At 57.8% G+C, this 136,834-nt stretch overlaps 3 protein-coding genes across 14 annotated transcripts; 2 read left to right on the top strand and 1 right to left on the bottom strand.

The window, feature by feature from the left end:
* The first annotated feature begins 2,543 nt into the window (after nucleotides 1–2,543).
* Klhl26 (kelch like family member 26) lies at nucleotides 2,544–31,613 on the top strand. Its single transcript, XM_027932459.2, has 3 exons — nucleotides 2,544–2,634; nucleotides 26,206–26,388; nucleotides 28,844–31,613. The coding sequence occupies exons 1-3, from the start codon at nucleotides 2,552–2,554 to the stop codon at nucleotides 30,423–30,425; spliced, it is 1,848 nt and encodes a 615-aa protein (XP_027788260.1). The 5' UTR covers nucleotides 2,544–2,551; the 3' UTR covers nucleotides 30,426–31,613.
* A 9,101-nt stretch (nucleotides 31,614–40,714) lies between these two features.
* On the top strand, nucleotides 40,715–114,956 carry Crtc1 (CREB regulated transcription coactivator 1). Of its 12 annotated transcripts, XM_071600926.1 has the most exons (16): nucleotides 46,520–46,870; nucleotides 84,681–84,797; nucleotides 85,927–85,974; nucleotides 87,520–87,657; nucleotides 88,704–88,765; nucleotides 90,794–90,888; nucleotides 92,983–93,068; nucleotides 95,610–95,650; nucleotides 96,117–96,337; nucleotides 100,630–100,763; nucleotides 102,826–102,978; nucleotides 103,087–103,137; nucleotides 105,158–105,262; nucleotides 108,362–108,448; nucleotides 109,008–109,188; nucleotides 110,145–114,956. In XM_071600926.1, exons 1-16 carry the CDS (start codon nucleotides 46,544–46,546, stop codon nucleotides 110,354–110,356), a joined length of 2,058 nt encoding a protein of 685 aa, XP_071457027.1. In that variant the 5' UTR covers nucleotides 46,520–46,543; the 3' UTR covers nucleotides 110,357–114,956. The 12 variants fall into 12 exon arrangements, with proteins under 12 accessions (XP_027787864.1, XP_071457042.1, XP_027787862.1 ...); XM_027932063.2 differs by lacking the exons at nucleotides 46,520–46,870; nucleotides 85,927–85,974 and adding an exon at nucleotides 40,715–40,861; XM_071600941.1 differs by lacking the exon at nucleotides 46,520–46,870 and adding an exon at nucleotides 40,715–40,861 and having other exon boundaries at nucleotides 102,826–103,137.
* Nucleotides 114,957–115,425: 469 nt separating this feature from the next.
* Nucleotides 115,426–122,156, bottom strand: Comp (cartilage oligomeric matrix protein). The gene is made up of 19 exons (XM_027932397.2): nucleotides 122,078–122,156; nucleotides 121,791–121,876; nucleotides 121,392–121,443; nucleotides 120,846–121,015; nucleotides 120,060–120,197; nucleotides 119,735–119,809; nucleotides 119,484–119,642; nucleotides 119,299–119,403; nucleotides 119,096–119,203; nucleotides 118,783–118,942; nucleotides 118,257–118,375; nucleotides 117,967–118,019; nucleotides 117,701–117,882; nucleotides 117,387–117,565; nucleotides 117,217–117,265; nucleotides 116,769–116,965; nucleotides 116,022–116,194; nucleotides 115,573–115,712; nucleotides 115,426–115,489 (listed from the first exon to the last, which is right to left on the bottom strand). The coding sequence occupies exons 1-19, from the start codon at nucleotides 122,154–122,156 to the stop codon at nucleotides 115,443–115,445; spliced, it is 2,271 nt and encodes a 756-aa protein (XP_027788198.1). The 3' UTR covers nucleotides 115,426–115,442.
* Between the last annotated feature and the right edge of the window lie 14,678 nt (nucleotides 122,157–136,834).

Here is a 136,834-nt window from a genome sequence, read left to right as displayed (position 1 = left end):
CTCTGCCTCACCCCCAAATCTCACCTGTCCTATTAGCTACACCTGCAAAGTGCATTCCAGCCAACACTACCCGGTCACCACCCTGGGACGAACACCATCAATTTTAGCCTGAATTGTTTGCCTCCTAATAAATGTCCCCAAATGTCAAAGGAGTTTGTTAAAGTCAGTGTTAATTAAGTCCCCTCTACTGAGATGGCCCCTCTCATTTCACACATAAGGATGTCTCCACAGGGACACCTAAGACCCTCAGTGACACAGAGAATGCCTTCCACCCAGTCTCCCACCTCTTCCCTCTCCCTTGTTTTTGCTTGATAGGTAACTCTCCAGGCATGCTGATGCCTCAGGACCTTTGCACTTGCTGTCCCATGGCACATGGTCTTCGAGCACCCAGGGTGTCCAAAGGGCTGCAGGTTACAGCACGCTCCGAGTGTGCACGCAGCCAGGAGTCCAGCAAACCTCTTCTTACTTATCAGTGGCTGTGGCTGTGTTCCTGACATGTGGGTCAAATCTGGATGTTATGAAGTGTGCGTGCATATGGACAGCATTGATTTCAACTCTAGTGTGGCGGGGGTGTGAGCTGGAGTTCTCTGCTGAGTGGGGTTTGCTGCCTGCATGTAGTTCATCTGGAACAAAGGCTGCATGGTGGACCAACCTTGGGCAGACGAGGGCGTGTCTGCAGAGCTTGCCGGAACGTGAGCGGCTCATGCATGCATGCGTTCAGCATTATTCAGTGATGACTGTGCTGGAGAGGTCAGCAGCACCCAGTTTCTTTCAATTCCCACAGTGTAATCTCCTGGGCATTTTACACAGTGTTTGAGCACATCTGTGTACCTGGACCTCTGCAGGAGATGGATCAGTACTTGGACCCGGTCCTCCTTGCAGGAGCCCACTCAAGCAAGCCCCTTACGCCCTCCTCCAGAGTCTTCAGCCCTGTACACCCTCTTCTCCTAGTGCTGACTCAGGGAGAGCTTTGAGCCCCATCTGGACTCCTGGTCCCCATCCGAGCGAGGTTGCATAAAGAAGCTCTGACTCAGAGAGCAAAAGTGAATCTGCTCAAGGCTGGAGAAAGGATCCTGGGAGCTTGGACCCTTCCAAGGCAGTGATTCTAGGCTTTCAAAGAGTTTAGGGATGGAAGGTGTCCTTGAGAGCTCTGGATGCTTTCTAGGAGGGTGTATGGGGGGGGTGTTAAGTGTTGGATTTGGCTCCACAGGGTGCACAGCAGGGAGGGATGAAAGAAGGGAGAGGAGGAGAGGAAGGAAAACAGGAACAAAGACAAAAAAAGGAAAGACACAGATGACACTGAGCCCTGGCTGAAGACTGGGGTGTCTGGGGTCTGGAGCTTTCCCAGGGTGCTGGGCCTGATGGAATGAACTCAAATGGTGTGAGTTTGAAGAACCTATAGGCAGGGATTTGGGGGAGTAGGAAGGGGATTTGAGTAGAGGATGGGGAGATAATCTGATTGGGGAGACTGAGGTATAAAAAACCACAATTAAAGAATGAAGAAAGTATGGTGGATCTGAGGCAGGAGACTGGCATCTGAGGGTGGAAGTTCTGGGAAGTTCTGGGTCTTTTAGAGAATAGTTGGGATCCAATAGTGTTGAAAGTCTGAGACCTGGCAGGGCATGAGTTTCCAAGTTTCTGAGGGAGGCCCGCGGAAGGGGTAAGGCTGGGAGTGGGGTGTGCGTGGTGGGGAGAGGGTGAGGTTGTCAGAGTTTAGGGACCAGTTTCTGCACGCCTTAGCGCATCCTCTCCCGCGCCCCTACCCTTAGCCTCCTCCCGGCTCTCAGCTCCTCGGTGTCTCACCACACCCAGCCCCACCCCAGACACGCCCCACCCTCGTCCCAGGCTCCGCCCACTCACACCTCGCCCTCCCGGAGCTCCGCAGACCTGGCCTTCCCTTCTTCAGGACGGACCCCCCCTCACCCTCTCCGGGAGTCACTGTGCCTTGGCCCGCCCCTCCGCACTCGGTCCAGCCCCCCTTGGCCACGCCCCTCCTCCGCGACTCGGACCCTCCCTGGTCCGGCCCCACTTGGGACCAGACCACGCCCTTCTCTGGTCCGACCGGCCCCAGCTCTGCCTTTGGCCTTCTGATAATCCGCTCCGACCCTCTTCAGACCTGGTCCCTCCCTTCATCTTGGGCCCCGCCACTCATCATACCTGGCCCCGCCCCTCTCCCTGCCCCTACCCTAACCCTTCTCCGGGTCCTGACACAGGCCCCGCCTTCAAATAGGCCCCGCCCCTCCCAGCCCGCACGCGCCCCCCTCTCGCCCCCGTCCCTCCTCAGTCTTGGCTCTGCCTCAATCCCTCACCTTTCACTTTGGCCTGGTTTTGACCCCGCCCCCCGAATAGGAGGCCCCTCCCATAATGCCCCGCCCCCTCAGCATGCTGAGCTCCGATCCGTCCATCAGACCACGCCCCCTCTTTTGGCCCCGCCCCGATATCTCGTCTAGGCCCCGCCCCCCCTCAGGCCCGGCCCCTCTTCGCTCCCGGCTTCTCGGTCTACCCGGTCGGCGCGCGCGGCTCCCGTCACTCGAACGCGCGCGGCGGGAAGATGGCGGAGTCCGGTGGCAGCGGCGGTGGGGCTGGCGGCGGTGGCGGCTTCGGCGCAGGCCCGGGCCCCGAGCGCCCGAACAGGTGAGTTCCGGCCTGCAGGGTGGTCGCGCCTCTGTCCCGGAGCCCCGGGGATCTGTAGGAGTCCTGGGTCCTGGGGACGGTTTATGAGGTCGTCGGGTACTGTGTGGACCGAGGGCCTCTGATGGGGCAGCTGGAGGCAGGCTGGTCAGTCCAGGATCTGCACTGGGCCCTAGGCTCCTGGGGATGGCCCCGACCGTAACGGGGTTGTGGGGGAACTGGGGATGCCACCGAGTCTAGGAAGCAGAGATGGGTCCGAGTGGGGGCCACAGGCAATCTGGAGGGTGTTGAGGAGATCTTGGGGATCTGAGGAGGAGGTTGAGGCTCAGAGCTTCCTGAGGGGTGCTGAAAGACCCAAGGTAGCTAAAGGGGGTCCTGGGAAGGATGAGGCTCTGGGAGGCTGTGAATGGAGGATTCTAGTGAACCTGAGGGCCTAACCCAGGACTAAGGGGCCTGGAAAACCTGGAGAGGAGAGTCACTGGGAATCTGGGGTCCCAGTAGGTCCCGATAGCTAGGAAGGAGTCTGTGGGGACATAGTGGTTCAAGGGATCCTGAGGGATGCAGGTGGGTGTTGGGGAGCAGAAGATTGTTAAAGAGCCTGGAGGGTCTGCAGAAAACAGGGTTCTTCCTTGGAGCTCCTTCCCCCCATCTCTGGGTTTCAAATCCCTCCTCCTCTCGGGCTAAAGGACTTGATGCAGGGTCTTACCCCTAGACGAGGGGGCCAATTTCACCCCTTTGATCAGAAGGAGGCTCCTTTCTCTATGGCTTGAGATGGGTTACTTGAACCCCAGAATTTGCACAAAAATTATAGGTGTTTATATTCTTCTTTGTGTTGTTCCACATCTCTGAGGGGAATACCTGCCTTAGGGAGCACCACTTCCCTCTTATCCTATTGGGCAAGGCCAGCATGGCTCAAGACACGTCCACCCCAGCCCCCTAGGACAGCCCACCACCCTTGGCTGGCCGAGGAGGAAATTCAGGCTCTTCATTGCCAGGAAGCTTGAAGGAGCCAAAATTTTCAGTCAGTGTGATGAATGATGAAGTTGGTCCCAACTTGGGTGCTATAAAGTTGGTCCTCCTTGCAGGGCTCTGGGCTGGTGCTAGCAGGAATGGCCTGATGGCCTGGGGGCATTACTCAGCTTTGGAGACTGGCATGGAATGGTCCATCTAGGGCACAGAGGAGGCAGAGGCTCTGACTGTTCCTAAGGGTGCTGAGTGGCACCTTAAGGCTTAAGTGTGTGGACACAGCAAGAAGGCAAGGGACTGAATCTGATCTGCCAGTGCCTGGAAGTCAGGGACATCTGTGACCAGAGGAGTAACCAGACTTCCAATGTGGGAAAGGGGCTGGGGCAAAACTGGACACCTGCAGAAGGGATCAAGGAGACATTAGAGGATTTGGGGAGATATTCAGAGAGTAGAGCGTGTTGGGCTTGGTGATCAGGCATGAGGTGGCAACTAAGGGACAGACTGAAGGGGTTTGTGGACCACAAACCTCAGGTTTCTGTCTTGGGCTCTGAGATGAGATTACCTGGGACAGGGCTTTTTAATTCTAATTCATTTATTTATTTATTTTTGTGTGTGTGATACTGGGAATTAAACTCTGAGCTACATCTACAGCCCTTTTTATTTTGGGGATAGGATCTTGTTAAATTGTCAAGGCTGACCTCAAAATTGTAATCCTCTTGTCTCAGCCTCCCTGGTAGCTGGGATTACAGGTGTGTGCTACTGTGCCCCACTCCGGCTGGTTTTTTTTTTTTTTTAATTTTTAATATTTATTTTTAGTTTTCGGCGGACACAACATCTTTGTACGTGGTGCTGAGGATCGAACCCGGGCCGCACGCATGCCAGGCGAGCGCGCTACCGCTTGAGCCACATCCCCAGCCCCCCAGCTGTTTTTAAACAGCTTTATTGAGGTATAATTAATTGCAGACCATACAACTCACTTATTTAAAAAATATTTTATTTAGTTGTTGATGGACATAGTACCTTTATTTATTTATATGTGGTGCTGAGAATCGAACCCAGTGCCTCACATGTGCAAGGCAAGTGCTCTACCACTGAGCCACAACCCCAGACCCCAGTTACACATTTTAACGAACAGTTCATTGAATTTTAATATTTGTTGAACTGTATATCTGTCACCACGATCCAGTTATTTATTATTATTGTTTTTTGTGGTGCTGGGGATGGAACCCAGGGCCTCATGCAGGCTAGGCAAGCATTCTACCACTTAGCCACATCCCCAGCCCAACTCCATGTTTTAGAATAGTTCCATCACCCCAAAGAGTTCCCCAAAGCTGTTTGCAGTGCACCCTGCTCCCACCCCCAGCCCCAGGGACATCCTGACTTGCTTTTGCCCTCTATAGTTTTACCTTTTCTAGAAATTTCATATGAATGCAATATTTGTCCCCTCCCCTTTCCCCTGCCACCTTTTGTGGCATCAGGGATCTAACTCAGCACCTCACACATCCTAGGCAAGTGATCTACCACTGAGTGACACCCTCAGCCCCGGGATTGTACATGTGGCCGTTGTGGAGCAGCCTTCTTTCCTTAACATGTTTTTGAAATTCATCAGTGTTGTTGTATCAGAAGTTTATTCTTTATCGCTGCTGAACGAATTGTCCCTCCATGCAGTGGTGTATGGGTGGACAGTGTTTATCTATTTTTGGATCGATGGACTGTTGTGTTGTTTCCACTTTGAACAATTGTAAATAAAGTTGCTGTGAATGTCTGGGTATGTGTCTTTGTGTGGACGCAACACATTCATCCTCTCAGGTGGATACCTGAGTGGAATGACTAGGTCATATGGTACATGTATGTTTAACTTTTTAAGAAACAGCCAAGATTTTTTTTTTTTTTTCCAGAATGGCTGCACCCTTTTGCATCCCTTCCAGCAATGCACCAGAGTTCCAGTTGCTTCTCATTCTCACCAGCACTTGATATGGCCTGTTCTTACTATTAGCCATCCGTTTTTTATCCCCGATCCCAGGGCCTTGTGCATGCTAGGCAAGCACTCTACCAGCGAGTTACATCCCAGCTCTTCTTAAAATTTTATTTTGATACAGAGTCTCATTAAGTTGCTGAGGCTGGTCTCAAATTTGTGATCCTCCTGCTTCAGCTTCCCAAGTATCTGGGATTACAGGCATGCGCCACAGCGCTCATCTTGAGTTTTTAATCTATTCTGGATACCAGTCCTTCATTGGATAGATGATTTGCAAATAATTTTTTCCAAGTCTCTGTCTTTTTGTTTTCTTAAATATATCTTTCATAGAGCAAAAGATTATCATTTTGATGAGATTCCATTTGGCAATATTTTTCTTTTATGAATCATACTTTTGGTGTTATATTTAAGAAATCTTTGCCTAAATGGAGGCACTTTCTTAAAAGATGTCTCCACTACCTCTGAAATGCCCATCTGTTCCCTTTCCACTATCCTAGTGAAAATCACTTTTTTTCTGGAGCAGATGATAGATATGTCTTATCCCTTGGGTTCTCATGCGGGCAGAGGGGCAAAACCCTAGGTGGCACACAGATGGCACCCACAGAAGGAGGATCGGGTTTAATTTTTATTTTTTAACTTTGAGGCAGGGTCTCGCTAAATTGCTAAGGCTGGCCTTGAATTTGGGATCCTCCTGTCTTAGCCTCCCAAGTCATTGGAATTACAGGTGTGCACCACTGCAACCGGCAGCAGGATTGGGTTTTGAGGGAAATTTGTACAAGATCTTCTTCCAAAGATCCAAATGAGATGTTGAGGCCTCTGTAGTATTGAGTTCCTAAATGTATTCCCAAGGGACCAGCCTGATCTGATACATGACCGCCCCTCCTTGCCTCAGCTGGCCCATGCCTCCTTGTCCCCCTTCATCCTTAGACACCCCTAAGTTTTGGGCCCTCAGACTCACCTGTCTGATCACCTGAGCCTCAAGTAGCCACAGAGCATTTTTTTTCTGGTCACCTTGTGGGGTAAAATTTACATAACCTAAAATGGACCCATTTCAAATGAACAATTCAAAGGCATCTAGTACATTCACAGAATTGTGCAACCTTGACCTCTATCTCATTCCAAAATGTTCTCATCATTCTAAAATGAAATCCATACCTATTACCAGCCACTTCCCATCCCCTTCCCTCAGCCCTGCAACCACTAGTTTGCTTTCTGTGTCTGTGAATTCACCTGTTCTGGGTACTCCATATCAGTGGAATCTCACAACATGTGATCTCTTGTCTCTGGCTTCTCAGCGTCATGTTCTTGTCTTAGCAGGTGTTGGTGCTTCATTTTCATGGCTAAGAATATTCTGTGGTGTGGCTGAACCACATTTGGTTTATCCATTCACCACCTGATGAATGTCTTAACTGGTTTCCTGTTGCTGAAGAATACCTGAATGACAGGCATGGTGGTGCATGCCTGTAATCCCTCCCAGCAACTCAGGAGGCTGAGACAGGAGGATTGAAAGTTTGAGACCAGCCTCAGCAACTTAGTAAGAATCTAAGCAACATAGCAGGACTCTGTCTCAAAGTAAAAAGTAGGCAGGCCTGAGGATGTAGCTAGTTGTTAAGCACCCCTGGGTTCAATCCCTGCTACCAAAACAAACAAACAAACAGTGACTCAGAAGGCAACTTAGTGAGACCCTATTTCAAAAAGTAAAAAGGAGTCTGGGGCTGTAGCTCAGTGGTAGAGCGCTTGCCTTGCAAGTGTGAGGCACTGGGTTTGATCCTCAGCACCCCATAAAAAGAAATAAATAAAAATAAAGATATTGTTTTCATCTATAACTAAAAAAATAAAAATAAAAAGGGCTGGGGATGCACAATACCCAGCATCTCTCTCTCTCTCTCTCTCACATACACACATGTAAAGAAAAAAAGGATACCGACACTATGAATAAGGAGAAGAGTCTGTTGAGCTCACAGTGGTGGAAGTCGAGGAGCATGGTGCTGGCATCGTCTCCACTTCCTGTGAGGGCTGCATGTGGCTTTAACTCACGGTGGGGCAAGTGGACGTGTGTGGAAGAGGAGGGGACAAAGGGAGCCAGATGCTCTAAAGCAAAGCTCTTGGAGAACTAATCCAGTTTGGAGAAAGACATTAATCTTTCCTGCAGTCCCTGCTCCCAATGCTGCTGCACTGCTAAGCAAGTTTCAACATAATTTTGGTGGGGACAAACCACATCCAGCCACGGGCAGTGGGCATTCTGTCGGGTTCCACCTCTTGGCTATTATGAATCATGCTGTCGTGACATGTGTCTGTTACATTTTTGTGTGAACACCTGCGCCCAGTTCTTCACTGTATATATCTAGGAGCAAAATGCTGGGTCATGGTGCTGGGGTGGTGGCTCAGCGGTAGAGCACTTGCCTTGTATGTGTGAGGCACTGGGTTTGATTCTTAGCCCCACATGTAAATAAATGAACAAAATAAAGGCCCATCAACGTCCAAAAAAAAAAAAATTGCTGGGTCAGGGGGCTGGGGCTGTAGCTCAGGGGTAAAGTGCTTGCCTCGCATGTGTGAGGCTCTGGGTTCAATCCTCAGCACCACATGAAAATAAATAAAGATACTATGTGTTCATCTACAGTGAAATAAATATTAAAAAAAGAATTGCTGGGTTAGCGGGCATGGTGGGGACACCTGTCATCCCAGCAACTCCAGAGGCTGAGTCAGGAGGATCGAAAGTTTGAGACCAGCCTGGACAACTCAGCAAGACCCCAACTTGGAATAAAAAGGTCTGGGGCTGTAGCTTAGAGGTCGAGAGCTCTTGGGTTTGACCCTTAGTAGCACTGAAACAAACGAACAAACAGAATTGCTGGACCCTGTGGACGACTTAGGTCCTTGATCTCACCAGTCACCACCTGACATTATTCAGTGAGGCCCTTGGTGTAAGGGCCTGGTGGGGGGAGCGTGTGTCACGCTGTCTTGGGTGTTTGGAAAGTAGGTGGCACAGAGATACTGAATGTCCAGGAAATAAGACTGGCAGGGAGGAGGGCTGGCCGTCGGGGCGTGGAAACAGTTCCCGTTCTCCCCGGTTTGCAGCCTGACAGGTAGATGCCTCCTCTATGGGGTCAGGTCTTTGTGGGGAGGGCTTGGGGGGGGCAGGGGAGGCTGGCTTTGTCAGTGACCATGACTTTCTAGTCTGCCAGGCAGAGTGCCTGCATTAGCCTTTTTGTCCCCTGGAAGGTTTGTCATTTGGCCAGAGATGGGGGCGGCTGCTGCCTTCCCCTGGCCCTTCCCGTGGTACCACAACTCAAGACATGGCTCAGGAGGGACTGCGCTCCCCCACCCCACCGCCCCCAGCCTTACATAACTTGTTTGTTCCAACTTCTCTCTTCTGCAACCGAGGGGGGAAAAGAAAGAGCAAAGCATATTCTCCTTCCTTCCCATCTCGAGGGATCAACAAAACCTCGTTGCCTAGTAGAGACGGTCGTTAATGACTGAGCTGAACCTCGGGGATGGACGGAGTGTGGCTGCGGCTGCGGGGCTGGTGGAGGGGCAGCCGGCCTGGCCCCCCGCTCACGGGAACAAAAGGCACTTGTTCTGCAGCGGCCTCCTCCAGGCCTGGCCTCCTCCAGGCGCAGGCCATGGGCCCTCAGCAGGATCCAGGCTCCTTGGAGGGAGAAGAGTTTGTCCACTTGGGGTGCCGCAGGTGGGGAGGAGGAGCCCTCCAGGAGTTGAGTTCCCCCGGCTGATCTCCGTCACTGGGAGCTACCAGCCTGCAGAGACCTTCAGGAACCTTCTGCCTCGCCACGCAGGCTCAGTGGCTGGGCCTTTGGCATCCTGCTCCTCAGCCTGTGCTCCCTAAAGGTGCCAGGTGGGGCCCAGTGTTGCTGGCTCATGATGCTTCTGGGGCTGAGGAGGGGGCGTGGCAGTGAGGGATGCTCTGACTGCAGGTGTTTTTCCCTGGGAAATCACGGTCGTGGGCCTGTCACGGTTCAGCCTGGTTCAGTGGCCTTTGTCAACAGCCTTCTCTGATGGTCCCTTGGATTATCTCCCAGTAAGCCCCGACACCTCCGAGGAGCCCAGCCTCTCAAGCCCTGTCAAGAAGATGGGTGGGGCCATTTGGCCTTCCAAGGAGGTCTCATTCCATTGGCCTTGTCCTCCTTTCCAAGGGAGGAAAAGGCAGAATCGGGTTGAGGTTGTGGCTCAGAGGTAGAGTGCTTGCCTAGCATGGGTGAGGCTCTGGGTTCGATTCTCAACACCGCATATTAATTATTAAATAAATAAAGGTCCCTCAACAACTAAAAAAAAAAATTGAAAAAAAAAGATAGAAAGAAAGAAAAGGCAGAATCTTGACCCTTCCGAGCCAGGACTCAGCTCCCCCTGGGAAAGTCAGGGAGATCTGGCAGCATCAGGTGCCACATCCGGTGACAGCTGTTCCTCCCTCCAGCCCATAGCTGCATCAAATTCCTCATCTGGGAGGTGGGGTCCAACCCCCTGGGTGGGGTGACAGAGAAGAAACAAGCAGGGGGGGTATCACTGGGGGAGTTCTGTGTTTGTGCTGCATTGGTGACATTGCTCTGCAGTGGTGACACTGCCAGCGTCCTGCCCGTTGTCCCTGCATGGGAAGCATGGGGTCCTGGCAGGCTTGTCAGCTGACTCGGTGTGTCAGGTGGAGCAAAGGGAAAGCTGGCCTGAGCTGCTGGGAGGGTGGAGGTGCCCTTCCTAGGTGGCTGTGAGGTGCAGGCACAAGGCCAGCAGGGGAGCAGCACATGGAGAGTCTGAGCCATCTTGGTGACACAGAGAGGGAGCAGAGGGAGCTGGCGCCCAGGAGCAGAGCTCTCCCAGTGCGTCTCGAGGGGGCCTGGGGGGTGTAGCTGAGGCTGGGAGAGCTGGGGGCACTCAGCTGAACCAGGCCTGTAGGGGTCACTTGGCTGGCCCCAGGGAGCGAGGCCACCCTTTCCTCACCTACTTGCCAGCAGGGTCCCCAGAGCTGCTGACAGGAGATGGCTCTGCAACTGCACGCTTTGCCCTGAGCTGCGCACGCGACTGTCTCACAGCTGGACTGCTTTCACCCGGTAGCTGCGACCCCCCAGGGACAATCTTCTTGTCGTCGGCCATACTTATGGGGAAGAAAGGTTTTTATTAGTCTCCACCATAATCACGCCATTGCCAGGGAGCTGGGAGGCACGTCATCCACCTTCCCCAGGTGGCTGTTTTATTGCCCCGGATCTCCCCCAGACACTTTAAAAGGGAGGTGTTTCCCTCACTCTCGCTCATTGTTTTTTGTTGGTTTCAGGGTTTTAAGTTGTGACCTGTCCCTTGGCTTTTCTATTCCTTTCCCTCCCTCTACCTCCCTCCCTCCCTCTCTTTTTCTTCCCGGTGCTGGGGTTGGAATCCAGGGTCTCTTGGCTGCCAGGTAAGTGCCTCACCACTAGCCTCACCCCCAGCCCCGCCTCTTGAGTTTTTTGGTTTTGTTTTGGTTCCACGGATTGAACCCAGGGTTGCTTAACTGCTGAGCCACAGCCCAGTCCTTTTTAAATTTTTTATTTAGAGACAGGGTCTCACTGAGTTGCTTAGAGCCTCCCTAAGTTGCTGAGGCTGGCTTTGAACTCCTGATCCTCCTGCCTCAGCCTCTGGAGCTGCTGGGATTGCAGGCGTGTGCCACCACTCCTGGCCAGGCTCTTGATTTTCAGGCTGATTTAGACCTGGTATTGCGGCCCTGTAGGAGGTGGGAGAGGGGGAGACACAAACAGAAACAGTTATGTGACTTGGGGGCTTTGGGTCCAGAAGGAAGGGTGGGATTTGCTGAGGGTGTTAGGTGAGGTCAGGGGACACGTACCTCTGCACTCCGGCTTCCTGCTCTTGTGGATGGGATTAGACAGCCATTTTTGCCCTCTGGTGGGTGTCACAGGTCTCCTGTGTGCCTGCCATTGTGCTTGGTGCTGGTTGTGTGGGTCCACAGGACAGATGGGCCTTGCCTCACCAAGCACCACATGCCATAGGAGTTAAGTGAGGCGGTTTCCCAAATGATCCCAAGGCTGAGTTAGAGGTTCCCACCTCCTCTGGAAGGTTCCAGAGTCTTCACAAATGAGGTTGAGCACAGGGAGAGGTCATGCATACGACTGATGAAGGTGGGGAATGAGTGCAGGGTTTTGGGGAGGGTCACTTTGGTCAGATTCCTGTTTTGGAAAGATTGCTCTGGTGACAGACAAGGGAGTCTGGGCGATGAGAGGCCAGCACAGGCTTTGGGGCCATTAGAGGTTGAACTTGTGCAACCAGCAGTGGCTGCTGGGAGGCTCTTAGGTTTCTGCTATGCACTGAGGGCGGGTGCTGGGTGACCCATCAGGTGAGTGGGAAGGGAGGCCCCACCTTGGCCTTGAGTTGCTGCTGCTTGTGAGCATCCAGCGGCTCAGAGAGGTGAGGACCCCGCCTGGAGGGCCTGCAGCCCTGCTTCTGTTCCAGAGCAGTCCTTGTGCCTCTTCCTGTTCCAGGCCTGAACCAGGTCAGGGTCCCACCCTCCTTGAGGGCTTCAGGTCCTCCAGCCAGCAGGTCCCAGGCCGAGGCTGTCCCTGCTCCTGAGAGAAGGCTGCAGCCACCTCCAGGCAGAGCCCTATTTTGTACATCTTGTTGATTTCACCTCGGGTCACAGCCTGGGTCCAGCCCCTCTTCCGGCTCTCCCATTCCAGCCAGCAGGACCTTCGTAAGATATCACACCACATCACCGACACCTGCCAGGGGCTCCCTGTCTCTCAGAACAGCATCCACTTCTCCATGGACCCGCCCGGCCCCCTGAGCATTCGCAACCTCGCCAGCCCTGCTGGTCTCCAAAGCACGCTCAGCTGGAATGTCCTGTCCCGGCAATTTGCACGCCTCAAGTGTTGCCTTGGGGCCCGGCCATTCTGTCCACCCTGGCACCACTTCCCACCCCTGCATCCCGTGTTCTGCTCTGTCCTCTGTGAGGACCTGTGTCCCCCTTGGATGTGCGCTCCTTGAGGGCAGGACTGTATCCGTTCAGTGTCCCGTGGGGTGGACGCTCTGAGCATGGATCTGGCCAGGGCTCCGCAGAGTCTGTAATGGATTTTCCAGGAAAGCTACCCTGGCCGGAGGCTTCTGGAACAGCCGTCCATGCCTCTGCCCAGTGAGAGTCACCCTCCTCCTTCTCCCTTTATTGACGGGGCAGGGTCTGGGAAAAGCAGCAGAAATTCTCAGCCCGATGTCAATAAACCCACCCCATTGTAGAGAAGCCAGCGCACCGCGCCATTTTGCATGGGCTTCGTTTGGTTCAGGAGCAGAACCTCTCAGCGCTGTGTGTGAAAGCTAAAGGCGGCCAACGCAGCCGCCCTCCCCGTCCAGCTGCCTGAAGTGGGAAGTGGGGGCTGAGCCCGCTGGGTCCTCACTGGCGGCCGACCCACCCTCCTCCTCTGGTAGCCGCTCCGCAGCTGTGCGGACGAGCTCTCTTAACACTTGTTAACCCCGCGCCTCCCGGCCCTTCCTGCTCCCCGCCCTCCCCGCGCTCTCCAGAGAGGCCCCGGCTCCGACGGCCGAGCCAGCATCTCGCTAGCGTTTCTGCTGCGGAGCGAGTCTTGGTGCGCATCCAGCGCTTGCCGACCCTCGCCTGCCGAGCAGCCCTGCGCCGAGCGCTCTGCACCTCCGCGGCGCACACTCGCAAATATTGTGATCCGGGAGGAAGTAACCGGCCCCCTGGGGGACTCGCAGACCTTTCCTGCGAGGGCAAGGGCTTCCGGAATTGAACACGCTCTGCCTGCGGGGCTGGACCTTCGGGCTTTTTAAAGGCCTTGAGGGGGGGTCACCCGAGGATCGAGGCTGAAGATGTTTTCTGACGCCACCACCGTGAAATTCCACAGGGGTCAAAGACGGGATCGGGCGGGAGCAGTCTGGGCTGGATATCCGGAGAGTTCTGTTCTCCACGGGATGTTAGAATTCGAGGCAATCTGCCGAGGCTGGAGCAGAGGCATGTGATCACCCGGAATCTACTGTTACCTTACTGCAGCTCAGAATGGGGGGTTTTCCTGTGGTGGGGCACAAGGGGTGGCGAGGTGGCTGTGAGGCAACAGGCACGCAGGGGAACCCACTGAGCCCCCCAGGCAGCCTTTCCGTCCACATCAGCTAGTCGCCCTTCATGTGGACCGTCTCCAGGCCGGATTTCAAGTTGTACCATGTGTTCTAGCTGGAAGACTCTGCCCAGTCCCTAGAGGGCCGTCCTGCTCTCCCTGTCTGCTCTTCTTTCCAGGTTTGTGGGCCTTTGTCGCGTGAGGCAGGGCAATCCGGGGGTGCACAAACGTTTATGCTCCACGTGAGTCACTTGTACAAATGATGGGCAGTGTTTTCCTAGCCAAGGCTGATGGCATCGGGCCCCTCTGCTCCTCTGACCTCAGTCACGCCTGTAGCATGTTAGCATTTAGAGTCGTTGAACTTTTGCGTTGGTCGGGAGTGCGGGCAGCTCGCTGACCTTTCTTGGGGAGTCACGGAGAGTAGAGTGGAGCCATCTGTCTTGTCACAGACAGGCGGGACTCAGGCTAGGGACAGCTGCTGCCCACTTGCCTCAGACTCACCCTCGGTGCGGCTTCCTCACCCCCTGGCCCTGTAAGAAGCTCGTGCGCAGAGTCTGGAGAGGCGGCAGCTGGAGAGGCGTTAAGTCCATGGCAGTTTTTCCAGAAGCTTGTCTGGAATGCCGTGGACGGGTCTAAACTTCTGCCATTGAAGGCTCTACTTGGTTACAAGAGCCAGAAAATGGACTCACTGTCTTCAGTTAGAAACTCAAAGGTCAGCCTGGCGTGGTGGCGCACGCCTGTCACCCAGTGGCTCAGAAGCTGAGGCAGGAGGATTGCAAGTTCGAAGTCAGCCTCAGCAACTCAGTGAGATCCTGTCTCAAAAAAATAAAAAGACCTGGGGATGTGTCCCAGTGGTTAAGTGCTGCTGGGTTCACTCCTGAGCACCAGACAGGGAGAGTTCCAGTTTTAGACCCCCTGGGGTTCAAGGCTGGAAGGCCTCCCCCAGAATCTGTCACTCCCCATCTTTCAGCTCTTGCCTTCCCTTTCCTGGCCACTGCCTACCTGGTGGAAAGGCCATCTCACTTTGCAGCCTAGCAACCCGATGAACCCCAGGGGTGACAAATCTCCATCTGGAAGCTGCAGCTAGAAGTCTAGGGAGGCTCTGATGGTGTCAGGTGGACCCCCCAACCCCGGGCATCCTGGGACCCATCCCCATGGCCAGGGGTCTGGGAGGCTGTGGTTGACCAGGCAGGGTCACATGCCTCCTTTTTCAGCCCAGGTATGGGGTCTGACTGATCCCTGCTGATGCCTGGGGGCAGAGAGTAGGAGGGTGCCTGGGGAAAACCATTTAGGTACCCCTAAAATGAGTAACAGACTCCTTCTGACACTGAAGTTTGTGTCGTCATCAGAAGGCTGAGCCCCAGGGGATGCCTGCCTGTGGCCCAGCTCCACTGGGGATGGGCACATGCCTTTTGGCAGCCCCGTCCCTTCTGGGGCCTCAGTGCCTGTGCTGCCAGGGGAGCAGCAGGCTGGGCTGCCTCATGCAGCTTTGTGCCCAGGTCGCTGGAGTTCGGCAGTGGCAGGGTCTCTGTGGAGCAGAGCAGTCATGCACCTACCTGCCTCCTCTGTGGAGCCAAGGGTGTGCTCATTCAGGTGGCCCCGTCCCCCAGCCCAGCACAGCTGGGATGCAGTGGGGGGATGGGATCAGCCTCACATCAGTGGGACAAGACAGACGAGATGCCTCAGCCTGAGGCCTGCCCACTAGTTTGCCCCTGGCAGGGGACCCAGCTGGACTGTGGGGGTGAAGGTTGTGGGGGGACCCTGGCTGGGCTGTGATGACAAGGGAGGCCATGGCAGAGACTCTGTACTTTCAGAGAAGGCTCAGAGGTGGTGGGGGAGGCCCTAAGCATGGAGGAGCTGGTGGACTTGGGAGTGGTGTAGGGAGGAGGGCCTGGCCACTGGACACAGAACAGCAGGAGCAAGGGTGGGAAGGTCAGATGACCTGGAGAGAGCCTGCTGAGTGCTTCCTGGTTGTTCTCAGGAAGAGGACAACAGACCCAGCTCTAGGACTTGGGGCAGGAGGATTCATGGAGGGGGGTGAGCTGTTAGCATAGGTAGGAGTTGGCCCCAGCCTGGGGTTACCACCTAGGAGCCGTCTCCCTGCCACTCCACCCATCTGTCCACCCACTTATCATCCACCCACCAATCTGCTTGTCCATCCATCTATGTGTCCACCAGTCTGTCCATCCGTTCATCCATCTATGCATATGTCAGCCCATCCCCCATTAACCATCTTCCCAGTTATCTACCTCTGTTCATCCATCTGCCAACTTACCCACCCACCTATTCATTCCTTCTTCTACCCACCTGCCCACCCACCCACCTGTTCACCTATCTACCCTATCCTCCCCCTGCCCCCTACACGCTCATCCAGGTGACAGGCATGGCTGCGCTGCCGTCACATGCTGAGCATGGTGGTGAGTACCAGGACATGGCAGGACACAGAAGCCTCCCTGCCTGATCCTTGGAGGCTCCCATGTCATCCACGGGGACAGGTTGGGAACAGATGGATGATGAGCCAAGTGGAGCAATGAGCTGGTCAAGAAATCCAGAAGGTGGGTCAGCCAACAAATAGTGGCCTGGGTCTCTTGCACTGTGACCTGCAGATTGGGGCTTCTTTCCTGTGGGGTGGCTAGAGGTTTAGGGGTAGTCCACACCCTGCGTTGGGCCAGCACTGAAAAGCCACCATCCTATTCTCCCCGCTGCTGAGCTTCGTGTCCATCCTCCCAACGGATGGTCTCAGCTCTCTGAGCCTCGGATTCTCCATCTGCATCTCAGTGACAACCTTGGGGCCCAGCCATCTGGGCTGTAGAGAGGTGGGTCAGTTCCTGTGTGCCGGGGCTGGGCCTGTGTCCTGCCCATTGTTCACTGTGTGGTGCTAGGAAAATGCCCAAACCTCTCTGTGCCTCAGCTTCCCCACCTATAAAATGGGTGTGAAGAAGTGCCTCTTTTCAAGGCTACTGGCTGCGAGGTGAATGGGGAGCCAGGTCTGCACTGCCCTGCATGGAGTGGATACTCACTCAGTTGGTGGGGGCTTTTCTGATATGGACAGCCCAACATTGTGGCTGGCCATGAGCCAGGGTGAGAGGGTACAGTGGATGCATAGAGCTTGCTACTGGCCGGGGGGGGCAGGGCCCGAGCACCCCTTCCCTTCTGGGCCTCTTTCCGGATTTAGAATCTGCTGCCCTTGAGAAGTGGTCACAGTTGGGCAAGTCAGGGTTGGGGGGCGGGTGCTGCCCACAGGTCCTCCCATCCATTAGCAGCAGCGAGAGACTCACACATCCTGGACTCCTCGGGTCATTGATTAGATGCTGGGGTGGGGGCAGGAGGTCATGGGCCAGCCTACGGGTCCCCAGGCTCATGGTGACCCACGAGGAGTGGGTGCCCACCCTCCTCCTTTTTCTTCCTCCGGAGCCCTCTGCCCACTCCTGGGACCACAGCTTGCACACTGCTACTCCTCTGACCTCCCCCGTCCCTATTCTGTTTTCTAGAAGTACCAGTGAGGCTTGAGAAAGGGGAGACCTTGGGGCTCACCCCGGCCTTAGGGTAGGGCTGGTGACAGGGTGGATGGGCCTGGCCTTCTGTACACCTGGGATGTCTCGCCTGACTGTTCCTTAGGGGCACTGGGGATGGTGCTTTCAAGGTGAACATGGGTTCTAGGGCCTACTCTCCCCCATGCCCAGTGTGCTGTGGGCCCCCTGCCCTCCACAGCGTCACGTGGGGCTGTGTGGATGTGCCAGCCCTGGGTGTGGGCAGGTTGCTTGATTACCTCCTGCTGGGCACTTCCAGATGCCTCCTCCCCTCTCATCCTGTCTCCGACCTTTGGGTAGAGTCAAGCTGGAGCCACGGACATGCGCAGGGATTGGCTTTGGGTGGCGATTCCCAGGAAGGTGAAGCTGACTCTCCCGTGGGCCAGGGGACATCTGCTTAGCCAGGCCAGTCTGTGCTCCCAGGGCCAGTCACAGTGGGCCTCTCTGCCTCCAGCTTTGGGCTCTTGGGAGAAGGGAGGCTGGCTGGGGGCTAGGAGGGGAGGTTTGCTTGGCTTGCCCAGCCCACCTGCCTCCTGGTACCCACCCGGGTCCATCAGGCGGTGCAGACCAGCCTTGGCACGAGGGTCCTGCTCTACCTTGTTGGTGGCCGTGTAGGAGCATCAGCGACCCGGCCAGGAGGAAGAGATAAACATCTCTGACGCCCTGTACAGAGAGCCCCAGGCTTCCATGCAGCTGCGGGCCCCTGGCGGGGTCCCTGGCTAGAATGTTTATGTTTGCGGAGCTGGGGATGGAACCCAGGGTCTCATGCCTGCTGGGCAAGTGCCCTACCACTGAGCTGCCCCCAGCTCTCTGGCCACGGTTTTCTGCTCACTGTGTCTTTTTCTGTTTCTCTGTCCCCATCCCTCACATCTCTGTCAGCAGTCTGGGGTCCTGGCCTGTAGGGACATGCAGCTGTAGGGACCTTTTCTAGCTCCTGGGCTCCGTGTTTGTGCATCCAGAAGCCCTGCTCTTTCCCCAGCTCCCCCGGGAGCTCAGCGAACCAGAGGACTGGAGCGTCTTGGAAGGAGCTGCCCGATGAGGAGGGATAACTCGGACAGGGGCCCGCAGCTGCCTGGGGGAGGCGGGTGGGGGAGCACCGAGCGGTCCCAGGAGGAGGCTCGCTGACGTGAGCGTGGGGGCTGTGGCCGGCCTGAGCCTTGGCGGGCCAGTGTGAGGTGCCAGAACACAGTGACTTTCTGCTGTGGCTGGGAGCTCAGAACCCAGAGCTGTGAAATATTGTGGTAACCATGGCAACAGTGACTGCAGGCAGTCCCTGTGTGGGACGTGTTGGACCCTGTCTTTCTGCACCTTCACCCTCAGAGGCTGGTGAGCCTCAGAGAAGCCGGCAGGTTGTGTGGGGCAGGGTGGAGCCACTGGCCAGGCGCCTGCTGGGCCTCGGCTTCCCCATCTTGAAGGATGTATTCGCTGAACAGACGTCCTGGACCAGTAGGGGAGTCACCAGGTCCTGCGTGAAGTGTGACCCCTGCACCACCAGTGGGGGGCTTGGCGAAGGGTGTGGGTGGGTGGCAGGGGCCGGGAGAGAGGCTTCCAGCGTGGCTGCAGAGTATGTGTGTGTGTACTTGCACACTCAGGCACGGTGAGGCCGAGAGGTGGGCATCACCTGCAGCTCAAGAACTTAAGCTCCTCCTGTCCTCCATCTGTGGCTCCTGCCTCTCCGCTCTCTGTCTCCCTCTCCACGGGTCTCTGTCCTTCTCTGTGGATGTCTCTCTGGGCCCCTGTTCCTCTCTTGAGGTGTCTTTCCCTCTGGGTGTCCGTCTCCCCTTCTCTCCTTTTTGCTGTCTCTGGGGCTCGGGCTTCCTCTGTTCCTTCCTGGGTCTTGCACTAGGCTCTCCGAGGATGCTCTTGGAGGTGCTCCAGTCGCCTGCCTGGGGATGGCTGGGCAGTGGCTGGGGTGGGCAGAGTCCCCTCAGCCACACCGACATCCCCCTGCCCCGCTGCCCCCTGAAGCGCAGCGTCCCCCCATGCACCGTGGACCCTGGGGTGGGGCGTCGTGCTGGGCTGGGGCGCGAGCCAACCAGCTGCGCCGCGCCGCTGTGCTCCGCGGAGCCACATGGACAATAAAACCAGAATTGGCTTTGGAAGTGGAAGCGCTCTCGGCTCAAGGGGAAGCGAGGGGCTCCACACGTCAGTGGCCTGCGAAGGGCAAAGCCAGCCTGAGCCTCCTGCTCTGTGTGGGGGTGGGAAAGGATTTTACAAAACCCCAAAGAAATGTTTCCATGAAATTCTTTCTTGTTCTTGCCTTTTTTTTTTTTTGGAGATTCCAATGAAAAGAATGGTTGGAGCTTCGATCTCCTGTGGGGTTGGGAAGCCGGTCACAGGGACCAGGCCAGCAGCAGGGTGGGGACTGGAAGGGGCCGCCCACCTGGCAGGTGCTCGGCCCCTCTCCTGAGGCTCGCACAAGCAGCCCCCGCCTCTGCCAGCTCCCAATCTCCCCACCAGGCTCCAGTGTCCAGGGCGCCCAGCCTTAGCTGGTATGGCCCTGAGCTTTCATGACTTCCGGCCAGGCTGCCTGGCCTCCTTGGCGCCCCAAGAGCAGACCCCAAGATGAGGATTCAAGGGCTCCATGAAGGAAGGACTCCAGAGGGAAGAAACCTAGGCAGGAGACGTCGACACCTAGGAAGTTTCTGGAACCTGAGACCGGTGGTCCACCCGGGGCATTGACCCTGCCCAGCACACAGCAGGCCTCTGTGCCAGGGGGATTCTGAAGGCTGCATGGTGGTGCCTCCAGGGCAGGCCTGGTGCTCCTGTGTCCATCACAGGCCTGAGCCTTCATGGGGGTGCCCAGTGACGGTGCTAGGGGACATAGTGGTAGGGATTTGTCAGAATGGCCTTGGTCCGGGCCAGGCCTGAGGCGGGGGTGTGTGGCCACTCAGGAGCCAGATCCAGGCTGAGGGTGCAACTAGGGCGGGTGGTGAGTAGCCTCCAGAGACGTCCTGACCGGGGCTGCTGACGCATTGCCTCCGATGACTCACGTGTGGGTGACCGTGACTTGAGTGGCCGTCTGGAGACTAGGCCCAGTTCAGGGCTGCTGCCGCCTTCCTGGGGGCCTGTGGCCCCGACATGCTGGCCGCCCCCTGTCTGGGGCTGGCCTGAGTAATGGGTCCTTCCCCTCCTCCTGGTGCCGGCTGGAGAGGACCTTAGTCATCAGCCCTGGGCACCAGCCCTCCCTCCGCCTCCTGGCCACCTCTGCCGGGACCTTGCCTTGCCCCTCTGTCTTGGCATGGGGGCTCCAGCATCCCTGAGCCCACCAGAGGCAGCACAGCTTGGTATATGGAGGGAGAATGGGGACTTCAGGGACATTTGTCTTATCTGTAGGACAGGAAGAAGAAAGAAAACATCCATGTGAGACACCCGCTGCCAGGGACATGGAGAAGGACAGGAGGGGACGAAGCTGCTTTCTCCCCTCTTTGGTGCACCTTGTACCCCACACCTGGTAGCAGCGGTGAGATGAGCTGGCCCCATCTTCTGGACCAGGATTGTCATCAGAGCTGATGTGGCTCAGGCTGCTGGCTGCAGAGACCCTGGCCTGGCCCCTGATGCCCCCTCTGGAAGGTCCTGCTGGCCACCTGTGCTGTCCCTGCCTTCTGGGTCCCAAGCAGCCCTTTCACTTGTTGGGGAACCCAGATATCCTTTGCCCAGGGGAGTTCCTGGCCAGCTCTCTGGTTCCCCATTTTTCAATAAAGCCAACAGCAGGGGAGGCATCTGTGCCCTGTCACCCCGGGCAGCGTCTCGGTCCTATAGTGTGTTCCCACACAAACAGCTTTGAGCACAAGCTCAGCTGCTGTGTCATCTGCACCTCCCTCCTCTCGAGGCTGCAGGTGGCGTCCCTGGTTACACATCAGGAGCAGCCTCCTTGCCCAGCCGGGGGCCGCCCTTCACCAGAAGTACTGCTGCGAGCATTTAGCTTGTTTCTGGTCTCCTGCCCCCAGATGGGATGCAGTCTGTCTTGCCCTCCGTGTCGTCAGGTTCTGCATCCTCAGATTCAAACAGCTGCAGATCGACGACCATTAAAAAAACAAAAATGTGCAGGTATTTTTTCTTGTCGTTATTTCCTACAAAATACCTGGTAACAACCCTTGACGTAGTGCTTCCACTGCATCAGCTGTACTCCAGAGAGGACTTAGGGCCTACAGGAGGATGAGTGTAAGTTCTAGGCAAATACGACGTTATTGTGTGAAAGGGACTTGAGCATACTAAGATTTTGGCATCCATAAGAGTCCTGGAACCAATTTCTCACAGGAATCCAGGGATAAGTCTCGGAAGTTGAGTTGCTGGGTCAAGGACACAAGTCTAGAGTGTTGCTATGCCTGCCAAATCGCCTTCCTGGGGTTTTTTTTTTTTTTAGTTGTCAATGGATTATTTATTTATTTATTTATTATTATTTTTTTTTTAATTTTTTTTTGAGAGGGAGAGAGGGAGAGAAAGAGAGAGAGAGAGAGAGAGAATTTTTTTGATATTTATTTTTTAGTTTTCGGCGGACACAACATCTGTGTTTGTATGTGGTGCTGAGGTTCGAACCCGGGCCGCACGCATGCCAGGCGAGCGTGCTACCGCCTGAGCCACATCCCCAGCCCATATTTATTTATTTTTATGTGGTGCTGAGGATCGAACCCAGAGCCTCATACATGCGAGGCAAGTGCTCTACCCCTGAGCCATGACTCCTGCCCTCCCTGGGTGTGAACTGCCTCCTGTTCTACCAGAGTAGATTGAGCATTTGCTGCCTGATAACCCAGTGTCTCTGAGGCCTGGTGAGGTGTGAGCGAGGCTTGCTCTTAGATCTTTTTTTGTTTTGTTTTTTTTGAAATATTTATTTCTTTTAGTTGTACACAATGCCTTTATTTTTATTTATTTAATTTTTTTGAAAGAGAGAGGTGAGAGAGACAGAGAGAGAGAGAGAGAATTTTTAATATTTATTTTTTAGCTTTTGGCGGATACAACATCTTTGTTGGTATGTGGTGCTGAGGATCGAACCCGGGCCGCACGCATGCCAGGCGAGCACACTACCGCTTGAGCCACATCTCTAGCCCTATTTATTTAATTTTATGTGGTGCTGAGAATCAAACCCAGGGCCTTGCACGTACCAGGCGAGCACTCTACCGCTGAGCCACAACACTAGCCCCACTCTTAGATCTTTTCTTTTCTTTTTTTTTATTTGCACAGGCATTGAACCCATGGGTGCTCTATCACTGAGCCACATCCTCAGTCCTTTTTTTTTTTTGAGACAGAGTCCTGCTAAGTCCTTAGGGCCTTGCTAAATTGCTGAGGCTGGCCTCAAACTTGCAATCCTCTTGCCTTAATCTGAATCGCTGGGATTACAGGCATGTGCCATCATGCCTGGCTCTCCTAGGTCTCTTCTAACCAGCTCTTATTCCTTTTCTACAAGCTTTCAGCTCATATTTTTGTGCATCTTTCATTGAGATTTCTGGCTTTGTGTTGATTTCTTGGTGCTCTTTATATATGGAGGAGTGTAGTAACTATGTGCCTAAGGATTGAGTGGCCCCATGATGAAAGTGCCCCTGGAATGAGATCTTTCTTCTGATGAAAATGTACATGTGCACACCTGACCCAAGGGGCAGGTGAAATCCTCCTACACCACCCCAATATCTTGAACTTGTAAGGAAAAATCTGCCGACTGAAAGCAAAATGGCAAAGGCTGCAGGGCCTGTGCACAGCACCTCTGAGCCTCCCCCGACTCTCCAGCTCAAAGGGAAGCTGGGGAAGTTGGTGTCTGTGGGAAGGGGCCAGGGGGCTGCCCAGAAACCCTGGGACATTTGCACAACTGAGAAAACAGACCCAGAGAATCAAGGAGTATGCCTGAGCACACCGCTCGCCAGAATCCTGCTCGCGCCCCTCAGCCCCTCTGGGTGCCCTCCGCACCCCAGCCGCCGCGCCCCCATGGATCTTTCTTCCATGCATCTCTCAGAGGCTGGCCCCACACTGGTCTGGGCTGCAGGAAGGACGGCTGCTCATGGCCTTTACCCAGGGGGCATCCCGGCCTCCTGGTGTATTGCACACATTCAGTGGGATTGTGGGAAGGGCACTTGGAATCCTGGTCTCCCACCTGGTCACCTCACTGGGTCTTTGCCTGGCTTTTCCTCCTCTGTCTCGGGCCATCTCCTAATCAGCTCCCCCTCACAGCAGCTCCTGAGCACTTGGTTGTTTACCTCATGTCTGTCCCTTCCCCTCCTGGAGCCTGTAGCGCCATTGGTGGCCCGATCCCATTACAGGGTGCTGGCTGAATGAATGGCGGTGAACTCATGGCTGAGGTGAGGACCCTGGGGTGGAGAGCCCTGAGGTGTGGCCCCCTGGTTTATTGGCCCAGTGTCCTCTGACCCTGGCCTGGGTGTCCTAGGGAGGCGCTGAGACATAGATCTGCCCCCAGGAGGCCCAGAGTACAGTGGGAGGGGTGGCCAGGCCTCCAGAGCCCTGGGACGCCAAGGCTACGGAGCAGCCAGGACAGGCTCCCTGGAGCAGGGTCATAGGCAGGTGCATCTCAGCCTTTGGCCCCCAGATACTCTGCACAGGGTCAGCCTTCAGGTTTGGTGACTTTCTAGTGGCTGCTGATAATGAAGGCGGTGTGCCTGTACCCCCAGCCCCACTCTACACAGCAGGATCTGTGCAGCAGGGATGTCACCATTGCCGGGCCCCCCAGATGCATTAATCCTCTCTTTGTTTTAAGCCAGTTCTGGCGATTCATTCACAAGGTCAAGTTTGATAACAATTCTCCCCGGTTCTGGGAGGGAGGCTCTGAATGGTCACACCAGCTGTTCATGGTGCTATGGTGGCATTTGGACCTGGCCATTCATCTGGAACTCCCACCCTGACCCCTGGCCTCCGTGCTGCACAGAGAAGGTGCAGTGCTGGTTGCTGGGCAGAGTCCAGGCAGGGGGTCCCTGGGGTGGGCTCTGGTGGCCAGAGCCATGGGCAGGACAGGTGCAGGGCGGGCAGGTGGAGCGGCTGACCCAGGGATGTACACACTTTGGCCCGGGAGGGGCTTTGGGCAGACGGATTTGGAGCTGCAGTCCAGCCCAGGAGGAGGCTGGGCCGTCCACCTTAAGCGCCATCACCTAGCTGTTGTGGGAAGAGACGCTGAGACACCCTTTCCATCCTCCACATCTCTGCTCCTGGCCCCGCTCCCTCAGACACTCAGGGCCTGATGGCACAACCCTGGCTGCAGCTGTGACATAAAGCTGACTCTGGATGCTTTGACTGCTTCCGGTCCCCCTGCTCCAGGCCTTGGGAAGCTTCAAGGACTGACACAGGCTCACAGCAGCAGTCACGTCCACCAGACAGGGGAGCTGGATGCAAGGGAGGAGAGGAAGGGCGGGCTGAGGGGGGGACCCTTCTCCTAGCAGAGGACAGGCCATGGGGACAAGCTGGAGTCCTGGTGTCCACCTGGGCCCTTTTTCTCCCTCTCCCCAGCACCCCAGTGTTGCTCACCAGCCCAGCTGACCGCAGCACTGGGCTCCGAGTTCTTGTGTATTCCCGCCTCCACCCCGTGCAGGCTGCATCCCCAGCACCATGTCCCCTGGCCTGGGTCCCCTGTCTCCTGGGACCCTGAGCACCTGCAGGCAAGGCTGGAACACTGGCTTCTTGCTCTGCCCCGCAGCCCCTCCCCCGGCCACGGTCAGCCCTGGGCCCTGCAGCCCCTCCCCCGGCCATGGTCAGCCCTGGGCCCTGCAGCCCCTCTGTCCACCTTTTCCTGGGGTCTCTGAAGGGCAGCTGAGGCGGGCAGCCCACGAGGGGTCAGGGAGCTCTGAGCCCAGTGACCACTGTGAGCGAGCGCCAGCTGTGCCTGCCTCTGTTGCCAGGTCCTGGACCCTCGGGCTTGTTTGGGGACTGCGGACAGCGGGCCGGGGAGCCTTCCCGCTCCTCCCACTTTCCTGGAAGGACCAGTGCCCGCGTTCCTGGCTCTCTGTGGGCAGCGCAGTCCAGGGAGAGGGCGGGCAAGTCCCAAAGGGCCTGGAGCCTGGGGGAGAGCCGAGTGCAGGGAGGGGGAGTGGGGTGTGCTGGGGGTCCAGGGGGTCCTGGGAGTGGTTCTTTTGTGTGTGTGTGTGTGTGTGTGTGTGTGTGCTGGGGATCGAGCCCTGGGGCACTTTACCACTGAGTAACACCCCAGTCGTTTTTATTTTTTATTTTGAGACGGGGTCTCACAAAGTTGCTGAGGCTAATCTTGAACTTGAGATCCTCCTGCCTCAGTCTTCCAAGTGTCTGGGATTACAGGCATGTGCCAGGCCCCGAGCCCCACCTGGGAGGTGTTCTTGACAGCAGTGTCCCCCTCCTGTGGTGTTCTGAGGATGAAGTGCTGTGTTCAGAAGCTCTTCATTCATGACCCGCTGAGTAAAAGCTTCCCAAAATGCAGGCTGGGGGTGGAGCTCAGTGGTCGAGAGCTGGCCTGGCCCTGGCGTGTGCGAGGCTCTGGGCTCCATCCCTGGCCCTGGAAGATAATTCCTCAAATGGAACAGCAAAGGGGTCAGCGGGAGGCTGGAGAGGAGAGGGTGGGGACGGGTGAGGTGATGGCCGGCCTGTGGCTGGCCTGGTGTGCTCTGAGGGCTGGGGCTGGGGCAGGGTTTTCGCAGGACCTGAGAAGATCCCATGCCCTTTTCTCTTTTATTGAGGTGCAATTCACATAACACAAAAATGATGATTTTTTTCCCATGCCTGTGATGGAACCCAGGGCTCCACATGTGCTGGGCGAGTGCTCTGCCACTGAGCCCCACCCAGCCCCAGACTGGGGTAGCGTGGACACCTCACTGGCATTGGGCCTCCATCTCATTCCAGAATATCTCATCACCAGGTGGAGATGCCTCTAAGCCCTGAGCATTGGTGTCTCCTTTCCACCCCTTCTGCTCCCAGTCTGCTTTCCGTCTCTGTGCTGGGCGCTTCCTGGTGGTGGAATCATGGCTTCACACTCTGTGGCCTTCTGTGTCTGGCGCCTTTGACTTGACGTCGTGTTTTCGAGGTCCTTTTGTGTGTACCAGGACTTCAAGGCCCGTGAGCCACGTCACCCCCCTCTCTGTTCTCCCCCCAGCATGGCTGATAAGAACGGGGCCCTCAAGTGCACCTTCTCGGCGCCCGGCCACAGCACCAGCCTCCTGCAGGGCCTGGCCACCCTCCGTGCCCAGGGCCAGCTCCTGGACGTGGTCTTGACCATCAACAGAGAGGTCTTTCATGCGCACAAGGTGGTCCTGGCTGCCTGCAGCGATTACTTTAGGTGAGTGCGGGCCCTGGGAACTTGGAGGGGGGGACAGGTTGACAGCAGCCACCTTCTAAGAAGGGGCCCATCTTAGCACCAGCCAGAAATGGCTGTGAGGGAGAATGGCTGGTGTTGGCTTGGAGAGAAGCCCCCTGCCTACTAACCCTGCCCGCTTCTCCTTGACTCTCATTCTTCTGGGGCACAGCATGCTTGGGAGTCTGGGGCACCTGCTTCAAGGTTCAGCCAGGCTTGCTTTCTTGTTTCTATCCTGGGATTGAACCCAGAGGTGCTTAACCACTGAGCCACGTCCCGAGTCCTATTTTTAAAATATTTTATTTAGAGATGGGTCTCTCTGACTTGCTTAGGGCCTCACTGAGTTGCCGAGGCTGGCTTAGAACTCACCCTCCTCCTGCCTCAGCCTCCCAAGCTGCTAGGATTACAGGCGTGCGCCACTGTGCCCCACTAGGCCAGGCTTTCATTCCAAGTCTTCATTGGACAATTGCCCTATGCCAGGTGCTGATCTAGGCCTCGCGGATCTAGCAGGTACGAAATGGGCCCAGGTCCCTGCCTCCATGACACCCCCACTCACACCTAAAGCAGAAGAGCTGGGGGACTGGAGGGGCACCAGCAGCCCTCATGTCGTGCTGACCCCATGTGTTGGGCCCCGTCTGAGCCTGGGTGAGGCTCTTCTGTGCCCTGTGTGGTGGGTGCTTCCTCCGTGCAGTAGCCAAACCCTTGGTGGGCACGTGGCTCTGTCCTTCCCTATGCCGTGGCTGGGCCAGAAGAGAGAGCCCCTTGGAGCTACATGGGCAGGGAGATTCCTCTTCCCTATTGGGGGCTGTCATGGGGCTAGAGATGGTCTCCCCATTCCCTTGGGGACAAGCGGGTGAGCCTCCTAGCTGCCAGACTGAGCTGGGCGGCCCTGGGAGCCACTCCTGGGCTCACTTCAGCCCAGGTGTGTCTGGGGCCACACATCCCCGCGCCCCGCCGCCCGCCCGGTGGCTCAGCAAGGCCATTGTGGGGAGCCACAGCCGCCAAGCCAACTGGGGCGCCGTTTCTATTTTTACTCTGGATTTGGGGACGGGTGGGCCAGCCCAGCCAGCAATGCCCTTTAAAGGCTCCCCCGCGCTGGCACTGCAGCCGCAAGACCTTAAAAGGCAAAACTCCTTCCCGTCGCCTGCGACAGCCTCAGTCTTCCTCATGATGCCCCAGGGCTGGCGGGGACTCCAGGGGACAGGCCTGGGAGCTGGCGCTCACTGCTCCTAAGAAGCCTTGGGTGCTGGGCAGCTTGCTGGGCAGTGGTTAGCTGGTGGCACCTCACAGCTGTCCTCTTGCCGTGGTCCCAAGCCTGGCCCACACAGGTGTCACTAGGGCACAAACATCTAAGGGGCAGAGAAGAGCAGAGTTCCTCTCTCCTCAGGGCCCATCGGGGACAGTGCCCCGGTGTGGAATGCCAGCCTGCCCCGAGGGACCTGCCCACATACTGAGCAAGCCCTGGGTGGGCACTGGGGTGGGGGAGGCTTTGAGCCCCAGGCTTCCCCAGTGTCCTCCTGCCTGGGCCTGTGTCCCTTTACCAGCTGTCATGTTGGCTCCAGCCTCTCAGAGCAGAGCAGTGGGGACACAGAGCTGGGGTCCCTAGCTTGGAGTCTCACATTGGGCTGGGGACTCTGGACTCTGCTTGGAGCAGGGAGGTGCTTCCGTGTTCCTGGGCTCTCTCTGGAGACAGCAGCAGCCCCCTGCATGGCCTCCAGTAGTTGTCCCATTCCAGGGGACCCTTGTTGGTGGTTGCCCGGGCCCAGGCTGGGGAGCTGGAGCTGCTCGCGGAGGCAGTGAGCAGCCAGGGACTGGGCTTTGCAGACCGTGGCAGGACACCTGTGCCTCGCTTGTGTCCTGAGCTTAGATGGCTTTTCCCTTGGAGCCTTTGCTCCTCTGAGTCAGCTGGGCTCCAGCAAGTGGCTTGTTGGGTGAGGCTGACCTGGGCCGGCTGCTCCTGCAGCTCTGAGCCAGGGCTGCCATCTAAACTAAGGGCTCAGGCAGTGCCCCCTGCAGGGGCCGCTGGGAGTCACTGTTTCTGGAAGGAGGCACCACTGGGGTGGACTCAAACTCTTTTTTTTTTTTTTTGGTACCAGGGATTGAGTTCAGGGGCACTGGACCACTCAGCCACATCCCCAGCCCTGTTTTGTATTTTATTTAGAGACAGGGTCTCGCTGAGTTGCTTAGGGTCTCATATTTGCTGAGGCTGGCTTTGAACTTGCCATCCTCCTGCCTCAGCCTCCCAAGCTGCTGGGATTACAGGCGTGTGCCATGGTGCCCGGCTCAAACCCTTTCTTTCCTTCCTTGTTCTTCCTGAGAGTCCAGCCCCACTGTCTTCCTGCTGGCTACGCCCTGCCTTCCTGTCCCTCTGCCAGACTGTTGCTGGTGGAGAGGACTCCCCTTGGTCACCCCCAGCCCATACTGTGTTTCCATCCCTCAGGGCTATGTTCACGGGAGGCATGAGGGAGGCCAGCCAGGATGTCATTGAGCTGAAAGGCGTGTCTGCCCGCGGCCTGCGGCACATCATCGACTTCGCCTACAGCGCCGAGGTGACCCTGGACCTGGACTGCGTGCAGGACGTGCTGGGCGCCGCGGTGTTCCTGCAGATGCTGCCGGTGGTGGAGCTGTGCGAGGAGTTCCTCAAGGCCGCCATGAGCGTGGAGACCTGCCTCAACATTGGCCAGATGGCCACCACCTTCAGCCTGGCCTCGCTCAGGGAGTCGGTGGACGCCTTCACCTTCCGCCACTTCCTGCAGATCGCCGAGGAGGAAGACTTCCTGCGCCTGCCCCTGGAGCGCCTGGTCTTCTTCCTGCAGAGCAACAGGCTGCAGAGCTGCTCCGAGATCGACCTGTTCCGAGCCGCCGTCCGCTGGCTGCAGCATGACCCGGCCCGGCGGCCGCGCGCCAGCCACGTGCTGTGCCACATCCGCTTCCCGCTCATGCAGTCGTCGGAGCTGGTGGACAGCGTGCAGACGCTGGACATCATGGTGGAGGACGTGCTCTGCCGCCAGTACCTGCTGGAGGCCTTCAACTACCAGGTGCTGCCCTTCCGGCAGCACGAGATGCAGTCTCCACGCACCGCCGTGCGCTCCGACGTCCCCTCCCTGGTCACCTTCGGTGGCACCCCCTACACTGACAGTGACCGGTCCGTCAGCAGCAAGGTGTACCAGCTGCCCGAGCCAGGCGCCCGGCACTTCCGCGAGCTCACGGAGATGGAGGTGGGCTGCAGCCACACGTGCGTGGCCGTGCTGGACAACTTCGTGTACGTGGCCGGGGGCCAGCACCTGCAGTACCGCAGCGGCGAGGGCGCGGTGGACGCCTGCTACCGCTACGACCCGCACCTGAACCGCTGGCTGCGCCTGCAGGCCATGCAGGAGAGCCGCATCCAGTTCCAGCTCAACGTGCTGTGCGGCATGGTGTACGCCACCGGCGGCCGCAACCGCGCCGGCAGCCTGGCCTCGGTGGAGAGGTACTGCCCCCGGCGCAACGAGTGGGGCTACGCCTGCTCGCTCAAGCGCCGCACCTGGGGCCATGCCGGGGCTTCTTCCGGGGGCCGCCTCTACATCTCAGGGGGCTACGGCATCTCGGTGGAGGACAAGAAGGCGCTGCACTGCTACGATCCCGTGGCCGACCAGTGGGAGTTCAAGGCGCCCATGAGCGAGCCCCGGGTGCTCCACGCCATGGTGGGCGCTGGTGGCCGCATCTATGCCCTTGGTGGCCGCATGGACCACGTGGATCGCTGCTTCGATGTGCTGGCTGTGGAGTACTACGTGCCCGAGACGGACCAGTGGACCAGCGTGACCCCCATGCGGGCTGGCCAGTCGGAGGCCGGCTGCTGCCTGCTGGAGAGGAAGATCTATATCGTGGGGGGCTACAACTGGCGCCTCAACAACGTGACGGGCATCGTGCAGGTGTACAACACGGAGACGGACCAGTGGGAGCGGGACCTGCACTTCCCAGAGTCCTTTGCGGGCATCGCCTGCGCCCCTGTCCTGCTGCCGCGCGCTGGGGGCAGGAGGTAGTTCCTTGGACTCCTGGGATCCTGGCCCAGCTGCATGTGGTCTCCCAGCCCGCCCAGCAGGCACTCCCGGCGCTGGCCTCCAGGGGCCTGCTGAGCTGAGGAGCTGGGCACCCTCCTGAGGCAGATCCTGGCTCTGAGTACAGCCCAGGGGTCCAGCCCCAAAGGCCACCACATCATGGCAACAAGCTCATGCCCCAGGTGGTTCCCTCACCCAGCCTGCAAGTCCTGCTATGGGGGGCAGCTGGGCTCCTCGTGCTGTCATTGTGTGGCTCTGCTTCCCTTCCCTCCCTTCCCCACCCAGCTCTGCCTGCCTGTGGTTCAGAGCCCATGAACACTGAATGCCAGGCCCCTGGGATGCACCTCCCCGCCCTCCTGAGTCGCCCAAAGCCTCCCTAACATGGGGGCTCTCAGGGCAGGAGAGGCAGCTCCAGAGCCCCTGGGTTGGGCTGATGGATGGGGAGGGCCTCTCTGCTTCCCTAGATGTGCTTGCCCAACCCTTTCAGCCTGAGCTGCCTCGAGGCCTCTGCCTGCGTCCCCCTGCCTGTCCTGGGCCCCTGCACCTTAAGGGCCCCTGCTCCTCTGCTTGCAGGAGAAACCACAGCTGACTCCCGGAGGCAGCCCTGAGGGCGCTGGGCCCTCCATTTGGCGCTGAGCATCACCCAGGGCCTGAATGAGGGTGGCCGGCCAAGATGCCCCATCTGCCGCCTTGGCTCTGGGTGGCCAGGCTGTCCCTTCCCATGGTGGAGGGGACACCAGCCCAGGCTCCAGAGTGCTTCTGCATCCCACAGGGCTGTGGACAATTTTGATTCCCCTCCCTCAGCCCAGCCCAGCCCTGGTTTTAGGTCAACACACCACCAAGCCTGAGGCCACCCTTGGGCGGGCAGGTGCTGGGGCTGCTCCTTCAAGGGCTTTGCGGTATCTCTGGCCACATTTGTTTTGGTGTCTAACCCTCTAAACGTCTTCTTTTTCTTTTGTTTTACTGTTCTTTTTTTTTTTTTTTTTTTTTTTAGAAGCCAGCACTGCTGTCTTCTAAGTGAGGTTCATACTCTAGGGGCAACTTAAAGTGTCTCTTCTGCTGCTAACAGAGGATGGATGTCGTGTTTTGTGACCCGCTCACGGTGTAAAGGATTAACCTCATACCTCAGCCGCCGTCCTTCCCTAATGTCTCCCTTTATTTAATAAAAATGTTATGGTGAAAAGATGGAGCGGCCCCGAGCTGAGCCCGTGCAGCTTGGGCCTGATTGGTCACAGATTCTGCTGCGTGTGTCCTCCGTGTGTTTGGGGCTCCTCTCCCCTGCCCCAGCCTTTTCCCTCATTGCCAGGAGCTGGGGGCGGGGGGGGGGGGGGCTGGGTCTTGGTTCAGGAGGACAGGGACAGTGGGAAGTTCTCTTAGGACATCCACCTGGGCCCAGGGTGGGGCAGCCTTGGAGGGAAGCTCCAAGGAGAGTCTTTCCAGTTTCCTGGCCCCTGCCACCAGGCAGCCCCAGCCCCCTCCCCGCAGGTCCCTTCTTCCCATCTGCGTAGTCTCAGGGACCAAGGCAGATCAGGCGGCCTGGGAGCCTCTCTCCCCAGGGGATGTGCTGGGGGGGACACAGGCAGGTCCTACAGGAAGCGTGACATCATCGTTCCTCCATATGGGCCTGAGAGCGCCTCCAAGAGCCCCACACCCCAGGCCTTGCCAGGCACCCAGCTACACAGAGCAGGCCACTGGGAGCTGCCTGCTGGTGGCAAATGCCTGACATCCTGGACAGACTTCCAAGAAGGGATGGCACTGGGATCATTCTGCAAACGCAGGTCTGTGTAAGTGGCCTCACCCGATGTCCCAGCACCCCTGTGCAGCTGCCTTGGGCCCCAGGGTGAGGCTGGAGGCGGAGCAGTGCTGAGACGGGAATTTGGTTGGGAACCTGGAAGGAGCCCACGCTGCCAAGGGGCATCAAAACCAAAGCCGCTGTCCCTGGGGACTCCTCAGAACATTCCCGCCCCACCCCCGACCCGAGCTCCCCAAAGAGAGCGCTTCGCCATTGGAGGCACAGCCCCTTCGGGGGTAGAGAGAAGCCTTTGCCAGCTGCAAGTCCCCCAGATCAGCTCACACCTCAGAACATCTTGTCCCCAATGAGCTGGCAGGGGTGCCGGCCGCGGGAGGGGGCGCTGCCGTATCTAACCCCGGTCGATTGTGCAGAACCGTCTGAGCCGGTTCATGGAATGTTCTCCGGGGCCCCCTGCCCCTCCCTCGGCCCCCATCCTACCCCCGGAAGAAAGGAAAATTATTTTTTGTATTGTAAACTTTAAACACGAAAAAGCTGTTTTTAATTTAGCAGAAACTGGCTCGAATCTTCACTTTGTGAACGTTTGTGTCCTTCGGAGAGAGGCGGAACACGCCTGCGCACACCCGCGCTCGCACACCCTCACCGGCACACCTGCCTGCGTGCACTGTGCCCCGCACACTCGTGTGCTCCTGCTGTGCACTCGGGTGTGCCTGCTCTGGCTCACGCCCTCTGTGACACCTGGCATCCTCGCTCACATGTGCTGAGACGCGAGCCACAGGCACGAGTTCACTCGAGTTCGCGCCCCCGGACCCCCCTCCCCCCGCCTGGTGTCCCAAAGGGACCTGGAGCCCTGCACCTCCCTGGCCCTGGGCTTCCAGACGTGCTGCTTCCTGGCTGCGGCCTGGACGTGGACTCGGAGCCTCCCTCCACACCTGGTTTAGGCTGTGGGAAAACATTCTCCTGAGACGGAGGAGGCAGGCCGGCCAGAGGGAGGCCAAGTGTGACTTCTGGGACCTCGCAACAAATGAGGGCCAAGGGGGCCTCTGGGGAGCCCTGTGAGGTGGGAATCCATCCTGGACCTGGCCAGCTTGGAAACCCGCCCCTGGCTCTGTCTCCAAGAAACAGACTCCAGCTCCTTGTTTCTCACGGGCCCTGGAGATTGGCTCTGCACAGTGGAGCCTCCGGACCCTGCCTCGCAGCAGCTCCGCACCCAGCGAGGCTCAGGCACAGAGAGGGCGTGGCCCAGTGAGCGGGGCACAGGGGAGAGGCCTGGGGTGAGAAGGCGGGAGCAAAAGCCTCCTTCACCCCAGCCTTTGTGGGCACCACTTGTGTTTGGGCCTCCCAGGTCAAGAACTGGCGGGGGGCTGTTTAAGGCCCCCAGCTTAGTTCTTGTCTGCCTGTCATTCTCATGGCCTATCCTGCTGGTGGCCAACCCAGCAGCCTTAACTCACCAACAAAACCCTGATATGGTGCCAGTAGCAACGTGCCCAGCCTCAGGGGTTGATTTAAGATTCAGCTGAGCCATTCTTGGCAATGCTTTTTACCGGGGTTGTTTTCAATCCGGGCATGTTTCCCAGCTCTGGCCAGAAAGTTTTAAGGGGTTGGATGTTTCTGGACAAGGGAGAGACCTTGTTGCCCCCTCCCTTTCCTTACTGCTTCATATGTGGATGCAATGCCAGGAACTTCTGCAGCCATCTTGTGGCCATGAGGAGCAAGTTAGAGATGCTTTCTGGGGCTGGGGTTCTGGCTCAGTGGTACAGTGCTTGCCTCCCATGTGTGAGGCACTGGGTTCAATTCTCAGGACCACATATAAATAAGTGACTAAAATAAAGGTCCATTAACAACTAAAAAAAAAAAAAAGAGAGAGAGAGACAGATGCTTTCTCCCAGATCCCTGAATCACACACAGGGTCACCAGTGCTATCATGGCTCTTCTGACCTCTAGATTCCTTGTTATGAGAAATAATATCTGTGCTATTTAAGACACTCACAGTCAGATATTCTAATACTTGCAATAAAACAGTTTCCAACTTATAATATAAAATGTGACAGAGGCTAGAGTTTCTCATGGTAAATGAGTCAAGGTTTTTATTTGTAAGCAACAGAAGCTGATGGGGGCCAATTTAAGCAGTGGAAGTACATGTTAGAAAACTGACAGGGCTGGGGGTGGAGCTCAGTGGGAAAGCACTTGCCCAGATCACGTGAGACCCTGGGTTCAACCCCCAGCACTGTCAGAAACCAAAAGAGAAAAGTGTAGCTCACAGAAGCCGAAGGATGGTGATTTCAGCTGAGGGTAAAATAATGTCAGGGGCCAGGGCGGTGATGATGCTCCTGCCACCACTGCCGAATCCAGATGCCTCCATTGGCACTGCCATCTGTCCTTGGCATTCAGCCATCATGGCCCCTGGAACCACTACAGAACTGGATGGCCCTGCTCTGACACTGCTTTTTGGTACCACTTCTCCCTGAATGGAAATGTCCTGCTAGCCCAGCGCTCATCTTAGGCCAACATCCCAGGCACTTGGGGAGTAGAGACAGTAAGTATGTGAGTGTATCTATCAGCTACTGCTGCGTAGTGAACAAGCCCATCTCAACAGCACACAGCGAGTGTTTGTTTTTCACGTCTGAAGTGAGCCTTAGGGTGCTCCTGCTGGGCTAGCCTTGGCTGGGCAGCTCTGCTTCCACATGCAAGGCCATGGGTGGGCAGAGGCTCTTGCTTCCCTGTCTCACATTCTCCGGGGACCAGCAGCTAGCCACAGCACAGTCTCCTCCTCCTCCTGAGGACAAGTGGGATCCCCTGAGGCCTTCTAATTCTAGACTTGGGACTTAGATGCAATTGCACCTTCCCGTGTCTTTAGCCAAGTAAGTCACATGGCTGAGCTGAGAAGGAGGAGTGGGGAACTGCCAAGTCCCATAGCCAAGGACACGGTCTCAGGAATGAGTGGGGGAATCGGGGCCCACAGTTCCATTAATCACCATTGCCCTGGGGGCGTCCGTTAGAGAGGGCTGACTCCCCAAGTTTGAACAGGAACCCAGAAGTGGACAACCAGAAAGGGAAGCCGGCCCTCCTCTGCCGCACCTTGGCCTCTGGAGGCAGGGAGGGGGAGCCTCTCAATTTTTGTCCTGTGGGCGTGGTTGTGGGTGTCCTGGGCATCGGGAGGATCTGGATGGCGGGCCAGCTGAGGCTCAGCTGGGTTCAGGCGGAGGCTTTGTGGGTGCTGTTGGTAGCCCATCCCGGCTGCCCCTTCACGGGAGCCTTTGGGGTCCCTCGGAGGTGACCCCCGAGTCCCGCCCACTGAGCTCCAGCCCTTGCTGCCCTTTGTGGTGACCCCACCTTGTTTCACCTCCTACTCCACCTTGAGCCAGGGCTGGAGGGCAAGGGCCTGGTTCTCACCCCACACGTGTTCTGCCATGAGGTCTGCACATTTTTTTGTTCAGTTTTATTTATTATTATTTCAGTTTTAGGTGGACGCAATATCTTTATTTTATTTTTATGTGGTGCTGAGCATTGAACCCAGTGCCTCACGCATGGTAGGCGAGCGCTCTACTTCTGAGCCACAACCCCAACCCGGTTTTTTCTTTCTTTTTCTTTTTGTGTGGGGATTGAACCCAGGGGCACTCGACCACATTCCCACCCTTTTGTATTTTATTTAGAGACAGGGGCTCACTGAGTTGCTTAACGCCTTGCTTTTGCTGAAGCCTCAGGCTTTGAACTTGCGATCCTCCTGCCTCAGCCTCCCCAGCGCTGGGATTACAGGTGTGCACCACCACGCCCGGAACAGGTTTTTCCTTTTTCTTTTTCTTTTTGTCTTTGCTGAGCTGGGGTTGGAACCAGGGCCCCACACGAGCTAGGCAAACGCTCTACCACTGAGTCACATCTCCGGCCCCGTGTCTGAATTTTTTGGCTTCTATTGGGACTTTACCTCTTGCTCCATAATCAGACCTGATTCCTTTCTTGCTTCACCTCTTTCTTTTTGTTTTTGGCGGCACTGGGGATGGAGCCCAGGGCCTTGAACGTGCTAGGCAGGCGCACACAGCTCCGGGTTACCCTCTTAAAACTCTCTGACAGTAGCCTGCTTTGGAAGTCAGAAGCGGGCCCTGGATGGTTTTCCTTTTTGCCTCCCAGTTCCAACGGCCCTAATTCACCTCGACACAGTGTGGTACCCCAAATAGACTAAGATCCCATATAAGGAAGAGCAAGAAAGCAAAGCGTAAACCAACATCTTCAAGAAGCATTTTGCTTCCCTGGCAGTTAGTGCCCATGATGAAGCGGGCGCGGGGCTAAGTGCTTTTGTGCATTATCTGTTTAATCTTCCCCAGAGTCTGGTATGAGGAGTGCCATTATCCACATTTAACTGGGGAGGATAGTGAGGCTCAGAGAGGTGATGACACTTTCCCATTGTCACACATCTGGACAATCAACAAAGCTCGGACTGCAAGCTCTCAGGAGTTTAGGGTTTTATTTAACTGTGTTGAGAGGCTTGCTGTGGCCCAGATGCAGAGGGGAAAGGTGTTCCAAGGGGGCAGCCTGTGCAAAGGCCCTGAGGCAAAACATAGCAAGGCTGGAGTGTAGGGTGTGAGAAAGGGAAGGGCGGAGGCCATGTTGGGGGAGTTGATGGGGAAGGAATGGAGCCAGGTAGAGTTAGGAAGCAGAGGAGAGAGAACTAGATTTGGGAGGCAGTGGGAAGTGGTTTATGAAATGTGCTTCATAACTCAAGCGAAGCTCTTCAGCAACTGATTAGCTGAAGAGTGACCCAGGGCAGGTCGGCCCTAGAGGGAGGGACTCCGATCTCTTTGGGGATCAGATGGGTTTTCTAAAACACAGAACACTGGAGGTGTTTTTTGTTTGTTTGTTTGTTTGTTTTTTTAATTTACTTTTTATTTGTAGTTGGACACAACACCTTTATTTTACTTATTTATTTTTATGTGGTGCTGAGGATCGAACTCAGGGCTTTGCCTGTGCTAGGCAAGCACTCTACCACTGAGCCACAACCCCAGCCCTGGAAGTGGGTTTTGATGGATGAATAGGAGATTCCCAGGGACAAAATCATTCAGCAGACACTCTGTGCCCCACCTTGTGCCTAGTACAGTGTCAGCTCTGGGTTCCTAGGGAAACAAGAGTGAACACAGGTAAGTCTAAAATGAGGCCCAAAGTTCTCAGACTCTCAGGGAATAGGAACCGAGCCTTAAAAATAAGGAATCGTGAGCTGGGTGCAGTGGCACAGGCCTGTAATCCCAGCGGTTCAGGAGGCTGAGGCAAGTTCAAGGCCAGCCTCAGCAATTTACTGAGGCCCTAAGCAACTCAGCGAGACCCTCTCTCTAAATAAAAATATAAAAAGGGCTGGGGATTTAGCTCAGTGGGTAGAGTACTTGTCTCACATAACCAAGGCCATGGGTTCAATCCCAGCACCAGAAAAATCAATCAATCAATCTAGAAAAAAAAAAAAGGAATGGCGTATGTCGGTGCCCTCGGATCCGGGTGTGAGATCACCCTCTGATCTCAGCTCAGTGAGTGGGAAAGCAGACAGGGCCCCAGAAACAGCTGCCTTTGAACAGCTGGGTCACGGGTCCAGACTCTGGGGTCATTTCCAACAGTCCTTTAAGGAGGGCATCTCAGAAGAAAAGTGAACAGGCGCCCGCCATGGAAGGATCTGGGGGGACAGCAGTCCAGGCAGAGGGAGCAGCACAGGGGAAGAGGACAGGGTGGCTGGGGGGGGGTCAAGGGAGCACAGGCCTTTGGGGGCTCAGGACTGGAACTGGTTTACAAGACACGGGCGGCTCTAAGGAGCCTCAGCAGGCTGGCTGGGCGGCAGTGACTTCTTTTGATGAAGGTGGGAGTGAAGACCTCAGGATGGGTCCTCCGGGGTAGCCCTCCCCCTGCCCCGGGGTCAAGGGAGCAGGAAGGAGGGCTTGGGTCACTGTCTGGCCATTGTGCAATAAGCAGCCGGGAGCTTCCTCTGACTCATCTCCAGGGTTTGGGAAGGATCAAATTACATGCCCAGCTTGGGGTGAATGGGGGTGAGCAGGGTGAGCTTTGGCCTGGGTCCTGAATGTGGGGGCGTGGCCCCTTGTTGAGATCCAGCAACCTCTGCTGCCTCCCAAATCTTTCCTCCTCCATCTTTCTGGGTCCAGAAACTGGCTTCCTGCTGATGCATGTGAGTGACTAGGGTAACCGATATTTAATATGCACTTATGAGCCAAACAGGTGACATGCATTAACTTCATTTAAACCTTACAAAACCTGGAATGAGGAAGGAAGCTGAGCTCTACTGTCAGGACAGATTCCAGCCCTGGTTTCCATGCTGAACTTGCTCTGGGAAGCTGCTGTCCCTGTCCCTGCCCCATTTCTATTTCATCTCTGACCTCAAGTGACGATAACAAGAACTAGATGCCACATTTATAGCATGCTGCCTTGCACCTGACGCATAGAAGCTGCAGTCGCATCTGTGCCAGGGATAGAAAAATGGACTTTAAATCACTTTAAGCAAAAAAGGGAATACATTTTTGGCTCATATAACTGAAAAGGCAAGGTTGTCTAGCTTCAGGCACAGCTGGATCCAGGAGCTCAGAAAATGTCTGTTGCTACCTTTTGGTTCTGTTATCCTCTCTGCATGGGCCCACCCTCTTCATATAGTGACCTCTGGCACTGAAGACCTATACTAGTCTTGGGGGAGGGTTATCTTCATTTTCCATGGTTCAAACAAAAATTCCAGAATTACATTGCACTGTCTGGCCTGAGCCAACCATTATGGCCAGAGCAAGGGGCTGTGCTGATTGGCCAAAACTTCCATCTTAGGGAGACATGTCTTAGGAAGGAAGAGCAGTGAGGACAGCCCCATGCACACCTCAGATGCTGAAAGTCTGACTGGGTTTCCCAGAAGGATCACTGTTGATGTCATAAAGGGTGGGGAAGGGTGGTTTGGCAAAAAGAGGTGAAGTCTATGAAATGCTCGAAATCATATGAACATGAAAGAAAAACAGGGCAGCGGCAAAGGCCTGAGCCATTCCAAATGCAAATCTATGTATATAAATGTATTTAATATGGACATTTTTATCAACCCATTGTAAAGAGCAAATAAAAGCACTCTTGGAAAGTGTTGGCGTCTCCCCATAATCAGCATTCCCTCCGTCATCTCTCTCTAGTACAAATGTGCTTGTTGTCCAAAGCCTCCCCAAATCCTTCTGGTCGCTCCTCCTGGCTTCCTCTCTGAAGTCCCTGATCCTCCTGAATATGATTTTCAATATGGTGGCTGAGGTCCCTTTGATCCAGGAGGGATAGTTAGATGGCAGAGCAACTCCTGCTTCTCTAGGTCACCCCCGCTGCCATTGGTGAGACTCTGTCCCCAACTTCTACTGCCAGGTCTAGGTGGAATTTCTGGATCCTTCTGTTAACCCTCCATGGCAAAGCAGAAATCCTTGAACAGGACCAAAGTGAGAAATACACAGAGGAGGCTGAAGTTTCATAATTTCAGTTTTTTGGGCTCATGTGTCCAGAATGGCTGGTTCAATGGGTGGAGGAAGGAAAAGAAAGGTGTTAAGGATGACCTCCAGGTTTATGAACTGGGGCTGATGGTGAGCTCAAGTCTCAGTTCAAATGTGCCCTGCTTCCCTGGCCCTGGTGGCTGTAGGAGCCTCTCCCTAGTGTGGCTCTCAAGCTGGCCTGTCACTGGTCTTATTTTTCCACACATTTATTTCCAGATGTTCTTGCTCGTGTCTTTGTGGGTTATTTTTGCTTCTCTCCCCAACCGTGCACCAAAGGGCAGGGCTCACGTGTCCATGCTCAAACCCTAGTTTGCCTGGCACATAGTAGGTACTTCATAAAGAGTGAATGTCGTTGTCAGGTGGGGGTGACATCCACCTATAGTCCCAGCAACTCATGAGGCAGAGACAGGAGAATGCCAAATTCCAGGACAGTCAAGAGCTAGACCCTCTCCCAGAATAAAAAAGAAAAAGGGTGGGGATGGCGTTCAGAGGTGGAGTGCTTGTTTAGCATGCTTGAGCCTCTGGGTTCAAACCCCAGCACTCCAAAACCAGGGAAAAAAAGGAAATGAATGTAGTTGGAAAAAAAGGAAATGAATGTAGCTCTGAACTGGTCTCAGAGCTCTGGGTCCGAGTCCAGGCTTTGCCTCCGGGAGCCACCTGTCCCCGAGACGTGCCTGGTCCCACCCTTGTGAAACGGGAGTGCGTGGGTCAGGCTGGCTCGCTCTGGGGGTCTCCAGCACTATGGCCCATTTCTGGATCTTGCCCAACGGCCAGGCGGCCGCTGTCCAGCTAGTCAGGCAGCGGATCAGAGCGCCTGCGCCGAAATTCCCACTCTTTCCCTCTTCCCTCCCCGTGGGTCTGAAGCGCGCCGCCGAGGCGCGCGCATGCGCTATCGCCCCCGCGCCGCGCGTCTCTTTTCTGCGCCTGCGCCGCGCTCACGACCGCCTGCGCGCCTGCGCAGTGCTCACCGCCCGTGGGCCCGGCCGGCGCTTGCGCTGTGGCACGAGCGAGTGGGGGGGCGAGGAGGTGGAGGAGGAGGAGGAGGAGGAGGCGGCGGCGAGAAGATGGCGACTTCGAACAATCCGCGGAAATTCAGCGAGAAGATCGCCTTGCACAATCAGAAGCAGGCGGAGGAGACAGCGGCCTTCGAGGAGGTCATGAAGGACCTGAGCCTGACGCGCGCCGCGCGGGTAAGGGGGTGCCCGCGCCGACCCTTCGGGGCCGGGGGAGGAGAAAGGAGGGGGCGCGTGTCTGGCGCGTGCACGGGGCGGGGGGGCGCGCGGCGGGGGCGGGGCGCGCGTGGCGGAGGCGGGGCTTGGCACGGCCCGAGGGGGACAGGTGTCCCCGTGCCCCGGGCGTCGTGGGCGGGACGGGTACCCCCACATCCTAGAAACCTGAGGTGTGCAGGTGTCAACACATCATTGCTACTTTAGGAGGATAGGTGACACTACATCATTGTTACCTGGAGGGGACAGGGGCTCTACATCGTTACTACCCGGAGGGAACAGGTACCACTACATCGTTGTTACCTGAGGGGGACGGATGCCGCCTATCATTACTACCTGGAGGGGACAGATGTCCCCGTGTCACTGCTACCTGGGGGGACAGGATGACGCTGAGGTGTAGGGGCTGAGTGCTGCTTGTCGGCATCATTTTTACCTGGGCGTTGGAGTACAGGTGCTCTCACAGCATTGCTACCTGAGGGGGAGAGGTGCCTCTACATCACGTTCACCTGTGCCCTTCTTGGGTGTTGGGGAGGGACAGACGTCCCCACTTGTGGACCTGGAGTGGGACAGGTATCTCTCATTCCTGAACAGGTGAGGGAAAGGTCGGATGCTCTCCCTCACGGGGTCCTGATGGGACCTAAGAAGGCAAATTGTGCTGAGTCCTGGAACTTTTGGGGACCAGGTGATGTTCTCCCAGGGGGACGGGGGCCCTTTCAGGATGAGGGTGGGAGGATAGGTCTGCCTCAGGTGGCTGGGTGCATGTGGCCTGCAGGAGCAGGCCAGGTTCTGCCTGGCTCACTTGGGAAGCTGCCACGGGCTTGGAGCAGGGTGTGTTGGCGGTGGGGTCTGAAGCGGCTCTTCTCGTAGGCCCGTGATCATGGCCTCAGTTTCCTCCCAAGTGTGTCTAGCAAGACCTTCCTCAGGGGTCAAGGAGGAGAGCATGCTGTGCACAGGTGGCTGCAAATGTCTGCTGTGGTCCTTCAGTGGTGAGACCTCATCCTGCACTGTGGGATCTAAGAGGAGGTGGGTGTGGGAGTTGCAGGCACCCACACCCCTGGTTTCTGGATTCAGCCACTGATCTGACTGGTGCAGGTGGACTTACCTCCATCTCTGATTCCTCAGGTGGAACTTTGGGGTCGTGTTATTTTATAATTAGATGCTTGTTTCTCTCCAAGAAGGTGGCCTTGCAGGCTAGGATGTGTGTCTTCATTTCTGTGTACACATTCAGTGCAGATTGGTGCTGTGTCGGGCAGACATTGCAAGAGCCTGCTTAGGGAGCGGGCCTCGAATGTTTCTCCTCTAGGATGTGAAGAAAGAGGTGGTTGGCAAACGAATGAATGAGTGGAAGAAGAAAGAAAGTGTGCCACTTGAGTGGCATCCACAGTCAATTAACTGAAGCAGGAGTGTATGCGGCTTATCTCTAGCACATGGTGTCAAATGTTTGTAGTGTGACAGGAAGCAAGGGGTCATACTAGGTTTGTGGTGTCATCATGGTTGGAAGTTTGGTTTCTGCATGGGGCTGGAAATGGACTATTGTTGAAAAAATTTCTTTAACAGAACAGCTCCAGCTGGGCGCCTGGAATCCCAGTGGTTTGGGAGGCTGAGGCAGAAGGATTGAAAGTTCAAAGCCAGCCTCGGCAACTTAGCAAAACCCTGTCTCAAAATAAAAAATAAGAAGTGCTAGGGATGTAGTTCAGTGGTAAAGCACCCCTGGGTTCAGTGCACTTAACTACGAAAAGAAAAAAAAAAGGATAAGAAATATCAGCTTCATTGAGATATAATTCACATATCATACAATTTACTTGCTTAAAATGAAAAAGATCTGTGATTTTTAGTTAATTCATAGAGTTGTGTGACTGGGACCACTAATTCCAGATTATTTTCATTGCCCCCAAAGAAAAAACTGTCCCCATTAGCAGTCACAGCCCATTCTCCCCCTCCCCCCGCCTTTGGCAGCACTAATCTGCTTTCTGTCTGTGGATTTGCCCGATCTGGACATTTTGTATCAATGGAATCCTGCACTGTGTGGCTTTGTGTGTCTGGCTTTCACCAGGCATGCCTGACATTTTCTGGGTCCATCTATGTTGTGTATCAGTGCTTTATTCTTTTTTATGGCTGAGTAATATTCCTATGATGGAAACATCATATTTGTTTATCCATTCATTGGTTAGTGAATTTAGAAAAAATTTTTAGAATATGCATTTGATGGTTCTGTCCACACTGGTGTCCATTTTCCATCTCCCGCCGCGCACTCTGTTGCATTCTTCACACTGGGGGGGCTGGATCCAGGCTGAGGTGCATTTACACCGAACTTTTGGAGACAAAGCAGTGTTTTCTACTGGTGGGGGTGGCAGAATCAGGGGACACTTGGCAATATCTGGAGATGTTTTGATCATCCTGACTAAGGGAGGCTGTTGGCACTGGGGATGGAGGCCAGGGATGCTCTTGAGAACCCTCAATGGACAGCACACCCCACCCAGAGAGCAGTCTGGCTCCAGGTTTCCAAGGTGGAGAAGTCTCCCACTGGAGAGTGACCCAGAGGTGCTCAGGGTTCGAGCCTTGTACCCGGCTGGGTAGAATTCAGTGCTGAGCGTGCAGCCGTGGGCTGTGCCGCCTGGGCAGGTGGGACCAGGACAAGCAGGCACTCTGCCTGACTGGCCATGGTGTGTCTGTGTGGCCTGTAGGTGAGTGGGCTCACCCGACACAGGTCCCCGCCTGAGCTCCCTCCTGCAGCAGACACCAGGGCTTCGCTCACACCTGTGGATGGACTCGAGTGGCCGGGTCAGCGCCTGCTCCTCTCGGGAGTTTCTAAGGACGGCCAGCCTCCTCCTGTGTGTGCTCCTGGCTCCCCGTGGCGATGGTGGGCTCGCCTGAGGGGCTTGCAGGCGGAGGAGGCTGATCTGCAGGGGTTTACCTGGATGAGTACGTCCCTGTCGGGGGACCCCAGGGTGTTGGGTGGAGGGACTGGTGTGGTGTGCAGGCCTGAGCAGGGGAGCTGCTACCTTCCTTCCTGTGGGAGAGCTGTGGCGCTCTGCTGTGTGGCTTAGGGCAGGTTTCACAACCTTTCTGAGCCTCGAATCCAGACCTGTAAAGTTGGGGCAGCTCGTTCATTTCACTTAGTGACAATTTTTATTGCCTAGCGTGTCCCAGGGACTGTGTTGGGTGTGTGGTAACCCAGTGGTGTACAAGGTCCACCACGGCTGTGCTTTTGGGGAGCTGATGTGGATTTGGGGGGAGAAGAAGGAATCAAGTGAAGGAGGCTGTCACTACGAGGGAGCGGTGTGCTGGGAGGGGACGGCTGGGGGCGCAGAGGGCGACATAGGCTGCCCACTCAGAGGTATGGAGGCCTTGGGGAGAAGCCTAGAGCTGGCGTGGGTGGAGAGGGGAGGAGAGGTGGGTGCAAGGCCTGGATTTCACCCTGGGGACAGAGCCCGCGAGGCTCAGCCGCGGCCCGTCTGTTGCTTATTCCTGTCACAGTTGGCCCTTCGTGTCCCCGGTCTCAGTGTCCTCAGATTCCACCAACAGGGGATTGAAAATATTTGGAAAATGAAAATTGCATCTGAACCAAACGCGTACAGACCTTTTCCCTGTCCTTGTTCCCCACACAATACAGTACGGTGACTTTTCCCAGCAATTACGTCGTGTCGGTGTCAGAAGTCATCGAGAGATGAGGGAGATTCTGCAGAAAGAAGTGCCTTGGCTCTATGCAAAGGCGACGCCGGTTCCTACCAGGGACTTGAGGATCTGTGGGTTTTGGTTTTCTTTGGGAGCGTCCTGGATCCAGGCCCCTGGGGTGCCAAGGGACTATTGTCCTTCTCCACAGCGTCCGGGCCCACCTTGCAGTGGTGTGATCATATTCACAGTTGCACGCCCAGCATCGACTTCTGTGCCCCTAAAGGAAACCCCACCCCCACTAGCAGTCACTCCCTACTCCCCTTCCCCAACCCCTGGCACCACTAATCGGCTTTTTGTCTCTCTGGATTTGCCTCTTTGGGACATTTCATATCAATGAAATCATACGCCATGTGGCCTTTGTGTCTGGCTTCTGTCACTCAGCACCATGCTTTTGAAGTAGCAAAGATTGCTGCTTCATTCCTTTTTTTTTTTTAATTTATGGCTGTCAGGTGCAGTGGCACATGCCTGTAATCCCAGCTACTTGGGAGGCTGAGGCAGGAGGATTGCAAATTTGAGGCCAGCCTTGGCAACTTAGCAAGGCCCTTAGCTAGTTAACGAGATCCTATCTTAAAATAAAAGATTAGAAGGGCTGGGGTGTAGCTCAGTAGTAGAGCACCCCTGGGTTCAATCCTTCGCTCTGCCAAAAAAATTTTTTGTGGCAAAGTATATGTAACATAAAATTAGCTGCTTTAACCTTTTTGAGGTGTACTATTAAGTGACATTAAGTACAGTCGCAGTGTTGCACAACTATCCCTTCCATCCGTCACTTCATTCCTCGGTGTAGCTGAGCGATATACTTTTTATGTGGATCTGTCACATTCACGTATCCCGCTGGACCCTTTTGGCTGTTGGGGATCTGGCAGCTATGGGCATCTGCGTCCTTGGCCTTGTGCTGGGGAGTGGAGTTGCGGGGTCCCGTGGTAGCACTGTGTACCCCCAAGAATGCTTCTGGCTTAGAAGATGGCCACAGCCGTGAGGGGGGTGGTATGGGCTGAGTGGCTGCTTCAGGCAGCCAGTAGGGGGGTGGTGGCTCCCATAGGGGGTGACCAAGAGCAAGGGATTTTGGTGGCACTTGGGCTGGGGGGTCAGATGGGAAGGGTTAGGGATAGAGCTGGGGTGTCACCACCTGGCCAAGGCTTCACTGGTTACTTATATATTTATTTTATATTTTTTAGTTGTAGACGGACACGATACCTTATTTTACTCATATGTGGTGCTGAGGATGGAACCCAGCGCCTCACACGTGCGAGGCTCTGCCACTGAGCCACCGCCCCGGCCCTTCACTGGTTACTGAGTGTCTCAGGCCACAGCACCTGGGCCAAAGTTCCCCGGTAAAGCAGCCCAGGGTGACCTGGTCACGACTGAGGGACTGCAGTCTCCTGGTCCTGCTCTGAGATGTGGTGGCCCTGCACGGGTGGGTCTAGGCAGCGTGCAGCAGGGGCTTGGACCAGTGGCGTGTGGAGGCGGCCCCCCATCGTGGCCCCCAGTCACGCTTGGCACGGGTGGCCTCCATGCTGGCTGCTTCCACTCCCCGGTGCCATCTGTGGCCTCGGCTCGGTGCGCATGTAGGACTCCCTGAGCCACTCTGATGAGAGGACAGGATGAGGCGCCCTCGCCGCTCTGCCTGCCCCCCCAAAGCCCCCCAGGTTGTCAGCTGTCCGCCGTGGCGGGTGGCCGGTGGGTCCAAGGAAAACACCTCCCACCCCCCACCTGTGAGGGGGACCTTCGTCGGAAAAGAAGGGTCGCAGATGTAATCAGAGTCAGGAGCCCGAGGAGAGATCGTCCAGGATCTAGGGTGGCCTGCAAGCCAGTGTCTGGTGTCCTTAAGAAAAGAGGACGTGCCACAGCCACAGGGGAGAAGGCCTCGTGAAAACAGCCCGAGATTGCTGTGAGGTGGCCACCAGCCAAGGAGCACCAGAGGCCAAAGAGGCCAGGACGAGACTGCCCTGGGGCCTTCAAGGGCAGGTGGCCATGCCGACACCTCCTCACAGACCTCTGGCCTCCAGAACTGGGGGAGAGTCAATTTGGGTCCTTTCACACCTCCCAGTTTGTGGTCATTTGCGACAGTGGCCACAGGAGGCTCCCTGGGGTCTGAGGCAGAGAGCCTGCGGAAGCCGCACCTGGTGGGGACCTCCCCGAGGCGGGCTGGCAGCTGCTGAGGTGCCTGGCCTTTTCCGCCTGGCTCCGTGGGGGAGCGGCCCTTCCTTCACCCACCGTGGGAAACGGGGGCCTTCGCCCCACACTGAGCTCAGGGTGACAGTGAGACAGAGGGACAGACGGTGGATACCAGGGCCACAGGTAGGGGTCGCCTCTGGTTGGGGGCTGACCACAGGGCCTGGGCCCAGGGCAGGGGTGCTGGGTGAGGGTGTTGGCTTGTGTGCCGAGTTGGGTGGGGGACACGCGAGCAGAGGTTTCTCGGAGGAGAAGTCTGCCCTGTGCCCTGAAGGAGCCCTGTGCCTTGTTCCGCACCCTGTGGCTGCACTTACTCCTAGAAGTAACGCCTCAGCAAGGAGCTTGCTTTCCCTCCATCTTGCTGATGGGGAAGCTGAGGCCCGCGGAGCATCCTTCTGGGAGGAGGCCGAGCTGGGGTGCACCCCGGGCAGCATGCAGCGGCGGTCTGGAGCAAGGATTAAAACCAGCGGGCAGCTGGCACAGCGGAGGGCACCGGGGGTCCCTGCTGCGTGGGAGGCTGCGGCGGGAGGATCACCTGCGCCCAGGAGTTGTAGGGCAGCCTGGGCAACCTGGTGCGACCCCGTCTCAAAGCAGCCAAACCCACCAAACACACACACACAACAAACTGGAGCTTCCGGTTGTGGGGGAGTGCTGTTGTTGTTGTGTGACTCGATTTCCGGAGCCAAGTCCTGTTTCTCTGGGGACCTGGGCCTGGGAGTCAGCATCTCCTGCCCCTCACCGTCATGGCCTCGAGGTGGTGGCTGGGGCGCAGCTCTGCTTCCCGGGGCCACGCCCGCTGGGCCTGGAGCGCGCTCTGGGTGCCGGTTCTCAGGGGATGCAGAGGAGCCTCCTGGTTCATCTGATGGCTCGCCACGGGAAGGAGGCTCCTGTGGGGGACCCCAATCCGGCTCTAGGCCTTTCCATTCATGTACCCCGCACGTGATTCCCGGGTGCCCCCACCAGCCCGAGAACGTGTCTTGGCGCTCCTCCGTGGTCTGCCCGGGCGCCATGGTGTCTTTTTGTGTGTGTGTGTGTGTGTGTGTGTGTGATGAAATTCGCAGTAAATTAACCATTTTGGTATACGACACGGTGGCTTTAGTGCATTCACAAGGTTGTGCATTCACCGCCCAGTCACTCCCCCGTCCCCCTCCCCCGGGTCCCAGCAGCCACTGATGTGCCGCGTGCTCTGTGGAGTCGCCTGTTCTGGGCATTTCGTACAGTGGACTCACACACCGTGTGGCCTTTCCAGTGGCTCCTGCCGCTCAGCGTCCTGTTTTCGAGGTTCACCGGTGTTTTCCAGGCATGGCATGGCTCACCCGCTTTGGCTCCCTTTGTTCTTGGTGGACGTTGGGTCCTTTCCTCCTTGGGCTGTGGCGAGCGTCTCGTCTCGTGAGGATTTGCTCCTTTTCACTTCTCTCGGGCAGATTCCTGGGAGGGGGTAGCTGTGTGTTGTGACCTAACCAAGTGGCCAGTGCTCAGAGGATGTAGTCAGGCCCGCCTTCGCTGGGGATCGGAGGAGAGTTTCCAAACCTGCAGTATGTGTAGGATAGGGTGGCCGGGTGGGGGAGGGGAGTGTCCCCACTGAGGGACCGGCATGGTAGTTTGGCTGAGTCTCACAATTAGACCTGTCTCCGTGCCGTCCCGGGTCCACCAGCAAGTACTCCCTGAAGGCAGTTTTCTCCAGGACCTCACTTCCCGTGGGCTGGCATGTTGGTGGCCCGACGTCTAACACAGAATGCCAGCTGGGACCCACCAGATTGCTATCCTACCCCACAGATCCAGGCCTTGGCTAGCTACACCTAATAAAGTTTTATTAGAACACGGGCCACGCCCGTTCGTTGACACGTGTCTCTGGCTCCTTCTGTGGGACAATGGCAAGTCGAGGTATGGTCTGCCCAGGTGTTTGCTGGCCCCTGGGCTAGTGTGTCTTCAAGACCCGCTGACCTGGAGAGTGAGGAGGATTGGCTGGAGATGGCGGGGGCTTGGAGGGAGGGCGTGGCAGGTGGCACTCCTCCTGGTTTGGGGGCCTGTGAACTATCTGGAGGGACAGGGACAGGCTCCCCAAGACTCTGTTTCTGCTGTCTGGAGTGGGGGCTGGGGTCCTAGGTGGAGGTCTGAAGAGTCTGCCACACGGGTCCTGCTTGGGGGCTTGGGCCTCCGGGTCACCTAGGTGGAAGGAGGGTGCTCACCTTGGGCTGGGGTGAGCTAGTTGGCCAGTCCTGGGGGTGACAGCTTCCAGTTGTCTTACAGCCAGGAAATGTCTTCCCTCCTCACTGTCCCCAGGTTTAGCCCCTCAGAGCACAGTGCCAAGTAACACCTGCTTTGGCCAGTCACGTCTCTGTTCTGTCCCTTGGGTTCCTGTCACACCGTGGGCCCTTTGGCCCTACTGTTGGGGGCTGAGGGGTTCTTTAGTCTCTGCTGGGTCAGCTGTGCTCTGTGTCGCCGGCTTTCTGGTTTCAGTCGGGATTCCGTAAGCCGCATCAGGAATGCCACGTGGACACTGGGGGCAGCTGGCAGGAGGGGTCGGCCTGAACGCTTGCCAAGGGAGCATCGGCCCGCAGCTGGGCTGGGCGCCGGCGCACACCTGTGATCCCAGCAGGCCAGGCGGGAGGACCACGAGGTCACGGCAGCTGGGCAATGTAGCTAGACCCCGTCTCAGAGTAAGTGGTGAAAATGGCTGGGGATGCAGCTCGGTGGTAGGTCACCCCGGGCTCAGTCCCCAGTCCAGAAAAAGAAAAAAGAAACGACATCACTCCATGGAAAGCAGCATGCTCTTGAGGACTGATTCTGCCTTTGGGGACATTTGGCAGCACTGGGACGTTTTTGGTTGTCACGATGGGGTGTGTGGGGGTGCTCCTGGCATTGAGTGGGTAGAGACCAAAGATGCTGCTCGAGCCCTACAGCCTCAGGACGGCCCCCACCACCGAGAGCGACCTGGCTCTGAGTGGCAGCAGGGCACGGCCAGAAGCCCGGTGAGCGGTCCCTGCCTGAGTGAGTGTGGGAGAGGGCTGGGCAGAGGCCACAGTCACCTGAGGGCCACCCTGAAGCCTGCAACATGTAGCGACACAGGCAGACCCGGCCTCTCTGTTGCTTCACAGAAGGGAGGCCGCGGCGTGGAGGCCAGCAGCATTAGGGGTGAGCTAGGATTGACCTGGTTGGACCAAGCCAGCGGCCAGTGTGCGTCCTCTCGCGTTACACAGCCAGGGCTTGCCAGCTGGGCAGGGTGGGGCAGGGCACTCTGGCTGCCGGAACCGCGCAGGGAGGAAATGGCTCTTAGAGAGAAACTGCCCAGGACCAGCAGCTGGAAGGAAGCTGGGCAGGTGGTGAGGGCCCTGAGCGTGTGGGCTACGGGGAGCCACGCGAGGCTTCAGTGGGATGGCCACAGTCATCAGGGCCATACAAGGAGTGGCAGGAGCTGGGTTTGCTAGAGTCCACGTAGTGTGGACCCAGCGGACTGTTGTGGGAACCCACGAAAAAGAGCCCATTGCATAGAGGGGACACTGAGGCCTGGGAGTTCGCGAGGCTTGCAATGTGAGGAGTAGGGATTGGGACCTGTGTCTGGCCTCAGGGCACAGGTTTTTCTGAAGCTGACCTCGGGTCATGCTGAGCCTGGTGCATATCTGCCCATTGGCACAGGCCGCCCTGGGCTTTTCCTGAACCGCACGTTCTTTGAGTGTGTTCTTACGCATGTGCATGGGAGGCTCTGCAGGGTCCCTCTCTGGGAATGGCCCCACCTCTGATCCCCTGCAGTAGGAGGAGGGGTGCCTTGGCTGGGAGGCATTCAGGAGGCCAGGGCGGCGGGTTCCTGGGAGAATGGGGACCCCAGGCCTCATGGTACAGGATGGAGCAGGCTCCCTGCCTGGCTGGGGCACTCTCTGATCTCCTCCCTTTTCCTCTCCTCATACACCATATCCAGCGTGCCCAGGGCAGAAGGGGGGTGTTCTTCCCTGGCCGCGTCCGACTGCGGTGCTTTGGCCGGATGGGGGTCCAGGTGCCCAAACAAGGAAGCTACCACGTGCCTCCAGGGCCGAGGATGCGGAGAGTCAATATTTATTATTTGCCAAAAGGAAATGAAGCGTGGCCAGGGCGTCGTCCTCAGCTTCTCAGATGGGCATGGAGGATTCTGCAGCGTGGGCACTGTGGAGGGCCATCCCGTAGGTGCCCAGCCTCAGCCGGCTCCCCACTTCCTTCCAGGATGTCCCATCTGGGCTGTGCTTTGTCCTTGGGAAATGGGGGTCCCAGTGTCTCTGTGCAGCTCTCTGCATCTGAGTGTGGCCTGGTGTGTGGATGTGCACTCTGTTCACTGCCGCTAAGGCTCTGGGGTACACGCCCCGCAAACACACAGGCACTGAGTGTGCACTGGGTGGGCATGCAGCAGGTTCTTGGCAAGTATACAACAGACATTTGCCTGGCACACAGCAGGTAGTCAGCAGGCACTTAGCAGGTGCACAGCATATACTTAGTGGGTGCGTAGTGTATACTCAGCAGGCGCTTGGCAGGCACGCAGTGGGTACTCAGTAGGTACTCAGCAGGTGCACAGCATGTACTCGGTGGGTCGCACAGAGGGTACTCAGCAGGCAGCAGCAGCAGCCGGGCACTGTGACCTGCCGGAGATCCTTCCAGAGCCTCCGAGGTGGTGTTCTCTAGGAGGCGGGGTTTCCCGCTGCTGCTCAGGCGTCCCCCTTAGTTCCTCACACATGGCCTGGAGTTGTGGGCTCAATGCGGGATTGATTGTGTACCAGCCACTAAGGTGTCCTGAGCCAGGAGAGTAGCACGGCCATCTCTGGAACTGTTTCAGCGAGCCAGCCCTGAGTCTGTACCAACTCATACAGTGTGTTCCAGTTCCAGGACAGGCCATCAGACCCCTGTGACTAAGGGTGGGATGGGCCTGGGGCAGTGTGGTGGCACCCGCCCAACCTGCTGGGTTCCCTAGGGAAAATGCGAGCAGCACTAGGGTCTCTGAGTGATGTTGCCCTTGGTGGCTGGGATTGAATTGGGAGTCCATTCTTTTGGTCAGTCAGTCTGTGTTAATTGAGCACCTACTAAGTGTTAGGCCCTGGAGATGCCTTGCAGGTCAAATCAGATGGAGACCTTGTTTTTTCTAGGGAATGCTCAGAAAACACCAGCAGCCATCTGGCCTTGTCCCCTGAGGTTACGGCTCTGAAAGTAAAGGGGGTGATGTTTGAGCTGAGCCTGGGGAACAAGGGTGGCCGAGATGATGAGAAGCAGGAGGCCTCCCACAGGGAGAAGCTGTCCTGTCTGGGCTCAGTGGATGTTGCCTTGTGGCTTGGGATCTGGTTCCAGGGTGGTGCAGTGCTTGGGGAGGGTTTTGAGGATGGTGTCGTGACATTGATGCTTAGTATAAGATTCCTATGGCTGCCACATGGGGACAAACCTGGGAGGAATGCAGGTGGGTGCAGGAAAGCTGGGAGTGGGCTAGGGCTGGTATCCCCTGCAGGTGGTGGGCGCTGGGGCTGGGTGACTTGGGTGGGGGTGGCTGGGCCAAGTCTGATTGGCTCTGTGACGTGCTGTAAGTTTCCTGAATCATTCCACAGGTTTTTCACTCAAGTCTTGAGTTCGTTTCCCCAGGATCACAGACAAGGGGAGGCTTATGCTAATTGGCCATGACTTTGTTCCCTGGTGGCCCCATGTGGAGCAACATCACTTCCGCAGCAGAGACACTGGGTCCTAATTCCGTATAGGATGTCCTCCCTGCTCTGCGCCTGCCCTTCCTGGGAGGTGGAGCTTGAGGCACGGGTGGGTGGGGCGTTGACCCCAAAGGGACTGCATCTCTGTGACCAGCACTGGGAGATGTCCCCGGGTACACCGCCACCCCCCAGCCCGGGGATGGGCATTCTTGTTTGCGGGCCTTCTGCTGCGTGTATATGAACACCCATTCCCCAAGACCCCCGCCCGCTTCAGGGGCTCCCTGCCTGGTGAGGCTTCCTTGAGGACTTTTGCAGGTTGCTCGCCCTTCCTGTGGGTGTGTTCGGCTGCCACACCTTGGTTTCAGTGGTGCTGGGAACGGAACCCAGGGCCTCGTGTCCGCTGAGCTGCACCTCCAGCCCACACCTTGATTAAAAAAAAAATTATGTTTCCAAACATCAATTAAAATTGAAACCAGAGAAACCGAAGCGCTTCCCGTTTCTTCTGTGCATCTGGCACTGCTCACCTGGGTGCAGAGGGAGGGAGGGTGCGTGCCAGCTGGTCATTCGCCCAGAAATTTCTGGGAGGAAGTGTCAGCACAGCCAGGCTGGGCACTTGGGGCTGCCTCTGCGGGGCTGGCGGCCCTTATGATGGGGACACGCAGAGGTGGAGCGTGTCCCCATCATGAGCACACTGAGCTGCTGCCCAGCTTCGCAGTGGCCGCTGAGCCCCCAGTGTCTGCTGGAAGGCCTCTCTTCACTTGCGGTCAAGATCAGTGTTCAAGTGACCAGAGGGAGAAGTTCCCAGGGCCCTTAACTGCTGGGTCCTTTTGCATCTGTGAGCATCCCGCTGCCATCCCGCTGTGGGGATCCTTGTGTCCTCCCAGGCTGGTGGGCTTGGTGGTTATATTAAGACAGGAGTAGCTCATTAAATCACAGAATGAATACACCCCCGCTGGGTGCTCTGTGCCCCTTCAGCTCAGTCCTGGCCCACAGGCAGCCGCGTCCAGAGCTGAGTTCTGCAGGGAGAGGTGAATTTCCCAGAAGGCTCAGTAGACACAGAGAGGACAGGGTTGGGGTGCTAGAGGCCACTTGTGCCCCAAGAATCCCATCCTAGGGCCCCCAGCACCTGGCTGAGTGGCTTGTTTCTGCTGCTTAAACCCCACATTTGCCACCTCCTGCCAAATGAGCCCTCCCCTCTGGGCTTCAGTTTCCCATCTGCACAAGGAGGAGACTAATAAGGCCCCTGGAGAGATGGCCCGGGCACACACGGTACTCCCTGGGCAGAGCGCTTGGCCCTGGGCCTGCCCACCTGGCATGCAGCAGGTGGCTGCAGGGACGCCCTCCTGCCTGAGGCTGGCCTTTGGGTGCCACTTGTGCAGCCATGAGGGTGGGATTGTGCCCTGTTCACCTTTGCACCTGGCATCTTGGTTTATGAATTATCTCTGTTCAGTTTCTTTCTTTCTTTTTCTTTTTTGTAGTTGTGGATGGACAGATGCCTTTATTTTATGTGTTTATCTTTATATGGTGCTGAGGATCAAACCCCGTGCCCCGTGTGTTAGGAAGCGCTCTGCCCAGAGCCACAGCCCCGGCCTGTTCAGTTTCATTTGGTGGTGGTGTGGCTATTCATTTCTTTTACCTTTTTATTTTTATTTTTTTGGGGAGTACAGGGGCACTTGACCACTGAGCCACATCCCAGCCCTATTTTGTCTTTTATTTAGAGTCGCTTAGCACCTCGCTGTTGCTGAGGCTGCCTTGAACCCTTGATCTTCCGGCTTCAGCCTCCCGAGCCACTGGGGTTACCGGCGTGGGCCCCGCGCCCTGCGTTGACTTTTTCTTTTGAGATGTTTTTTTTTTTTTTTTTTTTTTTTTAAGAGAGAGTGAGAGAGGAGAGAGAGAGAGAGAGAGAGAGAGAATTTTAATATTTATTTTTTAGTTATCGGCGGATACAACATCTTTGTTTTGTATGTGGTGCTGAGGATCGAACCCGGGCCGCATGCATGCCAGGTGAGCGCGCTACCACTTGAGCCACATCCCCAGCCCTTGAGATGGTTTTTGACTTGGGGAAAAATTGCAGACACCATCCAGAGTCCCTGCTGCCCCTCCCCCGGCTTCCCTCACCAAGGTTCGTGTGCTGATCTGGGTGCAGTGGTCACCTGGGATTGCAAGTGGTCCAAGTTCCGCCCCAGGCTGCGCTGGACTCTCCCACGTTTCCCTGCTGCCCTTCCGCTGCTCCAGGATTCCAGGTGGCGTTAGTGGAAGTGTTTCCGTGGACTCTTCTGACCTGTGACGGTTCCTGATTTCTCTTTCACCCCTGGCCTTCACCCCTTGTGTTGCCCAAGCATTTTGTACAGTGATTTTGCTGATGTTTCCTGGCAGTAGGACTGAGGTGGTGTGTTTTTTGGTAGGAATTCCAGAGAAATTAATTTTTTTTTTTTTAATGCTGAAGATGGAGCCCAGGGCCTTGAGGATGTGAGGCGAGTCCTCTACCACCAAGCTGTGCCCCCAGACCCCCTTTTCTATTCTGATGAAATTCATATAACATGGACTGGTCAGCGCATCGAGTGCTTTTATGTGGTGTAACCGTTGCCATCATCCTTCTCCAGGACTTCCAACCTTTCCACCTGAAACCCTGTCCCCTCCACACACATAAGCCCCCACTCCCACCTCCCAGCCCTGGCTGCCACTATCCCGGCTTCCATCTCTGTGAATGTGACCACTCTGGGACCCTCCTGCATGTTGCCATCTGTGACTGGCTTGCTTGACTGAGGGTTCATCCTCGTTGTAGCCTGGGTCAGGATTTCCTTCCTCTTTCAGACTGGATGCTGCCTGGCACATGACACACGCCTTTAATCCCAGGCGCTGGGGAGGCTGAGCTAGGAGGATTGCAGGTTCAAAGCCAGCCTCAGCAAAAGCGAGGCCCTAAGCAACTCAGTGAGACCCTGTCTCTAAATAAAATGCAAAATAGGGCTGGGGATGTGGCTCAGTGGTCGAGGGCCCTTGAGTTCAATCCCTGGTACCGGGGGAAAAAAAGAGACTGGGTGTTATTCTGCTATGTGTGTGGGTCACGTTTTGAGTATCTGTTCATCCATTGATGGACCAACGCTTGAGCTGTTTCCAGCGGTGGGCTCTTGTGAGTAATGCTGCTGCCAACATTGCTGTGTAAATGTCCATTTGAGTCCCTGCTTTGAAGGATTTTGCATGTATACACAGAAGTGGGGTGGCTATAGTGTGTGTTAATTCTGTATTTGATTTTTTTTTTTTTTGAGTAATTATACTCTTCTATACAGGGGCTGCGGGGGCTGGGGACTTGGCTTCTTGGGCTGGGGACGTGTCTTCGTGGTAGAGGGCTTGCCTGGCATGCGGAAGGCCCTGGGTTCAGTCCCTAGCACCACTACAAAACCCCCAAACCAAGAAGTAATTATACAGGGGCTGCGGTCTTCCTTTTTTACATTTCTACCAACAGTGTCTTCACATTCTCCCCACTGTTACTTTGTTGTTTTTTTTAATAATAGCCATCCTGGGGGTGTGAGGTGGTATCTGGTTGTGGTTTTCCTTGGCATTTCGTGGCTGGTGAAAGATGCCGAACATCTTTTCGTGTGTTTTTGGCCATCAATTCATCTTCTTTGGCGAGATGTCTGGAAGTCCTCTGCAAACCAGTTTTTGGGTTGGGTTGTCCTTTTATATATTCTGAATGCTAACTCCTTATCAACTGTATGATTTGCAGAGATTTTCTCTTTTTCCATGGGAATGGGGCCTTTTCATTCTGTTGATTGCGTCTCTGACGCACAAATGTTTTTAATTTTGACAAAGTTCAATTTATGTATGTCTTTGTTGCCTGTGCTTTTGGTGTCAGATCCAAGAAATCAGTGCCAAATCCACGGTTATGAAGCTTTTCCTTTATTTACTTTTAAAAGTTTTTATAGTTTGAGTTATATGTAGTTTTAGATTTATAGTTTCATAGTTCTAGTTACAGTTATGGAGTTATGGTTTTAACGTTTTTTGGCTTTACAGTTTTAACTTTCAGCCTTTGATCTGTTGGGAGTTAATTTTCGTCTATGGTGTTAGGGAAGGTCTAGCTTCATTCTCTTGCATATGGAAATCCAGTTTTTCCAGAGCCGTTTGTTGAAAAGATTGTCCTTTCCCCATTGAATTGTTTTGGCACCGTTGTCAAAAAATGATTTGACCATATGGGCTTATTTTTGTGCTCTCTCTCTCTATCCCATTTTGTCTATATGTCTGTCTTTGTGCCAGTACCACACTGTTTTGATTATCGTAGTTTCGTAGTAAGTTTAGGAGTTGGGAAGTGTGAGTCCCCCTTCTTTGTTTTTTTTTTTTTTTTTTTTCAAGATTGCCCGAGCTATTTGAGGTCCCTTGAGATTACATGTGAATTTTACGGTGTATCTTTTTAAATTTCTATTCAAATGTTGTTTGGGTTTAGATAGGGAATGTATTGAGTCTGGAGATAGCTTTGGGTTGTGCTGTCTGAACTCTGTGTGTGTGTGTGTGTGTGTGTGTGTGTGTGTGTGTGTTTGCAGTACCAGGAGTTGAACCCAGGGCCTTGCACATGTTTGGCAAGTGCTCTACCACTGACTTCCATCCCAGCCCTTTCTTCTAAATTTTTATTTTGAGACAGGGTCTCCCTAAGTTGCCAAGGCTGGCCTAGAGCTTGTGATCCTCACGTCTCAGCCTCCAGAGTAGGTGTGCTGTGGACCCTGTTAGTGTGTGATCGGCCATTAGGGCCATCGCCTGCCCTGCTGGCTGTCCACAGCAGGCTGCTTAGCGGAGGAGGGCTCTGCAGTAGGACAGGAGGAAGGACTCTCGGTCACTGGTGCAGGGGGGAGGGGAAGGGTCTTTGGGTGGTGGAGGAACAGCATGTACAGAGGCCCAGAGGCCTAGAAGGGCCAGGTGGGAAGGGAGGGGAGAGGAGCCAGATCCGGAAGGGCCCTGGGAGCCAAGTGGGGAGCTTGGCCGTGGTCCTGAAGCGGCCGTGGGGTGGGGGAGGGGAGACCCAGGCTCAGCTTTGGATGGAGGAGCACCTGGGGAGGGATGGTGGTGTGGGTAAGCAGACTGGGTGAGGGGGACGCAGGGCTTAGGCAGCTGAAACGGGGCCACCCCCGGGTTTCTGGCTGTGACACCAGCATCAGGGAGATCACTGTGCCTTCTGCCAGGGCCTTGAGCGGGGGTGTGGAAGGAGGAATCAGGGACATGATGAACCTGGTGAGGGGCTGCTGGGCTAGAGGAGGATCCTGTGAGCATCACAGGGAACGTTCTGGAAGCAGGTCTGGGAGGCTCTGGGGAGGTGGCTGACAGAAGAGTTGACACTTGAGAAGCCCTGAGGCCTGAGTCCTTGGAGAGCTGAGTTTGAGGGGTGGGAAGAGCTTGGCCAGGAGCCATGGGGCTGGGAGGGAGGGTGACTGGACGTGAGCCGGCCCGAGGGCCTTGGCATCGTCCCATGGGGCGCGTGGACCAAGGTTGGGTTCCTGTGGCAGCTGCCCTTCTGCCATTGTTCAGGTCTCTGCAGGACCTTGCTAGTGCCCGCCCTCGTCCCCAGCACAGCGGCACACAGAGCAGATGCAGGCCGCACTGTGACTTTCCTCCCTCATCGTCCTACCCTGCAGATGTCCCTCGGCCTCTGGTTGTCCCCCTCCCTCTGTTCCAGGGTCCTCATGTCATGGGAGGCTCGTCCTGCAGCTTGGTGCTGGGAGCTGGGCTGTGGCTCCAGCTGACGCCCCCCGCCTGCTGCCTCCCCTGAGGCCTTGGGTGCACCTCACCCCCCAGTGGGCAGACCTTCCAGGGCTTCTGTCGGTTCCGCATGGTACTTGGAGGGGCAGGATCCTTGTGCCGTTTCTAGGGCAGCAGGGCCAGACAGGGGGTGGGAAGAGCCTGGGGAGCCCAGGGTGCTCCTGGGCCAGCCTTGACCTTGGAGCAGACAGAGGTGCACGAGGTGGTGGCAGAGCAGCTGTAGAGGCTTGTGTTGGTGGATGTACTAGAGGAGGTGACTGGGGGGACAGGGCCTGGGGATTGGCCCCTCTGCCTGCCCCCTCGGTCAGTGTTTGGCCATCATCCTTAGGTGGAGCAACATGATCTGGGGACAGTTCTGACGTCTTTCAGAACTTTCTGGGATGTGGCCTCAAGTTCCTGTCTGGGGCTGGATAGTGAGGAGGGGGCTGTCAGGAGGGAGCGAGGGCAGGGAGCGTCTGTGGCTGGGTTATGCGGGCCAGAGAGGGAGTCTGGGGCTGTTCAGCAGCTGTATGTGCAAGAGGCCATGTGCAGGAGTGGAGGTGACCTCTCTTGGACCCTCTGGGAAGCCAAAAGTGTGCCTGGGGCTTAACCCAGAAGAGAGGGTGGGTCTCTAGGTTCCATCTCTCTTGGGTATAGTCCTTGTGCCTGGAAGCCCACCCATCTGTCTAAATGCAGCCAGGGTCAAGGTCCCAGCCCTGCAGCTATGACGCAGGGGTTCTGAGGGCAGAGGCCTGGGTCACCGGCCACGTCCCAGCTGCTCCTGCATTGCCCGGTGCAGGGTGAGGCTCTGTGGGGCTCCGGCCCCCCCAGGTTCTCGCCTCCCTCCCTCCACTTGGCTCCCTCGTGGGCAGCTTGCCCTTGATCCTGTTCTCTGCTGGCCTGCTTGCCCTTGAGCCCCAGGTTCTTTGTACTCGCTGGACCTCTCCCGGACTGTTTTTCCTAGCCCTAATGACACCTCTTGGCCACCCACTCCCTGCTTTTCCCCTACATGGCCTCCTCCCTCTGCTCAGGTGGCCCTGTGTGCCAGGGCGCTCCAGCTGGACCTGCTGGCCTCCCTGCTCCGGGTTCCCTGTGCTTCCTCACCCTCCTCAGCCTCTGTCCTGCTGGCTGGGGACAGTGCCTGGTCCCAGAGAGAAGTCTTGCCCAATGGGTGGACGCGCAGGACTCAGTGGGGTTGCTGGGGGTAAAGGTGGGCCTGGGTGAACGCTGGTGTGGGCCGTGTCCTTACGTGGGGGCTCTGGGTCACGGTGAAGTGTGGGCGACACCCCAGGAATTCCTTTAAAACTTTTTTTTTTGTGGTGCTGGGCAAGCGCTCCACACCAAGCCACACCGCAGCCCTACTCCCTTACGTTTTTTTAAATCAGTATTTACCATTTTAACCATTTTTAATAACTTTCATTTTATTTGTTTGTTTATCTATTTTTACTTGGTGCTTGGGGTGGACCCCAGGCCTCACCAGTGCCAGGTGAGCGCTCCACTCCTGAGCCCCAGCCCCAGCCCCTCCCTGACTCTTTTCTTTAAAATATTCTTTTAGTTGTGGGTGGACACAATGCCTTCATTTTCTTTCTTTCTTTTTATGTGGGGCTGAGGCTCAGACCCAGCACCTCACGCGTGCCAGGCAGGCGCTCTAGCACTGAGCCCCAGCCCCGGCCCCTCCCTGACTCTGGAGGAAGCCTGTGCCCGGGCCTGGCTGCTGATCTGTCTTCACGCTTGGTCCACCCCACAGTGTCCCCTCCCCAGGGCTTCACAGGCCTCAGGAGTTGGGGCATCCACTCAGGCCAGGGCCACTCATGGTTAATTACGGACGGGCCACAGTGGATGTCTTTGGTGTTTTGGCTCCGGGGGACGCCTGCGTTCCAGGCCTCGTTTGGCCTGCGTGCAGCATCCTAACTGCACCTTCCTGTCCCAGATGGCCGGCTTCTCAGGGAGAGCCGGGGGGCTGCTCGTGGAGGGGGAGCTTCCTCCAGGCCTCGAACCGGGCCAAGCAGCTGCTGAGCTGGAGCAGGGAGTAGAGGGAACAAACTGGGCTTGGTGGCCCTGGGGCTGCAGTCCACTGGGTGACCTCCAGTGGTGACAACCCCTCATAGTCCAGGGCCAGCTGGATTCAGGCTTGAGGGGACCAAAGCTTCCATTCCCACGGGAGGCAGTGGGGGGAGCAGGCTGATGAATCCCAGCCAGGAATCCAGGCACTGGTGTGTCGGCACGTCTAGCATTTAAGGAGAAGCCAGCAATTCTGATGTTTAAGTTAATTTTAAAATAAAAAACTTTAAAGTTGGCCACCAGTTTGCATTTTTCTGGACACGCTCCTCAGACCTCAGGAAGACCGCAGTTGCGGCTGGCCCCGCTCCTGCCTGCCAGGCTGCAGGCTCTGGTGAGCACCTCTGAGCTGCAGAGGCGCGGTGCCTTCCCCAGGGTTCTGCCTGTGCCCAGCCACCCTCGGAGGGGACCTGTGGGGGCTGATGTCCAGGGTCACCAGTTGTTTCTCTTCCACATGCACATGGGGCCCTGGTGGCTTCCCAGTTTGGCAGCATGCACGAGGGCTGATGTGGGCCCCTCTGGTCACCCCCACACTGCCAGAACCCCGAGGATCCTTTTGGTTTCTCTTTTATGTTTTTTTTTCCCAAGGTAAAATACACAAAATAACGTCACCATTTTGGAGTCTACGGTTCGGCAGCTCAGTGTGGTGCTGTGCAGCTGTTGCCTCTCTCTGGATCCAGAACACTTGCATCTCCCCAAAAGGAGATCATCCCCATCGGCAGCCACTCCCTGCCCCTAAGTCTAGTCCCTGGCAGCCACTGATCTGCTCCCTATCTCTGGATTTGCTGCCCTGGGTATTTTGTTTCTCTTATTTGTTTTTTTGATACCAGGGGTTGAACTCAGAGACACTTTACCCCTGAGCCACATACCTACACCTTATTTTTTATTTTTGAGACAAGGTCTCATCAAGTTGCTTAGGGCCTTGCTGAGTTGCTGAGGCTGGCCTTGAACTTGGATCCTCCTGTCTCAGCCTCCTGAATTGCACGCATTGCCGTGCCCAGCTCTGGGTGTTCTGGACATTTTGCATAAATGGGCTCTTCACTATGTGGCTTTTTGTGGCTTGGCTGCTCTTGCTCAGGATCATGTTTTTGAGGTTCGTCCGCATTGTAGATCAGGATTTCATTCTTTCTGCGTGTGTGGTGCTGGGCTTGGAACCCAGGGCCTTCTGCATACTCTAGGCAGCACTTTGCCACTGAGCTTCACCCTCATTCTTTTTTTATTTTACTTTGAGATGGGGTCTCATTAAGTTGCCCAGGCTGACCTTGAACTCGTGGTCCTCCTGCCTCAGTCGATCCAGTTGCTGGGATTAGAAATGTGTGTCACCTTGCCTGACTGAGTTTCCTTTCTTTTTTAATGTATTCTCTCTCTCTTTTTTAACCTTTATTTTGTTTGTTTGTTTTTATGTGGTGCTGAGGATTGAACCCAGTGCCTCACGTGCGAGGCATGTGCTCTGCCGCTGAGCCACCACTTAGCTCCGAATTTCCTTTCTTTTTATGGCTGATACTCCACCGTGTGGATGGGCCGTTGTGTCTATCTGCTTACCTGTGGGTGGGCATTTGAGTGGTTTCCACGGTTTGGCGGGTGTGTGCAGAGCTGCCTGAATGTGTGTGTACGAGGCTTTGTGTGAATGGTTTTCAGTTTTCTTGGGTCTGTACCAAGGAGTGGAATTGCTGGGCCATGTGGTAACTCTGTTTAACTTTTTGTTTTGTCTCTGTTTTCTTTCCTCAGATGAGGTCTTACCACGTTGCCCAGGCTGTTTTTTTTTTTTTTGTACCAGAGATTGAACCCAGGGGCACTCGACCACTGAGCCACATTCCCAATCCCTTTTTTAAAATTTCATACTTTGAGACAGGGTCTCGAGTTGTTTAAGGCCTCGCTAAGTTGCTAAAGCTAGTTTTGAACTTTTGACCCTCCTGCCTCAGCCTCCTGAGCCACTGGGATTAAAAATGTGTGCCATCATGCCCAGCTGCCTGGGCTGATCTTGAACTCATTTGCTCAGGTAATCTTCCTGCCTCAGCCTCCTGGCTAGCTGGGGCTCCTGAACTCCGAACGTCTGGATCTGGGCCCCTACTCTGCATTCTACCACTGAGTGACAGCCTTGGACCTTTTTATTTTTTATTTTGAGACAGGGTCTTGCTAAGTTGCTGAGGTTGGCCTTGAACTTGCGACCCTCCTGCCTCAGCCTTCTGAGTGCGCCACTGTGCCCACCTCCCTTGGTGCCTTTCAAGAGCAGCTCCTGCTCCTGCAGGGAGTCGGCAGTGCCCACCCTGGGCTCTGGGGAGGGTGTCCATGCCTGTTCAGGGACAGTACCAGGGCTGCCACACAAAGGACCACAAACCTGTGGTCTTAAAAAGCAGCAGTGTGTGCTCGCTGTTCTGGAGGCAGAAAGTCCGAACTCAGTTGGGCTGATTTTTCCAGAGGCTGCAGAGGCGGGGGTGTCCTTCCTGCCTCTTGAGCTTCTGGTGGCTCCGGAGTTTCTTGGCTTGTGGCTGCCTCCCTCTGACTCTGTCTCCATGTGGCCTTCTTATGTCTGTTCTTATCACACGAGGTCACCTGCCACTGGGTGAGGGCCACGGTACTGCAGTGCACGGCTTCCTCTTAACCCGATTATGCCAGCACAGACCGCCTTTCTAAATAAGGTCTCATTGCAGATGCTGCGGGCCAGATGCTGCTGATCGCGGCGCACGGGGGTTTGTAGCCACAGTGTGAGTGTGTGCATGCGGGCACTTGGGTGTGTGCACACCAGCCGTGTCAGTCTAGCTCCAGGAGGGTGGGGGTGCAGGATTCAGGGAGTGTCCAGTGAGTGGTGACAGGTGCAAGGTGGGGGCTGAGGGGCGGGTGGGGCTTGGGAGTGAGGCGTTGAGGGGCAGGGAAGCCAGGCTCTCCCCTGGGGTCCCCTGTGTGGCATCAGGGCACGAGGAGCCCAGGACTGGATGTGTCTTCTTGTGGCTGTCGTCTCAGCTGCACCGACAGTCCCTGGGCAGTAGCTCTTGGGTCAGGGGCCACCTGGGAGCTCAGCTGGAGTCTCTGCAGTGGACCTGGACTGGATCAGGGTGGCCACCCGTGCTGCGTTCCCTCCAAGCTGAGTTTCCCAAACAGCGTCCCCATTGGAGGGTGGTGACGCCCTGCGTTCTCCCTTCTGTCTGCCCAGAGGCCCAGACAGGGGACACAGGTGCTCAGCTCCATGGGGAGGTGAAAGTTCCCAGCTGGGCCAAGTGCGGGCAGGGGCAGAGCAGAGCTGCTGGTTGCTGTAGGGGGGCCCTCAGAGGAGGGGGCTTTGCACCTGGTCCCCAGGTCAAAGCTGCAGCTGTCCCCAGAACTAGGGGAGTGGGTGTGGGAGCAGATGGCACAGGCAGAGAGTGTGTGGGCTGAGGGACTTGGGGGGCTGGGAGGAGGACCTGGCAGCGGTCCTGAGGGACAGAAGGGCAGGGCCCTGCCAGCCCGGGGACAGGGTTGGGTTTGGATCCATTGTATTTAATGGGACACGTAAAAGTCACCTTTTTTGGAGGGGATGTTGGGGATTACACCCAGGGGCACTTTACCACTGAGCTACATCCCCAGTCCTTTTTTTTTTTTTTTTTTTAATTCATTTTTTAGTTGTAGTTGGACACAATACCTTTATTTTATTCATTTATTTTTTTTATGTGGTGCTGAGGATCCAACCCCGGACCTCGCACGGGCCAGACGAGCACTCTTACCACTGAGCCACAACCCCAGTGCCCCCAGTCCTTTTTTTATTTTTAATTTTGAGACAGGGTGTCATTAAATTGCCGAGGCTGGCCTAGAACTTGTGATTCTCCTTCAGCCGGAGTCTCTTTCCTTCAGCCTGAGGAATTACAGCTGGGCGCCTCTGCATCTGGCAACGTTCACCGTTTTAAAGTGAACAGTTCTGTGGCATTTGGCACCATTTCAGTGTTGTGCAGCCACCAGCTCCGTCTAGTTCCAGAACATGTTCATCCGCCAAAAGGAGACCCTCTACCTCCCAGCAGCCTCGCCCCTCCCCCCAGCCCTTCGAAACCACTGATCTGCTGCTTCCTGTCTGTGGATTTGCCTGTTCCGGATGTTTCATATCAACAGAATCCTGCAATGTGTGTCCCTCTGTATCTGGTATCTGTCACTGGTTGTCATGTTTTTGAGGTTCATGCATAGCAGCAGGTGTAAGTGCTTCATTCCTTTTCGTGGGTGTATAATGTTCTACTGTATGGCTTCATCATTGTGCATATACTCAATTTATTTATTTATTTTTGGAGCTGGGGTTGAGCTCATGGGTGCTTTGCCACTGAGCCACACCCCCAGCCTCATTTTGTATTTTATTTAGAGACAGGGTCTCACTGAGTTGTTTAGTGCCTTGCCGTTGCTGAGGCTGGCTTTGACCTTGCAATCCTCCTTCTTCAGCCTCCTGAGCTTCTGGGATTATAGGTGTGTGCCACTGCACCCAACCCCAGCCCTTTTTATTTAGAGATGGGGCCTTGCTAATTTTCTGAGTCTGGCCTCAGACTTGAGATCCTCCTGTCTTGGCCTCCTGAGTCGCTGGGATTATAGGCATGCACTCCCTGCTTGGCGGGACATGTCATTATGTAGGCACTCATTCATTGGTGGGTTTCCCCTTTTTTTGGCTCTATCAGTTGTGTTCTTCTGAGCACGTGTGTGCAAGGGTTTGCATGGGTGTGTTTTTATTTCACTGGGGCCTTGACCTGGGAGTGGCATTCCTGGGTCATATGGAAACTTGGCATTTAACTTGTCGAATTGATAAGCAGGGAGTTTTGTTTTAAATAGAATAGAGACCTGCTGTGTATTTTAACACGGAGAGCGGCACCATCTGAATTGAAGAAAGGGAAGAAAGGAAGGGCATGTGTGTCGGCTACATGCAGGGGGTTTTCTGTCTAGGGGACACCTGGACAAGGTGAATGATGACCCGGACTGGGACCAGGGGAGGGGCTACTAATGGGCCCTGAAGGTCAGGCTGTAGGACGTGATCTTGAGAGTGCAGGGAGTGCAGACGGGACCCCAGCCCCTGCCCCTGCTTTCTTTTGCCCTGGTGGGTGCCTGGGGCTGGTGACTGCGAGTGTCCCTTGGACTGCCTGAGCGTGCTACAAATGCTGCCGTGGTCTGAGGACAGGGAGGCGGGTGACGTCCAACCCCGCTGGGTCCTGGAGGCCTGGCTGGGAGTCTCGGGAGCTCTGTTAACAGGGCTCTGGGAATGTAGAGTTGCCCAAAGGGTAGTAGCGGGCTGTGGCAGGCCCAGGACCCAGCCTCCTGGATCACAGAATGACTTTAGTGTTCTTATGTAACCCCGACACTGAGCTATGTCTAAAAAATGGAGCATTAAAGCTATTTTGGGCCCGTGGTAATGAGGGCATCGCACTTTTGTCTTATCTTCCCGTGGTCCCCGCCATCCTGTGGGGAGGCGGCGTGGAACGGGCTGCTCCTCGAGAGAGGCCTTATCAGCCAGACCCCAGCGAGGCCATGTGTCGGGGGGTGATGCCGCTTTAAGACATCATTTGCTGGGCACGGGCTGGGGGCATCTTCTGGAAGATCAGCCGCAGTGCTTAGGATCCCGGAGGCAGTGACCCTGCGGGAGCAAGGCTGGGCCTCCTCCTCCACCGCATCTGGGATGTAACTTCCCGAGTTGGGTCAGGCACCTGTCAAAAACCAGGCCTGACAGTTTCAAGACGGGCACGGGGCTGCTTAGGGGAGGCCCCGCTCGCTCGGCGGTGTGGGCGGGGTGGGCTCCCTGCCCGGACCGAGGGGCCGCTCGTGGGGAGGCAGGCCCTGTTTCAAGTGGCCGGCGTCCCCCGCTGGTGGTTTGCGTTATTCAGTTGGTGATGAGATTTAAAATTAAACTGCAAAGGATCTGTTCCCCCAGCTACAAATAGAGACGTGTGCTCGCACATTCCAGAAACCGCGCACACCAGGGGTGTGTTTGGAGGCATCGTGGAGGAGCAGGGAGTGCTGGAACCCCTCCCTCGTCCCCATCCTCCCTCCCTCCCTCCCTCCCTCCCTCTCTCTCTCTCTCTCTCTCTCTCTCTCTCTCTCTCTCTCTCACACACACACACACACACACACACACACACACATACTCTTCATGTGTAGGGCCTCAGTCTCTCTATTTTCTGTGACTGCTGTGACAAGTGACCACAAATGCGGTGGCTTAGAACAACAGAAATATTCCCTCCCAGTTCAGGAGGCCAGAAGTCCAAGATCAGGGTGTCCTCAGGCTCCAGGGCAGGATCCTTCCTGGCCTCTGGCGGCTTTGGGGGTTCAGGTCTGGGGCTTGCGGCCACACACCCCAGCTGCTGCCTCCTGCGTCTCATGGGCTTCTCTCCTCTGTCTGTCTGTCTCTTCTTGTCTTCAGAGGACACCAGTATTTGGGTTTAGGGTCCACCCTCATCCAGAATGACCTTGTCGTAACTAACGACATCTGCAGAGACGCTCTCTCCAAATAAGGTCCCTTCACAGGGACTGGGGTTAGGGTGTGACACAAGCCACCACAGACTCTCTACCATGTCCTCACTAGCTCTTTTTCTTTTGTGACAGGGGTGGGGGTGTTCTGGGGCACCTGACCACTGAGCCACATCCCCAGCCCTTTTCTTTAGAAACAGGGTCTCATTGAGTTGCTTAGTGCCTCGCTGTTGCTAAGGCTGGCTTTGAACTCATGATCCTCCTGCCTCAGCCTCCTGAGCAGCTGGGATGACAGGCATGGCCACTGCCCCCGCCTCACTAGCTCTTAAACAGGTCCTTGGCTTTCCTGAAGCAGGCAGTATGTACCCCATTTCACATCGGGCACCTCGGAATGCCCAGGTCACGGGGAAGCTGGGTCCCCATGCTGTCCTGTACCCCAGCAGAGCAGAGCATGGGGGGTGTGCTGTTGGGCTTGATCCGTGGGTTTTGGGGACGTGCACTGCCAGTCCTTCACACCTGTGACCCACTCACTGGCATCCCAGCCTCCCACCATCCTGCTAGTGGGGACTCTCAGCGGTGTTGGGTATAGGAAACTGAGGCCAAGTGATTTGGCACTTGTTCTGGGTCCCATGGCCAGTGAGAGTTAGACCTGGGGCACACTGCAGGCGTGGGCTCGTGGGGGCCCCATCTGGCCTACCACAATGCTGGTGTGGTATGTTGGGTAGTGACCCCAGCACTCCCACCCACGTCCTATCTTCTGGCACCTGTGACTGGGGCCTTTTTGGAAAAATGGTTGTTGGGGTGTGATTTGTGATTAAGATCTTGGTGACGTGGTCCTAAATTTTGAGTTGGCCCTGAACCCAGTGACTGGTGTCATAAAAAGAGGAGACCAGACAGAGACAGACGCCCAGGGATAGGTCATGTGATGATGGAGGCAGAGATTGGAGTGGCATGGCCAGAGCCAAGGTCCAGCAGGGACTGCTGAGCATCACCAATGTTGTGACTGAGGTGAAATATACAGACTATGAAATCAACCAGTTTGTTTATTTATTTTAATTTTTTTAAGCTGCAGATGAACACAATATCTTATTCATTTATTTTTCACATGGTGCTGAGGCCTCCTGTGTGTGAGGAGTGCTCTGCCACTGAGCCCCAGCCCCAGCCCCTGAAATTAACCATGTTAAAGGGAACATTCTGTGGTTTTCAGAACATTCGGAGCATTGTGCCTCGATTGCTTTTGTCCAGTTCTAGAATGTCTCTGTGTCCCCCCAAAAGGAGATGTGTCCATCACATCACTCCCCCCCCTCCCCCAGCCCTGGGGGCCCCTGACCTGTTTTCCGTCTCTCTGGCTTTGCCTGTTCTGGACATTTCATGTGAGTGGCATTATGTGCCATTTGGCCTGTTGTGTCTGGCTTCTGTCACCCAGTGCTGTGTTGCTGGGGCTCACCTGTGTTGGAGCTGGCCAGGGTCATTCCTTTTTATGCCTGACTAATAGTCCAGTGTGTGGATGGACCACATCTTAAGATCCATTTTTCTGTTAGGTCATCACTTTTCCTCTGCTGTAGCGCTGGGGCTTGCATCCGGGCCTCTTGCACAGCAGGCAGGTGCCTTGCCGTGGGGCTACCTTTTGGCGCCTCTTCTCCCCACTGTCCACCTCAGTTCCCAGCTTTGTTTACATCCCTCTTCACTCTCCCACCCGTCCCTCTTTGTCCCACATCCCTGCCCTTGGTGACACTTTGGTAGTACAGGCAGTGAGGAGGAGGGTGGGTGTCCCCATTACCCCAAGTGCAGAGAGGGGTCCAGATGCAGGGCCTGAGCCCCGAGTCGATGCGTCAGCCCCGCTGTGAGCTCCACGTGCAGCTTAGAGTGCTTTAGGTTCATGGCGGAGGCCAGTTCAGAGTGGGGGGCTGGGGTCCCGGACAGGGTTCCCAGCAGTGGCCTCATCCCTCACTGGCCTGCATCATAGAGGACAGAGGACCTCAGGATTGTGGAAGGTGAGGCACTTGCTTGGTGTTTCCTGCCTAATCGCCATTTGGAGTTAAGAGCAGGAAGCTCGTAGCCATGTGCCCCGGGGGGTCAGCGGGGCCTCCGGGTAGTAAGGCCCAGGTGGAACAGGGCGGTCCCCTTTCTGAGTGCCTGGTCTACAGCAGCTTCATCAAAAGTGACACACACTGGTGAGGCTCTGGGGTGGGGTGGTTTATTCAGGGCTCCCAAAAGGGACGACCGGCAATGGTGTCCCTTCCTGTGTTAGTCAGCTGTCACCGAGACGCAGTGCCGAGATAATCTCCTTAAAGGAAGAGGTGTATTTTGGTTTCAGAGGTTTTAGTCCATGGTCACCTGGCCCTGTTGCCTTGGGCCTGTGACAAGGCTGTACATCGTGGCACGGAGCATGTGGCGAGGCGGCTGTCGCCTCATGACAGCCAGGAAGCAAAGAGACAGAAAGGGGCCAGGCGTCTCCAGGACGCCCAGTGCCTCACTTCCTCCCCTAGGCCTCCCCTCCTGAAGGGTCCCTCGACTCCCCAAAGCCCCACGGCTGGGGACCAGGCCTGCTGCACAGGTACCCTTGGGGGACTTTCCAGATCTATGGCACCATCTCACCCAGGGAGAAGCGTGGCTTGAGTGACGCTGTGACACCCTTACCTGAGCATAAAACCTCCACAACAGAACTGCAGTCTTCACGTGGATGGCCGCAGATTGAGAGAGTGACTCGGGGCCTCCTTGGGGAGCGTCAGTGAGGATTTGCGGTGACCGCAGGGTGGGCGTCAGCCTCAACAGCATCCCGGGGTTCCTGATTCAATCGCAGAGAGGGAGAGGGGACAGCTGTTCCATCCGCAGGCAGATGCGAGAGTGTGTGGTGCCTTCTCCACTTGCTGGGACTGTCTCCAACTTGAGAGAGGTGACAGGTCTTGAGAGAGGTGACAGGCGGTGTCGTTTTTTGTCCTGGGAGGGGCTTCTGCGATGAGCCGGGTGTGGGTCCAGCAACTGTGCTGCTGGGGGCTCAGGAGCCTCCTGCGCCTCAGCCCCGCCCACCCACCTGGGTCCTTGGTTTCCCTGGGCCAGGGGAGATGGTCCCACCTGCCTTAGGTTGGGAAGCCATGCAGATAAATGTCCCTGGCTCCTGTAACAAGCGGCCACAAACCAGGCGGCTAGAACCACAGGAATGAGCTCTCGCAAAGTCCTGGAGGTTCCAAGTCCAAACTTCAGGCATCGGCAGGGCGCCTGGGCCTCCCCAGCTCCAGGGGAGGGTCCCTCCTGCCTCCTGTGGCTTTTGGGGGTCGCAGGCATTCCTTGTCTTGGAGCCATATCCCTTCAGTCCCTGCCTTCCCCTCCTGATCTGTCCCCCCTTTTTTGTCTCTTATGAGGGCGTCAGCCATGGGATCTGGGGTCCTTCGTAGGTACTCCAGGATGAGTTTTTCATCCTTGGATCGTTTGCTTATTTCCATCTCAAAGACCCTTTTCCCAGATAAGGTCGTGCACTCTTGGGTTCCAGGACGTGGCTGTGTCTTTTGGGGACATAGGTGAGCCCGAATCTGGGCTTTGATTGAGGGTTCGGCCGGTGCCTGTGTGTTGCGGACCCAGACATAGATGCGGTCCCTGCGTCACGCTCTTCTCAGTTCCCGAAGGTCTCTGGCCCTGTGAGCTCCTGGGCCCCGTTGGGGATCATCTCCCCTGTATCCCCCTGGGGACATCTGTGGGAGCTGGTGTGCTCCCTTTGTCCCTGCAGACCTCTCCATGCTCCCCCTGGGAGCCAGTGTCCTCTCTCCCCCGCCCCCTAGACTCTCGTTGATGTTTAACCCTGTTCTCCGGTTCCGCTCCTGCCCTGTGCCATACTGATTTGGGGAATCTCTGACCTCTGTGGGGCCTCTGTACTTTGTGCCCCGTCACTTCTCCAGCTCTCACCTGAACCTGGTCACCCACCAGCAGCTTGGCTCACCTTTGGCTTCCCTGCTGTGGCCTCTGGGGAGTCCCTTGCCATCCTCACCTAACATCTACCATCAGGCCATCTCTTTGGTGTCTGGAGGTTCAGGCCTGCCTCTGTACTGGACAGGAGGAACCTGGGGTCATTGGTCCCCTCCCAGAGCCCAGGAGGCCTTGGTCACCTTCCTCAGAGGACAGAGTGGCCTGACTGTCCCCCAGCCCCACGGGTGGGGCCCTCAGTCCACACTGAAGAAGTCATAAGTTCCAGTCTGAGCTGTCCATGCCTGAGGGGCCTCCGGTCTGCGCTGTCCATGCCTGAGGGTGCTGGTGAATGCAGCTCGGTCTCTGGTACCTGCTGGCCGGCCTGCGCCCTCCTCTGGAAGCCCCGCTGCCCTCTTGGCTGCGCTTTGTGCTCTCCCCTCCTCATCCTAGCCTGTGTGCGCCTCTCCTGGTCGGGTCACCGGGCTCTTCCTTTGTTCTGGAGAATCCCTTCCTTGCTGACCGTCGCCTTTCTGAACTGCTAGCTGCCATCCCTGCCACCTCCACCCTCCTGCTCTGCCCAGTCCTCTCGGGGACGTCCCTGGGTTGGGGGCAGTGTGGCCCTACCCTGGGCCCCTCTGTGCCCGCGTGGATTTCCCGTGGATTTCTGGAACATGTGGCATGTCTCAGCTCTGGAGCTGGCCACGGCACCCAGACACGCTCTCCCCTGATTCTTGTGCCCTAGTCCTCAGTCTTGTCCGACTTGAGGCTGTGCCCTGGAACGGGATCTGGCTGCTTGCTCTCCTGACGCAAGAACATCTTTGTGCATAAATCTGCGTTTTGGATGATCTCCCTCAGGATGGCTTCCCAGAAGTGGGATTACCGGGTCGGAGGTCGGGAACGTGGCTCAGGCTCTCCACAGATGCTGCCAAATGGCGCTGCCTTTGCTACCGGCCACCTGCCTCGGAGTCCTGATCATTTCCGCCCCTGCTGATGTGTGCTGGCCTTGTTTCACCCCTGGGTCCCCTGGGTGGCAGTGGAGGACACTAGGTCTGGGGAGGAGAAGATGTTGCCCCGGGGGCCCTTGGGGCTGGAGCCTGGAGCAGTAGTGGGTTGAAAAGTGACTCCCCCCCAAAAGAAAACCAGTGAACAGTCACTCACAGCCATTCATGACTATGAGTATGACCTCATTTGGAAATAGGATCTTTGCAAATCTAATCAAGTAAGTATATGGTTCTGGGTGGTTTCTGAATCCAGTGACTGGTGTCCTTATAAGAAGAGAAGGTCGCTGGGGATGTGGCTCAAGCAGTAGCGCGCTCGCCTGGCATGCGTGTGGCCCGGGTTCGATCCTCAGCACCACATACAAACAAAGATGTTGTGTCCGCCGAAAACTAAAAAAAAAATATTAAAAAAAAAAAAAAAGATAAGGTTGTGGCTCAGAGGTGGAGCGCTCGTCAGGCCACATGTGGGGCACTGGGTTCGATTCTCAGAACCACGTAGGAATAAACAAACAAAAATAAAAGTGTTGTGTTCATCTACGACTTGTATATATATGTATATATAAAGAAGGTACAATTAAAAAAAGAGAGACAGGAAGGGAGGGGGACATGTGAGGAGGCAGAGATTAGGGTGATGTGTCTGCAAGCTCTGGGCATTGCGGGAGCCACCAAAGAGGCCTAGGGCAGATTGTGCCTCCCAGCCTCGGGGAGCCCCCCTGCCCACACCTTGACTTTGAACTTATGCCCCCAGAGCTGTGAGGGAGTGTATTCCTGCCGTTCCAGCCACTCGGTTTGTGGTTGCTCGTTACAGCAGACAACAAATACTCCCACCAGGAACTTCCTCCTGCTCCCTCCTTTGGAAGCCGTCTTGGTTCTGGAAGCCTCTTTGGTCCCCAGCCCCACGGCCTCCCGTAGGTGTCAGCCTGGCCCTGCTGGAGCCCCGGGCAGCTCCCCCAAGTCACAGGTGAAACCAGATGCCCGGCTCCTGCCTGGCCCTCAGTGGTTCCTGCAGAAGCCCAGCTCACCTGCGTGGTGGGATCTCTGCTTCCTCTACAGACTGGGGGAGGGCGGGCCTCGGTGCGGTCGCCTGCGCCCTGAGGGTGGCGCCCTCCTTCCTCTTCTCAGCTGACCCCATGCTGAGGACGTCCGCATATGACCAGGGCCTTGAGTGTAAGAGGTAAAAAGCCACCTCGACACTCCCAGGCTGGCCATGGCCTCCCCTGGGTGGCAGCAGCTCCTCAGCCCCTTCTGCAAGCTTACTTGCCCTTTGCCTTGGCTCCGTGTGGACCATGATGCTCACTTCCAGGACCCTTGTGGCTCCCCTGGGCCTGCTGGGACACATCCCGGGCAGGAATGGCCTCTTGGCCTGCTGTGCGGAGCCCCCTACACCTGCGCGGTCAGCAGGTGGGAAGCCATGCTCGCCCGGCCCCCAGCCTTGAGGTGGAGGAAGAGCCGCCAGGTTCAGTGCCCGGGAGACCCCAGATCCTCGCCATCCACCCCGTTTAGCCCTGGGGTCTGGGGATGTAGTTGGAAGGGCTTCTGAGGGGGTCCTGTGACCCTTCCCCACTGGACAGGTGCACTGTAGAGTACTGACATCTGCCACCCTCCCTCCTGTGTCCTGGGCTCCAGCCCTGCCTCCCCACCCCTCTGTAGTGACAACCCTGATGGCTGACCTGGACCGGTCCCTGCTGCCCTCACTCCCTGGGACTGTCCCCAACTGCTGGGCCTCCACTTCTGCCCCTGCTGTTGCTTCTGCCTGATCCCCTGCCTATCTTATTCTTCACTCTGGAGGGTCCCCATCTTTGGCCCTCCCACCCAGCTTGGCTCTGTGTGTCCTGCCTCTCCTGGGCCCCAGAGGACCCTGCTCTGCAGCCCAGGCCTCCTCCCTTGAGACCCCTGCCCTGGGCTCCTCCCTGCCTCGTCACAGGCCCTTCTGTTACTTGCCAAAACTCCTGGGGACCAGCTCAGAGACCCTGTAGCCCAGGTGGCCTCCTGACCCTGGAGAGCTGGCCGCCTTTCCTGCTGTGCCCCAGCCGTGGCTGAGCCCGTTTCACAGATGAGGCGGGACGGGGGTCGGGGCCAGGTTCATAGCTGCCACAGCAAAGTCCAGGGACTTAGTGGCTTCAACCAATAGAAGCCTCGTCCTTCTGGGGGCCAGAGGCCCAGGATGGCGGTGCGGCAGGGCTGCTTGCTTCGGAGGCCGCGAGGGAGTCCGCCCCAGCCCGCCTCTGAGCTCCCGGCAGCCCTCGGCAGTTCCTTGGCTTGTGGCCGCGTGAGTCCAGGCTCTGTCCTCACATGGCCTTCTTGTCTCTGTGTCTGTGTCCTCCCCTCTTCTTAGGAGGACGCCAGTCATTGGATTTAGGGACCTCCCTAAATCCAGGGTGATCTCATTTTCAGATTCTTAACTAATTACATCTGCAAAAAACTTAATTTCAAATAAGGTCACATTGCGAGGCTTCCGTGGGCAGGAATTTAGTGGGGTGAGGGGTCCGGGGCGGGTTCTGTTTTGTGCACGATATATCCTGGGCTGCCCACCTTCAGTCCCCATGCTGAGCTGGGCTTGGTGGCACATACCTGTCATCTCATCTCCCTCAGAGCCTGAGGCAGGAGGACCCTGTCTCAAAAAAAAAAAAAAAAAAATGGAAAGAGGCGGCGTGTGGCTCAGTGGTAGTGCTTGCCCAGCCCTGCTCCGACCCTAGCACAATCAGAAGCAAATAGAACCTGGTGTCCAGGTCGCCTGGACTGCCTTGCAGCCCGAAACTCCTCCAAGCGGATGGTGGCTCCTCTAGCAGCTCCCACCCGAGACTCCTGGGAGCAGGCCTCTTGCCTTATATTCACGAGATGGAATCCAGAAATTCGCCCACAGTCCGACTGTCAGTGTCAGCTGTCCGGCAGCCCTGGAGGACAGGCATCAGCTGGTCACTCCTACATCCTAGACTCTCTCCAGGGCTGGGTACAGCACGGTGTAGCTCAGAGACCGCTCCCTGTGCCCTCACACCCCTGTGTCCTGTGAACTCCTTCAGAGAGTCTGGGATCTGTGGGTCTTGACAGGGTTTGGCTGGTTGTGGCCACTCCCTGAAGACTTGGGGTGTAGGGCCACTTAGGACTCCCCAGTTCTAGGTATGGCTGTCCATGGACACTTGCTAGGGGCAGCACGGGTCCCTGACTGTCAGGACATGTCAGCCTCCTGGACAGACACAGGCAGGCAATGTTCCCCTGACAGGGTGCTATTGTTTGAATTTTGTGCTCCTCCAAACTCATATGAGGAAGCCCTAACCTCTAATGTGACCGTATTTGGAGATGGGGCTTTTACGAGGTCATTAAGGCTAATGAGGCCTAAGAACAAGGCCCTAGTTTATAGGATTGGTTTTGAAGAGGAAGAGAGAAATTACATCTGCACCCCATGTACCCAGACAGGGCCCTGGAAAAACCCAGGGGGCAGATCCCTGCCAGCCAGGAAAGCACCCTCGCCAGGAGTGGAACCAGCTGGCACCTGGTCTCAGAATTCCAGCTTCCAGGGGGTCATTTTGGTGGTATTTGGCCTGAGACCCAAATGGTGAGCAGGGGCCACCATAGAAGCTTCCAGACAAGGGTGTGGTAAGTGCAAGGGCCCAGTGGCAGAATGCAGGAAGGCCTGGGGGCTGCAGTGGGAGGTTTGGGATGGCCTCCAGGGCTGTGAAGTGCAGCCCTCAAGCTCAGGGACGCTCCTGGTGACAGGAGATGTGCTCACAGGCCCTGGAGAGAGCCTGGCTTGTAACCAAGGCCCCTCCTGGCACCCTGCTCCTCAGTGCCTCAGTTTCCCTGCTCGCAAAACGTGGGTGCAGTCGTGTTCCCGCCCTTGCAGGGCTGCCGGGAGGCCCCATTCAAAGAGGGCGCTTGGCCAGCTGGCAGGCCGGGGTCTCCTGTCGGGGGAGGGAGCCCCTGTGAACCAGCTGTGCTGCTCGCCGTCCCTAGGGACGTCCCTCCATCCCCGCCAGAGCATCCGTGTTCCACAGCCGCCACCAGCAGAGAAACAGAACGTGCTCACGGCGACCCTGATTCAGTTGGGTCTGGAAATTTGGCAGCGGCAGTGGAGCCTGATTAAAGGCATTCCAGGCCCCGGTGTTTGTGTATTTGGTTCTGTATTTACACTTGGGGAGCGAGAGAGGAGGCAGCCCCGGAGCGTCCCGAGGGCCGGGCCTCAGTGACTCAGCCTGGAATCCACGCGCCTCTCAGGCTCTCATTCACTCCTGCTCCCGCCTTCCTCCCCGCTGGTCCGCGGTTCCCGAGATGCCCCGCACAGCCAGCTTGAGGGCCCTCCGTCGGCCTGGGGGCCAGGGGTCAGGCAACAGCAAAGCTCCACAGACACTGTCTCCAGACGTGCCCCACACGTGAGTGTGAGAGTTAAGCTCTGAAGCTGCTAGAAGGAAACCCAGGGGCAGCTCTTCCCGACCTTGGACAGCAGTGGACACTGAGACATAGCAAAAGCGCAGCAGCAAGGTACACTGGACACCATCCCAGTGAAAACTGTTGTGCTTCAAAATCCATCCTCAGGCATCTGAGAAGACAGCCTGTAGGATGGGAGAAAAATATCTGTAGTTTGTGTATTTGATGGGGGATAAATTTCCAGAGTGTCTAATAAACTTCTTACAAACCAACAAGGAAAAGACGGTGCAGTTTAAAAATGGGCAAAGAACTTTGAATAGACTTTTTCCCGAAGGTGACTTGTAGAGAGCCGACAGGCAATGCAGATGCCCAGCGTCACCAACCACCGGGGAAATCCAAGTTCAGAAGCACCATGAAAGCCCGGCGCTACGGCGCATGCCTATGATCCCAGGGCTCGGGAGGCTGAGGCAGGAGGATCACAAGTTCCAAGCCAGCCTCCGCAAATGTGAGGTGCTAAGCAACTGAGCGAGACCCTATCTCTAAATAAAACATAAAAAGGGCTGGGGATGTGGCTCAGTGTTTAAGCACCTCTGGGTTTAGTTACTGGTACACCACCCCCTTCCCGCCCACCCAAAAAATAGCACAGCGAGACGCCATCTCACACCCCCAACTACTGTTATCCCAAACCAGTGACGGGGGAGCGGCTCTGGTGGAGCACAAGGCCTGGAAGCCTCCTCCGTGGCTGGCGGGAGCCTAGTGTGGCGGGCTGCTGAGGAGCGCGGCCTGCAGGTCCGCCACAGGTAGTGCAGGACCTGCAGCCTCCCCAGGCAGAGCCGTGAGGTTGGGAAGTGGGTGCAGACACAGCTCGTGTTCCCTGCAGATTGTTCCCAGCAGCCAAAAGTTTCAGTTTCTGGAGTCACAGCCCAAGTGTCCATCAGCTGGTGAATAAATAAATAAGCGGAAGCGAGGCGCACACATGTGTGGGGTACCCTGGGCTGTAGGAGGAGTGAGGCCCCCGTCCTGGACGCAGCACAGGCAAACCTCAAAGATACGTCACGTGAAAGAAGCCAGACACCGTTGCCACACATGGCAGGATTCCTTGATGTGTGATGTCCAGGAAGGGGAATCGCGGAGATAGAAGGCAGATCAGTGGCCGCCCGCGCTGGGGGAGGGGACGGGGAAAGACCGCTGGCGGGGCCGGGCCATTCTTAGGGGATGGAAACATCTGGAGCCAAAGCGATGGCTGCACAGCACACTCGGGGCCACTGAGTCGGGGTACCGACGTGTGGTTTTCCACCTTTTTAAAAAAACGCACATCTTTTAATCTAAAATAAAAAGGGGCTGGGGCCGCTCGCCTAGCACGTGTGGGGCACTGGGTTGGATCCTGAGCGCCACATAAAATAAAGATCTTGTGTCCTCCTACAACTAAAAAGTACTTTGAGCAAAACAATAAAAAGGAAGCAAGCGTCCGGCGCGGCTGGGGTGGTTCTGGGCTCAGTCCTGGCCCGGGGCTCTGCAGGGCCCGTCCCGCCCAGGTCTCCTTGTGGGCAGCGTCCGCCCTCAGGGCCTCGCACTGACTGCTCTGCACCAGGGCTGTGCCCCTTCGTCCGTCCAGCCTGCCATCTTCACAGCTGCCCTCCTAGTGACCCAGGGTCCCCAGCACCAAGGTGAAGGATCCACTAAGGGACATGCAGATGTCCCCAGGGCATCACATCTTCACCCCTGCCTGGAACAGGGCCTGTCAGAAATCTGAGGAACGTGCATTTGGGGCGTTTTGCTCTGGGGCAGTTCCTTTTGCCCTTGGAGGAGCCCAGAAAAGGCTCAGGAGTCAGACGTTCAGGGTTCTAGTCTCCGTAAGTTGGCGAGCACGAGCCTCCCCCCCCCAGCTTTGATGTCACTCAGGAGAAGCTGCAGGGAGCTCATCAAAGGCCGGTGCCCAGGGCTGGGTGGAGGGCTTGGGCTCATGTCCAGCCCCCTCCCCCTGGAACCAGCCCTCCCTGAGGCCGGGGGCGCCGTTTCCCACCAGGCCAGCCCCCTGGGTGTGCAGAGTTGCTCCGTCCAGCCCCCAGAGCGCTGGAGCCTGCGCGTGGTGCTGTGATCTGGGACGAGGCCCATGCCTACTCCTGCGGGCCTTGTTTTAAATCCGAGGTCTCGGCTGCAGGGAGCAGATGGCGCCTCCCCCAGGAGTGCGGGGGTGGGGGGGTGGGGACGGTGTCAGGGCTTCAGGCAGTTTATTTGCCGTGGGCCTGGGCACCATGAGCAGGCCCTGGAGCTGTCGGGCTGAGGTCCCTGGCCTGGCTGATGATGCAGAGTGTCACTGAGAGCTTCCATCCTCTCAGCCACTCTCTGACCTTGGCTGCCACTGTGGTCCTCAGACCCTGTGCCACCAGCCAGCCCCAGGGCCTTTGCACTTAACATTTGTCCTTCCCTATTCTTTGCCATGTCCTTGAGGCCTTCATGGCTCTTGCTTTCAGCCCAGCCTGAACCTCCACATTTGCCTTCTGCCCCCGCTGCTTCTTGCCCGTGTGCGTGCTGAAGTCCACCAGCCCCGGGGCTCCGCAGGTAGCGCTCTGTCTTTCTGGCCTGCTGCCAGTGCCCTCCACACAGAGCAGGGCCCAGTGTTGGCCAGATGCTTTCCTTGGGGACACTGTCATGTCAGCCATTGCAGACTGGCCGCTGGGCCAGTGTGAACTGTCAGAAGGACGCGCCTGTCTGCGGAGGGGGAAGTCTCCTGCCACCACGACTCTCAGGACGCTTGGAGGACCCTGTGGAGCCCTGTCCCTCCGTTCCTTGAGCAGCCCTGCGTTCAGAGCCCCTCTGCCCAGGGTGCCTTCCTGGGACTCCACCTCAGGTTTGCAGGGCCCGGGTGGCGAATGACCCAGGACACCGAGTGTCACCAGCTGGAGCTGGCACAAACAGCACGCCCTCCCCTCCCTCAGAGGCAGTACCTGCCACTTCTACACTTGGACAGCCCCCCTTTGTCCTCGAGCCTCAGTTTTCGTATCTTGCCCGGGGGGAGGGGCAGCAGCTTGTGTGGGAACAGGCGGGGCGCGGACCCTGCCTGGGAATCCAGGAGCCGTCTGTGAATGGTTCCTCACATCTCACTGTCCCCCACATGTGCTGGACTCCACCACTGTCCGGCTCTGCTCTGGGCCTCAGGGAAAGTGTGACCGGAGACAGACCCACAGAGCTCGGTCAGGGGCTCAGCTGGAGAAGGCAGCTCTCCAAGGCTGGGTGGTGTCCTGTTCCCAGGGAGATGCTTCCTGGCGGGGGCAGTGCCCGTGCAAAGGCCCTGCAGCAACCGTGACTGGTGTGAGCGGCGGAAGGGCCCCGAGGAAGCCCGTGTGCTGGGGTACAGTGTTGGGGAGAGTGGAGGGCCAGACCATGCAGGCCGTCCCGGTGGGAGGGCCAAACTGAGACCCGCTCAGCCCACACAGCTCCTCCGTCCCCGACTCCTGTCTGCGCCGCTGCCCCTGAGCAGGGTGGAGCTGGCCAGTCTGCTCCCTTTAATCTCATTAGAAGGCCAGGCTGTTGCCCTAGTGACTGCCGACAGGCCTAACCAAGGCCACGCCCTCTGCAGTAAGGTGGGGATGGTGGCAGGGGAATTGTCACCTGGTGCCGCACAGGACTCCTCAGGAGACTGGGGACTGCCTCAGGATCTTGTCCCCTCTGGAGAAGTCGCCATAGCCGAATCACTACAGGCCTTCCCAGGGTCACCTGGCCACTGCTCTCCAGCCTTGGGACCCTGCTTCTCCCAACCTGTGGGGGGTGGGGGATGGGCCTGCAGGAGTGTGGACACTGGGTGCAGCAGAGCCCATCAGCACAAGGGGCCTCCTTGGGCTTCATGGGATGGGGATTGAGGATTTTGTGCAGAAGGTTGTGGGACATAAGCAGAGGCTACACGGGAGGTGTGGGGGGTCCCTGCCTAGAAATGAGGGGCTGGGGCTGAGGGCAGGGCCGGAGGCTGCTCTTTACCTCGAGGGAGCTGGTGTCTTTGATAACTGAACCGCTGCTCTGACCAGGAGCACCGGGTCCACCTCTGGGCACAGTCCTCTGTTGTCTCCCACTGATCCCTGGTCCCAGGAGGGCTCTGGCCCCAGACGTGCAGGGCCATGCAGGGTTCCGCTCAGGTGTGGAGTCCATGTCGTCTTGGCCACTTCCTAGCTGGGCAGCCCTGGAGCTTGCCATCCTCAGAAGGCCTGTGCGTTTGATGGTGTCACCCCAAAAGATATGCCAGCATCCTCGCTCCTAGAACCTGGGGTTGTGTCCTTAGTTGGAAATAAGGTCTCTGCAGATGTAACTAAAGGTCTCCAGATAAGCTCATTCTAGATTGGGGTGGCCCCTAAATCCAGTGACAGGAACCATCCTCCCTCAGTGTCCAAGGGGAATTGGCTCAGAACCAGGAAATGGATGGAAATCCATTTCAAGGACCTTCTGTAACATCTAGTGTGTGTAGATCTTGCGCATGCCCTCCCATGGACTTACCCCCGCCGCCCGCCGTTGCGGACCGTCTCCTTCACCGTGACTAGTGCTCAGCAGCTGCTTGGCCGTGCTGGATCTGCGCATCTTCAGTGTTAGTGAATTTTTTCTCCATGTGATTCTGATCTGCAGTTGGTTGGGTTCACGGATGTGGGACCTGCGGATATGGAGGGCCGACGCCATGACTATGACAGAAGGTAGCGGAGGGCAGGTCCAGAGAAGCCCGTGTCATGGGGGATTGGAGGGTCGTGGCCACAAGCCAGGGAGGGCCTCCCCCTCAGGTGGAAGCAGCCCTGCGGATGCCGTGACTGGGCCTGCAGCCTCCTGGACCGTGAGAGAACACGTCCCTGTGGTTTGGGCCACCCAACCTGTGGTCCTTTGGCAGCCCCAGGATACTAACATGGCTGTCACGATGCTTAGCTGCATGGAGACCTGGGCATGGCTCTGCACCCCAGGGGAGAGCCTGAGGAACACCCAGTGGGCCCACCCCAGAGGCCCAGGGATGGGGTGGCACAAGATGACCAGAGTGTGTGGTCCTTCCAGTCCCTCACAGCCCCACTGACGCTGGGGCCAACCTGAGACACCTCTGGGGCTTGGGAGGTCCCTTCAGAGCCAGGGCAGTGGCGGGGACATCTGTCCTCAACTGTCATCCCCTCTGACCCCAAAGGCCAGGCGCTGCTGAGTGGTTGGTCACAATCGAGGGTTTGAGGTTCATGGCCTGGGGATGGTGTTCTGGAAAAGTCCAGGGCTGCTGCTAGCAGGCAGCAAGCGAGGGACCTGTAGCACTTCCCTCAGGTCTGCCGCAGCCGCACAGCTCTGGTGCCAGACGCAGCAGCGACCATCCGACCAAGTCCCAAGTGCTGGCCATCTGGTGGGCTCCGGAGGCTAAAGGACGGACATTCATGAGGCGGGGCAGTTCAGACGTGGTCGTTGAGGTGACACAAGCCAGGAGATTGTGGAGCCATGACGAGAGCACAGGTAGCCCAGCCGGTGGTGCTGTACCGAGGTCGTGGCTGTCATTTGACTCCCACGCTTCAGGAGTGAGAGGCGAGCTCTGAGGGACGCTGGGCGAGGGGTGCTCGGAGCTCTCAAGAGCATCTCTGCCATTTTCTGTAAATCTACAACTTTCCCGATAAAAACAGTGTCAGGACAGTCACAGAGCCAGGGCCTGCTGTGGCGGCGACGGGGGCTACTCCTTGGGTGGGACAGGGAGGCCCCTCCAGGATGCGGGTGGAGGTGGGCTGGCACAGGAGAGGCCCTGCGGGAGCCGGGCTGGACAGAGTACAAGGTGGGGGGCCAGGGCATCGGGGGCCCATTCCCATGACGGGGGAGTCTGGACTCTGACCCTGGTCTGTCTGACCCTTAGGCCACGGTGAGGGGCACCCTGGGAGCTGTGGCCTGGGCTTGACGTCCTCTCCAGGCCTCAGCTCCTCATCTATGGCCCTTTGTCGGCTCTCATGAGTCTGGGGTGGAGGGACGTTGTCTGGAATCTTCCGTGCCCTCCTAGGAGGCTCCTCCAGGGCCAGGCGTCTGGTCTGACCTTGGGTTACATCAAGGTCAAGACTGACTGTCACTGGAGTTGGGTAGGAGGGAGTGGCCGAGCCACTGACGGAGCCTTCCAGCCTCCTACCTTGGTCTTATATGGCTTGCAGGTGGGCCTGTCCCCAGCCGGTGACCATGAGCTCAGAGGGCAAGAGCAGCGGTGTCTGTCCATCCCTGCGCGTGTCCGTCCATTCACCCGTGTGCCCCGTGTGCGTGTGTCCACCAGCAGTGTTGCTGCAGTTCTGTGCGGTCTCTGGCTTCAGGAGCACAGCATGGTGGGGGACAGGATGATGACGCCGGGAGAGGGACATAACAAGGGATGTGGCGTGACCGCAGGAAGAGGTTGAACTAACTCCAGTGCCTCAGTGCCCAGCAGCTCGCTGAGCTGAGGCGTGAGGTCCACTGGGTAGAGAAGGGTCCTGCTCCCAGGGGTTTCCAGCCAGGCCTGGGGGGGCTGTCAGTGCCTACAGATTCAGGGAGTCCCCACGTCTACTCTCAAGTTGGGCAGCGCCAGGAGGACTGTGCTCATCCGGAACTGTCACAGGGTGGATTATCACAGCAGAGGGACGTGGGTTCAGGTCAGAAAGGGAATTGGAGACTAAGCAGTGACTTCCAGTTTCCCCTCCAGTGGAGTCACGTGGACAGTGTTGGAACCTCCCAGCTGTGTGTGACAACAGGCATAGTGTACTGCCAACCGGGGATGTTCCCTGGCCTTGGGGGCTGAGGTTTTTACTAGGGGTTTGTCCTGTCCACGTGGATAATCACCAGGGTGGCTGACATCAGTGTCTAGCTCCTTCAGAAGCTGAGCTGATACTGGGTGGCCCAGGGCCTCCGCCCTAAACCACAGTGTGGACATGGACATCTAGGGTGGCCTGAGGCCCTGGGGATACAGTAACTCTTTTTTTCGTGGTACTAGGCATGGAACCCCGGACTCACAGGCTAGGCAGGTGCTTTGCTCCTGAGCTCCACCCCCAGCCCTTTCTATTTATTTTGAGACAGGGTCTTGCTAAGTTGCCCACACTTGCCTGGAACTTGGGATCCTCCTGCTCAGCCTCTCAAGTAGGCATGTAGCACTCAGTGACAACCGTCCTCCATGACATTCAGTCCAGACCTGCTGGGTTGGGGCATCACAGGAAAGAGGTTTGGACACAGGTGGGACCTGGGGGCTGGGAGCATCCTGTCAGTGTCCGATCCTATGAGAGGATCAGCAGGTTGGCCTCGGGCTCTTGCTGACGCCGGGTCTCCTGCGTGGACAGCACGAGCCGATGAGCGCCTCCATTCGTGCCCGACCTCTGCGCACAGATGCGCCCTGTGACTGAGTCTAGGGAAGGGGAAGCCGAGACCTGGAGGGGTGGAGGGCTTAGGCCTCAGAGGCCACAAGGTCCACAAAAAGTGGACAGAGCACGGGCTCCTGCCCTACAGCTCTGACACAGGAGGATGTGGATGAGGTCGTGGGAGGTCGGAAGGGACCTGTGCCCAAGCAGAGCCGGGGGACAGGAGCTGCAGGGGCCCCACCCACCCTGCCTGGCCTCCCCTTCTGGCCTGCAGCTGGCCTGTTTGTCTCGCATGTCTGCCAGGAGGGACGCAGTGGGGTGTTCTTGGTGGGCGTGGCTGACGGGCAGCCACTGTGGGCCGGGGCCTCCCAGCCTGACCCCGGGCCAGGCTGTGCAGGTGCGGAGAGCCACCCAGGAGCACACGAGGTTAATCTCGCGCTCAGCCCCACTGCAGCTCACAGGAAGCAGCTGTTTACCTGGGCGAGGTGCTCTGCTGGGCGCTCAGCCAGTTCCCGAGCTTCGCTTCCCCCTCCGGTGTCCGAGGCCCCCCAGGAAGCTGGGGCTGGCGTGGGAGAGCAAGCAGCCAGGCGGCCAGCTCCCGAGCCTGCCAGGAGCTGTTTGTGAGGGAACGCGAGCCGGCCTTGTTGTGTACACAGAGTGGACCTAGCAACCGCCCCTGCCGGGCCGCAGCCGACACTGCTCCCACCTTGCACCATGGCAGCCGCCTTCCCGGTGGCCGGGTAGGGATTGTGGGCCATCGTCCCTGAAGGTCATCTTGCCACCCGGGCCAGGGACCTCTGCCTTTGCTCCCTGCAGATTAGAATCAGCCTGGTGGGGAGGCGGGACCACCTCTCCGCCCTGTTCTGGGGCAGCAGGGTCAGTCAGGCAGCTGCAGGCCTTGCGCCGAGTGCTGGTCGCTGTGGAGTGAGCAGCAGGGACACCGCCCCATGAAGGTGCCTGGCTGGGCCAGCTTCAGCGAGGCCCGCGGGATACCCAGAAGGAGCCTGGGGACATGGGCAAGACTCCCAAGAACTCGGGCTGGGTCTAAGGGACTCGCTCAGCCACCCTGGTCTTGAGTAGGCTGCCACAGGGATCCGAAGGGCTACTCCTTGAAAGGCGTCATTGTCCTTTGGAGACACCGCTCTCTGATTCAGGCCATTGGAAAAATGGTTTCCCAGGTCCAGGGTTCCATCCGCAGCCAGGACAAGAAGTGGCTCCCCTGGGTGCAGGGCTCCTCTTGGGCTGGTGTCTGTGGTCTTCTCGCTCCTTTGCTTGCCTGCTGGGGCAGCCAGAGAGGCAGCTGCTCCCCAGGTTCACGATCATGGGCTTCCTTGGGGGTGCTTCCTGCCTCAGGAGGACCATTCCAGTGCCTCCAGATTCTTCGGTCATTTTTGGTCATGAGACAGTTGACCTTGTTGAGGACCCTGCAGTCTTCCTGGTGGATGTGCACCTCATCGCCTAGGTCCTGTGGGCACCCTGGGGGCTGGGGCTCTGTGAGGTGCACTCGGAGGTACCCCCTCCCTCACGACAGCGGGCAACTCGTCTTTTGCAGCTTCAGCTTCAGAAGTCCCAGTTCCTGCAACTGGGCCCGAGCCGTGGCCAGTACTACGGAGGCTCCCTGCCCAACGTGAACCAGATCGGGAGTGGCACCATGGACCTGTCCTTCCAGGTGAGCCCCCTGCAGCACTGCCTCCCCTGGGGGAGCCCCTATAGCCTCCCACCTGAAGTTGGTCCAGCTCTGACCCTTCCCTCACCACAGAGCATGTGCTGTGGACTCTGAGGGCAGTTGAGGTCACCCGACAATCGCCTGAGCCCTCCCTTCCCCTGCCTACTCTTTTTCTGTACTGGGGACATTAGGAAGCAGCGCTTCAGCCCTGGTTCACTTGCCTGTCCGCCAGCCTGTCCCCTGTGAGCAGACCCCAAAGCGAGCCCCCGTCTGGCCGCCCGTGAGCATTCCAGCAGCCCCTACACCTGTCCGCCTGCTGTGCGGCAGCGGGAAGTGCTCAGGGCCTCTGGGGCTTGGCTCGGTCCCGCCTCACTAATCCACAAGCCCAGCATTTCTCAGAAGGAGGCCCGGCCGCCTGACCCCACTTGTCTGCAAACGTTTCTTGGCAGAGACCCACACAGCGGCTCCCGCAGGCTGCAGGCCGCTGCACACGGCCTTATCGAATACAACGGGAGATAAGGTCCCAGGATCCTCTGCCTGGCCTCTGGTCTGCAGGTGGAAGCAGGAGCCGGTGGTGGGGTCAGGCTGTGATTCAGGGCCACCTTCAGGGCAGTGTCTGGGCTCTGCATGGACAGGTCCCCCCAGTGATCACACTGCCGTCCAGTGCTGCGGAGAGTTGTGGAAATAGCCCTGTCCCTGAGTGCTGGCAGGCCTGGTGGAACTGAGGGCCGTCTCCCAGGAGCTCAGTGTCTCACACCGTGGCAGGGATGGGTGCCACCGCAGGCTGGCTTGGGGTCTGCCGGGATCGGTTCCTCAGGGCGCCTCATCTAGCAGATGCTCAGGGCTCTCCTCTCTGGTTCCCTGCGTCCTCCCGGTTGAGGCCCTTGCTGAGTCGGGTCTCCCCGCCCCACCCCCCAGCTCTCCCTTCCTCTGTTTCTGCATCTCTTCTTCCTTCCAGAAGGACGTCTCTCTGGGCATCTCCTCTGCTCAGCCCCACATGGGGCCCAGACCAAGCCCTCTCAGGCATGGGGTGTGGGGTCCTCCTGGGCATCTGTCGCGGGAGGCTCATGGCCTGGGGCCCACGCGTCCTGCCTGCTGGGCATCTCAGAGTCTCGGTTCTTTGCATTTTCAGCCCAGCGGATTTCTGGGGGAGGCCCTGGCAGCGGCTCCTGTCTCTCTGGTAATTGAGCCCCCAGGCTGAGGCCGTGGCATCCCCAGCGCCAGCCTGCAAGACCCTGACATGTGTGAGGTTGCTGGTGTCCCCCAGTCCCCCATGTGGCTGCCCCTGTGGCTCCCAGGGAGACATCCTGTCCACCAAATGGAAATGGATCTGCTCCCCACTCCTGTCTCGGGAAATATGTATGGTTGCATCAAGAGCCCCCACGCCCCACACTTGGGGTCTGCCTGGGGCAGATGCCACGTCTGCATATCCCAGTCTGGGGTCCCCCTGAGCAGAATCCGAGCATGTGCCCCCAGCGCTGCATGGTCCATCCCTCCAAACACATGCACGTCCGCGTGTGCACGTGTCTCGTGGGGCCAGCAGGCAGGGCTTGGTGAGCTGGGGCGTGGCTGGCCCAGCTCCGTTCCCCTCTGGCTCGGCTTCAGCCGCCTTGGTTTCCCCTTTGGGTTTCAGACTTTCTGAAAGATAAGTGGCCCTGCCCTCTAGGCCCCACAGCGAGCCTCTTGGGGACAGAAGTGTAGCAATACCCAAGCCAGCAGGGTCTCCACTGGGTGAAAGGCAGATTTGGGAGTCCCCATTGAGTCCCCTGGACAGGCAGCCCTGAGCCCTGGTAGGTGGGAAAGGACAGCAGTTCCGGACACTGACTTTGTCCTGGAAGGGGCGGTTCGTTGAACCCCAGGGTTGCCTTTTGCTCAACTGCCCAGAGAAGACAGCAGGGCCAGGGACCAGATGGCTAGGTAGGGGGACCCACCGTGTCCAGAACTGGCAGAGGCAGCTGACCTGGCTCTGGTCAGATGGTAAGAGGGCAGCGCAGGGCCAGGGTAGGCAGAGTGCAGGCTCCCAGCGGCCCCTGGCGCACAGAGCCTGGCAGGGGCAAGGCCTGGCTGGGGACCTCGTGCAAACCCCAGGTGCTGGAAGGAAGCCCCATCCGGTGAAGTTGTGGGCCAGGGCTCTGGGTGGCGCCTGGCTAAGGTGGTGAGGAGGGTGTGTGAGGCCCAGTTTCCGTGAGGAGCAGCCTTGGGCTTAACTAGGAAGCCGCCTGGGAGCAGCGCTTGGCCAGGTGGGCCAGCAGCAGTTCTCTGCAGAAGCCCCCGGCCCTCCCTTGGCAGCCCCTCCAGGGATGACGCAGCAGGGCATAGAAGGCCGTCGGGCCCTGAGGGAGAGGGCGGAGGCCTGTGTGCACCTGGTAAGGCCGGGGCGGAGGTTGCTCAGGCCGCCGCACCCCTGGCACCCTGGCCAGCACTGGGCCCCGAGCTTGTGCCGCTCTGCCTGGCCCGTGCATGCCAGCTGCACTGCACGCCTGTCCCCGGCACCAGACACCCTGCCAGCTCTCGCACCCCCATCCCCAGTGCTCGGAGGGCTGGGGAGCTGGGGCCTCAGAGACACCCGTCTCAGCCTTCAGAATGGTATCCAAGGGTGTCTCTGGAGTGGGTGGCCCTGAGATTAGATCCTGGGGCAGAGCGGGGGGAGATACCAGGTCACAGTTGAAAATCACTGTTTGGGTTTCTCTGTTTCAATTTCCCCCCACCCCCTCCTTGTTCCCAGACACCCTTCCAGTCCTCAGGCCTGGACACCAGCCGGACCACCCGACATCATGGGCTAGTGGACCGAGTGTATCGGGAACGTGGCCGGCTTGGCTCCCCGCACCGCCGGCCCCTGTCAGTGGACAAACATGGACGGCAGATATCCTTTTTCCCGGAGAACATGTAGGCAGGGATGGGGTCCCCCGGTCAGCAGCTACACGACCCCGAGTTGGCCTGCAGTTGCTGATGGGGGGCCTGCTGCTGGCTCCGGAGATGGACTCAGCCACCCAGGGGGCTTCCTAGAGCAGGCAGTGCCACAAGCCAAGGAGCCTTTGTTCTGACCCCTTGGAGCTAGGGTGGCCCAGGGAGCGCCTCCCCAAGGCAGGAGCTGAGGCAGGAGACACTGGCCCACAGAGGGTCCTAGCAAGGCAGTGGGGCCCAGAGGGCCATGAGTGGGAGCCCGTGTCTCAGGACTGTAGGCTGATGGGGCCCTCGTGGGCAGTGCATGGGGTGCCCAGCCCAGGCAGCTGAGGGAAGGGTCTGCGGGTGGCTCCATTTCTACAAGACGTATGTAAAATTTGCATCTGTTCCGCGGCCAAGCAGAGATCTGCCAGATTCCCCCCGCCCCAGCTCAGCCACCCCTTGGTGCTCCGCCAGCCGGGCCCCCAGCACCAGCATCTGAGCAGCCTCAGGTGGTTCCTGGGACCCCCAGCTCTGCAGAGCAGACGCCTGCTCTCTGCCGCTCGTTTCCGCGGGCTGGGGAAGCACAACCAGCTGAGTCCCAGACCGGACCCTCAGGCCCCATCAGCCCAGAATTAAGAGGCGAGACCAGGGTCAGCTGAACCAGACTCCCCGCTGTGCCTGCGGCCGGCTTCACGGTGCAGGCCCCTCTTGGACGGGGTGCAGGCCGCACGTGCACTTGCAAGAGGACAGCGTTGAGTGGTAGGTGGAGTGGGGCCGCACCCCCGGGGAGCCCCTGTGGCCTGGGCTGCTCACAGCCAGGCAGGAAAGGCCGGCAGGAAGCGCCTGTGAGGCAGCAGTGGACACCCCGCCCCGCCGGCCCCAGCTGTGTGCAGGCCTGGCCGCCACTCCTGCAGCTCCAGCAGCAGGGCCGCTGGGCTGCAGGGGTCTTCCTGCTCAGTGGCCACGAGCACTTCGGTGCAGGCAGGCCCAAGCCCACCGTGCGTCCCCTTAACTCACACTCACGCCGACAGCTGTCCATACGGCTCCGTGTATCTGTCACCACCCGCGGACACCAGCTGGAGGAGGTCAGTGGGCAGAGCTGGCTCCCAGCCCCCACCCACTCGGTGGGAACAAAACTAAACTTTCACCATAGTAGTGCATAGAAAAGCCGTGAGGGCGGAGTTACTCAAAATGAGAAAACGAAGACACATCCCCGAGTTTCTAGAAATCACTGTCACTCTATAATGCCAGCGCTCTGCCTAGGGGATCTTCAACCCGTCCTCACTTTTGTCTGTTTCTTTATTTTCTTTACCCCAAATTGCCACTTGCTGTTTCATTTGATGCTTGATGAGCAGTTTTTCATGTTACCGAACAAATTATTGAAGATGCACTTGTTACAGGCTGAGTGCAGCGGCGCATACGTGTCATCCCAGCGGCTCTGGAGGCTGAGGCAGGAGGATCAAAGTTCAAAACCAGCCTCAGCAAAAGCGAGGCACTAAGCAACTCAGAGGGACCCTGTCTCTAAATAAAATCCAAAATAGGGCTCGGGGTGTGGTCCAGTGCCCCTGAGTTCGATCCCCGCTACCCTGCCCCCTTAAAAAAGTTTTCTAGGCTTGTGCTAGAAGACTAGGAAAATGCATAAAGGTGTATAGAAGAGAAAAAGTCACATCTTTAGAACTCTGCATAGCATTCATGGTGCATTAGGTGCTATAAGTCATCTACAGATGTGCTTAGAGTCTACACAGATGCCATTTCATAGAAGGGACTTGAGCATTCATGGATATTGGTGTCTGAGGAGGATCCTGGGACCAACTTTCCAAGGAACAGATATGGAAAGACAACTGGATACACATGCACACCACACGCACAACTATATGTGCACACGCGCACACATAATTTCATGACATGATACAGTCACGTAGTTAAGTATCCACCAAGCACACATTAGCTGATACACAACAGACAACTGTGTGGCTTCTGCTGTTTTCCCATTTTAGACATAGACATTGAGCACAGAGAAGCCAGAACACTGACTCAGGGACACACAGCTGGTTGGGGGCAGGGCTAGGATCCAGGGTTCAAGACTCCTTTAACCTGCGCCATTGTATCCTTTTCTCCTTGGACCACGTTTTCTCTAGTCACTCTTAGAGGCTGGGATATCTCCACTGGGCGCACATTGGCCCTTAGTCTCCTCCTTGGATTGACAGCTCTGCAGTTGGACCCCCATTTTCCTGTCTAGGAGTTGTTCTGGGGACCCTCCCTCGAGGCACTTCTAGCTGGGAACAGATTGGCTGACCCTGGTCTTTTTTTTTTTTTTTGGTACCAGGGATTGAACCCACAGAGCCACATCCCCAGCCCTTTTTTTCTTTTATTTAGAGACAGGGACTCACTGGCTAATACTCTGAGGCTAGCTTTGAACTTGCAATCCTCCTGCCTCAGCCTCCTGAGCTGCTGGGATTACAGGCGTGGGCCATCATGCCTGGCTCACCCTGGCCTTTCTTGTCAGTTTCCCCACGGGAGTTCCCAGGACGGAGTCTCTACCAGGTTCCTTCCAGGGTCCAACCGGTTGGAGCAGGACTGCCCCTCCCCAGTCGGTTTCCCACCAAGGGGGCACCCAGGGGTCTCTCTGAACCTCCCTTTCTATCCATCATAGCATGTTTGAGACTGAGCATCTAGAGGAGATACTCACCCACTTGTGTTTGTCACCAGGAGGGGACCTAGTGACAGGCTGCACACTCAAACCCCTTAAGGCCAGGTCCCTGTGGGACCATCAGGCTCCCTCTGGGAATTTCAACAGGAAGGGCCATCCTGTCCCTGAAGCCAGAACTCCCTACTGAAGGGGCAGGCAGGGGCAGTTGGGAACAGAGGGACAGCTTTGCTGTTGATCTGGATTTCAGTGGGCTTTGTGGACAAAAACTGCCTGAGTCCAGTGGTCCTGTTCAAAATGATGTCCTTCTGCTCAGGTGCAGCAGTTTGAAAAATGACTACATCTGCCACCCTGTCCCATGGGGTATGTCCTGGGCAGGGCACATAGTGCCAGGGCTGTAGTGTGGCTGTGGTCATGACTCCTCTTCATTCTGGGGGGGTCTCACTGTCTCTCCCCTCTCCCCCAGGACCAATTCAGACTCCGCCCTTCACCAGAGCACAATGACGCCGACCCAGTCAGAATCCTTTACAGGTGGATCTCAGGATGCACACCAGAAAAGAGGTATGAGAGGGGACTCGGTGTCTTTGCTGGGGTCAGGCAAGCCCAGCAGGTGGCCCTTGTGCTCTGGAGGTTGGCAGTCCATGGGTGGACAGGCTTTCAAAGAAGGACCCAGTCTGTGCCAAGGACAAGGAGAGGGGCTCAGGGAAACTTCAGAGTGGGGCTGCTTGGATTGGGTTTTAAAGGATGCATGGGAGTTTTCTAGGCAGAGAAAGCCTTGCAAATACATGAGAGTCCAGGATTCATGGATTCAGGGTAGGGCCGTGAAGACTGGGTGCTGTTCAAATAATTCTTTCAAATGCAGGGGCAGTGAGCCTGTAAAAGGGGCATTTACCAGCTCAGGACTGCAGTCTAGGGTCGGACCTCTAGCTTCAGGCACTGCTTGATCTAGGATTTCACACTGGACTACTTTCCAGCTGTGCTGCTAAGAACTGTCCCCTGCAGCTCCTGAGCTCATCCTGGCTATAGCGGGTGAGAAAGGGCCCGTCTCTCCCCAGCTCTCGCTAGGTGCCTCCTCTCCAGGCCGCTGTGCCCAGGTCCTCAGCTCTGCCCTGGAGCCAGGCATGGAGGCAGCATCCTGGGAACCTTCAAGGCGAGTAGATGTTTTAGAGACTGGGGAGCTGCCAGGTGCAGTGGCACACGCCTGTAATCCATTAATTTGGAAAGCTCAGACAAGAAGATCCAAGTTCAAAGCCAGCCTCAGCAACTTAGCGAGGCCCTGAGCAACTTAGTAAGACCCTGTCTCAAAATAAAAAACAAAAAAGGACTGGGGGTGTGGCTCAGCAGCTAAGTGACCCTGGGCTCAACCCCAGAACCAAAACAGTGAAAGCAGAGCTGGGTAGTGTCATCTAGAGAGGGGTTGTCGACGCTGTGAGGCCATGTCCAGGAAGCCCCACGTGCATGTCATCTGGCCTGAGACCCCGAAGCCATAGAGTGACCTGGAGTGAAATGCCCAGGTGCCTCTTTTTTTGTGATAGTGTTTCACCGGGTGGGTGTATAAATGTGTCAGGAGACCCTGCCGATAGGATTGTCACTGGAACCTGGGTCCTGGGAGTCCCAACAGGCAGGCAACAGGTACAGGAGGTAGAAGGGCAGGTTCTGGGGTGCCAGCCTGGGTCACCTCCCCCCGGCCTGCAGGCACCGCCTGGGGCCTTCTTTCTGTGGCCAGCAACGAGACTCTCCTCAGATTGCTGCCTGTCCTGGTGGGTCCCCGCAAGCACAGGGCTTTTAGGGGGTAGGCAGGCACAAGGATGTCACTGTCCCTGAGGACGCTCTGTGACCATGGGAGGAAGGCAAGACCCAGACTCTTGCTGCTCAGAATCCAGCTGGTCTTGGAGTCACAATCAGAGGCATCACTCATCCCTGTGCTCCCAAGAGGGGCCCAGGCAGTGCCAGGGTTGGAGTTCCTCTGCGTCTCGCCACACCTGCCAGCCCACGTGTCACAGAGTGTGTGACAGATCTGGCTGGTTCCTCATGGCGTGCTCAGAGGCGAATGAAAAAATAGCACCTCTAGCAGGTACAGAGGCGGGGCAGCGGGCACTCTTGCCTCGACTGAAAGTCTAAGGAACAGGCTTCAGCTGTGGCTGATCTGAGTGATGCCATCCTGTTCCTCCGTTCTGTCCCTCCATCCTTCTGGACCCTCTGTCTTAGAACAGTCGTCACAGCTGACTCACAAGGCTGCTGTCCTTGTGCCTGCTGACATCAGGCCTAGTGGCTGACCCCCTGTGCTCGGTGCTGGTGGCCCAAGAGGAGCCCAGCCAGCACCGAGAGGGGGAGCAGCCCAGGTGGGAGAAGACGTCTGTGTGTGGGGGCAGCCGCCCACACAGACTACGCTGTCTGCTGCCCATGGAGGTGCCACGGAGGCCGGGTCAGTGCCAGGAGGCGGACTCGACACGGCCGCGGGCTCCAGGGCTTTGGTTTTTATTTCTTTGTAAGATACAGATTCTCGGGCTTATCTGATCTTTTAAAAAATGAGACCCTTTTTTGTAACTTTAGTAGAAGCCCCAGAAATTACCATGAGGAAAGTTCCAGCTTCACCCCGGCCCTGGCCGTCAGGGAGGTTGTCCTCTTTCTGAGTGTCCCCCTCCCCTGTCCCAGTCTTACTATTAACAGTCCCAGGAATGGAGGAGACCACGACCGAAGCAGATAAAAACCTTCCCAAGCAAGCGTGGGACACCAAGAAGGTAAGAGCCCGGGGCTCCGGAGGCCTGTTCCTTGCTCCTTCAGGCCAGGCCGGGACGAGATAACAGAGTGACGCGTGGAGGTGGGTCGCCCTCCCAGACCTGCCCCCGCACAGATTTGCCTGTGCTTGGGTTCCGGGGGCCCTTAAGCCTGCTTAATGCTAACAGCAGGACTGTCACACGGCAGAAGCCACCCGTTAAAACCCGTGGCTGGTCAGGTTTCAGCAGAAAGTAGAGCAGCACAGATGGCCCATGCCAGCCCTGCCACGGCCACCTGGGTGTGGGGCAGGAGGACGGTGAGTGTGAGACCCCCCCTGGGCAACTGAAGGGACACCTGTCTCCAAAAGGAGAAAAACCGCTTCTCCCTCCAAGAAAGAAATGGAGCAGCCGCCCTAGGAGGCTTTTCAGGGGTGTTGACACAGGAACTCCCCCCTTGGGAATGCAGTTGTAGCGAGGGGGTGCATTTAGAAGCGCTTATGCAGAGCTTTCGGAATAAGCGGGAACCACCCGAATGTTAGCGGGGGTTTGTTATGAGATGACCCCCAGTCGCTCTGAGTTGGGATTTTAAAAGGAATTCTGAGGAAATAAGAGACACTCGTGGTAATGCAGTTACCTCGCAAGGTCAGGATGGGGGTGCTTGAGAGGGGGGGGCTCAGGGTGCAGCAGTCGCCCTCAGCACCACACAAATCAGGAAGAGAAAAAGCAAAAAAGTCTAACCCGAATGAAACCGCACAACCACTAAATGTCTGGTAAAGCCGAAAAGTAGGTCCTGGTCCGTTGGCGCAGCTGGATGTCACCTTTCCATTACAGAGAGCAAAACAGGCTATTGCCTCGGAGGGGCCCTAGGGATGGCGGAGAATGAGGAGTGGCTCTTCAGTACTTCAGAAACCCGTTCATGTCTCCCGTAAAGTTCGTGGAAGGCTTTTCAAAGTATCCCTAAGAAAGCTGGCGCCCGCGGGTGGTGCAGACGCGGGTCCTGGAGGGACTGTCCACTCCAGCATGCGGAGCCCCTGGCCCCGTAGAAACCCGTCCCTGGGCATTTGCTGCGGAGGCCTGGCGCCTGCTGGCTCCCTGCCACCCCTGTACCCAAGGTGCGGCTGCCAGGCAGAGCCTCCCTCCACCAGCGGGCGCGTCTTCCCCCCCTGGTGGTTCCTGAAAGCTCGCCAGCAGTGTCGTCCCAGGCGCTGGCGGCAGACTAGAAATTAGAAAACGTGACTCGCTTGGAGGCTCCTCTCAGGAGACGGGACTGTCTCTGTCACGCCCATGAGGTCAGAAGCACAAGACCTGGGGGCCCTGCCCGTAGCCACAGTCCCCGGGCCCCACAGGATCCTGTCTCCCTGGCCTTCGTGTCCCCCACTCACAGAGGAGCAGACTGAGTCCTGCTGCCCAAACGCTTCCCTGGCACCTCTCCCTGGGGCCAGCCCACAGGGGAGCCGGGGAGGGGCGCCCAGGGCTGTCCTGCCCAGCCAGGGAGCCCCTGCAGCACAGCAGGCCTGGCACTGGGGTCGCAGTTTACTTTTCTGTTGCTGAAAGTCCAAAGCCCGGGCAGCAGGGCTGGGCTGTGGCCCTGTTTTCAGAGACCACTGTGGGCCGTGCCATATGAAGTTCCCGAACCAAGGTGGGATTTCTTCTCCCCGCCGTGGTCTGCGTATTCTGGAAGTGTCCCTAGCCAAGCACTGAAACTGGCGTTGCCCCAGAGGCTTCCCAAGCCCTGGTCCATGGACACATGAATGCCCATTTGGCAAAGAAGTGCTTTGGGACCAGATGGGGGCCACACCTCTGAGTGTCGCAGGAGGGCAGGTCCTCATGGAAGGAGAGGCCCCCTCGTGGGAGCCTCTGGACCGAGTTGAGGCGTCTGGCCCAGCCCACCTCATTCTTCCTGACCTGGTGCCCTCCACTGCTTTGGTGGCTTCTCATGGACTCGCCCCATGGCCACCAAGAAAAAAGCACCCATGCTCTAGGCGCCCCAGCTGTCTCCGTCCAGGGACAGTGTAGAGGTGGGGGAAGCTTGGTGAGCACTCAGCCCCGGGCACCCGGGCCCCAGCAGCCCCTCTGCACAGCTGACAGCATACTGCCATGGAAAGCCCTGGGGACATGAGGAGCTGGCACACAGGTTCTGCCCAGATGCCTGCTCTGACAAGGCACCACGTCACCCTTTGTCTGTGGCCCCCACCAACCAAGCAGCCAGAGTGGAACTGTGCCCTCTCCCTGCCAAGGGCAGGAGCTGGGGTGGGGCCTGTGGGAAGAGCCTCCCCACATGACTCTTGACTCTAGGCTCAGCTTCCTCTGGGCTCGGCCCCTCTACCTGGTGGGGCCACTTGTGTCCTCTGTGGGACACTCAGAGGCCACTATGAGCCGTGCCATATGAAGTGCCTGAGCCAAGGTGGGATTTCTCCCTCCCCGCGTGGTCCGCGTATTCTGGAAGTGTCCCTAGCCGATAAGCTTGGTGCTCGTGGAACAGCTCTTGGCGCAGTGGGAAGGTCACACAGTGTACATGAAGAGGCCCCGGGGCGCTGGCTCAGCCTCTGCTGTCTTCTCTTTCAGACGGGGTCCAGGCCCAAGTCCTGTGAGGTCCCCGGAATCAAGTAAGTCCCTGCAGGGCCTTCCCACAAGCCCTCAGCCATGGGGGCTGCGTGGGCTCCCCCAGGCTCCCACCCGCCAGGAGCCTGCACGTCCTGGTGAGGGACACCACGGTGGCCACCCAGCAAGTCCTGTCTTGGGCCGGTTCCAGCCCCTTGCTGCCCGAGTCAGAGCCTCCTCAGACATACCCTGTCCCTGGAGAGAACAGCCCTCCCTGGGCAACAGAAAAGTGTTGTCCCCACCCTCCCCTTCCCCTCCCTGGGGGCAGGCTGCTTCCTGAAGTCACTGGTGATGCCCCGACAGCCATCTTATGAGCCTGGCAGCACCTGACTGAGGAACGTCATTTTACACCTGCTCGTATTCTCCTGATAGCCCCCTCCTGCCCCTGCCACAGTTTCTGGGGGCGACCCGGCCGGTCGGCTGGCCGCTGTCCCCAGACCTCACCTCTGCCCCTGTCTGGCCTTCCCCCAGCATCTTCCCATCCGCCGACCAGGAAAACACTACAGCCCTGATCCCCGCCACCCACAACACGGGGGGCTCCCTACCCGACCTGACCAACATCCACTTCCCCTCCCCCCTCCCGACCCCTCTGGACCCCGAGGAGCCCACCTTCCCTGCGCTGAGCAGCTCCAGCAGCACTGGCAACCTCGCCGCCAACCTGACTCACCTGGGCATCGGTGGCGCCGGCCAGGGTAAGGGCCCGCAGCATGGCCCCAAGCTCGAGGTGCCCGGGCTTTGCTCCTTGGTAGAGGACTGTCTCCTGAAGGTGGCATGTCCATTCAGATGGTGGCTAAACAGTCGTGTCCACAGTGCCAGGCACCTGGAGGGTGGAGATGAGGGGTGACAGACCTGCCGCAGGGGCTCAGCATTGCCAGGCTGACCGACAGGGAAGGCCCCCCCTCCGCCTAGGCCCAGCCTGGGCAAAGAAGGGTGGGGTGTGAGGGGTGCATGCTGCCTCCAGGGGTCCAGTTGCAACTTTGAGAGTACCAAGTGGCTTCAGAGAGGCTGGGGAGCCTAGGAGCAGAGCTCCGGAAGTGGGTCATGCTGTCCCCCATCCCTCCTTGCCCCACCCCCTCACTGGGGACAGAAATGGGCCCGACCTGCTCCTCATCACGTCAGACAGCTTGCTTTGTGACATTTTATTCTGGCCCCTCCCTGTTCTTTACACCTGTTCCTCCCCTGGCCTGGTCCAGGGCTCGTCCCACGGGCTCTGTGCCTGTCCCAGGAGCTCCCAGCTTTGCTCTGTTCCTGTTCTTTCTGGGGATTGTCCACTGGTGGCTCCCTGAGGACTGTGGAGTTATCCCCTTTAACTCCTGTGTTCTCTCTCTCTCTCTCTCACACACACACACACACAACACCCTTCCTTTATTAATCTAGACCCGGCAACTCTTCCATCAGGACCTGACCCAGCTTGACCCTTCCTCCTGCTCACTTGCCTCGGCCCTGCCCAGCCTCTTCTCTGACCTAGAACATGACCAGCCCATAACCTGCCTCTGTTGGGCCTCACCTCCCTCCCCATACAACCTTTGGAGCCCGGGTCACCCTCCACCCTCCTTCTCGTCTCCCTGCTTGCCCCACAGCTGGATGAACTCACTCAGGGCCTTTGCACATACTACCCTGATCCTGTGCTGCTCCCGCCTTACCTACCTCGTCCTACCTGTCCCCTGACTGTCCCCTGACCTCTCATGCTGTGCTGCGTTTCTGTATTTGTTCTTAGAGTTGCCACATGTTCTTCAGCTGTCCCTTGCACTGGGCCTCAACCTCCCGGGTCCCTGCCATGACACCTATACCCTTTGTTTGCTGTTTAGGGTGTGCATTTGCATCTGGGGCAGGCATCTGACTTCCAGAGAAGAGATGCCCCAGGTGGTAGGACAGGCAGAAGGGCTTCTGGGGGGCCCATAGCGGGTGTGGATGACACAGGCCCTGTTAGACCCAGAGCCATAGAACAAGCCAACACTCTCCCCACCCGTGAGCCCATCCTGCCTCCGCTACAGGTTCAGCGGCAGCTCCACACAGGCTTTTCCATGAGAGCATCACACGCTAAAATGCATACTTGGCAGAGTCCCCCTGGCTGCCCTGGGAGAAGGGGCTCTCAGGAGGGTGTTCAGGGTCTGGAGAGAGTGGGAATCTCGTTGGGTGCTTTGCAGATAGATGTCAGGGTAACACTAACCAGCCTGGGAGCCAGGTCACCCGAGGTGGGGCAGCGAGCAGGAAGCCCTAGCTTGCTCCTGTTGCAGGTGCCAGCAGGGCAGGGGGCAGGCAAGATGATGCCAGGTGTGTTTGTGTGTGTGTGTGTGTGCACGCACGCGTGCTGCTGGGCATCAAACCAAGGTCTCTCCTGTGCTAGGCAGGCTTCCTGCTACTGATCTCCCTCCATCCCCCAGAGACCTGGCCAGACAGGTGGCGCCTGCCCGCACATGGCCTGTGCAAAGTAAAATCCAAAGGTCAGCTCTGGGGCTGCCAGTGCCCCCGCCCCGCCAGTGCAGAAGCCACCAGCTTCCACACCCGTTCTCCCCACGCCAGAGCTCCCCCTCCGCTGCCTGCGGGTCCTTGGCAGGCCCCCAGAGCCTGCACCTCCATCCCGCGCCCAGTCTAAGCAAGCACAGGAAAGAGCCCACGTGGAGGTGTGAGGCGGCCAGGGTGTGGGCCCTGAGCACCGGCCCAGGAACACCCGACACCAGTGCCATTGTTTGTGGAGCTGCCGCTGCAGCAGCTCCCGAGCAGGGACTCTGCTTTCTGGGTGCTTTTTAAATAAACCTGAGCTGCTGGCCACCAGCGCACATGCGTGTTTACCCTCTCTGGGCCCCACCACCAGCCCCACGGGGAAGAAGAGGCGCGGGGGGCAGCCCCGGCGTCTCACATTTGCAAAAGCTTTGTCCTGGCTGCTTGCCAGGTTTTGGGAGAGGGGCAGGCCCTGGGGGCCCTTCCTGGCACAGCTCCGAGGCCGGCCATGCCTGCCAGCAGGGCTTGCGTGCCACAGGGCGGGCTCCTGCCACCTGGCCCACCCGGCCCGCCCTCCTGGCAGCTCTCCCTGCCCGCCCGCCCCAGAGTTCCCCTCCAGCTGGCCGTGTTCCCGCTCCAGAGGTGAGCCAGGTTGCTGAAAGGCATACAATAGCAAGATGCTGTGTGTGCCCTGCTGGCCCGACTGGCCCCTCTGGGGTGGTGGCCGCCCTGTGTGAGGCTGGGCACTTGCCTGGCAGCCCACAGGGAGTTAGACTCGTATTCAGGACAGATGTTGGAGGTGGGCAGCCGAAGGGCAAACCAGCTGGTGGTGTGTTTTGTGTGGTACATGATTGTGTGCGTGCCTGTGTGCGTGCGTGTGACTTCAAATCCACATTTAAAAATCAGGCAGTTGGTGTGGAAGCGTTGGTTTCCAGCTTCTCTTGGAGAGAGAAGGCAGGTGACAGCAGGTCAGTGTTCTGCGCTGATGATGAGCCACGGGCCCCACGTCCACCTCCTGCAAGCGCTTAGCACAGGCTGTGCCCCTTACTAAGCCCTGACATCTGCTCCTGACCTGAGCACCAAATGTTCCTTGGCCCCACCAAACATACAAGATAATTGGTGCCCAGACCCAACAGGGCGGCCTGCGGTCCTGACTCCTAGTTTCCTCTGAACAGGTGCCTCCCAGACTTCTCCTGCTTGGTCTTTCATTGATGTCCCCTTGACATCATTGGTCCTGATGCCCAGGGTCTGTGCAGACACCAGCCCTGCCCCCCTCCCATGTGAGCTGAGCAGAGCCAGCAGGGCGTCCACGGGGAAGTCCAGGCATGACCCAGCTTGCCCCAGCGAGCAGCTGCCCTGGGCATGGGGAAGACTGCCTGTCGTCTCCTGGCATGTGCTGGGTGTGTTCCCACAGACCCGTAAACCCGCCGCCCCGTCTGCCAGAACACAGTTGCTTTGGTGCCCTGGGCGGATGGGCCCCGGATCTCCCGGGGTGAGTCAGGCAGTTTCAGCCGGCCTTGGCTGCAGGCCAGACTCTCCCAAGCCCGCTTGTGACCTCACTGGGGCTTCACGGTGAACCTGAGTGCAGCTGTTATCATCTTCATCTCACTGACAGGGAAACTGAGTGTCAGGGTGGGTGTGGGTCAGGCTGGGCCCCAGGGTTCCTCTCATGAGGCCTGCTGTGTGCTTGGCATGGTGCCCAGGAGAGCCCAGCAGCCCAAACCGCTGCCACCTTGTCCTCGATCTTACCTGCTCTTTCACCACAGTGGTATCCAGGGGATCACATTGCTCAGGGTGAGGGCCTCGGAGGCCGGGGTGAAAGAAGGGGCAAGGTGCAGGCTCCTGACAGGAGCCCCTGCAGGGACGGGGAGAACGTGAAGGAATCAGGTCTGAGTTGGGCAGCCTGGGGGGGGCACTCTGGTGCAGGAGGATGGCGTGGATTGGGGCACTGTGGAGCCATGAGGGGCTGCTCAGGGAGCGGACATGCTCATTGGAGGAGGAGCGCTGAGCCTGTGGAGGAAGCCGCAGCACAGACTTGCCTAAAGCTATCTCCGACCTGAGCCCACTTCAGCACAAAAAGGGGGTTTATTGTCTGAAGCCAGGAAATACCACTCTGGCTGGAGAGAGGCTCAGTCCTTGCCTGTCCCCTTCAGCCCTCCAGCTGGTGGATCTTTTCCTTGTGTGGAATGTGCCCCCCCAACAGACAGCCCTTCCTGGAGTTTCCATCCAAAATCCCAAGGCAGGCTCTCATTGGATCAACCTGGTCACATGCCTGTCTGGGGACCAATCGTGCTCCAGGAGTGGGGAAGTGCTGATTGGGTTTGTGGGTCACACCCCTGCTGGAGGAGTGGTGGGGTCAACTAGGAGGGCAAGAGGAAGACGGCCGCACCGGGTGGAGGGACTCCCCAGCTCTGGCCATTGGGAAGTGCCCACTGGCTTCTGTCTGAGCACCTGGGCTGTCCCTGTGCAGCGTGACTGTGGGGGTGTGAGTGGCTTTGGCCTCCCTCACACCGTCCTCCCCGCCTCCCTTCTTCCTTTCCAGGGATGAGCACGCCGGGCTCCTCTCCACAGCACCGACCTGCTGGTGTCAGCCCGCTGTCCCTGAGCACAGAAGCAAGGAGGCAGCAGGCCCAGCAGGTGTCGCCCACCTTGTCCCCACTGTCACCCATCACTCAGGTGCGAGGGTGAGGTGGGTGGGGAAGGTGAGGGCTCAACTCTGCCCCTCCAAGAGGCCCCTGCCCCTTCAGGGGACGGTGGAATCCAAAAGATTCCCTGTTGATTTTCAACCACAGGGAAAATGTACGAGTCAGCGGTCCTAGAGTCCCCTGTGCCTGACCTGGGCAGAGGCCATGAAGGGGGCTCCTGCGGGTCCCATGAGCATCCTCCACTAAGCGGCTTCCCTTCTTCATGGTCTAGTTGACTTTTCCGTAATGGAATGGTCAGCAAGCTTGGATTTACTGTTTCAGTTTGCCACAGGGCTCCATCGACTCTCTTCTGCTTCTCATATTGGTGTCCCTCTGTCCATCTCGGGTTTTCAACTCACTGTTGTAAATTTTCATGATATTCTTATGGTCCTTTTTCTTCCTGTAAAATCAGTAGGGACTTTCCATTTTCATTTCTGATTTTAGTATTTTCAGTCACTTCTCTTTGACATGATAAATCCTACCTTGTAGAGTGAGGGAGGAATTATTTCCTTTTTGGCGGGGGGAGGGGAAGAGTTTAAGAAGCATTTCAATTCCTGCTCAGAATCTTTGATAAAATTCAGTGCATTTTGCCACTGAAACCACTTGGCTCTTGGTCTGTCTTTAGTGGGAGTTTTTTAATGACTGGTTCAATCTCCTTACGTATTATAAGACGTCTCTTGTTTCTTGTCGATTTGTTTTTGGTAGTTTGTGGATTCCTAGGAGTCTGTCTGTTTCAACATCTTTTGCTTTGCTTTGTTTCTGTTTTGCTCGTCCCAGGGACGGACCCCAGGCCCCGAGCACTCTGGGCAAGCCCTCTTCCACTGACTACCACCTGTCCCTATTTTTTAAATACCTGGTTTTAACATGGCCACAATGGCACCGTCCACCTACAACAGAATGCGCAGTAATCCCCCCCTCCCGCTGCCAGGCCTGGGCCGGGTGACCACCGCATGCATGCCTCCGTCTCCTTATCAGTGTGTCTTTCTGGGTCAGAATCCACACAGCCCTGGCCAGCTCCTGCAGCTGTGTGTCTTTGTGGACTGTCTGGATCCTGGGCCTCCTGCCCCTTTCCTTTTTGAAACTGTTTTTTAAAAAAATTTTTTGAGGGGTGGGGGGTACCAGGAACTGAACTCGGGGCACTTGACCACTGAGCCACATCCCCAGCCTTATTTTATATTTTGTTTAAAGACAGGGTCTCACCGGGTTGCTTAGTATCTTGCTTTTGCTGAGGTTGGCTTTGAACTTTCGATCCTCCTGCCTCAGTCTTCCAGACCGCTAGAGTTACAGGTGTGCCATTGCACCCAGCTGCTTTTTTTAATTTTTAAATTTTAAAGTACCTTTATGTATTTATTTATTTATTTTTACATGGTGCTGAGGATCAAACCCAGTGCCTCTACCGCTGAGCGCTCTACCATTGAGCCCCAGCCCCAGCCCCTTTCTTGAACCCCACTGCTTATTGGGGGCGGGGCATACTAAGTGCCCATGTGCTATAGCTCTTGGGCAGCCATCCTCTCTCAGGGGATGGGATGGGGACCTGGCCCTCCTCACCCTGGGCCTTCCCCCAGGGGCCCCACGGCTGTGAGGTTCTACACAGAATTTCCAAATACCACCACTACCCTCTGCTTCTTTTCCTCTTGCCAATTCTTTTTTTCAGTTGTAGTTGACACAATACCTTTATTTTATTTATTTATTTTTATGTGGGGCTGAGGGTCGAACCCAGGGCCTCGCACGTGCTAGGTGAGTGCTCTAACACTGAGCCACAACCCCAGCCCCTTGCCAATTCTGACAAGGACCTGAGCCAGCCTTGGCCCGTGACTGTACCAGTGTCTCCATAACCCCCACCTTCCCAGGCTCCCCAGCGTGGACAAGGCTTCACGGCAGGACGGGCCCTGGGTGGGCTCTGCCCTCCCGAGGCTCTGAGTCTCTCATTGTTGGAAGCACCTAGTCCAGGGGCGGAGCTCATGGGGTTTGTCTACCCGTGGTAGTATTGACAAGTTTGTGGGGCCTTGGGGACCAGGTCCCTGTGGCTCCACCTGATGACCTCTCCTCCCCAGGCCGTGGCCATGGACGCCCTGTCTCTGGAGCAGCAGCTGCCCTACGCCTTCTTCACCCAGGCTGGCTCCCAACAGCCGCCCCCGCCGCAGCCCCAGCCCCCACCACCTCCACCGCCGGCGTCCCAACAGCAGCCTCCCCCGCCGCCGCCTCAGGTGCCCGTTGGCCTACCCCCGGGAGGCCCTCTGATGCCAAGCGCCAGCCTGACGCGGGGGCCACAGCTGCCCCCGCTCGCGGTCACGGTACCGTCCTCTCTCCCCCAGTCCCCCCCAGAGAACCCGGGCCAGCCATCGATGGGGATTGACATCGCCTCGGTAAGCCCGGGACGGTCCTGCAGGGCCTGGCTGGGGGGCTGGTGGAGGAGGAGTCTGGGGGCTGCAGGAGACCCCATTGGGCTGGGCAGGACGGTGGGACCCCCGACGGTGTGTGTGAGGGTCAGGATAGAAGCAGACCCTGCCCTGGGCCAGGCCAGGCCAGGCCCCCCACGACGAGGGCTACTGCTGGGACTCCTTAAGCCGAGGTTGTCACCCCGAGTACTGGAGGGGAAACTGAGGCCTGAGCAGGGTCATTGGCCCCAGACTCCTCCAGGGGCCCCCTCGGGTTTGACTACTGAGCACTCCTGCTTGCCCCCGCTCCTGCTGGAAACCGGCCTCCTGGGAGGTGCCAGGGCGCTTCCTATGGCCTGGGAAACAGCATTCTGGAAGCCCGCTCAGGCTGAGGCCAGGGCCTCATGAGGTGGTTCAGGCAGCACAGCCCCTGGGGCAGGAAGCCACAGCCCAGAGCAAGGCACGCCCTGCCCGGGGCCAGGCGGAGTCTAACGAGTGCTAGGACTGGCTGGGTTAACCCCTGGACCACCACACCTTCCTGATAATGGGGGTCGCAGCTCCACCAAGGACCGTGTTTGGCACACATTTGACCCTCCCACTCAAGCCTTGGCTCCGGCTGCAGGCTGAAGGCCTTAGAACCTCGTGCTCTGTAAAGAATAGGCAGACCTGCCCTGCGTGGGGACCCCCATGGCCCAGGCTCTTCCTCTGGTGAAATCACAGCAGGTGCCGTGCCCTTGCTCAGGAGCTGGGCCGTCACTGGAAGCGCTGTGTCCCCATCAGGTGCAGAGACAGCCTCTCCAGGGCTCTTGGGTCAGGACTTACTTGGACCACCCAGCACCCCCAGGATCTGCTGGTTTCCACTGGGCACAGACCCGAGTGACCTCTGAGTCTCTGTGCAGACTCAGTGAGTGGGGATCATTTCTTTGTGGTCGTTTCCTCTTTGCTGGCTCCTCTGTCACCCGTATCCTGTCCCACCTGGACTCCACCCCCTACCCCAGACTGCTTAAAAAGGGCCACTGAGAAAATGGAGGTGAAGCAGTACTGGGGCCCTGGATCAATTGAACTGGACCTCCTTGAATCACAGGCTCAGAGAAGTTTGGCAGTTTGCCTGGAGGCACACAGCATGGCCAGGTTGGATCAGGACCAGAGTGGGGTCTAAATCTAGGTCCTAGCCTGGCCTGCGCTGCCTTCACTGGATCTGGCTCAAGGAAGTGGTCAGATCCCTCAGAGGTCTCTCAGATGGCATAACCCAGGCAGGCTTGTCCCTGGGGAGGCCTGCAGTGGTGAGCACACAGTGCTGAGAGCCTGTGGCGCGTCCAGAGACAGCCTTCCTGTCAGCCCCAGTGAACAGGGTGGGCCAGGCTTGCCCCTGCTGAAGGCTGTTGGGAGCAGAGGTCATGCTCTGCCTGCCCTGCTGGGCTTCTCCCGCCCTGTGTGTGAGGGGCGCATGCTCAGAGGGGCATGTGCCCATGGGGTGTGGGCACTGGTGGTCCTGCGTGTATATAGAGGGGTGTACTTGTGTGTGTCTGGCTACGAGTACATGGGTGAGGGTGTGTATGGGCTTGTGTGAGTGCAGACTTGTATCTGAGTGCACAAATGGGTGTGTGCACGCGCCTGGATATGCGTGTGTACACACATTTGTGTAGATGTGCATGTGGGTGTGCACACGTGGCTGTTGCATGTGGGTGTGGGTGTGTGCACATAGCGCTCTCAGCTCTGAGGTGCCCGAGTCCAGGTTGACTCTCCAGCCCCCTCCTGTGGCCCTGGGAAGGCGGGGAGGGAGACCCGTGCTGGGCTCTCGCAGCCTGCTCTTCACTGGAGACCTCAGGCTCAGACACAGCTCCGGGTGCCCGGGGTGCCCTGGCTACCTGTGTTGGTTGGCACCCACCGTCAAGGCATGCGTGGTGGGAGCCTACTGGGAGCTCATGGGACCAGCCGCTCCCAGGAAACCAAGACGGGCCCCGTGCTCGGGGAGCTAGGCCGCGGTCTGACCTGTCTGTCGTCACAGGCGCCGGCTCTGCAGCAGTACCGCACTAGCGCGGGCTCCCCGGCCAACCAGTCTCCCACCTCGCCTGTCTCCAATCAAGGCTTCTCCCCCGGGAGCTCCCCACAAGTAAGGGACGCCGCCTCCCCTCGCCTGGCCCCGCACTGCAGCCTGCTTCGTGTCCCTGTGTGCCATCGTCTGCTTCACTGCTCACCCATCCCATCTTGTCCCTTCCATGGACCAGGGCTGTGCACGCACCGGGCTGCACCAGGCGGGCCCTGGGGACAGACCACCACCTGGGCCATGGTGGAGGAAGACATGCAGCCTCTGCCACCACTTGGTGCCTTCATGGTCTCCGCCAAGCCTGCTAGGGATAATGGGGTTCCTCATCCAAGCCTGTCACATGAGCAGTGGCTGTGGTGGTCACCCCACCAAGGGACTCAGTGACGACTCTCTCAGTGTCCCTAGGCCCTCAAGACTCGTAGCAGTGTGTGGCCGAGAGCAGGAGCCCAGGCTTGGCCACCCTGCAGCCTCGAGCTTCAAGGCTCCTGAAGGGGGCAGTGGATTCCCTTTCAGGGCACAGTTAACTTGACCTTCAGTGGTGGCAGCCCCGACTTCTCAGCTCGTCTCCACCCTGCAGGAAGGCATGTCCCTTGGCTGCTAGGCCCCCAAGCCTAGGTCAGTCCACTGAGCCCCTCTTTCCCCATCCGTGGATGAACAGACTGAGGCCGAGTCCAAGCTCCAGGTGACAGGGCAAGATGTGACTTCATCAGACGTGGGTTTTCCTGCCAGCCGGGTGCAGGTCTAGGTGTCTTAGGACCCCTTGGTCCTGCTCAGCCTCTCCGCCCGCCCAGGCTCCCTGCGCCGGTGGCTGTTTGTGTGGCTCTGGTGTGAGGTGTGGTCTTGGCTTCAGCGGGTCCCATGTTTCATTCAGAACTTCCATCAGGGGACCCGACTTCCTGGGCAGAGACCACCTCATCCCCAAAATGTCCTAGAAGCCACTGCAGGGCCCAAGGTCATGAAGACGTTCCCTTGACCCTGGCAGAGGGATGATGGGCTCCGCTTCCTGGCGAGGCGGGGAGACTGCTTCCTTCTAGGGGGACCCTGCAGGAATGAAGACAGACTCCCTTGTCCCCAGGGACGTGCTGAGAGGTGGCCTTTCTGCTCTGTCTCCAGCATTCAGACCACATGAGTGGGTCATCCTCCCCCTCAGCCAGGGCCCTGCTGGGACTCCTGCCCGCAGCCCCGGCTGCACAGCAGTGGCAGGGTGGTGGTGACCTCGAGTTACACCTGGTCAGCCTGGTGACCGCACAGCCCGTTCCACCCACGCTGCCCTGAACTCTGGTAACACATCTGGTCTCGTCACGCGGCGCTGCTGTGGGGAGGGCCTAGAGATGCCATTCAGGTGGGGCCCCCATGTGCTGGGCGGGGCAGGAGAGCTTCTCCCTGGAGGGAGTCCGCTGAGGGTCACTTCATTCTTTGCCACCAACCAAAGCGCTGTGGTCTGGCTGGGTGAGAGTGTGCCGCTGGCTCGGCCGCCTGCTCGTCTGCTGTGTACTGGTGTGGGCAGCGGGGGCTCGAGGCGAAGTGGCCTGGGGCTCCCCCAGAAGCAGAAGGTGCTGGGCAGAGACCACACCTGGTTTTCTGGCTGCGGCTGGGTCTCCACAGATGCGCTCATCAGACCCCTGGGCCTGGGCCACCCCAGCCTGCCCCACCCTGCCCGGCCCACACCTGCCACCTCTGTCCTCAGTTGGCCATTGCATCTGTCCCAGTCAGGCCTGGCCCCAGGCCACTCCCGAGCTGACGTCCTGGCCACCCTCAGGGCAGCCTCATAAGAGACACCTTGGCCATCAGTGCCCCTGTGGGTCAGGGCCAGGGCCACAGGGACAGGATCGGGCATCATCTCAGAAGCCCAGTCCCTCCCAGCACCTGCCCCCAGCCTCGCCAGCTGGGTGAAGCCCGCACTCTCCGCTTCCTTCTCACTGGGCGGCACCAGCCACGGCCCTGCAGCCCCTTGGCAAAGCCTGAAGTGGGTGGTTGTGTCTGGGCTGCGCTGGCGAAGGCGCCCGGCCGTGGGTGCGCCAGGGGCCTCTACCTCGGGCTCACCCCAGCTCAAAGCTGTGGACTCTGGGCTTCGGGGATTTGCCACTTTGTTCTCTTCCTCAGTCCCCCTCTTTAACTCCTCGCTGGCCTTCGATGGCTCATCCGTCACTGTGACTCCAGTCAGAGTGGGCATCTGTCCCTTCTGCTCTTGGTCCACTGACCCCAGGGGGCTAAGGGTTTGCTGTCAACCCAGATTGAAGCGTTGAGTTGTCTTAGCACCTGGGGTCTTCCCAAGGGCCAGGGGGCCAGGGCATTTGGTCTGTGGAGATGGTCTCTGAGACGTGGTGTGCTGGGCACCCGGTCCTGCACAGGTAGAAGCAGGCTGGAGTTCCCAGCCTTGGGGTGCTGCTGGGCCTCTGGTGGCTTCAAGGTCACTCTGGGGCTCTTTTCTAGGCCTTATTCATCAGGGGCTGGGGATGTGACTTGGCCACTTGCACAGCCCAGCTAGGCTCTGTCCCCTGTCTCTTTGGTGTAGGCTCCAAGCGCACCTTTACAGCATTCCCACCACCCATGAGTCCCCTCGTCCCCTCCTCCTCTCCCAGGGACAGCCCGTGCCCCTTCCTCTGAGCACGTCTGGCTGAGACGGGACGCAGCAGGTGGCCTCCCCGTGCGGGCCTCAGGCCTCTCTGCTCCCGTCTGTGCTCACTTGGCCAGTGGCCAGCTCTGTGCATCGTCCTGTCCAAGTATGTGTGGCCTGTCTCCTGTCTTCCTGGGGGCCCATCGGGTTCCCCAGTGCACGTTCTGTCGTGAATGTAACGTCCAGGCACCTTCTGTCTTGGCCCCTCTCCCAGGTCACCTCTGAGGCTTCCAGGCCTCTCATCTGGCAGCCCCACCTTCTCTCTGACGGAAGTGGGGTCTCCACACCCGACTCAAGGGGAGTTAGGGGCGGTGCCTTGGAGGGTATCAGGGTGCAGACACCCCAGGTGGAAGGAAGCAGTCATCCAGGACTGGGGCGCACCCACGGACCCCAAGATAAAAGTCATCAGCCTTCTGCGTCCCAGGGAGCTCCGGGGGCCTTTCTCCCTGTCCAGCCAGGGCCTGGGAGCGCCAGTCCTGATGGGCCCTGGTCCACCCCTGCCCGGTCTTGGGGGCCGTGACCACAGCAGGCCTCTCTTCTGTCTGCAGCACTCGTCCGCCTTGGGCAGCGTGTTTGGGGACTCATACTATGAGCAGCAGATGGCAGCCAGGCAGGCCAATGCTCTGTCCCGCCAGGTGAGGGGGCGCCCAGGCCGCCGGCCGGTGCTCACAGCACATGCTCGCCAGGACCCAGACCTTGGGGGCAGGGCCGCACGCACTCAGGGGACCCTGCCCACCCCTTGGCTTCGCTCCTCAGTCCCTGTCCTGTCTTTGAGCTGTGGAGGCCAAGGCCCCAGCAGAGGTGGCTTGGCCTGGCCTCCCGGACCTCTGTCTGGCTGGCAGAATGGATTCCGAAGGTAGAGGGGGAGGAAGGGCAGGCCTCGACCAGGCGGGGACAGGGCAGCGGCTGTCAGAGCAGTGCCTTGGCGTGGGCCGTGCACGTGGGTTGCCGGGAGGCTGCGCTGGCTTTGCGTGGAGGCCGGGGCAGAGGAGGTGTGGCCGGGGCCTGGAGCACTCACTTGCTCATCCGTCCATCCATCTATCCATCCATCTTGAGTGCCAGGGAGGCCCGGGGCCTGGGGGCTCACGCTCAGCAGCTTTGGATGCCAGGCCCCCTGCAGGGGCATCCTGGGGCCGCAGGTGGCAGCCGGGAGCCCTGGGTGGTCCTCACGGCCTGGCGCGCTTGCCTTGCCAGCTGGAGCAGTTCAACATGATGGAGAACGCCATCAGCTCCAGCAGCCTCTACGGCTCCGGCTCCACACTCAACTACTCGCAGGCAGCCATGATGGGCCTCACGAGCAGCCACGGGAGCCTGCAGGACACGCAGCAGCTCGGCTACTCCAGCCACAGCGGCATCCCCAACATCATCCTCACAGGTGAGGCTGCCAGCCCCGTCACAGGCCCAGTGCCCAGGAGCCTAGGTGGGGCTTCCCTGTGCCCAGGGGCAGCGTGGCCGCTGGGAGAGGCTCAGCTCCAGCAGGAGACTGAGCTGGGCTGCCTCCCTGCCCTCAGCCCAGGGTTCAGCGGGACAGGGCCCCGAGGAGGCCAGATCCCTCCCGCACCTTGAACTCCACCCGTTCCTGGGCAGGACGGGCCAAGGAGATACCTAGGCCCTGGGACAGGCATCCAGCACTCAGTGCAAAGCCAGTCAGGAACGCGCTGCCCAGGTACCTAGGGGACACGCAGCCCCATCCTGCACGGCACGGATGAAATCACCCAGCACAAAACCCAGGCATTCAGTGGCCACCCCCACCCCCGTCTTCACCAGGGCTGCTGGGGATGTCCCCACTGGCACCTCTAGGATACGGGAGGTCACATTCAGAGCCCCTGGTGCCTTTTGTGGGAATCCTGCCCTGGGTCAGGCAGTGGGCAGAGGTGGACGCCCAGGGACAGAGACCAGGGACTCCCAAGACAGGGCTGCTCTCTGATGGCGCGGCTGCCCAGGGAGACGGGGACTCTGAAGCCCACGTCCCAGCTCTGCAAACAGGCGCAGCACCTCCCCCAGGGCAGTAGAGGGAGGAGCCAGGTTCCTTTCTGGGCAGCAGCTGGGCCCATTGGGGACAAGTGCCCTTCGTGCCTGCACCCAGCCTGCCTCTCATGGCCCTTGGGGCTTCAGCCCCAGGGCACTGCTGACATCTAGTGTCGGGTCATTCTTTGAGGTGGGTACTTTCCTGTGCCTCCACCCACCAGATGCCAGCAGTGTCACTTCCCTCAGTTGTGACAACCAGAATGTCTCCAGACCTTGGCAGTGTTCCCTGGAGGGCAGGTCTGACATTGCTGGAGGGTGGGAGCCAGGGAGGCCAGGCTGAGCTGTACTATTTGTCTCTCCTAGTGACAGGAGAGTCCCCTCCTAGCCTCTCTAAAGAACTGACCAGCACTCTGGCCGGGGTCAGCGATGTCAGCTTCGACGCTGACAACCAGTTCCCCCTGGATGAACTCAAGATCGACCCCCTGACCCTCGACGGACTGCACATGCTCAATGACCCTGACATGGTCCTCGCTGACCCGGCCACTGAGGACACCTTCCGGATGGACCGTCTGTGAGCGGCCATGCCTGGCATAGTGCCGCCGGTCCGTGGTCTCCGACGGCGTCCCTCCAAGCCTGGGGGCGGCCACACTCCGTCCCTCGCAAACGGCCGAGCTTGTGATTCTGAGCTTGCAATGCCGCCCGGCGCCCCCACCAGCCCGCCCCCGGTTGTTCACCTCCCGCTGAAGCCCGGCGGGGCCCGAGCCGGGCCCTCCGTCCGTCCGCCTGGGGCCAGGCGGGGTCAGAGGCTGTGAGTCCTCACTCCTGCAGACCCTCCCTGCGCTCGTTCCTCTCCTACCCCGGGGCCGGGCGCGAGCCCCCCACAGGATGCTGAGAGTGGGGTGTCAGGAGGCTTGGGGTGGGTGTCTGGGCTGAGGTGCACTTTCCGACTGTTGATGAGCTCTCACTGCCTTTCTTCATCCCGTCCCCGCGACCCGCCATCCCCAGCCCACGATCAGGTAGACAGCGGCCCCACCTGCCGAGGCAGAAGGTGCCAGAGGAGGGACAGGCAGAGTGAAATAAACACTATTTTGATGGCCGTCTTCTATTTTCTGAGCACACTCAAAAGCACCGGGCGAACGTTAGGTGTGACCCAGCATGCGGAGCGGCCGACGCCCTCTCGCCCTCCCACCCCTTCAGCCCAGCCAGGGCCTTCTGTCCCGAGATGTCCCGACAGGCTGAAGCAGACCACAGCTGCCCCGGGCAGGGATGACCTGGGGTCTTTATCTCCCTCGCCCTGTCCTGTGGTCATGTTAGAGGTACATACTGTTACTAAGGCGTGGGGGGTCGGGCGGGTAGGTGGCCAGGGAATCTCTGTCGTGATTTTTTTTTCTTCTTTGGTTTGTATTTACATTTGGTTGTAGACGAGTAGCTGAATCTTTCCAGCCAACACTTGCCTGAGAGCATGATTTTATAATCCCAGAATCCTGTGTTCCCCATTTTTAAGCTAACTGGAAACGTGGGCTGATAAACCTAGGAGCAGTGGCCGCCCACAGGCCCAAGCCCGAACCTCGGACTTTCTTAGTTTTGCGGCCACCAAGAGGCCACCTAAGGCCCCGCCTGTCAGAAGCTCGTGATGGCTAAAGAGGCCGCTGTTGGTGCATAAAGCAGACTTTTGGGACGTAGCCCGTTTTATGGGAGGGTCTCTGTAAGAACTGACTCTGCCTGCTGCTCCCCAGTGTGTCCCCAAGCCTCACCTTGAAGACCCCATGACTGGGGCCTCTGCGCTGAGGGCATCAGGACCAGTGGGAGAGAGTGGACCTCTGAAAGCCAGGGCAGAGCTGGCCTTTCGTCTCCTGCACCCTGCCCTCTCTGGCTCCCGGTCCAGGCCTCTGATGGGCCTTGTGTCCCAGCCACCAGTTTTTGGTGCCTCAGCCAGGGCCGAGGGGACTTGGAGGCAAAGGGCAGCATGTGTTTTAGTGGCAGGTTTCCAGGTGCTTTAAGAAGTGCCTCTGGAGGCCAAGGTTGCAGTGGGGCACCCGGAGTGGCCTCAGACACTGCCACCACAGGCCCTGTGACAGGCAGTGGCACAGCTGTTTTCTGTCTCCCGCTCTGGGATGTGACACTCTGGGTTTTTCCTCTGGGTCGCACCTTGACGCCCTCGCCTGCGCCTCTGCCCACCAGGCTGGCACCTTCTGCTGGGTGCGTTTCTTTGTGGTGTCGCAGCTGCCACCTCTGCCAGGTCACAGGAGCCCTTATTCTGTCCTCCGGAGCTGCATTTGATACTAGCACTGTCCCTCCCTCTCCTTCCCAGTGACACTGTTAGCACATGGCCAAGCAGCCAGGTGGCCACTGACCTCCTGGGTCACTGTGCACCTGCTGCTGTCCATCACCCTGGGCTTGAGGAGCACAGCATTAGACGGTGTCCAGGTCACAGCCCATTCTGCTGCTGGGATGGAGGCCGGAAGCAAAAAGTGGGGACTTTTTTTTTTTTTTTAAGAAAAACTGTACACGGGAGGCTTTGGTTACATTAGACTTGTATGTAGAACTTTAAAAAATGGCCTTAATAAAATCCCACACAACCTGCCTGGGCACAGTTTTCAAATAAGGCGTTGGGGACCTCACAAAGGAGCCTCATGGGCCGCCACAACTGTCCATCGAGCCACTGGCCAATGCCACCGCCACTGCTCTTTCAGGCTCTTGGTGCAGACAGGTGAGAGAGGAGGGACAGTGCCCTCTGAGCATCCCAGGTTTTTGGCCCGTCTCCAGTGTCCCACAGCCAGGACCACAGGTGACATTGTATTAATGCAGTGGCCTTGGCTTATCGCCAAATTCTTTTTCCAGTGGGAATGAGGTGGATCAAGGTCAGGGCTTCCTGCGAAGGTGCGGGGCCTTGTTCGTTCTCAGGGCCAGCTGGGAGCCAGCAGCCAGGCATCCCCGTGTTCTGGAAACGCTCACCCCCTCTGCACCTGGGCAGGCCACCTGGGCTCTGTAACGGGATTTTGTGGGGGTCTTTTTTTAGATGTCACTTCTCTACTAAATATTCCTGAATTGCCAAGACTTTCTAAAACAAGACAGTTTAAGGGAACCAGCCCTGTGCTTTGTGACGTGAAAATACTGTGATTTCAGACGCGCTGCACCAGGAGGGCCAGGCCAGGGGCCCCTGCAGCATGTATATAGCCCCACTGCTCGTGTCCTCGTTTGGGACAGGCTTGGATACTCGGCCCTTGCCGGGTCAGAGGCAGGGCCAGGCCAGCCGTTCCCCCAGCCCTACCCATGTACTCCCGGCTTTGGCCAGGTCCCTCCGCTTTGCAGATCCTCCCTCAGGGCAGAAGCAAGATGGGGGGCTTCTGAGAACACCACGTCCCCACCACCTCTTCTACCCCCACCCTCTGGGTCCCAGGGGGGTGCATTTGCTCCCTCACAAGGCTCAGAGGCCGGAGCCCCTGGGTCAGCTCCTTTGTGCTCCGGGCGTTTTGCTCCACAGGGCCCCACCTGGGACACTCCTCTCTGGTGCCACCTTCTTGTGGCTTTTCAGTGCTGTGGAGGAGAATTCTGACATGGTGTGATTTCTCCAGGTGGTCCAGCTCTCTGGAGGACATAGCAGGGTCCCGTACTGAGGCCCGTGTTTCATGGTGGGGCATGGAATGGTGGCCAGTGGCCTTCAGATGGGTGTGGGACGTCACAGCCAGGGCTGTGTGGCCAGCAGCTGCCTACAGCCACTCGGGGGCACAGCCCAGGGAGGGATAGGCAGGGCCAGACAGCTGGGCAGCCACCCTGTGTCAGTGCCTGTCCCTAGGGGGGCTCGGAGACCCCCAGCCCTCCTGTCTTGGTGGGTCCTCAGTTGGTCCAAACCAAACACTCTTCCAAATCCCCACCTGACCTGGCTCCCGGTTTTCTGTATTTCCAAAGAAGGCCTCGAGCGCCTGGCCAGCTGGGCGTGGTGAGGCCGGGTGGTACTGGGCCTCCACGCTCTCCAGTGGTTCCTGATGCAGCTGGTGGCCAGAGGTCACAGGGTCCTCATTGTGGGGGTGGGATGAGGGTCCCTCAGCACCAGGGTCCCCAACGCCAATGATAGGAGGTACCCTTGAGCCTGGTGCATTGTCACCCTGCTAGGTGACACTCCAGGTGAGGGGACCATGGCTCCTGGAGCCCTCCCCACATGGCCTGGAGAGCTTGGGGAAGACTCAGTCCTTTACAAACCACTGAGGATGCTTGGGGTGCGGAGGCAGCAGGGTCCCTTTAAGCCGCATTCTCCTTGGCCCCTGAGTCCCCATTCCTACAGGGGTCTTCTGGCATTTGACTTGGTGTCCCTGGGACATCCCCCCCCCCCTCAGGTCGTGCCCAGTCAGTTTGGCCTGAGCCAACCATGTCCTTGGGTTCTTTCCAAGGAGTTCTGGCCAGCCAGGGCTCAGGTACCACTCAGAGCCCTCCATGTGGTATGAGTGTCCCTTCTACCTTTGTCATCCAGGGACAGGAGGTGGGTGACCTGCATCCCAGGCCTGGGTGCGAGGCTACTCCCAAGGGCACGGGGTCAGGAGTGAGCCCCATGGGGCCTGAGCCTCAGTTTCCCTCCTGTCACTTTCCAAACCCGAAGGTCTCAGGGCCCCCGGCTCCCTGACCAGGGTCGGGGGCAGAGGCTGGCCTTGGGATGGTGCTGGTTCCAGATGGCTCCATCCACCTTTCTCCGCGTGGCCCGTGTCAGGGGTGGGGGTTGTCTCACAGGGTTCTGGATTTGGGATCAATCCATGTTTGGCCTTGCCTAGCCCAGCTGGTCAAGCACTCCTGACCTCCTGCCCACTGGGAACATGGGGACATAGCCATGGCCTCGCACCACACCCCGGAGACTGGGCTTTGGCAGCCCAGGTCCACAGGCCCTGCCTTGCCCCCACTAGGAACTGCCCCCCAGGGGCTGGGCAGCCCCATTGATATATGCAAACCTGCTGGTCCAAGCCCCGCCCCGCCCGTGCCCCTCTGTGCCCAGGCTGGCTCTGTCCCCCAGCATGTACACTCCACTGCGGATGTCCTGTGGGCCTGCGCGGGCGCTGTGGCAGGCAGGTGGGGCGGGCGCTCAGGGCACACTCGGCTGCCCCTGCCCGCCCTCCGGCGCGGACGCTTTTGTCTTTGTATCTTTGCATCCTTTGTAATGAAATGGAATAAAAATCCAATGTTTTCGTCTCTGTCTCTTCCCGTGTTTTCCTACCCTGTCTCCCTCCCTCGGGGATGGCAAAGGCCCCTGACCCTCTCTCCATGAATGGCCACAGGCACACAGACAGACACACGAGCATGAGTGCCCCACACACCCCTGTCGGCACCTGAGGAGGGATCCTCAAACTTGCAGGGGACAGACCAGCCCCCTAGAATCCTCCAGCAGACACTCCAGTGGAGGGGTCCCAGCTTCATCATGGCTGAGTGACTGGGACACGTGGCAGACCTAGGAACCTCCCCAAACCAGGACTGGATAGTCCCCAGCAGATAGGTGGGCCCCTCAGAGGCCCAGTTACACTGTCCCCTTGCAGCAAAGACCACACTTGGCACTCCCCCCGCACACGAGCTTTATTCGCCTCTCTGACCCTCTCCCTTCCCCTCTGGGCTGGGGCCTCCCTCGGCCCCCATCCCCCCATGGTAAGGGCAGCCAACGTCCTACAGTGGGTTCCGGGTTCCCTAGGCCCGCTGCAGCCGCTGGGTCTCATAGTCTTCAGGGATGGTGTCTGCAAGAGAGGGCCAGCGGGTGAGAGGCCTTGCAAGGCCTTTGGGCAGATTCCCTGCCCTCCCTCCGGGGTCCCCAGCTCACCGTTGCAGCGGTAGCGCAGGTTGGCCCAGATGATGTTCTCCTGGGAGAAGCAGAAGACCCCCAGGCGGCCGCCCCTCATGGTTGTATCCAAGACCACATTGCTGTCAGCCACCAGCTCGGGCCCCTCGTAGAACCTCACCCTGCAGGTGGGAGAGTGAGTCAGGCCACAGCCAGCACCTCTTTGCCTGTGTTGGAATGGACACGAAGGGGCCCTGCCCACAGCCAGGGCTGAGTGATGCACCCGGGCATCCTAGCATCGTGGAATGAGGGTCAAAGGGTTCTTCTAACTGGAGACCCACTGCGCGCTGCTTCTGCCTGCCCCATATTCCCATTTTACAGACAAGGGGACAAGGCCCCAGGAGCCCCTTTCCCCCTGCAGCTGAGGGACTCCCAGCTGGGCCTAAGTGTCCCTGCCTGGCCCTGCTCACTGGTGGAGGTGGGGGCCCCACCTGATGTAGCCCACTTGAGGCCGGTGCTGCAGGAACCAGCGGTAGGACGTCTTGTCCTTCCAGCCCACGTTGCGGGGGTCCTTCCACAGCAGCCGCACCTGGGACTCTGTGTCCCCTGTGTGCCACAACGCGTTCCGTAACTGCTCCCCGGGGCCCGTGGAGGACTTCACAGCCTGCCATTGTCCAGAGAAAGGGGTTCAGAGACTTCAGGGGTTTGGGGAAACCTGGATCCTAGCCTGGAAGGACAGAGCTGTGGGTCATAGTAGGAGGCCCTTGTTGGGATGACAGACCCACAAGGAAGCTTTCTTGGGGGCCAAATGGGGGCTCAGGGGTGGATCATGAGGGGCAGTCATGGGGTCTCCTGAGAGGATCTGGGAGTCTTGAACAGATTGGAGGTCTGGGAGGATTTGGGGAGGATAGATGACCTGCAGGACTTGGGTGCCTGTAGGGTAAACCGAAATCTACAGAATTGGGGGGATTTGCTAGAAGGTTTCAGCAATATATCTGGGTCTAAGGGAGTCTGCAGAAAATTTGGGGGACTCAGAAAAACAGGGCCCTGTGATAGGCTTTAGGGGCAAAGGCAGGTTGGGGGGACCCTGGGGCAGTGCTTGAGGGCTTGTGGGAGGAAGCAAGATTGGGGCCTTTGGCTACCTAGGTGGAGTGAGAGCTTGGAATTCTGCAGAGTGATGCTCGGGGGGCTGTGGGTGTGTAAAGGCTTTTGCGGGGGTCTGCGGGAGTGTGCAGGACCTTGAGCTGGATGCCAGGCTCGGCCACAGCACGGAAGGGGTTCGCCTGCCAGTACGTTTGTTCCATCTGTTTCCACATGACCACGTAGAAACTCGAGCTGTCCTGGTAACCGAAGATGAAACCCGCGTAGTCGTCATCCGTGGCTGTGTTCACGTGGAAGGTGCCCTCGAAGTCCACGCCATTGAAGGCCGTGTATCCTGACAAAGGGAAGGGGGTTTCGGGCTTTCATAGCCCCAGTCTTGGGTGCTCACCAGAGCGCAGCCCGCCCCCTGGAATCTGCCCCTTCAGGAGTCCAGACCACGCCCTAAACTACCACTGACCACGCCCCTCCGGAGCCCAGAACGCTCACGGCCCCGCCCTTCCCGGCTTCAGGCCTGACTTGGCCACGGCCCCGCCCCCTGCGGCCCCGCCTCCGAGCCGGCTCCGCCCAGCTCCCCCGGCCTCTTACCCACAGCCAGGCCTGGGTCGCTGTTCATCGTCTGCACGATTTCCATCCCCTGATTAGGAAGAAGGGCCTCAGGTCGGCCACCAGGGCCTCTAGGCTTCCCGTCCCCCGCTTAGGCCCTGCTGAGGGGGTCCTGCTCTCCCAAAACCACCATTATCTGGCCTTGCCCTCACCTGGTTGAGCACCACCCAGTTGGGGTCAATTTGAGCGTCGCCCTCGGGGTCCAGCACAACAGTCTGGAAGGCCCGGAAGTCCGTGAGGGTGACCTCGGCGTTCTCCGGACACACATCAATCTTGTCTACCACCTTGTCCGCGTCGAAATCACCCTGGCACGCGTCACCCACGCCGTCCCCTGAGAGGAGATAGGAACTGAGACAATCCCTCCACGTGGGTTCAGCTTCAGGCTCTGCCACAGGTGGGGGCCACACCCATTCCAGGCCACCTCACCCCCACCAATACCGGCCCACCCCTGTCACCCCTGTCATACTGTCTGCATCCTCCTGGCGTGGGTTGGGTACCAGGCGACAGTTGTCCCTACTATCAGGGACTCCATCATTGTCATCATCGTCATCACAGGCGTCACCCTGACCGTCGTGGTCTGAATCTTGCTGGGCACTGTTGGGCACTGTGGGGCAGTTGTCCCGGGAGTCTTGGTGTCCATCCCCATCCCTAAAGAGGGTAAGTTCAATAAAGGTGGGAAGCTCAGAGGATTGGCCGGGTGTCCCACACACCCACCCTGGGTGGCCTCCTTACTGGTCTTGGTCGCTGTCACAAGCATCACCTACAAAATCATGGTCCACATCCCTCTGGGGAGGAGGTAAGGATCAGGGTTCACAATCAGGAGAGAGGATCTCAGAAGCCTCCCTCTGCACTCCCTCTGCAGCCAAGCTCCTCCTGACCCCAAGGAAACCCCCAAGGCCAGGCCACTTGGACCGTGGGAGGCCCTTGTCTGGCAGGCGGGATCCTCTAAGCTGTGGTCTTGATAACCCAGCCTGGGGCTCACCCCAGGGCACTGACCCAGCTGGGATCTGGCCTGCTCTCACCTGGTCTGGGTTGTCCTTCTGAGGGCAGTTATCACAGGCATCCCCTACACCATCACCGTCACTGTCCTTCTGGTCTGAGTTGGGCACCCTGGGACAGTTGTCTGCTGAGTTTCGGATCCCTGCAGGAATCCAGGCACAAGTCCCAAGATTGGGGCGGGGTCAGATGACTTCATTAGGACAAAGACCAAGGCTGATGCTAGCCTGGAACACAGCCCCAGCTCCGTGGATGGTTCTCCCTCCCAGCTAAACTGGGTACCTTGTGAATGCCACCCCAAACCTCTATGTCCCTGTCTGTAAAAATGTCATCTTTGGCGTCTGCAGCATCTAACACAAAGTCCACCACCCACTCCTAGGAACGTTGCCCCAGTCCTGCCTCCTGCCTCAAGGCCCGGCTTGCATTTTTCTGCCCGCGGGAGCACGGGCCTTGGTCTAGGGCGACCTAGGCGAGTTCACACCATCCAGTTTCCAAGATCCATCAAGCCCCGCCCCGGAGCTGGCCGCTCATCTCCCCAGCCTGCTTGCTCACGGTCTCCATCGATGTCGTCGTCGCAGGCGTCGCCCCGACCATCCTGGTCTGTGTCCTTCTGGTCGTCATTCTTCTGGGACCGGCAGTTGTCGCACGCATCACCCCACTTATCGTTGTCCGAGTTGCGTTGGTCTGCGTTCCGCACCAGGGGGCAGTTGTCCTGGGGGAAAGGGCCAGTTAAGGAGAGTCAGGCTGGGAAAGGTAAAATCATTTCCCATTCTTGCTCATCTCTGAGGTCCTGCCTCCTCTTCAGGGAACCCTTTTCACCCCAGACCGAAAGCCCAGTCCAACCTTGGTCCCCTCATGGCCTCACCTCTTCGTTGCGGACCCCGTCACCATCGGCATCAGGGTCGCAGGCGTCTCCTATGCCATCGCGATCCACGTCCTCCTGCCCTGAGTTGGGCACCGTCACGCAGTTGTCCTGAGGGTGGTCACGGCAGGCATGAGTGGCTTGACCGTGTAGCCCTGTCCAGACCCCACTCCCGCTCGGTCACGCCCCTTCACGACCGCGCCCACCTTGCGGCATTGGCGCTCGGAGCAGCGCAGTTTTTCGTCCGGGAAGCCGTCCAGGTCAGTGTCCCGGCCACAGAGGAGTCCGTTGCCAGCCCAGCCGACTGCACACTGTAGAGGGGAGTCGGTGGGTGACCTGATGTAACCGTACCCTCGACCCCTCTGCCGCCCCCTGAGTTCCTGCAACTCACCACGCAGGACCGGGAGCCGTCGCGCTCCAGGACACAATCAGCCTTTTCGTGGCAAGGGCTGGGCGATCCGTCAGGGCAGAAACGTTGCGCGCGCCGCCGGCAGCCAGATGCCTGATCGCCTACGAAGCCGGGCTGGCACGGGCCACACTGGAAGGAGCCCTGCGCCCATGCCCGGGACAGTCAGCGCGGGCCCTCACCCCTGCCCTGCTCCCCTGGGCGCAATCCTTCCGCCCTCCCCGCGCCGGCCTTACCCGGGTGTTGATGCACACCGAGTTGGGAACGCAGTTATGCTGCCCGGTCTCACACTCATTAATATCCGTGCAAACCTAGGGGAGGGGGGACGCAGAGGTCACCGTCCCACTCGCATACCCATCCCGCCATTCTCACCCGGTCCTCGCCGCTTCCACACCTGGCCTTGCCATTCCTCCCATCCTACCCGGCAGGGCAATCGGAATCGGATCTACCGCGGAAGCCCCTTCATCCTCCCGCTAGAGCGAGGCTGGAGGACGAGTTGACTGCACAAAATGCTTCCCCACTTCCCTTCTGCTGCCAAAGCCGAGCCCCTACGCCCCTCACCTGCTTGTTGGCCTTGGCGAAGGCCAGTCCCACGCCTTCGTGGGTGGGGCCGCTGTACCCCGGGGGACAAGCCTCGCAGCGGAACCCCGGGCTGGTGTTGATGCAGCGGACGCGGGGAAAGCAGGGGTGGGCGTTGCACTGAGGGAGAAGGAGCCACAGCGGGGTCAGAAAATGTGGAGCTGGACCCTGAGAGCCACACCTCCGGGTTTCCCGGATTTGGAAAATTTAAGAACCGTCAGCCAGCCCTGGGAGCAGGGTGCCACGTGGGACGAAGGCAACCATTCCAGGAGTCACACACGACTTTGCCCTGATGGGAAAACGCGACCACGAAAGAAGGGGGCTGCTCCCTCATGGCCGAGGAGAGGAGTTTTGGGGACGGGCATCCCCAGCGGAGGGAGGGAGTGGTCGCCGGGGCCTGCGTGCCCGACGACGGTGGGGTCGTTGAAAATGGCGCTCCTCTGTCATAGAAAAGTGGCTGGGGCGGTCGACCCCAGGTGGTGAGGAGGGTTGTTGGGGAGGACCTCGCCCGGCGGTGAGAGAGTCGTCGAGGTCAGTGTCACTAGCGGTGGAGGGGGTGATCAGGGCGGGCGTCTCCGGTGATAACGAGCGTGATCTGGGTGGAGGTCCCCGGACAGTGAGGAGGTCGTTTTGGCTTGTGTCCTCAACTGTGAGAGGCTCGTCTGGGAGAGCACCTCCAGTGGAGGAGGGGGTCGTTGGGGTGGTGGGAGATTGTTGGGTGGGTGGTGGAGGGATCGTCAGGGCGGCGGGGTTCGGGAGCCCGCGCACCTCATTAACGTCGGTGCAGTGCGAACCGTTGCCGGTGAAGCCCGCGGGGCAGGGGCCACAGCGCGCGCCACTCGCGGTCTCAGTGCAGGCCACGCCAGGGAAGCAGGAGCCAGCCGCGCAGTAGGACAAGGGCCGCACGCTCAGGCCCGGCGTGCGCGCAGGCTGCATCCCTGCGGGGGAGGGGGCGGGGCTGGTCAGGGTCACGCCCCGGGGCTGAACGCAGGCCCCTGGAGGCGGGGCGAGGTCCCGCAAGCTCCGGATCCCGCCTTGGGCTGCGCGCGGTGTCTTTCCTTTCGTGGACTCTGCGCTGTGCTCTTTTCTGCCTCTCCTCTCCGCTCCTCCATCTCCCTGCATCTCTCGCAGCACGCTCGGTCTCCCTGTCCCCCCTCCCTCTTGGTCTCTCTTCGTCTCTCATCCGATCTCCCTATTTCTGCCAGCACCCATCTTCCTGTATCTTTCTTTCTCTGACTTTCTCTCGTTCTCTGTCTCCCCATCTCTCCTCTCTCTCCGGCCCGCCCGCGTCTCTGCCGCCCCAGCCGCGCTCACCGCACGCGTCACACTCCATCACGGTGTTTTTCAGGAATGTGATCTCCTTGACCTGCAGGACGTGGGGTGGGAAGATCAGTGGAGCCCCCTCCCTCTCCTCCCTTGGCCTCCCCTTGCCATCCCCCGGACTCCCTGTCCACAGACCGTCCCACTCCCCTAGACGCTCTCTTCTAGGGCTCCCGACCCCTAGACTCCCTACCCTCCCGGTTTCCCTGTCCCTCCCCTAGACTGCCTCCTCCTTCCTTGGAGCCCCTATCTCCGTGACCCCTCTTTCCCTCTTCCTTTCCACACACTTCCTCGCCCAGGACTCCCTCCTCCTGTCTCCCCTCCCCCCTGCTCTCCTACCCTCGAGACCCCCTCCCACCTCCTTCCCCATTGCTGTCTCCTCGCGCGCCTCACCTGCTGCCGCAACAGCTCCAGCACGTCCTGCAGCGCAGCGTTGGTCTCCTGCAGCTCGCGCAGCATCTGCGGGGCAAGGTCTCCGCCTGTGTTTTCAGGGGGTGCTGGTGGGCTTCGGGATCTGGGGATCCCACAATCCCATCCCTTCCTTCGGGATCCACAGCCTGCTTTCTCAGCCCTGCGCGCCCCAGCGAACAGTCCCGAGCCTCAAGAAGCTGGAACTGCAAGCCTTTCAAAGGTCCTCCTGCCGATGGGGGGACATGGCACTTGAGGTCAGCGTGTCTTACCTAGAGGAATCTGGCCCTGGCCGGACACGCGGAGGGCCCACAGGGTGAGTAGGAGAACACAGGCGGTGCCGGGGGCCATGGCTGCGGCGGGATGCTGGACGGCTGTTCACTCTCTGCCGCCCACGAGGCCCGCGGGGCCTTTTTATCCCAGCGGAGTGGCCGGCCCCGGGGACGGCCCACCGCGGCCCTGCCCAGCTCCAGCCGCAAGGTAAACAGATGGCGCTGGGCTTTGCGTTCAAGGCCTCACCCGATTTGCCCAGCAGAGCTGCCGGCGGCTGAATCAGGACACAGTGGGGCAATTGGAGGTCTGTGGAGAGGGATGACTTGGGGGGAATCAGTGAAACCAATCCCCCTCCCCCAGCCCTGCATTCCCTCTCACTATTTATTGAGTGCCTGCTGCATACAAGCCTGGGGTAGAGCTGGGAACAAGTCTCCACCGCTGCCCTGAGGGTTTGAGAAGGTGAGGACACACCCACTTTGGATGAGACGGTCTGGTCCCCTGCTCCCTCCTCACTTGCTTCAAAATCCCGCAAATGGGGCCAGGGTAGAGCTCAGCTCAGTGAGGCCCTGGGGACCATGCTCAGCACAGAAAGAAAAGAAGAAGAAGAAAGAAAACACAGACAATAAATAAGGTCTCTCTGTGCGCTTCTTTCCTGGTACAAGGGAGGTGATGTGTGCCATCCTGAACTGTTATCATCAGTACTAGAAAACGGGGCAGGAGCAGGGGAGATGCCATCTGGGCAGCTCCTGGCCTCCCACCCTGGAGGGTTGCAAGGTGTTCGCTCTCCCTGTGGTTCTTGGCTGCTGGTGCTGGACGCCTGACTGCCCAGGACGGTGTTCAGTTTCTCAGTCTGTACCATGGGTGGGGGTGTGTGTGCGTCAGTCCCCAGCCAGGGTGTGAACTACCCCTCAAGAGCTCCTGTTGGAGGAGATCCGAGGGGGAGTCTGGGGCTTCTGTTTGTGGAGGCTGCGCCATACCTTCCAAGTTTCTCCTAGTCGCTGTGGGAACTGTCCATAATAAAAATAAAAATGACGGCTCATGGGGAAAATCTCTCCTCGGTGTCTAGCTACACTCTTGAGCTATAAAACACCTTGACTTCCTGGAGTCCGTTAACCCTATCCACCCCAGCCTTCCAGGACTCACAGCCTGTAGTCTACAGACAGGGAAACTGAGGTCCAGGAAGGGGAAGAGGGAGGAGGTGAAGTGGGTCTTAGCCAGATCTGTTCACAAGGGAGGTTACAGAGAGTCACCGAGGGCTTCCTCAAGGTGGAGGCAAGGGGACAAAAAGGAAAGTGAGGTTGGGTGCTGTGGCGCTCTTCAGTAATCCCTGCTACTCAGGAGGCTGAGGCAGGAAGATCACAAGTTCAAGGCCAGCCTCTGCAACTTAGCAAGACCCTGTCTCAAAAAGGAAAAGGACTCCGATCAGCAGAGGGGAGACGAGAGGGCAGCTCTAGTGGGGAGAAGCTTGGGGGGCTTGAGGGTGGGGACATTTCTAGGCACATTCATTCATTCCACTAATGTGCAGGGAGCAGTCATTGTGGGTCACATCCTGTGCTAGGGGACACAGGAGGAGATGCAGCCTTGTCCCTTTTAGGGAGCCCAGGTTAGTGGGGAGATAACTACACCATCACCCAGAGGGGCCGGGCTATGATGGGAAGCACCCCGGGAGGTGAGGTGACCCAGTGGGAGAAGGGAGGGGGATGGGGGGGGCTTCATGAGACACCCAGGCTGGGACATAGATGAAGAGGACGGTACCAGATAAAGAGAGGGTGGAAAGGTGTTCCGGGAAGAGGGAACAGCAGAGGCTATTCCTGAGACAGGCATGAGCCTTGGCTACGGGACGTACTGATCTCAGGGTACTGGGATCTCGGGGCTCAGGCAGAAGCAGCAGATGAGACTCCAGGAGGTCAGTGCCAGTGGCATTTTTCTTCCGGGGGCAATAGGGAGCCACAGAGGGTGAAAGAGGAAAGGCTTGTCTGGAGGGGGAAGCTGGCTGGGAGCCGCCCGCCGAGCCCAGGCATCTCCAGTGAAGCCCATGCCCGCACCCGGCCCCCAGCCTGACTGCTCCTGCCCGGGGCCATGAGCTCACCTCCTGTTTTCCTTGGCATCCAGACACCTGGGGGCCACTCCCGGGCAGCACTGGAATTCTCAGGAAAACCACGACTCCAGCAGGACCTGTGGGCTTGTGTGTGCCTCGTGCGGCTGGGACGAGCGCACATGGAAGCCAGGTCCCTGCCACAAGCCAGGCACGGGGCTGGGGCTTGGACACACGTGGCCTGGGCCATGACCAGGCCATGCGAAGGTGCAGGGAAGGGCGTTACAAGAGGGAACCGCAGGAACAGAGTCTCGAGGATGAGCCGGTACCCAGGCAGACAGCAGAGTCCTAGAGGACAGGCCACAGTCCCCTTCTAGGCAGCTGCCCCTCCTTGGCACACGTGGCACCAGCCCACGCTACAGAGAAGCCCACTGCAGGCATCTTTATGACCTTGGACCTGCTGTTTCTGCCGCTCCTTCCAAGGCCAGCTGTGACCGCCCCTTCCCCGGGGACCCTCACTCCTGGCAGCACCTCAGACCCCAGGCAGATCATCCCAGCTGAAAACATTGGGGTGGGTGACCCCTAGCCCAGCCCTGACCCGACTGGGAATGTCTGTGGTTTGCTTCGTCCCTCTCACCTGGGGCTCCCGGGGGGCTGGGCGGGTGCAGAGAGGCCAAAAGGTTGGGTAACCAGGAGAGCAGCCGTATAAGTAGTTATTATTCCTTAAAATAATGTCACATTTTTACTATTAAAAACAGTAACGACTATAAGCACGGATATGTAACAACAAATCCCATTCTTAGATACACTTGCAATGCAGTAATTTTAAAATTTGGAAAAAAATAGGGACCCCTGACGTCACGGTACTTGATACGGTAGTGAAGATGGACTTGGAGGCTCACAGCCTGGTTCCAAGTGTTGTCCGAATGGCCTTGCTGTGTGACTAAGATCAAGTCGCTTACCCTTTCTGTGCCTCAGTTTCCTCACCTGTAAAATGGGTGTAGTGATGTTGAGGGGATGGAATGAACTGCCTCATGGGAGTCCTTAAGCCCCGTGCCCAGCTCCAGGATTACATGATATGGAACTTGGACATTGTGGCACCTCTCAGAGAGGAGAGGCCATGGCCTGAGGTCACACAGCCAGAATTCAAACAGGAGAAGACAAGAACCCCAAGCCCTTCACACACCCAGTCCCTGCGGCAGTCACAGAATCCAGACTAAAAACGCTGGCCCGACCCCCTCAGGAGCTGAGAGGTTCTGTGGCCCTGGCAGCGCCTCCCGACTGGGCCTCTGCTGGCCCGAGCCAGTCCCCTTCCCACCAGGCCAGGCCCAGTAGTTCTGGGAGCTGGGCCAGGCTGGGCCGAGGGCTGGTGCCTGTTTGATGGAGCCCCTGGGCCCCTCCTGGCCGACGCCTGCTGGGCCAGGAGACACGCGGGCGCCCGGCTGGCTCTCCTGCCCAGCGCTGCGCCTGGTGAATCCAGAGGGAAAGTATGTGGGGAGGCAGCTGCGCCGGGCGGGCCGGCCACAGCCCAGGTCTGGGGAATTCATCAAGGCAGCACGGAAGGGCCACTTGGCCACCTCTGCCTCCAAGCCCACGAACCAGACTCGCCCCGCCTCGGATGGCCACACTCAAGTTAGTTCTCAGGAAGGACCGCCTGCCAGGGGCAGGGTGAGGGTCTAGAACCAGAGCCGGCAAACCCACGCCCGCTTCCTGAGGAAGCAGGCTCCGCAGCCTCCTGCCCTCCTTCTGCTTTGGCCTTGAGGCCAGTCCAGCTGAGGCTCCCCGCTGGGTGATGATAAAGGAAGAGGATAACAATAAACATAGTGGCTACAATTTTACTGAGCAAGTGCCAAGTGCCTGCAACCTTGTCGTGAGGCTCTTGTGGGTTTTTCTTTTCTGTCCTCATCAAAGCCCTAGAAGTCAAGAATTCATCATCATGGGAGGCCACAGGGCACAGGGGGGCAATCAGGGCACAGCAATGACGTCTGGACATTCAGGGCTTGAGCTTCACAGCCTGGTTCTGCTGTGTGACCTGAGGAAAGCTGCTTAACCAGTCTGTGCTCAGATTCTTCATTTTCTTCTTTTCTCTCTCTCCCTGTCTGCCATCTTCCAAAGATTTTTCTCCTCATTACTTACATGACTTCTTTTTTTAAATATATTTTTTAGTTGTAGGCGGACACAATGCCTTTATCTTATTTATTTTTATGTGGTGCTAAGGCTCGAACCCAGGGCCTCACGCATGCCAGACGATCTCTCTACCACTGAGCCCCAACCCCAGCCCCATACTTGACTTGCTAAGGTCAGCCTTCTGACTGGAGGAAGGAGGAGCTTCCCTAGGAATGGACTGGAATTCCAGGAGGTGGCTTTTGCCAGGTGCTGAGTTCTTTTTGTTTTGTTTTTGGTACCAGGAATTGAATCCAGATTCACTTAACCACTGAGCCATATCCCCAGCCCTTTTTTAATTTTTATTTTGAGACAGAATCTTACTGTTGCTGAGGCTGGCCTCAAACCTGCAATCCTCCTGCCTCAGCCTCCCGGATCTCTGGGATGACAGGCACGCGTCACCGTGCCCGGGTCCCTTCTTTGTTTTCCAGGGATAACTGTGGTGGGATAAACGAGCAACCCTTCCTCCTCTCCTTCCCTCCCATGTTGCATGAGCGTTTTGTACAGACAAGGTGAAAATCCACAACCACTGGTAGAAAGTATGCAGAAAAGCTGTGCATCCCAACACAGACGGAAGTTTTTCTTCTTGTTGTTCCCTAAACAATGCACGACAGGAACTAGTCACATGGCGTTGACCTCGTGTCCAGTATCCCAGGCCACCTAGAGACCACTGAATACCACGGTGTTTCACGGAAGGGACGGAGCATCTGTGGGCTTTGGCTTCAGGGGGTCCTGGAACCATCCCCGTGGATATGGAGGGGGACTGGGTGGGAGGTGCTGAGCCCTCGGTGTGACCACCAACACCCCCGCTTCACAGGTGGCCGCACTGAGGCTCGGCCAGCCCTGCCCGTCCTGTCCTGTCTGCACGGACCCTGGATGCTGGAGAGGGAGGTCATGCCCCGTCCACCCCCAGGGAGACAGACAGCCCGGCCACAGAGCAGCTCCCCCATCCTGCAGCTCCCCGGGGAGGTGGCCTGTGGCCTGCCCAGCCCCACACCCCTCCAGCTCTCGGCCCTCGGCAGTCCCCTCCCTGCCCTTCACAGGAGGCCCTTGTTCAGGCGGGTGATGGATGGAACAGGACATGGCGTGTTTGCCTACTGGGCAGGGACCCAGGGCAGCCCGGCTGGCAGGGAGGGATGCTGCCGGGCAGGGAGGAGCCCGGCCCCCAGCCTGTGCACCTAAGGACCCAAGTGACTGCTCCTTGATGGCTGCATGAGATGCAATAGCCTCACCCACCGGACAGACCCTGACCCTCTGTCCCCTCTGTGGGGTGCTGGTGGCCCGGAAGGAGGTGCAGACTACAGGAAAGGCACTGCCAGCGCGGGTGAGGGGAGCCCATCAAGGCCCAGTGGCACCTGCAGGCGGGGGCCCAGGCAGAGGCACAGCCAGGGCAGAGGCCCAGGGGCAGGCGGGGCCCACCCAGCTCCTCTGCCCTCCTGGCTCCCACCTGGTCTGTGACCCTCCCTGGGCTCCGTCCATGGCCTCCTCCTTGCTCAGCAGTCCCCTCTGGCCTCTGCAGTGCCCTGAGTGGCTCCCTCAGAGCCCGACCCTGCTGCCTGGCGCTGGCGCACTGCAGGGTCATGTGGCTGCCTCCTCCGCACAGCAGCCCGTCCTGGGGTGCCGGTCCTGGGGTGCCAGTCCTCAGGGTGCTGGTCCTGGGGTGTCGGTCCTGGGGTGCCAGTCCTCAGGGTGCCAGTCCTGGGGTGCCGGTCCTCGGGGAGCCTCCTGCAGGGCACACGGTAGAATACACAAATGGTGAATGAATAGAAGGTGGGTGAAGGGTGGGCGGGTGAGTGGGTGGACGGATGGGTTGGTGAGTGACAGGTGGGTGGCTGGATGAGCAGGTGGATAGCGGGGAGCTTCGCTGTGTGGCAGCCCAATTCAGAGGTCACTATGGTCACGAGGTCATGGCTCAATGGTCAAGCGCTCAGTAAAAGAAAGAAGGTGAAGCACACAGTAGGTGCGGTTCAGACATTCTCTGCCTTCCTTGCCGTGTATGAGATGGACTGGCGGGACCCCCTCCGTCTGCCCCAGCCTCCTCTTTCTGTCCCTCCTGCTTTTAGGTCTCTCTCACCTCAGGGCCTTTGCACAGGCTGTGCCAACTGCCTGGAGCAGCCTTCCTCCTACTCTCCAGCTGGCTGACACCTACTTCCTCCTGCGGCTGGAGCCGGCCCAGCCAGGGCCAGGTGTGTCTTCCCCCACCCAAGAGGGATGCAGATGATGCTCCCCTCCTCCCAGGAGGATCCACACCACACCACTGGGAAGTCAAGGAGGGGGCTCTGGGGCAGACACAGGGGGCCCCTGGAAGGGGTCTGATGGCACTTGCAGTTGATGGTGTTGGGCAGCCGCTGGACACCGGCCCCGGGCACCTCCTGGCTGTGTTTGCCACTGGGCTGAGCCGTGCCCTTCTCTATAGCAGGGAGTCCAGGGGATCCGAGCCAGGAGACCCCAGGTCACGGGGGCTGGAGACTTGGGAGTGAGGACTCATGACAGGGGCTAATGGTGTCCTTGCCTCTGTAGCGTTAAGACACCCACAGAGCCACGCATTGTGGCCACCAGTCCCCAGAGAGCACAGGTCCACAGGGCGGTGGAAGCTACGGGACCCAGGGGTGGAGAGAGAGGGTGACAGGGCACGAGGACACGGCACATGTGATGCCACCTGGTCAGGGGTTCAGAGTGGGCTCGGCAGGACCATCAAGGGCCACCACGCCCCGTCTGCTGTCCCAGGAGGTCTCTCTCCAGCCAGCCACCCAGCTGCCCATGTCCTGGGGCCAGGGCCAGGCGAGGGCCCAGGAGCCCAGTGCTCAGCAACAAGTGGCAAGGGAATCAATGAGTCCCTTCACCGTCCCCAGCCCGCGGGGCCAACAGCAACAAGGTGGGGAAGTGGGGCGAGGCGGGACCCGCTCCGGCAGTCAGGGTGGCTTGGGTTCCCAGACACACCCCGTGGGAAGGGGCTCCTGGGCTGCTCCTGGTGGGGACCCCTCACCCGGGGCCTGCGGCAACCAGCCCGGTTCAGAGCGCAAACCCAGGCCCAGGTGGAGACGGCCCAGGACACAGCGGGCCCAGCGGCTCGCGGCCAGCCTGCCTCTCCGGACCCAGATGTTTGCCTCCAGATGTGGCGAAGCGTAGAAGCCGGAGCGTGAGCACGGGCAGCTTCTCCTGCTCGCTGAACTCCTCATGCCCTCCTCACAGGGCTGCCATGGGGACAGGGTGGCCATACAGCTGGCACCGGGGACAGCCAGCCCCTGGTCTCCATGGGTTCCACAGCTGCGGATTCAACCAACCGTGAAAGGAAAACACGCAGAGAAAAATGTTCCCGAACTGAACGTGTACAGACTTTTTTCTTATTAATCATTCCCTAAAAATACAACGTAAGAACTGTGAGCAGTCACGTGGCGTTAGTGTTCTAAGTCACCCAGGGATGGCACAGGACGTGGCGTGTTTGCCTACTGGGACCTATGACTTTCTTTCAGCTGTCCCCTTCTTCCTTTTCTTTTGATGACAATAAAATATGCATAAAATAAATCATTTCAACAATTTTAAAGTGGATAATTCAATGGTGTTTTGAGTCTATTTCTGATGTCCTGCAGCCATCATCTTTACCTAGTTTCAGAACATTTTCACCTCTGCCCAAGAAATTCTATGCCCACTACACTCACTCCCAACCCCTCCTCCCCGCCGCAGCGAACACTGATCTGTTTTCTCTCTATGCACTTCCCCGTTCGGGAGTTTCTATGAATGGAATCAGCCACAGTGTAGCCTTTTGTGTCTGGCTCTTTCCATCATGTCCCCAGGGTTTTTCTATGTGGTGGTCTGCGTCAGTGCTTCATTCCTTTTTAAGGCTGACTAATAGTCCATCATATGGATAGACCATGTTTGCTTATCCACTCAGGTGTTGATGGCCACTTGGATTATTTCCACATTTTACCTGTTGTCATAATGCTACCACGAACATCTGTGTACAAAGATTTGTTTGAGCTGGAAGCAGTGATGCTCACCTGTAATCCCAGCGACTCTGGAGGCTGAGGCGGGAGGATGGCAAGTTCAAGGCCAGCCTCAGCAACTGATCGAGACCTTGATTCACAAACTAAAAAGGGCTGGGGATGTGGCTCAGTGGTTGAGTGCCCCTTAGTTCAGTCCCCTTCCTGGCCTCTCCCCCTGCCCCGCCTCGCCCCCACCCCCCTGCTGCAGAGAATCTTCCCCCTGATTGGCCAGCAAAGATCTCAGGGCTGATCCTCATTGGCCCAGCTCAGATCCCACCGCCATCCCGAACCAATCTCTGTGGTCGGTGAGTGGAGGGCTTCCAATGGCCAGCCCCCCGCCAGAGCCCCCTCCGGGGTGGGGACCCGTCATTCTCGGTGCAGACTGGATGCCCGAAAGGCAGCGTGGAGGAGGCTGGGTCCCCCCAGACCCTTGCCACGATGGGTGGGCCTTCCGTACCCTGGGCTTCGGAACCCGACAGCTTTAACGGGTGACCTGCAGATGCCAAGCCTCTGCCACAGCCTCCCCCGCCCACCGCTGTGCTCAGGGTCCCTCTTGCTGCCCCTGGCTCCCAGGAAGGGCCACATCCCAGCCCCAGCCCGGGTCCGCCTGGAACGCGGCCTCTGGGCGCTCAGGGCTGGCCCGGGGCCTCCCCACTCTGCTGGCCTCTAGACCCCCCTGGGTACCAGGCAACCGGGAGCACCACGAGGAAACACTCAGTGCTTCAAGGCCACCACCCACAGCCGTTCTTTCCAAATGGCTGGTGGGCGGCAGAGGTGCCAGCGGCTGGCATGAGCGGCTTCCTCACTGTCACCAGTTCAGACACCGTTCAAGAGACGTTCGTTCCCCTCACCGGGGCCCTGAGGGGTGAAATGGGCACGTGAAGAATCACAGGGAATATCGTCCCGATGCAGGTGACAGCCGTGACTCAGAGCCTGGGAGGAAGGGAGGCAGGTGACAAGCGGAAGCCCAAAGAGGGCAACACATTCGCTCAGGGCCACAGAGTACATGAGCCGCAGGTCTCTTCCAACCTCCACCTGCTTGTCTTGCTTTTTTCAAAAAATTATGTTTGGGGTTCTTTTTTTCTTTTGGTGGTTAAAAAAAAAAAAGGTTCTGTTCTGACCATTTCTTGGGAGAAATTTAGCAGCATTAAGTACTTTCACTTTGGGTCACCACAGCCAGGACTCTGTGTCTCATAAAACTGAAACTCCGCAGCCACTCAACACTCACACCTAAGCTCTGCCTGGGCGGCTTCCTGGTTCTCCCAGTGACGTGGGAGGCTGAGGCAGGAGGATTGCTTTAGCCCAGGAGTTTGGGGACCGCCTGGGCAATGGAGTGAGACCTGGAGACCCTGTCTCTAAAAATAAAAAACAAAACAACAAAAAAAATAAAGCCCAGAACAACTACAAAACCCACTCCCATTCCCGCCTCCTGCAGTCCTTGGAAGGACCCTCTTTTCTTCTGCTGCTCTGTTTTGGGTGGTGGGGGGAGGGGCCTGGCCCATGTGAGGCAAGGATGCATGAGCCACCCACAGACTAAACAACCTCCTCACGCCTGGTGTCGGAGGACCTGAATGTGACTCCCCACAGTTGTCATCTACTGTGACTTTAAGCAGCCAATGAATCCCACCTGGATCAAAAGACTTGGGGACATCATAGTCTTGCAAGGGCTCCCAGCTGGGTCATGAGTGATGGGACACAAGGACGTTATAAGAAGAATGACCAGAGCCAGGCGCAATGACGCATACCTGTGATCCCAGGGGCTTGGGAGGCTGAGGCAGGAGGATTTCAAGTTTGAGGCCAGCCTCAGCAACTCAATGAGGCCTTAAGCAACTTTTTTATATATATATATATATTATTTTTTTAAAAGAGAGAGAGAGAGAGAATTTTTTAATATTTATTTTTTAGTTCTCGGTGGACACAACATCTTTGTTTGTATGTGGTGCTGAGGATCGAACCCGGGCCACACGCATGCCAGGCGAGCACGCTACCACGTGAGCCACATCCCCAGCCCAACTTTTTTGTTTTTAATATATTTATTTAGTTGTAGATAGACACAAGCGCTTTATTTATTTATTTTATGTGGTGCTGAGGATCAAACACAGTGCCTCACATGTGCTAGGCAAGTGCCCCACCACTGAGCCACAACCCCAGCCCCCCCTGCAACTCAGCGAGACCCTGTCTCTAAATAAAATATAAAAAGCAACTCAGAAGGCTGAGGCAGGAGGATCACAAGTTCAAAACCAGTCTCAGCAAAAGCGAGGCGCTAAGCAACTCAGTGAGACCCTGTTTCTAAATAAAATACAAAATAGCGCTGGAGATGTGGCTCAGTGGTTGAGCACCCCTGAGTTCAATCCCTGGTACAAAAAAAGACGAATGAGCAGGCCTGGGGACGCAGCTCAATGGTGGGGCATTTGCCTGGCCTGTGTGAGGCCCTAGTTCCGCCCCAGCACTGGAGGATGAAGGAGGAGGAAGAGTGGGGGGAGGAGAAGGGGGGCTACTTAAGCTGGATGCTGATGAAAAAGCCCGAGGCCTGCGATCCTGACAACCCGGTCCCACCCAGGCCTCGCGCTTGGAGCCCAGGTGAGGACCAGTCTTGCTTGGAGGAAACAGGGCTGTCTGGGCCTGGCTCAGCACGTGAGCGATTACAGAGAAGATGCCCTGTGTTCCAGTGGGAAACCGAGGCCCCGTCCCGGCCAGAGGGACGTTGAGGCTCAGCCTTTTGCCCTCCCAACCCCTGAGCCAGTCTGGCCTGGCGGGGGTCCCGGGCCTGTTTTTCCCGCCTGGTACTAGGATTAATGTCTTGGAGGGGCAACGCCTTGGCCCTGCTGGTGATTATTTTTTTAACCTTTGCAGATTCAGCCAGAGACTCAAAACCAAAGCTGTCCTGCCCCCCACACCCAGCCAGGCTGCGGCCAGCCAGGCTACATAGAGGTCTGACGGGGCCGCGGGGCCTCCCCCAAACCACATAGTCCCCCCACCAAATCACATGGTCCCAGCTGTGTCCAGCCCCACATCTGGACAGTTCGACTTGGTTCTGGCTTCCAGCTAGGATGAGAGGATCCTGGTGGGAGACAGGCCCCTCCTATTGCACAGAGGTTGGGGTCAAAGCTTGGCTTGAGCCACCTCCCCACCCTCTCCCTGGTGGCAGCCAACATGTCTGGTCACTGACCGCTGTTCTTCACCTGCAAGGCGCCTGGTTCCATCTGGAGCCCAGCCAGTCCAGCCCGGCGCGGTGGCACACGACTAATTCCAGTGGTTCGGGAGGCTGAGGCAGGAGGATCACGAGTTCAAAGCCAGCCTCAGAAACTTAGCAGAGCCCTAAGCAATTCAATGAGACCCTGTCTCTAAATAAAATATAAGGGGCTGGGATGTGGCTCAAGCTGTATTGCGCTCGCCTGGCGTGCGTGCGGCCCGGGTTCGATCCTCAGCACCACATACAAACAAAGATGTTGTGTCCGCCGAAAACTAATAAATAAGTATTAAAAAAATTAAAAAAAAAAAAAAATAAATAAATAAATAAAATATAAAAAGGGGGCTGGGGACGTAGCTCAGTGGTGGGGCACTTGCCTCACATGCATGAGGCACTGGGTTTGATCCTCAGTATCACATAAAAATAAATAAATAAATAAATAAAGATATTGTGTCCATCTACAGCTAAAAAACTATAATACATATATATATATACACACACACACACACACACGGCTGGGGATGTGGCTCAGTGGTTAAGTGTCCCTGGGTTCAATCCCTGGTACTAAAAAAAAAAAAAAAAGAATCAGCCAGGGAAGAGGCCAGAAAGTGTGGTCAAATGGGGGGACCAGTGTGGGCCAAGGCTTGGAGGTGATGGAGAACAAGCCAGTGTCCCCGGAGTTGGTGTGGTGGGGTCTGGCCCACGTGGGGGAGGGGAGACAGGGAGATACAGCTGGACGGGCCAGCAGGGTCTGGGATGACCAAAGCTGGATTCCATCTCAGGGCAATGGGGAGCCATGGCAGGTGTGTGAGCAGAGGGAGGACACACCAGCTCTGTCCCCTGTGGCAGGTCTCAGGAGGCTTTTTCCCAGACCTGGGCCCTGGGTGGCTTGACACGCCTGGTGGGATCATCCCAAAGCAGTTTTACACAAATTCCTGTGGAGAGCCATCCCAGAATGGCCAGGCCACCAGGCAGCCCCCCCACAGGGCTCAGGGAGGTCCGTCCCGTGTCGGGAGCCTCCCAGACCAGACAGCCGCCCACAGCTGCGGAGCCCCAGGGTCCCCTAGAATAGCTCCGTCTCCCTAAGCCCTGGCCCGGCCGCCCCTCCCAGCCTTGGTGGATGCAGAGACTCTCTCCTTATTACCCTGGAATTTTCCTCCCGGCCTCTGCCAACGCCTTCAGGAGCACATTAGAGGAGAATGTTCCCAGTCTAAGCAGGGCTCTTTTATGGCTGTCGGGGCAGGGCTCAGACCACAGAGTGGAAAGGCCGCATCACCGGACTCCTCCCGCACGGCGCTCCGACCGGCCCTCCCTCGGTGCCCTGCTCTGAGACTTGGGTTCTGCCAAGTTTTTCCAGCAGGGGCCCCTTCCCCTACCCGGGGAGCAATCCACCAGGAGAACAGGATCCGGCTGAAGTCATTTATTCACTCAGTGACCATCTGCTTGGCTTCGCTGCGCGTGCATCTCCGTGTTGGTGCTGGGGACACCGAGGGAACCAGCAGGACCTACCTTGCCCTTGGGGAGTCTGCAGGAGGGTGGAAGGGGAAGCTAGGCCAGGGAGGGAGGGGAGCAACCTGCCCAAGGAGAGGGCCAAGCCCGGTGAGCAGCCGGAGCCAGCGGCCACCTTCTAATGGAGCTGAGGATCAGATGGCAGACGCTTTGTCCTTTCAAAGAACAATAAAGTGGCCTAGAACATGTCCACCATCCCAGGAGACCCGGTCCCCATCAGCAGTCACTCCCAACTTCCTTCTCCCGGCTCCTGGCAACCACTGATGTGCTCTCTGTCTATATGGGTTTTTCTCCTTCTGGACATTTCGTATCAAGAGTCACATGCCATGTGGCCTTTTGTGTCTGGCTCCTGCCACTCCGCATCATGTCTCTGCGGTTTGTCCACATTGTAGCCTGGGTTGGTGTTCTGTGCCTTTTCGTGGCTGAGTGATACTCCACCGTGTGGATGGACCATGCTTTGTTTATCTATTCGTCTGCTGGTGAGTGTTTGGGTTGTTTCCTCCTGTGGTGAACAGGCTTGCTGTGAACAGTCCTGTATAAGGATTCATTTAAGTGGCACACACCTGTAATCCCAGTGGCTCTGGAGGCTGAGGCAGGAGGATCTTGGGTTCAAAGCCAGCCTCAGCAACTCAGCAAGGCCCTAGGCAACCCAGCAAGATCCTGTCTCTAAGTAAAATACAAAAAAGGGCTGGGGATGTGGCTCAGTGGTTAAGTGTCCCTGGGCTCAATCCCTAGTACAAAAAAAAAAAAAAAGAAAGAAAGAAAAAGAAAAAGGATTAATTTAAACTCCTGCTTTCAATTCTTTGGGTCTAGGAGTGCAATTCCTGGGTCATATGTTTAAATAAAATTGCAAATGGCCACATGTGATGGTGTGTACTTACAGCCCCAGCTATATGGGAGGCTGAGGCAGGAGGATCACTTGAGTTCACAAGTTTGTGGCCAAATTGGACAACAAGGTAAAAACCTTAACTCAAAAACAAACAAACAAACAAATAAAAAACCCAAAGTGCATAATATTCCAAATAAGTAGCCTGTCACTGTTACTTCTCATAGACAAGTAGCTCCCAGGACTTTCCGAGCTGCCACAGAGCTCCTAGTGTCCTGCTTTCTAGATACTTACATGAGTTTATTGGAGCCAATTCCTGAGTGCAAGAACCTCCAGTCAAATGGCTTGTACGTCTTTACTTCCAGTCCGTTTTCCCAAATTGAATGTTGGGGCGATTTTATGCTCAACTGGTCAAGTTGACATGTTAAAATGAACTATCACAGGGGCCAGTCTGGCCCAGGCTGCTCTTGAACTTTTGCATCCCCCTGCCTCAGCCTCCTGCATAGCTGGGATGGCAGGCAGAAGGTAAAGACCTTGAGATGCAGCCATCCTGGATTGGGGCAGGCTCTGCTCAACATGACTACTGCCCTATAAAGGGCAGGGGCTTAGTGTGCATGAGGCCCAGGGTCCACCCTTGCATTGCACACACCCACCTACAGCAAAGACGGCCAGTGATGAGCAAAGGAGCGAGGTTAGGCACAGATCCTCACATCTGATGGAAGGAACCAAGATGCCGACACCTGGATTTTGGATTTCTGGCCTCCAGAACTGTGAGAAAATCAAGAGCTGTGGTGCTGAGACCCCCAGATTGTGGTAACTTGTTAGAGCAGCCACAGGACACTCATACCACCACCCAGGGAACCCTTCACTCCAGTCTCCACTCATTCTTTTTATTTCTTTCTTTATATTTTTATGGTACTTACTAGAACATATACATATTTATTATTAAAAAGATATCATGCTGGCCAGGCATGGTGGGGTGTACGCCTGTCATCCTAGAGACTCAGGAGGCTGAGGAAGGAGAATTGCAAGTTCAAGATCAGCCTCAGC

Source organism: Marmota flaviventris, chromosome 1 (assembly GCF_047511675.1).
Source record: "Marmota flaviventris isolate mMarFla1 chromosome 1, mMarFla1.hap1, whole genome shotgun sequence".
NCBI lineage: Eukaryota > Metazoa > Chordata > Mammalia > Rodentia > Sciuridae > Marmota > Marmota flaviventris.
This window is presented reverse-complemented; position numbering and strand designations above follow the sequence as displayed.

Bases quoted from the DNA above. Each gene is read 5' to 3' on its own strand.
- Klhl26 (XM_027932459.2), top strand. From the start codon at position 2,552: ATGGCGGAGTCCGGTGGCAGCGGCGGTGGGGCTGGCGGCGGTGGCGGC. The intron at 2,635-26,205 runs GTGAGTTCCGGC...TTCTCCCCCCAG, and splicing joins GGCCCCGAGCGCCCGAACAG to CATGGCTGATAAGAACGGGG. The intron at 26,389-28,843 runs GTGAGTGCGGGC...TCCATCCCTCAG, and splicing joins GCCTGCAGCGATTACTTTAG to GGCTATGTTCACGGGAGGCA.
- Crtc1 (XM_071600904.1), top strand. From the start codon at position 46,544: ATGCCGACACCTCCTCACAGACCTCTGGCCTCCAGAACTGGGGGAGAG. The intron at 46,871-84,680 runs GTAGGGGTCGCC...CGTCTTTTGCAG, and splicing joins GGTGGATACCAGGGCCACAG to CTTCAGCTTCAGAAGTCCCA. The intron at 93,069-95,609 runs GTAAGAGCCCGG...CTTCTCTTTCAG, and splicing joins AAGCGTGGGACACCAAGAAG to ACGGGGTCCAGGCCCAAGTC.
- Comp (XM_027932397.2), bottom strand. From the start codon at position 122,156: ATGGCCCCCGGCACCGCCTGTGTTCTCCTACTCACCCTGTGGGCCCTC. The intron at 118,376-118,782 runs GTGAGCAAGCAG...GGATTCCTGCAG, and splicing joins CGACGACATCGATGGAGACC to GGATCCGAAACTCAGCAGAC. The intron at 115,713-116,021 runs GTGGGGCCCCCA...TCCCACCTGCAG, and splicing joins CCTCAAGTGGGCTACATCAG to GGTGAGGTTCTACGAGGGGC.